Raw genomic sequence first — 144,179 nt, 5'->3', positions numbered from 1 at the left:
AGGCCCTCCGGGCTGTCTCTGTGTGGCTAGAGGAGTTCTCTCCCAGGGATCTCTGCCTGAGATTCAGCACTTAGCTGCTAAGTGCTCTTGTGGCACTGTCCCTACATGTGTTGACAGTGGCTACTGTGGCCCCACCTGCTGCCAGATGTGTGCACTGACAGTGGCCTTCATGCCTCCATGTGAATCGTTCCTCAGGCGTCCCAGTCTGTCTCCGTGTGGCTAGACCGAGTCTTTGCCCAGATCTCATGCCAGGCTGTAGTGTGGAGTGAGCAGGGCTGGGATGTTTTCCCCTTTGGATTTGGAGGTATGATGAGGCGGCAGCTGCCAGTGCAAGCCTCTCTCCACCCTGGTTGTTAGCAAGTCAGCACATGAGCACTTCTTGTGAGTAGTCTAGGCTTCTCCAGCCCTGTCTCTCTCAGAGGATTTCCCAGCAGGCGAGGGGGCTTGTCTTCTCCGTGCAGGACTCTAGGACCGGGATGCCCAGAATGTGGCTCTACCTGCTCTCTCCCCAGGGCGAGGGTCCACCCATGTGGACCTCCTCTTCCTTACACATCCCCCCAGGAGGCACAGGTACCAACCCAGTGCCTTTTTTTCCTTTCCCACCTGGTTATATGGAGATCTTTCTTGCATCTTTGGTTGTATAGGATTATTTCTAGCAGTTTCTAGTTAATTTCCCATGAAAATTGTTTCACGTGGAGAAGTATTTTTGATGTGTTTATGGGGGGAGGTGAACTCCACGTCCTCCTACTCTGCCGTCTTGATCCCTGCTGTACCCCACTGCTTTCTGTTCTGACACTGAGGTCGTGGTTTACCTTGTGTAATATTTTGACTCCCTGCCTACTTTGCAGCCTAAGTGAAGAGCGCCCATTTTCAGGCTTTCCAAAAAAAAGTTAGTTGCAGATAATTGGCTCCAAAGCTACCTAGTTGGTAAAATACTACAAGGGACTTTGGCTCCTTAATGAAATTAAGCAAATTTTCATCTCAAGAGTGAAAGAATGATGTTGCCAAAGAACTACTTTTTAGGCTTGGCAGAAGTACTATTGCAGAAATTAAAAAGATGTTACTGGTTCTAGGAAAAGCATTGGATGTATTTGCTATACCTTTTATATATAGCTTTACCTCCTTGCCACAGAGAATCACACTTAGTGGGAAGAATACCATGACTGTGTATATTCACTGTAGACAATTTTGAATATATAGCTAAACACAATGAAAAGTAAAAATTGTTCAAGGTAGCATCTCCCAAGGTAATCAGTGCTAGCATTTACATGTGTGTGTTTATAGATATATATATGTATATACACACACCATTCATTTACGGTAAATCCCCTACATAGGAACCTTAAAGTTGTGAACTTTCAAAGGTACAAACGTGTGCTCACGTGTCCAGTCACGTACGTTAGTGCTATTTGAGGAGGCAATGTTAATTTTTGAGGCGTAGGACCTTAGCGTAGAACGGTACACAGAGGTTGCAGCAGCTGTTCAGAATGCAGTCCAGTGCTACTGTGTCATCTATGACGAGGGAAGAACAGCTACTACCCAGACATCACTAGATCATTTTTTAAAGAGAGTAGATAGCATTGAACCCAGCAAGGAACCAGAACCTGTGCCATCAGTGTCAGGCGTGAGTGAAATTGCAGTTTGCCCTCCATCTCCTATTGCTGACGATCCTTCAGCTCTACCCTCTCCCACCTCCTCTCCCTCCTCCCGTCAGTAACTCTTCTTTCCTGTTCACTCAATGCCAGCCCCTGTGTACCAGCTGTTGTACTGTACTACTGTACTTTTCAGGGTACTATGCTGTAAAATTAAAAACATTTTCTTTATTTTTTGTGTTTGTTTTTTATGTATTATTTGTGTGAAAAGTATTATAAACCTATTACAGTACAGTACTATATAGCCAATTGTGTTAGCTGGGTACCTAAGCTAACTTTGTTGGACTTACAAACAGATTGGACTTACAAATACTCTCTTGGAACAGAACTCGTTCGTATGTAGGGGACTTACTGTATATAAAATATGTGTTTTACACAGATAGATGGGATCACACTATATATAATATTTTGTAAACACTTCAAAAATTAACAGCTATTTAAATTTTTCTCATTTCATTAAATGTTCTATATCATTAAATTTTTAAAAATTATATTGAGCAGTCAATGCAGGTAACTTAGATGATATAAAAAAGCATAAAGAAAAATGTAATCAAGGACTTATAACCCCACCAACAGAACATAATTACTATCATGTTTATGATCCTTCCAGTTTTAAATGTGTGTATATGTTTATACACACTCATACATATATGTATGTGTTTATTTTCATATATTCTTGTGTACATATATGTGTGTATATGTATGTGTATATATATCTTGTATGTATATGAATACTTAAGTATGTGTGTATACTCACATATGTTTGTGTGTGTCTAGATATCTACACATATCTTCATTTGAACAGATTTATATTTTAGAAGGCTTCATTGGCACAGAATATAGGAAGGATTTGAGGGACACATCTGGAAGAGAAGGCTAAATATTACCGTGATCTTGGTGAAAGATGAGGACCAAAAATAAGATGCTGAAAATGAGATTGGAGAAAAGATAACCACAGGTATGTGGGAACGTCCTGGTGCTATCAGAGACTAGAATAGCAAACAAGATAGCAGATGACAGCTGTGCCAGATGGGTATAATATCTCCCAAGGTCATCAGGGCACAGTATTCTCTTTTCAGCTAGCTCATCTGTATGGAAAAACAACCTTTGAAATACAGATAGAGTCCCTAAACGATATCAGTCAGTCAGACATTGAAATTTGCCCCCAGTGGATATTTCTACCCTTTTCAATGGGAATTTTCTTCTTAAATCATCTCCCTGTTAAGGAAACAGATTAACTTAAATAGAATCACTCTCTTGGGGGACTCGAGGGGGGGGGCGTCAAGGAAGGGAGGGAATATGGGGATATGTGTATAAAAACAGTTGATTGAACCTGGTGTACCCCCCAAAAAAAAAAAAAAAAAAAAAAAGAATCACTCTCTTTAGTAACTTAAATTGCCTTTTACTATCAATTTGAATTCATTCATTATTCTCCCTTCTGTAACCATAAGTTGAATAAGCACAATTTATGAGGTTTAACTAAAATGCAAATTCATTTTTGTCTTTATCTTTCACTGGGAGAAGTTTTTTCTTGTGCCAGTATGAAAACCTAGGCAGTCCCATGATTTTTCTCACTGTTCAGGTAATAAAATGTTCTATCAGGGCCTCCAAGTTGCACAACTCTAAGAGGCATCATTTGCATTGTAATCTTTGTAAATGAGTCTCCTGGAGCCCGGTTCCAATAGATTATGATGGGAATGGTGCCGCTGGCGTTTTGCAACATGGTCTTGAGTCCTAACGTCACTTTAATATCAAAATCTTAGTTTTAATTTAGTATTTAGATGCGTTTTGTCTAATATATTAAAGAATACTTAGCTCTTCATTCAATTAAGACTTCTTCTCCCCACCCCACCGTCATTCCAGTGCCTGGCTATAGGCATGCCAGCAATCTTCAGGGAAGAGTTATGCTGGAAACCTTCTTGCTCAGCCCCTAGGGTTGTACAGTTGGGAGGAGGGCAGAGAGGTGGCCCCTCTGATTGCCCTGGTCCTCAGCCTAACTCTCCACAGGTAGCAGTGTTTCACCTTCAGTTGGTCACTTCTAGTGCCCCTTGGCTTCTGCCTTGCAGCAGTTTTCCCAGAGCCCCTTACTCCTAGGTTGGCTTCAACCTTCTCAGACCATCCTCTTGGAGAAGATACCTTTTTAAATGACTGCAGGTGGATATTTATACCACTGGTTTCCATCTAGTCCCTAGAATTCCCATACTTTTAACCCATTACTAGAGGAGAGTACCTTCCTAGTCAGTACCTTCCTAGTCTCCCACCTGTGTCCTGCTGTCATAGGTTGCTTTAGCAGGTACATGTGAGGGTCTGATGTTATTACCTTGTACCCGTCAGAACTGAAACTACAAGGAAGCTGGTGAGGCACTCACCTTGAGTGCAGAATTAAAGATGGTGCCAAAAAACTAGCAGTCAAGATAAACAATATTTTAATGAAATATTTTTAAAATAAATATTACTGCAAAAAAAAGCATGATGAACAAGGTATTAAAACTAAATAAAGACAGGATTAGTGCAGGAGATGCTTATTGAGTTCTGTGACTGTCTTGAGGTGCATTGCAAACAACCCTCATCATTGTTCTCCCATGGTACATCTCTCTTTGCAGTGAAGTAATCCTCAGAAAATTCTCTCAATTGCTGTCATCTTTTATATCTATGTTGAAATTTAGGCTCTGGTTCTAGCAGCTCACTTTGTTTTTGTATATTGTTGCATCAGTCAGAATTTCCAGTTTAAATTATAGTTTTGCATTTAATAGGGTTGTGTATGAAGGAGAATCAAGACAACCTTCAGATGCTAATGATTAATTCATTTTAAGAGATGATTAAACTAATGACTTAAATGGAAATGTTTACAGTTACAAAGGGAATACCAAATTGGTCTGCCTCACCAAGTAGGCCCTGAGACTGATTTGTAAAATTAAAGGGAGCTGCAGTGCCTTCTACTTTCCTGTTAAAAAATGTTCCATAAAACATCGTCATGTTACCAGCTCCTCTATTCTGCTTACCTGTGTAGAGTCAGTCCTTGTGAGCTGTTCTGAAGTAGCTCATTCCACAGTTTCTGATCAGTTTGTCAGTGTAAGTAGAGCTCTTCAGAAGTAGAATGATGAGCCTGTTCTTGTTCAGAGAAAAGTTAAGGGCTCTTCAAGCTAGTGGATTGTCAGTTCCTTTGTAAAGGGTATTTTTATTACACTTAAGCTGCCTTAGAGGTAGTTGCTAACAAAGGATTAACTCAAACTTTGTACCAAGAAGTACAGATATGCATGTCATTGTAGGCACTGACATTTTTTTTTAAATATTTATTTTTTACATTTGAGATAATGCTCTCTGTCATTTAACACAGAATCACCTGGTGTTTTTTTGTTTTTTGCTTTTTTAATTAATTATTTATTTATTTTTGGCTGCATTGAGTCTGTTGCTGCATGCGGGCTTTCTCTAGTTGTGGCGAGTGGAGGCTGCTCTTCGTTGCAGTGCATGGGCTTCTCATTGTGGTGGCTTCTCTTGTTGCGGAACATGGGCTCTAGAGTGCAGGCTCAGTAGTTGTGGCAAACAGGGTTCGTTGCTCTGTGGCACGTGGGCTTCCCAGACCAGGGATTGAACCCGTGTCCCCTGCATTGACAGGTGGATTCTTTTTTTTTTTAAGAACTTTTATTGAGATACAGTTAACATACAATAAACTGCATATATTTAGAGTATACTATTTGGTATCCCAATCTCCCAGTTCATTCCCCCCCAACCCTCCCTGCTTTCCCTACTTGGTGTCCATATATTTGTTCTCTACATCTGTGTCTCTATTTCTGCCTTGCAAACTGGTTGATTTGTACCATTTTTCTATATTCCACATATGTGTGTTAATATACGATATTTGTTTAACCGCTGTTCCACCAGGATAGTCCCAAGAGTTTGGTTTTTTTTTTTGAAATTTATTTTCAAAGTTTTTGTTTTTTTTTAAAGCTGATTTATTAAAGGGGTAGTTTAATCAGTAAACATTTGTTATCTATTTAGCTTACTTCATACAGAGCAATTGGCTCAAGTGATTTTGAGTGATCAAAGACAATTCTCTAAAATCAATTCAGAAAAAAAAAAAAAAAATCAATTCAGGCACCTTCAGTCTGTTTATGTAACCAGGTGCAAATTAGTGAGTTTCCTTCTTGAGCCCAGTTGCAGTGTATTGTTATGTAAAGTGTTCAGTTGTCAGCTCTGGTTGCCTTGGTCAGTTGAATGACCCTGCTCCATAAGCACAGCCGGTAGTGCATTTGGGTTAAGTAAACTAAATGAACTAAACTGTAACATGCTGACCACAGAAAGGAGGACTTTATAGAACCATTCCTGCTTGGAAGAGCATAATTGGGATTTGAACTATTTATAATCCAAAAAGTTGTCTTAGCCCAAGGCATATGACCTCTGAGACCCCAAATGCCCAAATCTTACTATGTAAAAATGGTCCATATAATAAAAAAAAAACATAAGTTGAATTTTGCACCATGATGTTTTCCTAAAATGTACTGTCTAAGTAGTTCTTGCAGATCAGTTCCTGCTGCTATGTAAATGACCATATTTAAATCTAATTACAATAGCCCTCCTGCAGCGAAAGCCTAACTTGTTCAAAAAGTGATTTAGGGCCCAAAGACACTGGGGAGTCTCTGGTCTTGTTGCTGCAAGTGAGCAGAAGGTCAGTGAAAATGAACAAATACTATAAAGTCCACATTTCTAACAAAACATTTTGCAAAGAATAAAATGGGAATTCAAGAAACCTGTACAAGTTTAATATTTTTTATTAACATTAGCATTGATATGAAAATACATTTCATATACATAGTACGAAAAAGTAACCAAATAAATCCCATTTTAGCCCCTTCTGGTTTAAAAAGTAGAGTAGTACTGTAGCAGGCCTATCCCACTGGTACTCACTATTCCTGAAAAGCACTAATGGCATCTGCTGTAAGCACCTGAGGTGCTTTGCCTTCAGGCTTTCCTCTGGTTGCAGAAACATGCTTATTAGCTCCTGCAGGTAGGGTATGCTGGAAGTGCCAGGGAATCAAGGCCACCAGGAGCAGCCCTCAACTAATAAATGAACGGAGCTGGTAGATAAATATTTAAGCTTCCTTGCCCCTCAAGTAGGATGACTTTGTGATATACTCTGTACGGTCTCCATGAGGTCCCACTGACTCTGAGCCTTGGTTGTTCATGGTAATAATCTGCTTATTAACTCTTGTATAACTTCCTACCTTTCCCTTCCCATCTCACTTCCCTACTCTTTTACCAGTGTTTCCTGGGATAGTCTCTCAAATAAGCCACAGTTGACCCTTGAAAAACGCAGGGTTATGGGGGCAACCCACTGTACAGTCAGAAATTCGACTATACCTTATATTGGCACCCTGTATTTGTGGTTCCTCCATATTCACGATTCCTCCGTATCCCTGGTTCCATATCCGCAGACTCAGCTAACCTTGGATCTTATAACACTATAATACATACTATGGAAAAAGATCCATGTGTAAGTGGACCCACACAGTTCAAACCCATGTTGTTCAAGGGTCACTGTAATTACACTCAGATTCTTGCATCAGGGTTTGCTCCTGGGGGAGTCTAACAATCACCAGTACTGGTTAAGCTCCTCATTTTCATCCCCAGTTTCAACTCTCTGTCTCTCCCCAAGCAAGGGTAACTACTGCTTTGATTTTTTTAATGTTTTTTGAACTGACTGAATTTATTTCATACTACTTGAAATTTTTTTTTAAACTAATCATTATGTTTCTAAGATTGATCCATGGGTTACTTCTGGATTTTTGCTGTTATGTCAATGCTGCTGTAAATATTTCTGCACATCTCTCCTGGTATACATGTCGAGAGTTTACCCAGAAGCAAAACTGTTTAGTCATAGACTCTGCATATTCATTTTTTTTTAAAGTCACATTTCCTAGTAAAGACAGCACTTTTAATACATAGGTTTAATTTTATTTTCTTTCAATACCCAGTTAAAGTTTTTAAAAAGACAAAAATCCATAGAGATGGGAAAAAGAGAAGATAAGACAATATCAATGCAATTTTTAAATCTGGAAGGTAGATGGTAAGTGGCACATTACTTGGTAGAACTGAGAAAGCCAAATCTAAGACAGGGTGAGGGGCAGTGGATGGGAATCAGGAAACCAACTTACTTTATACTGCAGAATTTTAAAAGGCTCCGTGTTTGGTACCTCTGGAAGATGGAATAAAAGGGGTTAGTTGAAATATAATGAATTGATTGAATAGATTTGAATATATGTGTAGATAGAATATACATATTACATATGATGTTATAGCATATATACTATATATTGGTTATTTTATACTATATATTATAATTAAATTGTTATCTTAAAACTTTTCTCATGAATAAGGTATCAGCTTCAGACAGATTTACAGTGAGTTCTGATAAACTTCTAGGGAAAAAAGTTATTAATGAGGATGTGGCCTAAGGGAACTTTTACGTACACTGTTTTAGGGAAGGTAAATTGATATATTACTTTGAGAAAGTATTTGGTATTATATTTCCCCCATTTAAAAATCTATTTTAAAGTTTTTTTAGTCCAAATTTTATTTGCATATTTTGTCCTCCAGAAACATATTTTTTCTTTGTCTCTTTCATATATTTTTTGAGGTGTTTCTTTTTTTTCTTACTTTTTGTTTTATATTGAAGTAGAGTTGATTAACAATGTTGTGTTAGTTTCAGGTGTATAGCAAAGTGATTCAGTTGTACATATACATGTATATATTCTTTTCCAATTTATTTTCCCATTTAGGTTGTTACATAATATTGAGCAGAGTTCCCTGTGCTATACATTAGGTCCTTATTAGTTATCTACTTAATATATAATAGTATGTATATGCAATTCCAAACTCCCTAACTATCCCTTCCCTCCATTCTCCGCCCCCCGTAACAGTAAGTTCATTCTCTAAGTCTGTGAATCTGTTTGTGTTTTGTAAATGAGTTCATTTCTATCATTTCTTTTTAGATTCCACATATTAAACAATATAATACAATATTTCTCTTTCTCTGTCTGACTTACTTCACTCACTATGACAGTCTCTAGGTCCATCCATGTTGCTGCAAATGGCATTATTTCATTCTTTTTAATGGCTGAGTAATATTCCATTGTTTATATGTACCATATCTTCTTTATACATTTCTCTGTTGATGGACATTTAGGTTGCTTCCATGTCTTGGCTATTATAAACAGTGCTGCAATGAACATTGGGGTGTGTGTATCCTTTCGAACCATGTTTTTCTTTGGATGTGTGCCCAGGAGTGGGATTGCAGGATCATATGATAGCTCTATTTTTAGTTTTCTAAGGAACCTCCATACTGTTCTGCATAGTAGCTGTACCAATTTCATCCCCACCAACAGTGTAGGAGGGTTCCCTTCTCTCCACATCCTCTGTGGGAAGACATTCTGGAACCTTTTTGAAGCATTGAAAGTGTTGAAGTATGTGGGCCGAGCGATGGGATTCAGAATGTCCTGCTTGAGCAGTGGAGGAGCTGAGGGTGCGGGGCGTGGAGACTAATATCACCCTGTTTGGTCCTGAGGGATGGCTGGTTAGCCAAAGACGGGTAAGATTCCTCAGAGGAGGAACAACCTAAGACAGGCACACCCCCAGAGGGGCCAACAGGGGTGGTGCATAGAACCTTCCTTATATCACCGTGTTTGGCCCTGGAGGATGACTGGTTAGCCAGAGACGGGTAAGATTCCTCAAGGGAGGAACAACCTAAGACAGGCACAGTCGCAGAGGGGCCAACACGGGTGGGGCACAGACCCCCAATATCTGAGAGAGGTCTCCTGCCCCCAGGGCTGTTTTGCTCTCCACCCCCAGCTCAAATCCACACCTGCTCAACTCAGACCCAGGAAGTAAACAAAGATAATTGCCTCAGTCATGTGAGGCCTTTGATTGTTTATGAGTGTAACCTGAGAATGTTAGCCCACGAACTCAATAAAAGCAACCTGGGATGAGTCAGCAGGGCTCTTGGTCCGAGAGGTCTTGAGCCCCCAGGTCCCACTTTTCTCTTCAGTCTGTGTCTGTGTCTTCTTCAAGCTTGCGGCACCCGTCACTCACCTCGAGTCGCTGAGCTGGTCTCGGCAATCCTCTCCAGCATTTATTGTTTGTGGATTTTTTTTTTCAAGTGTCAGATTATCCACTATCCAGATGCCCACGGGCCAGAGCACTGGATGTGGACAGGCCTCTCTTCTCTCCGCCCCTAACAACACAAACGTGACACAACAGCCACATCTGCCCCCCCTCTAAGGGGGGCGTTGTTTGTGGATTTTTTGATGAAAGCCCTTTTGACTGGTGTGAGGTAATATCTCATTGTAGTTTTGATATGCATTTCTCTAATAATTAGCAATGTTGACCATCTTTTCATGTACCTTTTGACTACCTGTATGTCTTCTTTTGGAGAAATCTCTACTTAGGTCTTCTCATTTTTTGATTGGGTTGATTGTTTTGATGATATTAAGCCATATGAGCTGTATGTAAATTTTGGAGACTAATCCCTTGTTAGTCACATCGTTTGCAAATATTTTCTCCCATTCTGTGGGTTGTATCTTTGTTTTGTTTATGGTTTCCTTTGCTGTGCAAAAGTTTTTGAGTTTAATTAGGTCTCATTTGTTTATTTTTGTTTTTATTTCCGTTACTCTGAGAGATGAGTTGCAAAAGATGTTGCTGCAATGTATGTCAGAGAGTGTTCTCCCTATGTTTTCCTCTAAGAGTTTTATAGTGTCAGGTCTCACATTTAAGTCTTTAATCCATTTTGAGTTTATTTTTCTGTGTTGTGTTAAAGAAAGTTCTAATTTCATTTTTTTACATGTAGTTGTCCAGTTTTCCCAACAGCACTTATTGAAGAGACTATCTTTCCCCCATTGTATAGTCTTGCCTCCATTGTTGTAGATTAATTGACCATAGGTGTGTAGGTTTATTTCTGGACTTTCTATCCTGTTCCATTGATCTATATTTCAGTTTTTGTGCCAGTACCATACTGTCTTGATGACTGTAGCTTTGTAGTATAGTCTTAAGTCAGGGAGCCTGATTCCTCCAGCTCCATTTTTCTTTCTCAAGATTGCTTTGGCTATTTGGGGTCTTTTGTGTCTCCATACAAATTTTAAGATTTTTTTGTTCTAGTTCTGTGAAAATTGCCATTGGTAGTTAGATAGGGATTGCATTGAATCTATATATTGCCTTGGGTAGTATAGTCATTTTCACAACATTGATTCTTCCAGTCCAAGAACATGGTATATCTTTCAGTCTGTTTGTGTCATCTTCTATTTCTTTCTTCAGTGTCTTATGGTTTTCCAAGTACAGGTGTTTTGCCTCCTTAGGTAGGTTTATTCCTAGGTTTGTTGTTTTGTTTGTTTTTTGATGTGATGTTAAATGGGGTTGTGTCTTGAATTTCTTTTTCTGATGTTTCATTGTTAGTATATAGAAATGCAACAGATTTCTATGTATTAATTTTGTAACCTGCAACTTTACCAAATGCATTGATGAGCTCTAGTAGTTTTCTGGTAGTGTCTTTAGGATTTTCTGTGTATAGTATCATATAATCTGCAAACAGTGACAGTTTAACAACTTCTTTTCCAATTTGTATTCCTTTTCTTTCTTTTTCTTCTCTGATTGCTGTGGCAAGGATTCCCAAAACTATGTTGAATAAAAGTGGCGAGAGTGGATATACTTGTCTTGTTCTGACCTTAGAGGAAATACTTTCAGCTTTTCCCCATTTAGTATGATGGTAGCTGTAGGTTTGTCATATATGGCCTTTATTACATTGAGGTAGATTCCCTCTGTGCCCACTTTATGGAGAGTTTTTATCCTAAATGGGTGCTGAATTTTGTCAAAAGCTTTTTCTGCATCTGTTGAGATGATCATATGGTTTTTATTCTTCAGTTTGTTGATGTGGTGTATCACACAGATAGATTTGCAGATATTGAAAAATCTTTGCATCCCTGGGATAAATCTCACTTGATCATGGTGTATAATCCTTTTAATGTATTGTTGGATTTGGATTGCTAGTATTTTGTTGAGGATTTTTGTGTCTATGTTCATCTGTGATACCACCCATAATTTTGTGTGTGTGTGTGTGTTATCTTTGGTTTTGGTATCAAGTTAATGGTGGCCTCATAGAATTAGTTTGGAGTTTTCCTTCCTCTGCAATTTTTTAGAACAGTTTCAGAAGGATAAGTGTTATTTCTTCTCTAAATGTTTGTAGAATTCACCTGTGAAGCCTTCAGGTCCTGGACTTTTGTTTGTTGGGAGTTTTTAAATCACAGTTTCAATTTCATACTTGTGATTGGTCTGTTCATATTTTCTGTTTTTTACTCATTCAGTCTTGGAAGGTTGTACCTTTCTAAGAATTTGTCCATTCCTTCTAGATTGTCCATTTTATTAGCATATAGTTTCTTATAGTAGTCTCTTATGATCCATTGTATTTCTGTGTTGTCAGTTGTAACTTCTTTTTCATTTCTAATTTTACTGATTTGAGTCCTCTCCTTTTTTTTCTTGTTGAGTCTGGCTAAAGGTTTACCAATATTTTTTATCTTTTCAAAGAACCAGCTTTTAGTTTCCTTGATCTTTGCTATTGTTTTCTTTGTCTGTATTTCATTTATTTCTGTTCTAATCTTTATGATTTCTTTCCTTCTACTAACTTTAGGTTTTGTTTGTTCTTCTTTTTCTAGTTGCTTTAGGTGTAAATGTAGGTTGTTTATTTGAGATTTTTCTTATTTCCTGAGATAAGATTGTATTGCTATAAAATTCCCTCTTAGAACTGCTTTTGCTGCATCACATAGGTTTTGGATTTTTGTGCTTTCATTTTCATTTGTCTCCAGGTATTTTTTGATTTCCTCTTTGATTTCTTCACTGATCCATTGGTTGTTTAGTTGCATATTATTCAGCCTCCACGTGTTTGTGTTTTTTAGTGTTGTTTTTTCTCTTGTAGTTGATTTCTAATCTCATAGTGTTGTGGTTGGAAAAGATGCTTGACATGATTTTGATTTTCTTAAATTTACCAAGACTTGCTTTGTGGCCCAGCATGTGGTTAGTCTTGATGAACATTCCATGTACACCATGTGCACTTGAGAAGAATGTGTGTTCTGCTGCTTTTGGATGGAATGCTCTATAAATATCAATTAAGTCCATCTGGTCTGATGTGTCACTTAAGGCCTGTATTTCCTTATTGATTTTCTGCCTGGATGATCTATCCATTGTTGAAGGTGAGGGGTTAAAGTCCCCCACAATCATTGTGTTACTGTCAATTTCTCCCTTTATGGCTGTTAGTATTTGCCTTATATATTAAGGCACTTCTATGGTGGGTGCATATATATTTACAATTGTTATATCTTCTTGGATTGATCCCTTGATCATTATGTAGTGTCCGTCTTCGTCTCTTATAACAGTCTTTATTTTAAAATCTATTTTGTCTCCAGCTTTCTTTTGATTTCCATTTGCACCCCTGAGATGTTTCTTTATCACTTAATTCTTTTACTAAGTATTTCATTTCTTCCAGTATATTTTGAATTTCTAAGAGCTGGTTTTTTTTTGTTCTCTGTTTAATTTATCATGGCATCCTGTTTTTGTTCCAGATATACATATATTCTCCTATATCTGAGAATATTAATTATAGATGTATTCCTGTTTTTATTTTCAAGGTTTTATACTTCCTACATATATCTAAAATCATTTTATCTATTTGTTTTGCTCTTTGTCTTTCATATTAGAGTTTTTTTTCCCCAAATGTTTCCTTGATTAAATGCTCATTTCTAAAGTCCTGGTGAGCTTGCCAACTGTGAACTTCCCTGGAGGGTGACCTAGGTGAGCCATTTGTGGAGGAAAGTGCCATGTCATTTTCTTTAGGTATTTCCACATGGGCTGATCAGCTCCCCTAGAGAAGACTTTTCCAAAATCTTGTGTAGAGAGTTAGGGGTTTGGCTCCTAGTGTTCTAAAAAGTGAATTGGGTGGACTTCTCAGTATTTAATAGGTACACATTCAATTAATCTTCCTGTTTCTTCATGGTATTTGTGTCTCAATTGTGTCTTATATCCCTCAGTCAAGAGTTATTCTGTTTTCCCTCTCCAGAGAATAATTCTGCTGGCTGTAAGAGACAATTACTCATGGGTGTAGTACAGAGAAGGCAATTTGGGAATTTATCTGCCTCTTTAAAAGCTTTCAATCATGCCTTTCTCTTGCTGAGGCTGCTGCACTTATCCATGTCCTTTTAAAATTTGGCAAAGAAATACTAAAAGATTCTCCAGGTTATCATCAGGGTACCATATTCCTTCCTTCCAAACATATTCCTCCTATTGTGTAAGAGCAACCCTTCCTTCTGATACTCTGAATCGATTACTTCTGCCAGGATGGTGACTTCTTTCCTTGTCTATTGGTCTCTTGGGAAATAGGATTTCTAACTCACTGAAGCCAGAATTGAAGGAGTGGGAAGTGATGGCAAAACGGCAACTTCTACTTTTACTCTTTATTTCCCAGCACTGGATATTCTAGCTACTGCGTATAGAGTCCCATATAATAGTTATTAATAAGTATACTATACCCTGGAGACTGATTCCCACCCTTGCAGTGTATGCATGTCTTTATTTCCTTAGGAGAAATTCATAAAGTAGATTTGTTTGGCCAAATGGCCATAGTAAAATCAGCTCTCACACAGATGAGGGTAAGTATTCCTACTTCTAGGCCATGACAGAGCACACTGGGCTGCCTACAAATCCCCCCTGCCACCACCACCCCTGCTCCCTCATTCCATTCCAAATTGTTTGCTCTGCCTGGCAAGTGGTACCCTGGGTTAGTGCTGTGCAGGAACCCTGTGCTAGGGGGCTGGATTCTATCATGGAATTGCCCTGGCATATAGACTATTAAAAGAAGGATATTACTGTAGGTGACAAATACAAAGTGAAGTATTAGTTAATTATTAATATTAAGTATTAGTATGAAGTAATTAATATTAATTATTAACTAATACTTCACTATTCTGTAATAGTTAAATCAATCTCCAATGGGGAATGATAGCTATATACCCCAAGAAAGTTAGTTTGGCCAACTTGAAAATGGGAAAACAAACTTCATGGAAAACTGTTCTTATGACGTCCGGCAATCACAAATGAATGATTAACTGGCTGAAATATCTTTGGTGATTAGGACTGTACTGTATGTCAAGCTTGTTCAAGGCAAGTAAGAGAGCACTTAGAGAATTGTGCTGAAATAAGCAGATTGCAGCAAGTGCTCATTGGTTACCATTGAAAATAAAAAGCTCATTCACCTCAGCCTTTTTTTTTTCCTCACATAAGAGATTAAAAAAAATAGATGATAGATTTCTTTTTAACTGGGATGTATGGAGTAATATGGAGGAATGAGGTTTGGATGGAGAAAGAGGAGTAGACAGCACACATTCAGATCATCCATGAGAAAAACTCCCAGCTCAGCTGCCTTTGATCTCCAACCCCTTCTGAGATGGTAGAAGCGCATAAAGACTCTTCTGTCTACACAGGGTAATTAGGATATGTGTTTGCAGGGCAAGAAAGATGGCACAGGTGAGATGTACACTGTAATTGCCACTGACCTGTGGGCCATCGCTCACATAGGAAGGCCTGAGGTGACCTCTCAGAGACAGGTTAGATTAGCGCGTTGGGTCACTTCTTTTGTGACAGCACAATAGTGACAAGAGCAGGGACTTTGAAGCCAGACCTGAGTTCATATTTCTAGCTATGCCACTTGCAAGCTGTGTGACTTTGAGTAGGTAACCTTTCTCTGCCTTGTTTTCATGTCTGAGAACTGGGGACAAAGTTATCTACTTAATGAGGTTGTTATAACAATAAAATGAGTTAATGTATGGAAAGGGCGTGGCACATCATTGCTGCTCAGTAAACATTCACCTCCTTCCCTGCACTCTGCTAGAAGGGCTTTCTGTAATGCCAAGAATTGTCCTCTGGTAATTCTATAGGAAAGGTCTCTTAGTGTAAAATCATCTGCCAATTGTGCCCAGGACACAGGCTTGACAGCCCTTCAGGGCCTTCTAAGGGGCAAGGCTCAGGCCAGAAAGATACTTCACTGTACCTGTGGCAGGATAGTCATGAGGGCCTCTGCCCTTCCCAAGGTAGAGCTGTCTTTCCCTGCAGAGTTGGAACAGCCCCATCCCCATCCCTATCTGGAGTTTACCCTGGGTTTTGAAGAAGCACCAAACTAGAGCAGCAAGGAAGGCCTAGGGCTGAGCGGGAGACCGCCCCCACATTCTCCCTCTGATTTTGGCTTCTGATGAAAGCACCACTAGCTTCACCTCCTCTCCTAAATCTCCTTTGAAATGCTTGTCTCTGATAGACTTGGAACAGACTGCAGGCTCAGGGATGCTTTTTGCCTGAGTCTTCTGCCAGGGCCTTTTTCAAAGCTGGACTGATTCCTTGGTTCTGATAATGCGCAATGACTCTCAGACCTCTGGGGTGGCAGCTGGCAGGAATCTTTGCCCTCCCTGGCAGGAATCCTTGCCCTCCCAAATTGCTCCTGGATGTTGATCCAAGCAATCGGGACATACTTAGATGATAAATCAGAAAGAGCACCTTTGACCTGTTCTTCCAGATCTAGAAACAGTGTGGAGAAATATTGGTATGCAGTATCTGTAACGTATGAAATGTCAGCTCTCCCTTTGCGCCTCTCAGCCTATGACATGCCACATCCAATTTGTCTTTGTTCCAACTGCAAGAGGACTTAATCTCATCATCCTGGCCTTTTGCAGTTAAGTGTTCTCCAAAGATATGATGTATGAGGAGGAGGAGGACTGATAATGGAGTTAATCTATCAAAGTCCTGCTTAAGCAATTGTAGATAATACAGGAGGAGGGGAAACTCTGGAAACCATCATGATTATTGTACTTCTGCCCTGCTGAAACTCAGTCCAAACCCCCCATGTTTTAACTTCTCTCTTCCCTACGTAGATGGAATATATTGTTCTTTTATTGAGATGAAAAACCCAAATAATTAGAGAGTGAACAAAGTTTTCAGTGAGTTTGCTAAAATGTTACTTTAATCATTAAATCATTGCTTAAATGACTTTGTGTGGCAATATCTTATTTCTCTTTAATCTTGGGATTGTTAGCGGTTAGAAGAAAAGAGCAATGTCTTAGACCAGTGGTTCTCAGACTTTAGCATACATCAGAATAAAATGGAGGGTGAATAAAAAACTCAGATTGCTCAGCCTGACCCACTGTAGATCAGGCATGGGACCCAAGATTTGCATTTTCAACAGATGATGCTGATGCTGCTGGTCCAGGAACCACCCTTTGAAAATTACTGATTTATATAATAAAAGCCTGACCATTTGGAACCTTAGAGAGTGGAATTATTTTGTAATGCAAAGTATGCCAGATTTGATATGGGTTCAAGTGGCAACTTTGCAAATTACAAGAGGTGAAACAACTGAGTCTCTGAGCCTCAGTTTCATCATCTGAAAATCAGGAATGAAAATAATGTCTGAGTTGCAGAATTGCTATAAAGATGAAGTAAGGTCATATATGTGAAAGAGCTTGGTAAATTGCAAAACAGAATCTAAGTTTGATTCATCCTAAATATACTTTCAATAGTCAACTTTTATCTTAAGAAGAAAAGCTTTGATTTTAACTTATGGGATAGAAGTCTTTCATTGTTGCATCCTAATAAGAGTTACAATAATAGAAGTCTACTAGTCTACTATTTATTGTACTTTCTTTATGGGCACAACACATTTTCTTTATAATTTTCAAAAGCCTCATAAAATCTATTTTATCATTTAAATTTATTCTTTTTTTATAGCTGAGTAAGATTCCATTGCGTGGATGTGTATATATGTGTGTGTGTGTGTGTATATCTATCTATATCTATCTGTCTATCTATCTATCTGTGTCACATCTTATTTATCCATTCACCTGTTGATGGACACTTAGGTTGCTTCCATATCTTGGCAATTATAAATAATGCTGCTGTGAATATTGGGGTGTGTGTATCTTTTTGAATTACTGGTTTTTTGTTTTTGTGTGTGTGTTTTGTTTTTTGTTTTTTGGGTTTTTTTGGTATATACTCAGGAGTGGAATTGCTGGGTCATATGGTGGCCCTATTTTTAGTTTTTTTGAGAAACCTTCATACTGTTTTCCACAGTGGCTGCACTAATTTACCTTCCAACCAACAGTATATGACAGTTCTCTTCTCTCCACATCCTTGCCAACATTTGTTATTTTTGTTCTTTTTGATGATAGCCATTGTGACAGGTGTGAAGTGATATCTCATTGTGGTTTTGATTTGCCTTTCCCTGATGATTAGCACTGTTGAACATCTTTTCATGTGCCTGTTGACCATCTGCATTTCTTCCTTCAAAAAATGTCTGTTTAGATCTTCTGCCCATATCTTAATCAGGTTGTCTGTTTTTTTGATGTTGAGTTGTATGAGCCATTTATATATGTTGGATATTAATCCCTTATTGATCATATCATTTGCAAATAGTTTCTTCCACTTAGTAGGTTGTCTTTTCATTTTGTGAATGGTTTTCTTTGCTGTGCCAAATCTTTTAAGTTTAATTAGGTCCCATTTATTTTTTTTTTTTCCATTTGTTTATTTTTGCTTTGGTTTCCATTATCTAGGAGATAGATCCAAAAAAATATTGTTGCAATTTAAGTCAAAGAGTGTTCTGCTTATGTTTTCCTCTAGGAGTTTTATAGTATCTGGTCTTACATTTAGTGTTTAATCCATTTTGAGTTTATTTTTGTGTATGGTATTAAAAAATGTTCTAATTTCATTTTTTTTTTTTTACATGTAGCTGTCCAGTCTTCCCAGCACCATTTACTGAAAAGACTGTCTTTCCCCCATTGTATATTCTTGCCTCCTTTGTCGTAGATTAATTGACCATAGGTGCATGGGTTTATTTCTGGGCTTTCTATCCTGTCCCATTGACCTATATGTTTATTTTTGTGTTTTGATGACTGCAGCTTTGTCGTATAGTCTGAAGTCAGGGAGCCTGATTCCTCCAGCTGTGTTTTCCTTTCTCAAGATTGCTTTGGCTATTTGGGGTCTTTTGTGTCTCCATACAAATTTTAAGATTTTTTATCCTAGTTCTGTGGAAAAATAGTTTTATAGGGATTGCATTGAATCTATATATTGCCTTGGGTAGTATAGTCATTTTGACATTATTGATTCTTCCAGTCCAAGAACACGGTATATCTTTCGATCTGTTTGTGTCAGCTTAGATTTCTTTCATCTGCATTTTTATAGTTTTCAGAGTACAGGTCTTTGTCTCCTTAGGAAGGTTTATTCCTAGGTATTTTATTCTTTTAGATGTGATGGTAAATGGGATTTTTTCCTTAATTTCTCTTTCTTTTAGTATTTTGTTAGTGTGTAGAAATGCAGAATATTTCTGTGTATTAATTTTTTATTTTGCAGCTTTACTGAATTCATTGGTGAGCTCTAGTAGATTTGTGGTGGCATCTTCAGGATTTTCTATGTGTAGTATCATGTCATCTGCAAACAGTGACAGCTTTACTTCTTTCTTCCCAATTTGTATTCCTTTTATTTCTTTTTCTTCTCTGAATGCTGTGGCTGGGACTTCCAAAACTATGTTGAATAAAAGTGGAGAGAGTGGATATCCTTGTCTTATTCCTGACTTTAGAGGAAATGCTTTCAGCTTTTCACCCTTGAGTATGATGTTAGCTGTAGCCTTGTTGTATATGGCCTTTATCATGTTGAGGTATGTTCCCTCTGTGCTGACTTTCTGAAGAGTTTTTATCATAAATGGATGTTGAATTTTATCAAAAGCTTTTTCTGCATCTATTGAGATGATCATATGGTTTTTATTCTTGTGATATGTGGTGTATAACACTGATTGATTTGCCGATATTGAAAAATCCTTGCATCCGTGGGATAAATCCCACTTAATCATAGTGTTTGATCCATTCAGTGTGTTGTTTGATTCGGCTTACTAATATTTTGTTGAGGATTTTTGCATCTGTATTATATGCATCAGTGATATTGGCCTGTAATTTTCTTTTTTTGTGATATCTTTGGTTTTTGTGATTTGGTGATGCTGGCCTCATAGAATGAGTTTGGAAGTGTTCTTTCCCCTGCAATTTTTGGAATAGTTTGAGAAGGATAAGTGTTAGCTCTTCTCTAAATGTTTGATAGAATTCGCCTGTGAAGTTGTCTGGTCCTGGACTTTTGTTTGTAGGGAGTTTCTGAATTACAGATTCAATTTCATTGCTGATAATTGATCTGTTCATATTTTCTATTTCTTGCTGTTTCAGTCTTGGGAGATTGTACCTTTTTAAGAATTTATCCTTTTTTTCTAGGTTGTCCATTTTATTGGTGTATAGTTGCTCATAGTAATCTCTTGTGATCCTTTGTATTTCTGTGGTGTCAGTTGTAACTTCTCCTTTTTCATTTCTGATTTTATTGATTTGGGCCCTTTCCCTCTTTTCCTTGATGAGTCTGGCTAAATGTATGTTTATCAATTTTTTTTCTTTTCAAAGAACCAGCATTTGGTTTCATTGATCCTTTCTAATTGTTTGTTTTTTTAGTCTCTTCTGCTCTGATCTTTATGATTTCTTTCCTTTTACTGACTTTGGGTTTTGTTTGTTCTTTTTTTCTCTAATATGGGTTGTTTATTTGAGATTTTTCATGTTTCCTATGAAAGCCTGTATTGCTATAAACTTCCCTCTTAGAACTGCTTCTGCTGCATCCCATAGGTTTTGGATTGTTGCTCTTAGTATTTTTTAACTTCCTTTTTGATTTCTTCAGTGATCCATTGCTTGCTTAGTGGCATATTATTTAACCTCCATGTATTTGTGGTTTTTTGCAGTTTTTTTCCTTGTAGTTGATTTCTAGTTTCTCATTGTGATTTAAAAAGATGCTTGATATGATTTCAGTTTTCTTCAGTTTTACCAAGGCTTGTTTTGTTGGTCAGCATATGATCTATCTGGGAGAAGGTTCCCTGTACACTTGAAAAGAGTGTGTATTCTATTGCTTTCGGATGGAATGCTCTCTATATATCAATTAAGTTCATTTGGTCTAGTGTGTCATTTAAGGCCTGTGCTTCCTTATTGATTTTCTATCTGGATGATCTGTCCATTGATGTAAGTGGGGTGTTAATGTCTCCTACTGTTACTATGTTACTGTCAATTTCTCCTTTATGTCCATTAATATTTGCCATATATATTTAGGTCTCCTCTTTTGGGTGCATATGTATTTACAATTGTATCTTCTTCTTGGATTGATCCCTTGATCATTATGTAGTGTCCTTCTTTGTCTCTTGTAACAGTTTTTATTTTAAAGTCTATTTGTCTGATATAAGTATTGCTACTCTGGCTTTCTGTTGATTTCCATTTGCATGAAATACCTTTTTTCATTTCCTCACTTTCAGTCTGTGTTTGTCTCTAGATCTTAAGTGAGTCTCTTGTAGGCAATATGTATATGGGTCTTGTTTTTGTATCATTCAGCCACTCTGTGTCTTTTGGTTGGAGTATTTAGTTCATTTACATTTAAGATAATTATCCATATGTAGTTATTATTGCCATTTTATTAATTGTTTTAGATTTGTTTTTGTAGCTCTTTTTTTTCCTTTCTTTTTTTTCTCTTCTCTTGGGGTTTGATGACTATCTTCAGTGTTATTTTGGGTTCCTTTTTCTTTTTTGTTTGCATATATATTATAGATATTTAGTTTGTGTTTACCATGAGGTTTTTGTATAGTGGTCTATATATGCATGATTGTTTTAAATTGCTGATCTTTTAGTTTCAAATGCATTTTTAAAACCCTGCATTTGTATTCTCCTCCCCTCCTTACTGTTTTTGATATCATATTTTATGAGTAATTGTTTTCTGTATCCCTTAACTGCTTATTGTGGATATAGATGATTTTACTACTTTTGTCTTTTAACCTCCCTACTAGCTTTGTGTGTGGTTGATATCCTACCTTTACTGTATGTTTGCCTTTACTGGTGAAGTTCCTTTAATTCGTTGTAAAGCTTATTTGGTGGTTCCAATCTCTTTTTGCTTTTGCTTGTCTGTAAAGCTTTTTATTTCTCCCTCAAATTTGTAGGAGAGCCTTGCTGGGTAGAGTAATTTTGGTTGTAGATTTTTCCCTTTCATCACTTTAAATATATCATGCCACTCCCTTCTGGTCTGCAGAATTTCTGCTGAAAAATCAACTGATAGCCTTATGGGATTCCCTTTATGTTATTTGTTACTTTTCCATTGCTGCTTTTAATATTCTCTCTTTATCTTTAATTTTTGTCATTTGAATTACAATGTGTCTTGATCTGTTCCCCTTTATGTTAATCTTGTATGGGGCTCTCTGCACTTTCTGGTTTTGAGTGACTGTTTCCATTCCCAGGTTAGAGAAATTTTTTGCCATTATGTCTTCAGATATATTCTCAGCACATTTCTCTTTTTCTTCTTTTGGGACCCCTATAATGCAAACATCAATGTGCTTGATGTTGTCCCAGAGGTCTCTTAAACTATCCTCATTTCTTTTCATTCTTTTTTCTGTTCAGTAGCAGTGATTTCCACTATATCTTCCAGCTTGCTGATTTGTCTCTTTGTATCATTTAGTCTACTGTTGATTCCTTCTAGTGTATTTTTCATTTCTGTTATTGTATTGCTCACCTCTATTTGGTTGCTATTTGTATTTTCTAATTCTTTGTTAAAAAAATTCTAACTTCTTGTTATGTATATCCATTCTTCTTCCGAGTTCTTTGATCATCTTTACATCTGAACTCTTTCTTGGGTAGAGTGCCTCCACTTCACTTAGTTCTTCCTGGGTTTTATCTTGTTTGTTCATCTGGAGCATGGTCCTCTGTGGCCTCATTTTGTCTAAGTTGCTGTTTGTATTTTTACATCGTTCTCACAGCAGCAATGGGCATCAACTTTTTATTATATGCGTTGTTGCCCCTGCACTGTTAGAAATATGATTTATTGATGGTGCAAACATGTTTATACTGAGGGAGGATGGGTACTGCAGGGTATGTGGTAGGTTAGTTACATTTTTTGACCTTGGAGAAGTGGCCTTCTGTAGGAGATGTCCTATGCCTCACAACAGCACACTCGCCTCTCGTCACTCAAGCTGTGTGCTCTCAGGGTTTCTCCTAAGAGGGCTGTGTGGGTCCTTCTGTTGTGATGGGCTATGTGGGTGGTCTTGTAGGCTTGGTAGGCCCCTAGCCTGGTTGGTTGCCAGGCCCTGCCTTGTGTGGATGCTGGTAGTGTGGCCTGGTCATGAGACAGCTGGCTACAGAACCCTTGGAGGCCCTGGGGCTAGTGCTGGCTCACTGGTAGGCAAAGTCTGGATCCAGAAGACTCCAGGGTTGGTGCCAATCCATGGGTGGATAAAGCCAGGTCCTGGAGTTACTGCCATATTACTGGCAGGCAGAGCCCTGTTCTGAAGTCTGGCTTCAGGACCCAGGGATCCCAGAGCTGGTGTCAGACCACTGGAGGTGGGGCAGGACACTGGTTCCTGACACAGGAATGGGGTCTGAGGAAGCTTTCACTGGCCTGCTAGTGGGCACGGCGAGGGCCTAGCTGGTCCCAGGGTAGGATCTGGCCTGCTGTGGGTGAGCTGTGTCCACAGGCTGTGTACATGTGGTTTCCTTGTGTCTGTTGTATGCCCGCTCTGGTTTAGGCTAGGCTAGAGGCTAGTACAGTATTCCTGGAGGGCAGGGTTGGTGCCTGCTCACTGGTGGATGGAGCTGGGTCTCGGCCCTCTGATGGGCAGTGCCATGTCTGGGGGCATATCAAGAGGTGGCTGTGGTCCCAGGAAGTCTTTAGGAAGCCTGTCTGCTTGGTGAGTGGGGCTGTGTCCCCACCCAGTTAGTTGTTTGACCTGAGGTGTCCAAGCACTGCTGCCTAAAGGCTGTTGGTTTTGGCACCAATGAGGTAGAAGGAGGATTCCAAAATGGCAGCTGCCGTCAGGCATGTCCATGTGGTAGAAGGAGGTCCCCAGTGTGGCTGTCGCCAGTGTCTATTTCCCCAGGGTGAGCCGTAGCCATCCCTGCCTGTCTAGGAGACTCTCCAAGACTAGCAGGTAGGTCTGGCCCTAGATCCCGTCAAATTACTGCTTTTACCCTGGGTCCTGGTGTGGGCTTTTATGTATGTCCTTTAATAATAAAGTCTCTATTTCCCCCAGTCCTATGGGGCTCCTGAAATTAAGCCCCACTGGCCTTCAATGCCAAGTCCTCTGGAGTCTAATCTTTCCAGTGCAGGATCTGTGGGCTGGTAAGCCCAATGTGGGGCTCAGAACTCTCACTCTTGTGGGACATACAATTATTCTGCAGTTTGTGGATTGCCCACCTGGGGGCATAGGACTTGGTTGTGTCATGAGTCCACCCTTCTTACCTGTCTTGTTGTGGTTTCTTCTTTATGTCTTTAGTTGTAGAAGATCTTTTGTGGTAGGTGCAATCATTTTCATCAATGATTGTTCTGCAATTAGTTGTGGGTTTGGTGTGCTCATGAAAGGTGACCCTAGGGTCTTTCTACTTTGCTATCTTGACCGATCCTCTTCCAACCCAAAACTGCTCTAAAAAATAGTCTATTAAAAGAACACACCAAAAATATATTGCATAATTCATGAGTCCATGTGAGAGTGACTGTGTTAGACAGAATAATGGCCCCCAAAGATGTCCACATCCTAATCCCTGGAACCTGTGAATATGTCACTTTACATAGCTAAAGGAGCTTTGCAGATGTGATCGCTAAGCATTTCAAAATAGGAAGATCATGCTGGATTATGTAATCATAAGGATCCTTACAAGAGGGAGACAGGAGTATTCCAGAAGGAAATGTGAGGATGGAAGTGGGGATGGGGAGTGGGGGTGGGGAAGTGTGTGTATGTGTGACTGTGAGAGAGGGAGAGTGCTTTGAAGATATTATGCTGTTGGCTTTGAAGATGGGAGGAAGAGGCCATGAACTAAGCAGTGTAGGCAGCCTCTGAAAGCTCAGAAAGGCAAGGAAATGGCCTCTAGATGGAATGTAGCCTTGCTGACACATTTTAGACTTTTGGTTGCCTGAACTGTAATAAATTTGTGTTAAGTCAATACATTTGTGGTAATTTGCCACACCAGCAATAGGAAATAAATACAATGTTTTTTTCGATGAAAATTTAGAAAATTGAGTAGAGAAGCGATATTTACACATTTCATTACCAGGTAAAAATCAATTTATATTGGCAGCATTCAAGTTCGGGAATCACCTACCTGTGTTTTTTACTGTCAAATGTATTCTTTGTCTAATTTCATAACTCCTACTCAGAGAAAAAAATAGTGGCACTGTTTTACTCACAATGCTGTGGTCTTTAAAACTGGTTTGTATGAAAATAACAGATCTTCTTGCCTCTTCCATTCCCTAATACCACTTATTTATATTGGTTACATGATCACTCACGAAGCTGTCTCATTCCTTGTGCTGCCTGTGAAAACGTGCTTCCAGCAACTCAGAGTTCGTTAGTGTACTTCAGATGATCATCACAGACGCAGAAAAAAATGTGAATGATGATTTCTGGTCATGTGAAATTGACTTTTCAGAATTTTCTAATATAAAACAGAGCAACATATCTTCTTTTGAATTATTTAGTGAATTCACTGCATTCCTAGAAGGGGAACTCTTTCAGCATTGGCTTCACTCCTGCCTTCTGTACAGCCACCAGCAGGAAGGAGAGGGGAGGAAGATGTTCTTATTCGCACATTCTCTGTGCTCTCAAAGAGCGCAGCGGACAGCAGACCCAGGAAAGCACTGATTTACCACATTGATCAGACGCAGGAGAGGACATTGATTGAAAAGAGCCATTGGCATTACAGAGCAACAGTCTAGAAACCCTAACAGGAGGTAAGGCATAGCACTCCAAGAAAACTGTGTGACACTGGCTGGTGTGGAGCTTTATGGAGGTGGTCCTGTAAATAAGTTCCATTTGGAGAACACGCTATGGTCAAATGGGTTTACTAACACTCCCTGCCTCGACCCCCACCCCTCAGTAGGCTAGTCCTTGGGACAGCTCACGTACCGAACACACTTATCTAAGATTTCCAACTTGTACTGGATCAGGGTAGAAAGAAACAAATCCCCAGTATTTACTGTTTTTATTCGATTAACTGCACCCATGTAAGGACTGTGGACTGATGGCTACCACCTTCCAGCCAGGTGCCTGACTGGGTTGCGTTGAGGGTGGAACAGGAGGCCAAGAGTGTCATGTTAGGGGTCTTACTTCACTGGGAAACACAAGAGTGAGGAGTCGATGATTCCTCCCAACAACCTCTATCAAAGAGTTCTTTTGCCTGAATTTCTTGGGGGTCTGATCCTACAGTCTTGTGGCTTCTGACTTTGTACACTGTGAGTTGTTTCCTCATGTATTTTGCAGTTATGAATTATGAATTTGTCTTTAGAGGCACAAATTCTGTGGAAATGTCATGGACCTATTTGAGGCTATGTTCTTCTAAAGACATTTTGCCTTTGTTTTTGCCAGTTGTTCAGGGATACTACCTGCCTGAGACTTCTATTTTTTGCTATTTATCAGTAACTTGGGTAGTCTTGCATCACATTCAGACCCCAAATCTGTGCTAATGTGAGGATGGATCAGTGTTATAGTTTTTTTTAAACCAGAGCTCAGATTAAGACAGGCATGCTTCCTTTAGCTGTCCTTTCTACATGTTGAGAGCATAGCTCTTCAAAGTTTCTTGGAGGTCCATTCCCCAAATGCTTCACTGGATCTCAAGACCATGTTTCCTGATCTGATTTAAAACCCCTTCATGATATAGATCTGCAGATATTCCCAGGTCTGACATAGTATCAGCTCACATGCTTACTGATTGGATTTTTAATTTGCTTTATTTTGGCCTCTGGGGATTTCTCTTATTTTCTTAAAAGCTCAAATATACATTTAAAGGACACTTACTGGAGTATAATCTATAAAAATATTGAATCATCGTTATACACCTGAAACTAACATAATATTGTAAATGAACTATACTTCAATTTTTAAAAAAAGGACATTTGCTTTATTTTATACAACATTCATAAGTATTCATATTTATAAATGTATTTTTAACTCTTATCATGTAAAAGTATTTAAAATTTACAAGTATTTACATACATTGTGAGAAGGCTTTCAAGTTCTCAAGTTTGCTACTTCTAGGTCTTGACGTTTCTTCCGCCTGGAATACTCTTCTTCCTTTTCACTTAGCTACTTCACTTAGCCAGTTGTCACACACTTAAGGAGGTCGTCTGTGTACCCTCCACTCCCACCCTCAGTGCACAGACTTGGCTGTCTGTCTGCCCTTGTGTGTAGCCTCCGTTGGACTAGATGCTTTGTGAGACCATGCCTATTAGTTTACCCCAGCCTGACACTTAGGAGAGAATCAATTATTTATGAATGAATGAACATCTTCTCCTGACTTTTGTTTGCTTGTTTTTATTTTTAAATGTAAATATTGTCTTTGCCACAAGATCACTGGCTTCTAGCCCTGAGGAATTTTCCTTGGCTCCTAGCAATATGGTAAAACTCCCACTGGGATTACCTCCACCAATGATTATCAGTATGAGTAACTAGTTTTTCACAATAGAAAACAAGTACTCTTTCCCCGAATTGTTTTACTGTTTTTTTTTTTTTTTTTTTCATCTTAAAATTCAGCTCTTGTCCAACTGAGAATTTCTAAAAATGCTGTATTGATTTTTCTGTTGCCTTTCACTGGAATTACCTTCTCCTTTATTTATAAAAGATTCAATTTTATGTCAGATGGGAAAAGATGGAAATCTGTTCTTTCCCTCAGTGTTTGTTGAGTACCTTTAAAGTACAAGACACAATGTAGAGTTGTTGGTGGGAGGGCTGTGTGATTCAGGTAGGTGTTCTTTAGGGTAGGGGAGATTCAAGTATGTTTAAAGCCCTTAGGAACGGAGCCAGAATAGAAAAAGAGAAGCAGAGGTTTAAGAAACATAGGAAGTAACCATAGGACATGGTTTTGCCTTCATACCCTCCCCCAAGAAGTGCATTACTTATTCTAATAGACTTGGTAGAGCACTCTTAGTAACTACTTCTGTTGGCTTTTCTGGAGAGAGAGCAGCTGTAGCCGAGGTAGTTGTTGAGCATGTTTTATGCTTTTCCTCCTTGGTCAAGGCACATCAGCGAGATCAGAGAATTCCTGACTTTCAGGGAGCTGGTTAGTAAAGGGAGAAGCTTGTGTCTTACTGGATTGTGTCATGTAAAGCCTAAAACACTCCTGTTGGGTAAGGGAAACAGTGATATAAAGTGAAATATGGCTCTAGAAGTAATTCATGTGGGGGATATTAAAGTTTAAAGCTATTGTGATAGTTCATGGCCATTCCTTTTTTCCCCCTCAGCATGCAATCTTATCCCTTAAATTCAGTTCAGAAAGATGAATCCTAAAACATGCTGCTAGGATTGTTGTCAGATGATTGCATCAACTTAGTTCCTGAATGTTTACACACACACACACGTAAGCTCATACATACACTTAAAATGAGGCAAGCATGCCATTTAATTAGTCAGATTTCTTCTGATTCAAATAATTATTTTGATTCCATTCATAATTCTTGTGGATTTTTATTTTGAAAAAATGGATTGTAAACCAGAAACATATAGTTTTTTTCCTGCCAAGGCTGAATATAGCTTAAAATCAAGGAATAGTCTCTGCAGGTTCAAAGTGTTTCTGTTAATTTGTTATATCCTTTAAAACCAGAAAATTATATACTGATATTTGCATATATCAAAGATATACATACATATATATAAATATCAAATATACCCATTTGCTGAGAAGGCAGCACAGCTAATAGCAAGACTGTGGGTTCAAGAGGGTTGCCAAATGCTTTTCTGTTCTACAAGAAGGGATGATGTCTCTGTGGATGGAATATTGAGTATCAGTCAGAGAGATTTCGGATGATCAGTTATTGTTTGGGGAAAATCTTAAAGAAATAATCACTGCACAGAAGGAAGTAAGAAAATCTTAATTCTTCATTGATTTTTTTCCCATTTGTTTTTCTTTGGCTGGTAAAAATTTTTTAAAAAGCAGTTTTATTCATTGTTTGTACAGTAAGATTTCTTCTTTAAATATAGTTAAAACTGTTGTGCTCTCTAGTGGACAGAAGATCTAAAACATTGTTTTACATGAGCTTTATTTTTGCCTTTAGCTTTGTGAATTAGGCATAGCCTAGATACTCTGCTCCACATGAAGAGGGCTTGTCTAGTGGCAAAACTAAATAATGAATCAGAAATCTTGCATTTAATTACACCTCCATGCCTCCAGACTAGCAGCACTGAAGAACAGTGGTACCTGGGATTCTGTGACGGCATGGCATTAGGTAGTACCAGATGAACTAAAGGAATGTTAACTTTAAAATCCCAAACAAAACCAAATCTGCTGCGTGTGGGAAATCTTGTATCTAATGTTTCTAGGTAGTCCATTTGATCCACTAAGAAAGGATCTGGGACCTTTTATAATTAAAATTAAAAAAGAGAACTACGTGGAATAAATACCTGATTTCAAACTAGACAGATCTGGGCTCGAATCCAGCTCATGCCATTTGGCAAGTATTTAATTCCTAAGCCTTAGCTCCTAATGCAACCTGAGGATGGCAACAGTCACCCTCCATAGAGATGTTAGGGACTTGAAGTGGTGAGATGTATGCAAAATGTCGCCCTCAAACTGGTAGCAAAGGATATTAACAAAAAGATTATTACTGAGATGTCTAGGCTGAGGAAGGGCGTTTATTAAACCACTTTTTTTCTTCCAGCTAATAGGACCACAGGCTAGCTTGATTAAAGTCTCTCAAACTATTGGGCCCATTCTCCCCACTTAAAATTCAAAGTCCCGTAATAATCACACAACACTCATACCTACTTGTTCATTCTTCTTTTTATTTTTACAAAGCATGGCGAATGAGGAAACAGCTGACAAGTGAAGAGTTTGCACAATGGAAAACCACACTGACCATCTCTTGATTTTGTAGGGATCACAGGTGGGTAAGTGTCCCTTTAAAGTGATTTTGTCATAGGAGAGTCATATTAAATGGTTCTTATGGTGGGGGAGAGGAAAGACAAGAAAACATTCATAATTATTTTTAATGACTTAAAAGCTAAACATAATATACATAGTAACTCCTTTATCCTAGTACAAAAATAGTGCCAGAAACTATATATTTGTTCAAATGTATTGAAAAGGTATAAGAATACAAATAGATATTAACAGTGGCTAGTGATGATTCGTAAGCTTTTTCTTTTCTTAAACTGTAATAGAAATTTATATTTTCAACTATTTACATGGTTTTCAACATTTATTAAGACATGTTTACACAGGCTTTTGAGAAGCATATGGAAGGGAAAAGTGAGCTTTAATACTTTCTTCCTCGCTCCCTGCGCTGGAGCAGAAGGGGTCCAAAACTGTGCAATTTAACAGTCTAAGAGAACTCTTGCGTAATCTCTACCTGGCTAGCATATGGAAAAATAATCTATATAGTGGAATATATGACTCCTTACTTACATAAGGTGTTGTTTAAGCTATCAACAGGCTAAGCGATTCATGCTTGCAAGAAGACAGGATGTTCACTGACAGGTTCTTAATACGTTCCAGGTCAAGAAGGTTCTTGGAAAACTATGTAATACATAGGTTATAGATGAAAATGAAAGTGATAACTGTACCCTATATTTTCACGTTAAATCGTCAGGGTCAGAAGCTGGTAAGTCTCTTATCCAGCACTCCCTGCAGAGACTGTGAGCTCCGTGAGGTCACTGCTCTGTCTCCACAGCGGAGCACAGTGCCTGACATGCAGCAGGAGCTCAATAAAAGGTGGATCAGGGCATGTCTGATGCTGAGCAGTAAAGTTATACCACCTTGTTTTAACTATAGTTGTTCCCAGGAGAGGAGAGCAGTTAAACTCCACCCCCCACCCCCCAGTCTTAAATCAGTCCTGTAAAACTAAGCAAACAGCATTTCTTTTGACGGCCTGTAAAGTTTTAGGAGTACAATCTGGTGGAAAACACAAGAAAACTGAACATCAGATTGGAGTAGGTCTAACATTTGTGCTCTGTGCTGAAAATAAAGGCACTTCAGTGCTAGGCAAGAATATATCTGTGACTGGTTTCCTCCCACAATCCATTATTTCCAGTACATTTTCATACGCTTTCTTATCTTCAGCATTCCTGTAGAAGGGTTGAAGACAAGAAGGAAACCATTGTTCATCGTAAAGAGATCAGTGGTGAAACGTCATCCTCCAGGGTTTGTACCTTGAGGCGAGGTGCTCAGAGAGCTCTAAATCTCACACAACTAGTGACCTGCATGAGAGGCCAAAGAAATGTACTGTCTTTTTTTCAGTCTTAGAAACTCAAAAAAAAGGAAACGGCTTGTGGGATTAGATACCTTGCTCTGTGGCCTGCTATCCCATTTCTGACAGTGGTCTCCAGGGCCCGTTAGGGCTAACACAGTAGCTGCCTTCTGTGACATCCTCCTCTGAGACAAAGCTTAGCCCAAACATAACTCTTTCAACAGCACAACTTGTTCACACTCATAGAGGTTAAGAGACTTACACAAGTTCACACAGGATTGTGACTGGCAAAGGCCAATCCTGTGAAAAGTACAAGGCCAGGCAATTTTACAGACATCTTCTCACAGCTTAGTAAAATAGTGGGGACTTTTGAGGTTGAAAATTGAAATGAAATAGTACCATGTTACTCAGCTATAATGAAAACAAACTAACTAATCTAGAACAAGAGCAACTTCTTGCTAGTTACAGGTAATATAAATACAGGGTAGCGTGAGAGAAGACTATATATATATATTTCCAACTTGAGAAGATACTGGAAAGGAAATATTCACATAAGAGCAAAGTTTGTGCCCATATACCAGGTATTAATCCATATATGGAATGATTTTCCTAAAAATTAAAAATTATTTGAACCAACTAACCAGTCCTAAAGAAGCACTCTTCTGTATGAACTAAAATACCAAAAAATAAAATAGGCATGGCACTGCCCAACTTCTCTCAGTTTCTCAACTAGTAAGATAAAATAAGCCATTATCTAAAAGTAAACCAAAAATTTCTAATCTTAATATATCCTCTTGCTTGTTAAAATGACCCACATACAAATCCTCTGTAGTCTCCTATGTCTTTAAAAGTCTCAGTGACATATATTAAAGGGCTCTAAACAAACTACTGAAGTATTTGACTACAGATTTTAGTATAACTGCTAAATCACAATGTGTATGGCAAAAAGACAGGTTATTAAAGACTGCTGTTCTTTAAACAATTTTTCTATACTAAGGAATTGTGTCTGCATGCATAGGGGTATACCGGTGTGTAGATAACATTATTTTAGTGACAATCTGTGTAAGTTACACACCAGTGCCACCAAGAGGCAGCCCGACAGATCTCATGTGTATGACGTAAAATAGAATAACATCTTGAAAATACAAGTGTCACAACAGTAATACATAGCCCTTACCACTACAAAGTAATGGCAATACAATTTGTTTTGCTTTCTTTTTAAAACCTGAAGGGTAAGAATAAAGCCACTTTATGTCAAGATACATATACACACTCAGAATTTTAAAAACTTAGTAAATATACTGAATTTCAGCAGTTTAGAGAAAAAGTGGATATGAATGGAAAGCACGTTGTAGTGAAAAGTCTCCTAGAACACTGCATTATCACATCCCCAAGAGCTTTTCCGTACAAACTAGTGATAGAAACTCAGAACCTCTTTTCATGGGTGGGGAAGGGGGTGAACAGATCAGACGAATACCTCTCTTCCTACTCTTCCCCGAGTCCAAACATTATCACATATTCAGAGCTGATTTTCTTTCCCTGAACCAGGTTCTCAGTTCATTATCTACTTCTCCAGTATGGAATAAAAGTGTCTTTAGGGGCACACATGTACAGTGGGAATACAGTTAAGTGGGCTCAAATTCTAAGAAAATGTTAACATTTTCTAAATCTACTAAAAGCTAAGAGAAGTAAATACCACCAACTACAAGCTCAGGGCCAGTGTGTAGGGTGCAGACCCCAACTTCCGTGATTCTGGGTTGACGAGTCCTAGAAACCAAAATATGGCAGTTTCTCAGTCACAAGCTCAGTACTGCTAAGTTTTACTCAAGCTTAAGGTTTCTTACCATATTGTTCCCTCGGTTTAATTTTTGACCCTAGGATCAAGGATAGCCCTTTGCTGTTTATACTTTTCTCTATACTCCATTTAATAATGAGAAAAAAATATGATTCATTTTGTACCCTCTTATCCTAAATAGTCCTATCTCACTTCAGGCCAATGCTCCCATGATCCCTTTTTCTCCCTGTCCTGTTGAGTTTTAAAGTGTTGACTTATAGGCTATGGCTTGTAAGGTGAACAATAAGGAAGTTATTTTAAAAAAGGAAGTTCATTTTTCAGAAGACTCACTGACTGTCAGAAGTGTCTTCCAGCAGGACGTTGTCTCCACTGACAGCCATCCTTGGCCATTCCATGTCTGCATCACACTCATCCCTCAGTAACGTCAGTGACTGGATCTTCTCCCAAGGTTTCCCCTGCTTGCCATCAGGTAGGTGGGATCAAAGCGAGTTTATGGGTAGCCTTTGGATAGATGTATTGCACTGAAATGAGAAATTTCTCTCCTGCCTGTTCTCTAACAACAAAAAAAGCAAATTAATTAAATTATGCCTTTTCTTTACAATACTGCCTTATAGTACTTTCCGTGTGTTTAGAGTTTTAACTTTTTCTTGTTAAGGTAATACAGTATTGACAAATATACCCGATTCCCCTTAAAATCCACTCAGTCAACATTTTTCTCTATTCTGTGAAGGGTTTAAATGTCACATAATATATTCAGTTTGCTCCTAGCCTGTTTTTAAGAAAGAAAAGATTCCAAACATTCTTGAAAGATGGTAGCTCAGAAAACACAAAACCAATTATTTAAAATCCCCAACAAAACAAAACAGCCTCAGTGCAAGAATGCAACTTGAACCTCACAGTACACAAAATATCACAAACAGATCTCTTATCCACGTGCTAAAAGTGGGTGTTGCCAATAATCTCAGTTCAGTGGCATAAAACAAATATACAGAAAATATGCAATAGTCCTCTAGAAACAGTTCATGCTATGCTGTCAAAAGTTGTGCAAAAATAAAAATACAGCAGTGGCAAAGTATATACCAAATCTGTACAGTGTATAGCAAAACGAGGCATACTGCAGAATACACCATCTGTAAACTTCAACTCTGCATGAACAGGCCCCTCAGCTCCGCTTGGCCTGGTTGCTTTCCCCGTTAATCAGCGTCTTCTCCTGCTGCTCTGCAAGAGCCTGCCATTTTTGCCTGTTCTTTCTGCAGCCATCCAGCAAAGGGAAACAGTCCTCTGACACATGGGTCAGGGCCTACAGAGAGAAAAAGAAAGCCAACAACTAGACGGCAGCTAGGAAATAAGCCCTCTCCCCAGGCCTGACCCAAAGGGCCACACTGCACACTCACTTCATAAGCAGAGCCACTGCTGGGATGCTCACAAACTGTGAACACAGGTCAGGTACGAATGACTCCTCTTAAGCTGTGCAGACAGGAGTGCACGCTGAGAGGGAGAGCAAACGCACACGTTCCGAAATAACCTTACTCAGCTATGGAGGCAGATCTGTATGGAATGGGCTCTGCAGAGAAGTAATCCATTTGCTTTTATGTAGTACAAAATAGCTCTCCCTAAGTGTTGAGTGCATTGAGAGCTGCTTAGTTTTTGTGTTTTTCCATAAAATGATTTTATTCAATGTACTTAAGTAGATTTTTATCCCAGATTATAATAAAGGTTAATTTATAACTATATGTGGCATTATTATTTTCCAACTGTAAATAGTGCCATGTTTAGCTACAAGAATGTTCACTGAAGATTTCTTTGTAATAGGCAAATATTGAAAAGGACTTAAATACCCAATAACGGGGTTAGGAATGTTGTGTTACTATTTTGCAGCCATTAAAAATGTCATAGAAACACACCTGAGACAAAAAGATGCACATTATAGTATGGATTGCAAAGAGAAATTTTTGTTAAATGAAAAATATATGAAAATGTCATACATCATATGCACTAAAAGGAGATAACAGTGGTTATCTCAGAGTAGCAGAATTTTGTGATTTTTATCTTTTTGCTTCTCTTTATTCTGATTTTTCTATAATATTACTTCTGTAATAATGGTAAAAATGCATGTCTATATCACATAGAATTTAACAGCAGATTCAAATAAAATGAATCCTTGCACAAATAGGAAATGTAGAAGGATGAAATCTACAATGGGTGGTTTGACTGTTATTTTGACTATATTTACAGGCGTGGGAAGAAAAAATCAAGAGACATTAGTATCTGCAGCTGAGGAACTCTTAATCCAATCCACAAGGAAAGCATCTGTTAGGGAAAGAAGGAGATATTTAAGGGTGTTGCAGACACTGCTCTGAACACTCTTCTGTAGAGCAGCAGACAAGCAGATTGCCGAGAAAGGTTGGGAGACAGTGGTGCAGAGGCCTGACACACAATGCTCCGTTGTCCTGTTGTCTTTTGCTGTCTCTCCTGTCCTTCCCTCCTCTTGTTTTCCTCATCAGCCACAGCTTCTTTATTAAATTCATCCACTGGCTAGAACCCTGGACCCAGGCTGAGAACTGGATTCTAAACACAGTTCTCCTACTACCTACCTACTTGACTGGGACAAACATTCCATGTCCCTGGAAAATGGACTTTTTACGGATTCAACGACTGAATCTGTGAAATGTCTGGATTAGAAGATTTCTAGGGTTTCTTCTGGTCTTGACAGTCTTTGATTACTCCATGATAAATGTTTTTTTCCCAAATACTTAAAACTTAAGACAGTCTCCTGTTTAAACTTTTAAACACAAGGACAGCATCTCCTTTCTGTATTTGGTGCATGAACATCTAAACTAGTACACTGGATGTTTTAGGGAGAATATCTTTACCAAAAAAATAAATAAGCAAAAAAAAAAGCCCCTGAGCCACCAGGTATATGAAAATGGGAACCTGCGATATTCTTCTAGCTACCTTCTTTTAATTGTCATAAAAATTTTAAGCCACATTATGACCATGAGAAAAAGTTAGATAACCATTTTTCCTTATTTAGGCCAAAAGTCAGAATATGCTAACATAGAGTATGCACACCTCCTTGTGGGTAGCATGGCACTTGATTTTTCTTAGCATTCCCTACACGAATTTGCTGGAGCCTAGCACACAGTAGGTACCCACCAGGTACTTATACATTAATGAATTAATATTTTTAAGAAACAATAAATATAAAATATGCCCCCTTTTGGGTACAAATAGCATGTTCATTAGCAAAAGAAGTAATTCTGATAATTTTATTTCTAGTTTGTTGATCAAGAAGCAAAAAATATACACCTAGTGCTAGTCACTTCGGTTTACTTCAGGTTTTAATTCATAACACGGTCAAAGTTTAGCAGGTCTAGTAGTTTTCATAATAAATACCTCATACAGTTGCAAGCAGATGGCATCTATGAATCCAACTTGCATACTTGGGATTTTGTTTTTCTTCTCCCTGTTCATTAGATCCTGGAAACACAGAAATAGGCACACACAGATCTGCATTTACTTAAAGAACACAATGCAAGTTGGCTCTAAAAAGATGAATCACTGGGTTCGCTGAGGAAGGCCAGACACCTGCCTACCTGCCTTTTTATCACGCTCAAGAAGGCCCTGGTCCTCTCTCCCTTGTTCGCCCCTGCTGTGACTTTCCTCACATGACCCCCAGCATTGATCACTGACCTAGAATCAACTGCTGACCTGGAGTCAAGCACTGACCTAGAGTCCACTGCTGACATGTGTTTGGAGAACACACATGCTTTCAAATCGTCTACTGATGTGGAATCAAACACTCTCAGCTTTGTGGAAGAAGCCACTGAAGCCAGTTGATTACAATGCAATTCACACAGAGAGCTTTCTGAGTGAAGATTATGTAGATGTCACTGCTGCTTTTTCCCAGGAGCTCATGACTGGTGCAGCGGACAAGCCCAGCCCCTCCATGGGGAGCCAAGGAAATTCTCCGTTAGCTGTGACCATCACTCTGCCACCCACCACTTTCTGAGAAGATTCTAAGCAGCCTACTATTACTATATTACAGGAGACCAAAGAACTGCAAGAGACTAACGAGACATAGGATGTACCCAGCGGAGGTTAAAAGCAGAGTGGAAGGAACAGTGTACAGACAGGGGAGGGACATCTTGTAACCATGTCCCATTTAATGTGGGCTCAATAAATGTTCATTTGAATTGAAAAAGAAAGACTGTGCTTCATTTCCAGGAAAAACTTCTCCAGTGGTTTGAGAAGAATCTTCTTGTATTCGAGATTCCCTACACTATGCAAAAAGGCAGTATGTATCAAAAACTCTTTAAAATCTGTGTGCCCTACAACACAGAAGTTCTGGAATTTATCCAAACAAGATAATGAAAAATGGCCCACAGATGTTTAGCAACAAAGACGTTTATCAAAGTGCTGTCTGTAATAGTGAACTCTGCAAACATTGTACTGAAAAGTAAATTATGATTACATCTACTTCATGTAACCACTATATAAGATATATAGGAGAGAATCTGTTAAAATGAAAAGTGGCTAATGATATTTAAATGGAAAAGTAAGTTAGAAAACGTAGGTACAATATGATGACTCAGAGTCTTTTTTTTTGTCTTCTCTTACTTGCTTGTTTTCTGTAGCAAATATGTATAATTCTTCTAGTAAGAAAAGTTTTTAAAAATGATGAGAAATCTTGTTCCAAAAATCTCACAGAAGCATAAAAAGTAGTCTACAATAAAAAAATATATATGAATAATTCCTACCAACAAGGTCTCATACTTACAGTGGGCTCTATGTTGAGCTCTTTTCTCTCTCTGTCTCCTTGGTCAAAAAACTCAGTGGCAACAAGCTCTGCTATCTGAAATCAATAACAGACTAAGTCTGGGTAATTAAAAGCATATCACTTTGTAAAACAGAGGCTTTGAATGAAGATATAAAATTATCAAATCTGTCACTTTTACATCAGTAAAATTAGAATAAAGCAGTAACAAGTAATGGAAATTTTATTTGTTTTAATGTGTACCTAATCACAAAGGCTAGCATTTGTAATCTATAATTACACTGAAAAAAGCAACATGTTATTTCAACTTCAGCAATTAGTGGAGAAAAAGTACCATGTGCCCATCTGTATGGATAATCAACGAGACATTTATAAGCACCTGTTACATCAGGGGCTATGTAAAACACTGTATCAGATAGGTCCATATACTGAGACTGGCTGATATGCCTTTTAGGTTTCCTTTCATTTACCAGTTCCTCCTCTTCTTTTTAAAAATTTTCCTTATAATTTTGGCTGTTGTTAAATAAACTGAGTTGTTTATCCCGTAGTTTCCCACTGTCTGGATTTTGTTGATTGTGTTCGCATGATGAAACTGAATGTTTCTCTGTACACTGTATTTCCATACACCAGTAATGAGATCTAGACACTTGATTAGATTGAGATTAGAATTTTTTTTTTTCTTTTTGCCATGACTGTTTCAAGGGCTATATAATGCCTGATAGCCTCTCTTTGTGAGATTAACAACCCTTCATGATCTTTGTCTTGATTCGCTAATTTATAGGCTGTAAAAAGGTAATATGCAAAGCAATCAGTCCTTTTTCCTTTATAGCTGAAACAGAATAAAGTTCCCCACATCAATTATTTAGTTACCCTAAAGTACAATTTGTATAAATAAAGCCGAAGAAATGCTTGATTTTCTCTACTTTAGTTACTATTAAAAGAAAAATAACGGTTCTCAAGCATCAAAGATGACTATGGAAGGTTTTTTTGTTTGTTTTTGGGGGGGGTTTAAATAAATTTATTTATTTATTTATTTATTTATTTATTTATTTATTTATTGGCTGTGTTGTGTCTTCGTTGCTGCACACAGGCTTTCTCTAGTTGCATCGAGCAGGGGCTACTCTTCATTGTGGTGCATGGGCTCCTCACTGCAGTGTGGCTTCTCTTGCTGCGGAGCACTGGCTCTAGGTGGGTGGACTTCAGTAGTTGCAGCACATGGGCTCAATAGTTGTGGCATGCAGGCTCAATAGTTGTGGCACACAGGCTCAATAGTTGTGGCTCACGGGCTTAGTTGCTCTATGGCATGTGGGATCTTCCTGGAGCAGGGATTGAACCCGTGTCACCTGCATTGGCAGGCGGATTCTAAACCACTGCACCACCTAGGAAGTCTCTATGGAAGGTTTTGTTTTGTTATTTTGATTATTATTTTGAACTTTTGGATTTAAACATTATAATGTGTTTCAATCCTTATCAACACTCATATTATTCCATTTTGGCCAGCTGAGAGCATTTTAAGTTGGCTTCTTTGTTCTTCTGACACAGCTCTGTCAGTCTTTGATAGCTTCCTTGCTTTTTGCTATAACAAGATGTTCTAGGCTCATCTTGTACACTGCCTGCTTTGGAACCACAATCAGCCATTTCGTCGTGGAGCCCTCATTCCTTTAAACTGAGATATTTGGAAACCTCAACCTGGACACTAGGTTCATTCATTACTACCGGGGTGATCATTATTTTAAGCCCTTTTAATGGCTAAGACACAACGTAAGTTCATACAGTATTTCCTATTCAATTCAGGATCGTAGGATTTCTGCAAAACCTTATCCACCTCAGACCTTCAATCTTTCCACTCACGCTGAAAATCCTACTTCTCAACAACACCAATATAACTTCTGATTTGCTTTTATCCCGCATCACCCACAACAGTGACTGAAATTTACCACTAATAATATGATTACTTAAAAACAGTTTTAAAGGGTTTTTTTGGTAGTTCTTTTTGTTCTCAATGTGTCTCTCTAGTGTTGTATGGTCAGATTACTGTTTAACGTCACTTGGAATAAAACAGTCCCTCTCAGTGTGGCTTTGCAACCAAAATCATTTTGTTTCATTTTGCTTTCAAGGTTAAATGATTTTTTAAAAAAATTCAATGTATTTTATAATTATAAAAACAATTTACATGGTTCCTAAATTAAATCTACAAAACAAGTACATGCAAGCAGCTCTAGCTTATGTCTCTGTTCACTCTTATTCCCTCCCTCCCCTGAGGGGAATAATTAACTTTTTTGTGGTTAATCCTTCTGTGCTTTTTTTTTTTTTTAATATAAGCAAATATGTACAAACATTATTTCATCCTCTTCTCAGATGAATGGTAGGATACCATACCCATTTTTCTCTGCCTTGATTTTTTTTTTTAAACTTAAAAATATATCTTTGTAATCACTCCATAGTAGTATGTAGAGAATCCTCATTTCTTTTTGCTGTTGCAAAGGATTCATCATGTAAATGTACTACAATTTATTCAATCAGTACCCTATTAATGAACATTTGGGTCATTTCCAGTGTTTGCTATTACAAATAACAGTAAAATGAATAGCCTTGTGTAAATGTCTTTTTATATTCTTGCCAGTACATTTTTGGGATAACATTCCTAGAAGTATTGGTACATGAATATGTGTATTCATACAGTTCCAAAGGGTTATAGTATTTTGCATTCCTTGTTTTCCCACAGCTTCCCCAACAGAGTATGTTGTAAAACCTTTGGATGTTTGCCAGTCAGACAATTGAGAAATGGCGTCTCTGTTTTTTTTCAAATGAAGTAGAATTTACATACTGTGAACTGCATAGATCATGCGTATACAGTTCAGTATATTAACAAATGCATGTAACTAGGTAATACGCCATCCAATTAATGGAATATTTCTGTTACCCAGAAGGTGCCCTCAGGCGCCTTCACAGTGAATCCCTGTGCCTTCTTTCCTCCATCCCCACCTAACCACTATTCTAATTTTTTTCTCCATCATTTTTGCCTGTTTTAGAATGTCACATAAATGACATCACAGTATTCTTTTGTATCCTGCTTCTCTTGCTCAGTTTAGCGGTGATGAGATTAATCTATGTAGTTGCCTAAATCAGTGTCAGTTTCCTTTTATTGTTGAGCAGTAGTCCTCTGCGTGGAGGAGTGTACTGTATTTATCCACTCTCCTGTTGAGAGACTTTTGGATTGTTTCTACTTTCTGACTATTAGGAACAACACTATTATGAGATTCTGTACAAGTTCTTTTTTGTCAGTGTTTTGTTTTGTTTTGTTGTTTTGTTTTTTTTAGGCCACGCCATGCAGCATGCGGGATCTTAGTTCTCTGACCAGGGATTGAACCCCTGCCCCCTGCAGTGGAAGCACAAGTTTTAACCACTGGACTGCCAGGGAAGTCCCGTGTGTCAGTGTAGTTTTAACTTGCACCTTTCCTTAGGATTGAAGTTCTGAGAACCTTTTCAAATGTGTAAGAGCCATTCACATTTCTTTTTCTATCAACTTTTTGTTCAGATCTTTGGCCCATTTTCCAGTAGGGTTGTTGGTCTTTTTCTTCTCTGTTTTTAAGAAGTTCTTTAATATTAGGGATATTAACTATCTTTCAGATAAAAGTTGCAAATATTTTTACCTGTTTTTCATTGTCTGTCTTTGCTTATACTGTCTTTGCCATGCAAAAAGTTTTCTTAATTTTTTTTATTTTCATGTAATCAAATTTGTCAATCTTTTCCTTCACTGATTCTGCAAGTTGAGCCATAGTTAGGAAAGTTTTCTCACTCCTCAGTTGTAAAAGAATCCACAAATGTTTTTATTTAGTACTTGGATGATTTAATTGTCTGCACTGAACTCTATGCCCCATTTGGAATTTAAGTATGCAGAACAGATCCAGTTTTGTCTATTGCCATCTGGCTATGGAAGATGGGAAAATCATCCTAACATTATTTAGTAAAGTTATTTGAAATGCTGTCTTTATTACATATTAAATTTTCTATGCAATTCTCAATGTTCTGTTGTATTCCACTGGTCTAACACCAATACCAAACTGTTTTAATTATAGAGGCTTTATAGTGTTGCTTTTTATGTCTGGACCTCAACTTCACTGCCATACTTTTTCAGGGTTTGATTCAGAAAAAGAAAGAGTGGATGAAAAGATAAATTCTTTCCTCTTCCATTCTCTTTCCTATTTGGAGATGGGCATATGGTCTTATCTATCATGGAGCAGGAAGGTCTGTAAAGACCTCATTTCTTGAGTGCTTATGGCATGTCAGCTTTGGCACATGGTGAGTGCATTTCTGGTACTGTTTTTCTCAGCATGTGCTTCCTGAGATAAGCCTATCATTACTAGGCTCCATGAGTATGCAGCCCAGAGCCGTGACCAACAGCAACTGTCAAATAATCTCAGGTGGTACATTTAGGATTCAAAATGTAATCTCAAAAAACAAAAACACAATGGTACACATCATTGCATGTATACCCACCCCTTTTTTTAAGCCTAGGGCCTTTACTTCCTCTGCAAAATGTTACAGTTACTTATTTAAAGAGATGATGTATTTCTAGCCACAGGCCCTGATCAGATCCTTCCTGACATCTTATATCAACATGTCCTATATTTATAAGCACCAGAAATGTTTCATTTCTACTTGTTAATGCCTATTTTGAGTTGAGGTATAGCCTAGTATGCTAACCATAAGAAAATTAAGTTTGCTTCTTCTAATTTTTAAGATTATTAAAGGGATGTGTTAAAAAAAAAATCCCCAACTTAAGCCAGAAGTACTACTGGAATTAGACTTTATCAACAGATAGGTTTTTGCTGTGTTACTATAGATGCTCTCTTTCTTAATATATCTTACAAATGTTATTAAGTGCTAACGAGTCCTCTGAAAAAGAAAACCTGTTTATGTTCACTTATCTGCTTTCAATACTACTTAAAATTTAGATTAAAAGTTCTCCCAAATACTTCAAAAACTACATTTAAGAGTAAAGATTTTTCTTATTTTGACTTTTTAAGGATTACTTTTATCATCACTAAGCAACATACCCGTTGTTGAATAGGCCAGGGTTTTGTAATTGCAGAAAGATCACAAGCTGTCATCAGCATCGCTCTGTTAAGGGAAAAAGAAGCCCGATACTCCTGTTTACTTTTATGTGAATGTAAACCCTAGTAAGTAGTTACTAATAACAAAGTTAAATTAAAACCCTCTAAACTAAGAGGATGGCAGTTTATAAAAACTAAAGAAACAGAAACAGAATTTATATAGAAGCAAGGCTAATACAGCGATAGCACAGTGTCACTGTTTTAGTTACCCAGTGAGCTCCTGGAATTTGCCCTCAAACTGCCTCATTTCTCTCCAGATTAGCAGAAGGAGAGAAATTATTAACCTCTGAGCAAAAACTTGCCTGCTATTATTATTTTTTTTACTTTGGTCTTCCAGTCTCAGTGACAGTATGATGAAAACACATTGACTATTAATAATTAACCATCAGAGGATAATTTCAGCTATCCTACTGATAACAGTCCTGTGACAGCAAGAGCTATGATGGGTCATTCTAACTCACTCAACACATATAGTGACTCCTATGTGAAAAGCCTTTGAAATTACGGAACAGCATCTGCCAGAGAAAAGAGGGAAATGAAAGGATGGTGCTCTTCACTCTTTTTCTTGTTACAGAAGTTGAAAACCACACTGGACCCTGGATTCTGTGACAAGGCACTCTAGAACTTAACACTATAACTATTGTATGAAAACAGTTCTCTCTTTAGTACAGTGTTTTCCCATGTCAGGTCCAATTACCTGCCATCTGATCCTTTTAATTTGTTTGAAGACATAGGGAAAAAGGCCATCACTGTCATACAGAAGCACTCAAGGTAAAGGACTGTATCCAGTGTCCCTCTAAGGAAACCCAACCTAAAGGTACATTCTCCCTAACCATTATTAGGCCACAAAGAAAATGGTTTTCTGCCTCTAATTCTCTCTCTTACACCAGCTCTCTCACAAGTGATGAGCGCACCAGAGAAATTTTTAATCATGAAGGATTTCAGTAATACTTGTAAATACAAACTGCCTCCGCCAAAGAATACTATGCACCTGTATGAGCTTAACGACAGTCTGGACCGTGAGGAGTGGAAGAAGCAGCGCAAGCGCTAGATGTCCTGAATTCTTCTCTGCAAGAGGTCAGAAGTTAGGAGAGTGGCGCAGTGAAAACTGTGGCACAGGCTTGCAACTGAGGTCGGATTACATTTTTGTTATTGAGAAAAACTGTTCACGAATCACAGCAGTGTGTCTGTACTTTTCTAAGGCACTTTTCTAAATAACATGCTCAGACTCTTACGTGAAGCGTGGCTCCACAGAACAGACAGCTGGGCCTTTGTGTGTTCCCTTATAATCTGCAGCTTTGCATGTAAAGTAATACGAATCTATTAAAGAAACGCTGGTTATAAAATTGTTAATAGAGTACTATCCTTAGTATTGCCACCTCTGTCTTTTCTTTATTATTGATACATCTCTTTTTTATTGATCCAGTTCTTGTCATGGCCAAGGCAGCGACAGTAGTAGCAAAGGATGGGGGGGAGGGAGAGGGGAGCAGGTGAGGAAAAACAGAAACCCTGAAGTTCTGCCATTGCTACTCTGCCATCCCATAAGAGAAGTCAACACTCCACAGCCATGTTCTTGTTCCTAGGATCTTTAGGATGCAATTTGCAGGTCTTTCATTCCAAAGAATTGTGAGTATGAACAAGGGAACCCTATAGCCTTGTACGGATACTCTACCACATTTTAAAGGTCCTTCTGGGTTCACTTGAATTTGCAAATGCATTTCTTTTTCAAGTAAATATTCATATTCACCCCTTTGTACAACACTTAAGAATTCTGACAGCCTCTAAGATCATCACATTGTAACAAACAACTGCAATAAAATTAATCAGGTAGCAGAACTTCAGCTTTAAGGATAGTAATCCTACTTACAAAAACAACTCCTTTTGATGAGGATCTTCCAAATTGAATTGATTTTTTCTTATAAGTTCAAAAAATTCTCCTCTCCTCCTTTAAAATAAAGAAAAATATTTGGCAGTTATGATGAGTCCCTCAAGCTCTTATCCCTTTGGTCTACAAAGACTTATGGAGTAAAATTTTCAGGGAAAAAAGTCTCTAATGGTTTTTTCTCATCTTAGAATCCAATATAAAAATCATTAAAAAAAAATCATTTAAAAATCTTGAATAACTTATTTCCTCTCTTCTATCACATTCTTTGAAGCATTAAATCGCACCTTGTTTTTAACTACAAATCACAAATAATGGAGGTTTCAATTCTTGAAGATGATTTTAAGAAAATGAAACGAGTTAAAAATCTGATGCCAAGAATGATTTAGGAAATTGTGTGTATGGCATAATAAGATCTATATGGTTTCAGTTTAATTTCATATATCATTCACATACATTATGGTATAGGGTAAAAAATGTTCATAATAGTTACTCCATGTCAGTATAAAGTTGGAAAGTCCTTCTGAAGCAAAGAAAGACCAAGTAAAACGTAAACTAATATTCATTCATTGTATAGTGAATACCTCAACGTGCTCCACACTGTTAAGCATCTCGGGAGAATTATAAGACATGAGTCCCTTTCCTAGTATTCAAAATCTAGTCAAAGACACAAGACAAACATGACGGACATAAGAGAAACCTACAGAACAAAACTGCCTGTCTGTGACTGAGTACCAACAATGAAAAGAGGTTTCAGAAGGATTTAGAGGGGAGACCCATGTGGCCTGGAGAGGTCAGAAAGTCTTTGTGGTTACAGGTACTTTTCAAATTCTTGGTAATTTGATAATCTTTATTCTGCAGTCATTTTGAATAAACTGAAATTTACTATATTTTCTTTTACCCAAATTAACTTTAAAGTGCTCCAAAATCCAAGGAAACAGACTTTTAGATGTAGTTTCTTTTAGATGTATAGCAGTGGATATCTGGTATGTGGCTTTGTGTGTCTGTTCTGTTTGTGTGTCTGTTCTCTCCTGTACAGACGGAGAGAGGCCCGTGTTCCGGGGAGATTCCGTGAGTGTGACTGCCGGACTCCCCTCTCTCCCACACGTGCAGCCAAGATCTCGGCCTCTGTGTGGGAAACGAATGCTTGCCCAAATGCCACAACGTCTTTCCTTGCTCTTAGAAAGGCAGTTTAATTATGCAAACACACCTACATCACTAATACACTCTAATGCATACTTCACTAATTAAAGTTCTGCATTAATACTCTTCTTCTGCCAAAATCCAGTAAAAAGAAACAAGATTTATTTCTCTGGCACTCAGCCCCTTTTCCTGCCCACATAGACTTGGATGACAGTATAAAGGAACTGTGAAGTGGGCAGAAGCTGGGTGAGAGAAGGAAAGGAGGAAAAGCAGGTCTTTAGATTGGTCAACCTGGCTTGGAATGAACTTGAGATGGTTATTTGCTTTGTGCATCATTTCAGAGACAAACATCAGAAATAACTCTGTATTCTGTAATTTCTAGCATTAAGTAAGCTAAAGGAATAGACTTTTCTGGCTTCCTTTGAGAAACTGCTCCATAGTTTGATAAACAGCTTTGCCAGGACATTTTCCTTATAATCTAAAAATATCCCAATGTAGATTTTTAAAGTTTGAAACAATGCAAACACATCCAAGATCTATTTATCAAGATATTTCTTAAAACTTACTTAATGTACAGTGCTAGATCTGTAGCTAAAATAGCTTGCTTGATTATTTTCAGCGTGGTCTTATATTCTTCAATGGAGAGGCCACTGAGAATCTGATTGCCCTTTATAAAAAAGAAAACCATCATTAGCACTCCACCTGGAGAAGCTGCTGATAAGAACAAAATAGGAAAAAACAGTCACATCTCATAAACACATGCCTAGTATTCTGAACTCAGGAAGATAGAGGACACCTGCTTATATAAAGTCAATACCGTGAAATAACGTTTCCCTGCTATGCACCCCCACCACCACCTTGTCATATAAGAAAAAACAGTTTCATGATGGCTTATCAGCCAAAGTATTCATGTTTCTCCAACTCTTCTACTCCTTAGGCTTTAGTCCAGCCCCAAATGTAATAACGATATACCTTTTTCCTTTGGGCAGGTTAACTGTTATAATCCGACAGCAAGTAAAACTCTGAAAAATCAAAAGCCATCTTAACAGATGTGAAGAACAGAGTGATGAAACTGTAAACAATTGATTATTTTAAAAATCATTTCTCTATGGCTTCTGTAATAAATCCAGTGACTGTTTTTAAAATTTATTTACTTATTTATTTATTTATTGGGTGCACTGGGTCTTTGTTGCTGCACATAGGCTTTCTCTAGTTGCGCGGGCTACTCTTGTGGTGAGCGGGTTCCTCATTGCGGTGGCTTCTCTGGTTGCAAAGCATGGGCTCTAGGTGTGCAGGCTTCAGTAGTTGCAGCACATGGGCTCAGTAGTTGTGGCTCACAGGCTCTAGAGCTCAGGCTCAATAGTTGTGGCACATGGGCTTAGTTGCTCCGTGGCATGTGGTATCTTCCTGGGGCAGGGATCGAACCCGTGTCCCCTGAATTGGCAGGTGGATTCTTAACCACTGCACCACCTAGGAAGTCCCCAGTGACCTTTTTGGTGCAGATTTATATAACTGTAACTTCATATTGAGAACAGCGTGTACTCCTCAGGAACATGCTGATATAGACGGGTGGAGGCTGTGAGCAATGGTGTGCTTATGGGTGGTATAAAGAGAGCAAGAGTTGAAATATCTATAAGGAATATTTCAAAGGTGGCTGATCCATGTGCAAATTATCTAAGTTTTTGCTACGCAACCATTTTTTATTTCTTGCCTGTAATTTAAAGCACAGTGACTCTCTAATCTTGAACTAAATAAGACATATCTTGGGTACCCAGAATATACTCAAAACAACATCTGTAAATTGAGTCAGATGTGCTTCCTAAACCTCAGGGCTGAGAAAAAACCCAGAAGCTTAGAAATAGGGTCTGGAGGTAAAGGATTTATTCTGAAGAAAGAAAACTGCTGAGCTGGGGTCAAACATTGGTTAGAGGATAACTAGATGCTGAAATTGTGGCATACATCTAAATAGTGAATCTGTGATTACACAAGAAACATTTTAAAATATTAAACCACTTTAGACTCTGGGCAAAACAAAACTATTCAGAAGATAGCCTCTGATACTTTTATTTATTTTAAGGTAAAATTATTTCAAGTGGAAAAGTAGAAATGTCTTTTGGTAGTGTATTTTTATTTTCCTTTCCAAAAGCAAAGGCTCTAAATTCTTGTGTATTTGGTGCTTACAAAGACAGAATATATAGATGGGTCTTCTAATGTGAGGCCAGTCATATATACAACCAGATTCCTTTTTAAGTAATAATATATTACATAATGTTATGTTATCTAATAACAGAGAGAGCTGTGACAGGAGTACTGTAAAATATGACTTTTTAAAAAAAGGTTAGCATATTTTCTTCAAAACTAAATAGGATATTAAAATGAAGTTTGAGCTGAAGGACAAAGACAGCAAATTCCAATGAAGGTACAGATGTTTCTGCTATAACTCGACATACACATTCCTGAAAAGTCTCGGTTCGGAAAAACCACACACTAAAAATAACACAGTTTATGGGAAAAACAGCGTTGGGGTAGACCACTCAAAGCCTATGCAGCTCTATAACCAGAGGACAAACCAAATCAAGAATTGGTACATCCAGAGGTGACTTGGACAGGCCGGGCTCGCAAGTCTGGAGGCTGCCTCTGAGGACATTAAAGAAGCACAAAAAACAACTGAGTGGGAATGCTGGTCCGGGGAGGCCCAGAGGCGGCGCAGATGAAATTGGATGGCGGAGTCAGTGGGGCTGTATTAAGGGAGACGCTGAAGGAAGAGCAACCTCCCTCCCAGGGCCCAGAGCAGTCCAAGGCGAGGGAGCGCGCCTCAGGGCAAGCGCCCATTTTCAATATTCCTAAAACAGAACAGAAAGGACTGCTCACGCAGGAGCCGAGTAGAGGGCGTTTTCCTTCCTTGCTGAAGGTCGAAATTCAACTCCCGTAATTCTGGCACCTTACCCAAGAGAACTTGTGCATGAAACAGTACAACTTGTACGTTTTTACTGACATCCTTCCCCTACCTCCCAGTCATGCATGGACTAATTCACATTAAACAGTCACATCTGTGGCAAACAGTCTGTACCAAGCATGTGCAGAATTTATAAGGAGGTGCCAAAACTGGCCACATAACTCTTATCCCTTCACCCACCCCAAGAGTAGCAACTGTGTTCCCCTTCACTCCACTAAGAGAGAGTGGCTTGAAGTCGCTGTGTATGCCTCCTGGAGTTTGGTGGGTGGGGAGAGGCTACAGTGCACCTGTGTCTGATTCCTGTCTGGAAAATCTAAAAAGCAAGACACAGGCTGGGTCGACGCTCTGATTGAGCAGTGAAGGAGAGGGTGTTATTGTACAGGATGGCCTGCCTTCTCTGAGTATTGGAGGCAGGCATGGGGACGGTTTAAGTCCTGTCCTGTTCAAGAGAACCACAAAGAGGGCAAAAGATCCTTAGCAGAAAGGAGCTGAAAGCCAACAACCAGAGGTCCGGGAGCTGAGGAGGGAGCCATAGGGTGATAAACTGGACAGAGACGATCACTCATATTAAGGGGACGTCAGTGGAAAAGCCCCACAGTTAAGATGCCCGGCCAGGATCATGGAACTACGCATAAGGAAAGAACTTGGTTTAAACACCTACCAGGCACAAAGAGGGGACGCTCATCACAGTACCAGTCTGCTGAGAATGTTCTTGCCCCTCTTCTCTCCTACTCTCCAAGTCTGGAGGGGTAGCAAAGGACGTGGGGGCTTGGGGGTGAGGAAGGAGTCAGGAGGGCCATAAGGGAGGGACGAAAGAAGCCAACCAGGGTGGGGAATGACTTGGGAGATTGGGATACCGAATTGCACACTCTAAATATACACAGTTTATTGTATGTTAAAAAAAAAAAAAGAAAAGAAATAAATAGCAGATAGCAATAGTGGAGAAAGAAGAAGCCAACCAAGACAGGAAGAGAGAACCAGAAACTAAATCAAGTCTAAAATCTGGACTGTTACAACAGGACTGGACTTTTGGTTCCTAAATTGAGAACTGTACGCTATATTTTGGGACCTAAAGCAGTAACTAGAGGGCTTTTACTTATAAAAGAGTGACCACAAAAGTCATGGCCCTCCTGAGTTTTCTAGGGCTCAGGGAAGAACTAGTGCCGCTGGGCAAATGTAAAGAGATGGAGTTAAAATTGCTTTAAAAGTGTATACCATGCATTGTGCTGGTCTAACGTAATGGTCTACAACTTTCTTTTTTTCTTTTTTTATTATAAAGGTAATACATGCATACAATCGATAATGTGAATAATGAACAAATCAAAATCAGAAAATAAAGAAGTATTAACTAGACAAAGACAGCCATTATAAACGTTTTAGTGTGTACCATTTTAATCTTATTTTCCTTAACATAAATATGACTAGCATAGCATATCATATGCTTTCTTACATTGATAATATTCATTCAGCCAACCTGTTGAATAGCTTTATTCCTTAACAAAAATGTTTGTTAGTGGTCAAAAGTTTCAATAAAAAGAGAAGGTATTACCTTATGAAAGAAAACCTTTGAGAGCCATAGAACCACTTCATTTGACAAAAACAAAAACAGAACTGAGAGCCATAAAATACCAGTTTTGTTTGTTTCTCAATTGGAATAACCAAATAGAGGTGAGGAACCAGTTTTCCCTTATCAGGCAAGATTTAGACAGTTTTGATTTCTAGAGAAGTGAGGCTATGAAGATCTCAGATGTTTTGGCTTTGCCTTTCTTACCCAAAAAGGAATAAAGCATGCTCAAGAATTTATGATGCTGGGAATAAATCCAAAACTTAAAAATAAAACTGAATTTATAAAGCTCTCTTTTAAGATTCCACAACCATAAATTAGGTACTTACAGGACTATTAAGGATCATCAGGCACTGGTCAAAATGATGGTGCTCCATGATTGAGTGGCAGTAGAGCTGAGCAAGTGGGTGTTCACTTCTGAGTTTGTTGAAGAAAGAAAAAAAAGGTTAAGAAAATTATCAATTTCCCCAATATATCAGTTATCAATTTCTTATTATTGGTTAACTGAAAAAGCGGCTACTCCATAAAAATTAATCCAACTAACAATTCTCTCTCCTTTTGCTAAGAAGAGTGAGGTAATCTCTGGGAAATACATATAAAGAGTCAGACTGTTTTCAAACACACTGTTAACTGCTGCATTCAAATTATGAACAATTTCATTGGTTTTGATATTTATTAAAATGGTAGAAGGAATAAGGACACAGGATTACTTTCTCTACACATGAAAAAGTCTCTGAAACAGCTTTACCAATAATATTTTTCAATTTCAAAAGTGCAATTAATATAAAACCTGAAATAAATCTCCATGCAAGCCTTTCTCCTGAAATAAGGCTGAAGGTCAGCATCCCTATGCGTGCCTGTATATAAGAAAAGAGTCGACTCAGGTGGAATTAGCTGAGGTGTGAGTGATGGGAAGCAAGGAAAAGGGGGACCGTGGATGCATATCCCCCTCTGGAGGAAGGAAGGAGACAGCTGAGTCATTTCAGTGCAGGGCAACCTGGTAGTGCGCGAAACTGAACTTGGGGAGAGCAGTAAAGACCACTGGCTGAGTGACGCAAGGGGGGAGGAATATTATAGTTCATAATGTGTAACAGACATTCACAAATCAAGTTCTAAAGCATGACAAACAAAGCCCTCCCCCTCCTATTTCTCATGACCCTTCACATGTGAATATAAAGCACCATTTCCACTGCTATTTCTTTAAATGAAAAAGTTATACTTCCTGAAAGTGTTTCTTGAATTAATAGGACAGGGGTTTACAAATTGTAAAGCACGAAACAAGTGTTAGATAATGCAATTGATTTGTTATTCCTTCCTACTACTACATGAATCATTATTTTACTTTGCATTTAATTTGTTGAAGATGGAGAAGCTACCCAGGACAAGAAATGTAACACAAGAAAAAATGAGTTGGGAGTGAGAGAAGCTTAAGGGAAAACAAAAACAGTAAAATGGAAACAAAGATAAGACAACGGGTAATCTCATCTATGCCTAGTGTGTAGCCCACCACCCATACCGCTGACTCTCAGACTGCCATGTTTTGTAAAAGTAGCTCCTGCCTTGTCTTCTTTGCTCCTTCTGTATTTAGTGAGTTGTACCACGGGTCAGATACTGTGCTTATCACTGGACAATGGGAAGTCAATGGATGCACTAAAATGAGTGGATTTGTAAGAAAAGATAAATTTGCTGGAACCAAGACTGGAGATGAATGGAGACTACTGGGATTTAGCTAGGAGACTAGTGGGAAACTGTTCTAGTAACCCAGCTAAGAGACTAGAGTGGTAGAATCCCAAATAAAGAGAGCTGTTTAGGAGGTATATTGGTTAGGAGTTGGTAATGAATCCTGATGTTGGGAACTAGTGGGGATGAGGGAGATGAAGGGGGGAAGTACGGAGGCTAGGCTTCTGCCTTGTCACTTACTGACACTGGAAAAAAGGGAGAAGATGATTAGGGATGGGGAATGAAGGAGGGGAAGACGGACTAGCTGAGTGTTAGATCTATTGATTTTAAGGTGCCTGAGTTACAACCAAGTAGGTATAAATATCTGGGCTAGAGAGAGAGATTTGGATCACATCAACATGCTTGGAAATCCAAGCCATGGGAGTAGATGAGATGCTCCAGGGACATGGCATGGAATAAGAGAGGGCCTGGCATGAACTGAATCGGTGATCTCCCTCCAAATCCCGCAGGTATTCTATAGTCTCTACTCTGGCAACAGTGTTTCCTCATCTCTCAGGCTAGATACACTCAAGTTAACTTCAATACAACCACTGCAGCCTTCCTCATTCCCTTCGCTTAGAAAAGGAAAAGCTTCTAGAGTATCTGTTATTTTTGTTTATATAGGAAATCCAAGCACATCCAGTATTAGTTTAGTATCAGTTTTATTCTGCTAGGTGTTTATAAGTCTATTACCCTGTTAGACTGTATTCCTTTTGAGTGTGTTATCATTAGGGAAAACGCATCTACCAATGACTGTTCACTGAGAGCCTATAACATGTCTGGGACTGTGCTAAGCAGTTTACACTTAATTTTTACAGCAATCCTGTGTCGCAGGGGTCCCTCACCCCTGGGCCGTGGACGGGTACCTGTCCACAGCCTGTCAGGAACCGGGCCGCACAGCAGGAGGTGAGTGGCGGGTGAGCGAGCGAAGCAAGCCGCCCCCATCGCTCGCATTACCGCCTGAACCCCCACCCCACCCTCACCCCAAGTCCACGGAAAAACGGTCTTCCGTGAAACCGGTCCCTGGCGCCCACATGGCCGGGGCCCGCTGCTGTATAGGACACTTGAGCTCACCACATCCACATCCTCAGTCCCACCGCACACTGCAGCCACTGATGCGGTTTCCAGCTTCACGCCTGCTCTAACAAACTGCACGAGGAGCCCGTCAGAGGGCGCCCTGCCCTGGCCCACCTGGGTTACCCCTCACTTCTGCCCACAGCAACGCTCTCTGCGCTCATGCTTGCTCAGCCTGGAGGGTGGGGAGTTTCGCTGGCCTCTGGAGGTCGCCGGGGACCAGTGGGGTATGGAAGCCCGTGGAGAGCTGCCCCTCCCCTACCGTCTCTGTCCATTTGGCGAGCAGTTCTGGGTCTCACGTCATAAGTCTTCTCAAAAGCACCTGGTGGGACTGAGCACCAGCTGCCTGTATGGGTGGACAGCTGGACACCTCGTCCTTCTCCGGGCTTTCCCTTCTTCTCTGTTTCCCACTCCAGGCCTGCCTTCCTGCTCCGTGGGATTGCACTCACTAATAAGCTACACTCACGCCAGCTTTTGTCTCAGGCTGTGCCCCCAGGGTGACCCAGGCTGAGACCTCTAAAACTGGCATTTTAGCATTTGTTTTTTAGACGATCAAAGGTTCAGAGAGATTATCTGAACTTGTTCAAAGTCAACATAAACTGCAGGGCTGCGACGGACACACAGCCTCTTCCCCGCATCACATGGGCTCGTGGCGCACAGCACCCTGCACACAGGATCCACTCACGGACCTAGTCAGAAGCCCGCCTAGAAACACCATTAGGCAGATAGAACACAAACATGTTTAAAACTTCGAACTCACGTTACATTTTTAGACAATGCAGAAAGGACGGTTTCACGTTAGAGAGAATTCTTGATTTGTGAGATAGATGAATGCGGATTATGTGTTTGCCTTTACTTACTTTCTAAAAATATAGATTTATGAGTCAATGAAAGGGTGACAAATTCCCCAAGTTTCCTGTTTACAAAGATATTCGTGGAAACCAGTGTATTCTATATCCTGTTACTTTCTCACTCTTTCAAACACAAGGCTACGTTGCCTCTTTATTGGCGGGCATGTCACAAGCACCCATGAAACCACTCCTGTGGCGGGTTATTCCCAAACCAGTGTCAGTGAGCAGTCATGGGCTAGCGCCCTCCCTGCATCTCCTTTTGTCCTGCAGCTGTTGGTCCCTCTCCAAGAGTGGCATAAGGATGCCGGTGCAGAAATCAGACCAATGTCCCAGAAACACAGAGCCTTAGAAATCAATAGGAAATGAAAGTTCTGTGAGAAAAACACAGCCAACCCAGCACAGTATTCCTTTTCACTGACTCTAACAACCGTCCTTAATCTGGCTTCTCATCCATATATATTGCTCTGGGCCCAAATGTCTTAGCTGCTCTTTGTAACCCATGTCAACCCATTTAAATCTTAACTTCACAGTTTCTCCCCAAATCATCACTATTGCCTTCCATCAGACAGGGGTTATTGTATGTTCTTATTTTCTGTGACCACAGATATTCAAGTTGATGATTCATTTGACCTTGTGACCCCAGTTCTTTGACCTCCTTGACTCTGATGATTGTCTTTTTTCACATCAACAATAGATAATCCCTTCTTTGTTCCACAGCTCCTAGCTGCTTCCGGGCTTGGTCTCTTTGCTATTCTCTGTCCCTCCCTGGGAAAAAAAGTAAGATCTTCAACTCCTATCTGTCCTTAATAGTATCCCCCTGTGAAAATAGCTAAAACTTGCTGAGCATGTCATCTGTGCCAGGTGCTGTTCCAGGGACTTTGCACCTATTCATACTCCTTAATCCTTACAAGAAACCCTGTGAGACAGGTACTCTCACTATTCTACGACAGAGAAGGAAACATACGGAGTGAGGTTAAATGACCTGCCCGAAGACACATGGTGAGAGGAGGAGTCGGGATTCGAATTTGCACCCAGGCCCCATAACCAACACAGCCCCTGCGTGGTGGTCTAAGGACCAGCTGAACTTATGTATATATATAAAGTGCTAGAAGGAGTTCCAAATGCCAAGGGATAAGAGCTATATTAAGTGTTAGCTTCTATTATTATTATTATTATTAGCTACTGACATTAGGACTAACTGAACTTGCACTTTATTCACATTCAGATCTCCAGGCTCTCCAGCTCTCTGACCTTACCAAGGATGAACTCATTCCTGGCTAAAATAGACTCTGCTCAGTTTGAAGTTCACAAATTGTGATTCCTGTGCTGTCTTTACTGCTCTCGTAAGTCCCTCGGAACCTGCTGACCCGCTTCCTACTGTGCCCGTTCATGACTTCAGCTCACTCCTGTTCCTCTGTCACAGAGCAGAGAGGACTGTGGTGCAGGACAGGCATACATGATCTGATTGTGGTCACCAGGAAATATTTTATTCTGATTTTGCTGAATCTCTAATCTTGAAAAAAACATTCATTTGGTCATTTTACCTCTTCTACCCACCATCCTAGTTATTACTTTCTCCTCACTGCCAAAACTCCTCTCCCCTCTATCCTCCCTCCCTAAGGACACACGTGCATACACACTTCCTGGCTCTTTCACTGTCATCAGTGGCACCATCACTGTTAGTTTCGTGGACCCAGAGTCATGATTTTCCTCTTCCTTCCTGCATATAACTAGCTGTTCAATATTTAAACAACTTTCTCCTTCAGTCTCTTTCTTCCTCTAGCTAATATGTGATGTTCACATACACCCGGCTGACCCCTTGACAGTTTTCTGGCTGAACTCTGTGGCTCTAATTATTACCCATTTACCTCGTACCTTACTTTCAGATTTTTACTCCTAAACAATGCCTTCATTACCCGCTGCACTGCCTCCTTGTCTCTTCACTATACTGAATATAAAATGCATAGCTTGGTTTTCTAGCTCTCCCTTGGAAAGGTCTTCTTACTTTTCATCCCTAGTCAGTGAGCCTTCTGACTATTCAGACCAGCCACCATCACTGTTCCATGAAAATGCCCACCTCGTGGTGTTTCTGGAAGCATCTTCCTCTCCAAATGCTACCCACTTCAAAGATCCGGTTTCAGTCCCGCTTCCTCCATTCACAGTAAAGATGGGCTCCACTGATCATGGTCAAGCTGAACACTTACAGCCCATGTTATTAAACAACACAACTTCCTAGGTAGTTTCTGGCATTAATCACCATTGTTTCATGAGACTATGAAAATTCCTTGATATCAGGAACCAAATTTTATACTTCTACAGGTCTCCTTCTGCCTAGCAAAGTACCAGGCCCCAGTTTTAGGCACATTATCCATTTGCCTAAAATGTAGCATAATTTCACTACATTTATATTTATAAAACACCAGTCTTGAATCTAACCAAATAAATGCATCTACAACAGTCCTCTTATATTGACTGCAGGCCTAATGTGGGGAAATTTCTCTACACAGGCAGATGTCTGCACTTCAGCCATTTTGTTCCTATGACTGCCAATTTTTAAAAGAATTATTCGGTACCTATCTGGGATCACTCTTTCCTTCATCCACCCACGTGGGAGAAGAAAGCACAAGCAGTGAACTCTTCCCCCAAATATTTCACTGGCACACTTGTAGGGCTCCTCATAACGGCAGTCTTCCTAAGCCAGGAAGGAATCAAAGAATCAGATAATGACAAAACAGTTTCCTAAATAAGGAATATCTTACTTCAAATTAATTTTCTTTTCTTTTTTTTTTAAGAATATTTTCTTTCTTTTTCTATAAATTTATTTATTTATTTATTTTATTGGCTGTGTTGGGTCTTTTTTTTTTTTGCTGTGCACGGGCTTTCTTTAGTTGCGGTGAGTGGGGGCTACTCTTCGTTGTGGTGCGTGGGCTCCTCATTGCCGTGGCTTCTCTTGTTGCGGAGCACAGGCTCTAGGCCCGTGGGCTTCAGTAGCTGCAGCACATGGGCTCAATAGTTGTGGCTCATGGGCTCTAAAGCACAGGCTCAACAGTTGTGGCGCACGGGCTTAGTTGCTCCACGGCACATGGGATCTTCCTGGAGCAGGGATCGAACCCATGTCCCCTGCATTGGCAGGCGGATTCTTAACCACTGCACCACCTAGGAAGCCCTCAAATTAATTTTCTGAAAAGATGTTCAGGAAGAACAAATGATAGAAGGTCAGTTTCTAATTTTGCTACCACATTTTTCTCTTTTTGATGTATTACTTTTATTTCTGTGCCTTCTTTTATTATTTTGGTTTTCTTTACAGAGTGTTTGAATATCTGATGAGGTCTGGACACAGTATACCTTTTTAGAAGTTAATTCTTTATGTGGAAATGTTTCTGATGCTGTTAGTCTCCAAAGAGTCCCCTGGTTAAGAAAATCCTACTGGAAGTATCACTCGTTTATCACTAAGGAAAGAAAAAAAAAAAGAAACATCCCTGGAAAATTCTTGGTTTCCTCTACTCAAACCACAAAGATGTAGGAAAAAATAAATATCTTTGAAACTCCTTTAATCTTTTTTAAAAGTTATTATTACTTGGTGGAAGTCTGCTTTGTGGTGTATGTGAAAGTAAGATTGTGTAGTCTGACTTTTTCCCAGGACTTTTTTTTTTTTTTACAAGAGAGGATGACGTTTCTCCAGATGTTTTTCAGGGTAATTATTTTTAAATAAACAAAGGAAAAAATAGCTTTCACTCCGAGACAAGGCAGTATGGCAATCCATACACTAATAGTCCACATCCTGGAGATATGATGTTCAGTGCTGAGATAGGACGAGAAGGCAGCACCGCTGGCTCTGATCCTCAGGCTATGCTTGACTTGTGCTGTAAACCTTCTCACGTCTTTGTTTCCTTTCATAATTACTCCTGTGTCAGCATGAAGCTCAGGACCACAATCACATGACAAAGCACAGAGGACAAAGGACATGTCACCCAGTCTCCTCCTTCTAACATTTGTTAGGTTTTAAAGGGGAGACAGCAAGCCTCTAATAGTCAGGCAAGAGCTTGCTCTCTTTTCCCAGCAAGTTCAGCAGAGGACACGGTTGCTACATCGCGACAATTCTTTTTACATGAAGTTTTCCGTTTACTGTATTTAGATAAAGGGAATGTGATTAGAGAGTTTTCTGACATTCCCTCAAGATATCAGACATCAGGAATTTCCTACAGCGATCTATGCATTAGTTGAATCACTTGCATACCTTAAAAAATGCTCAGTAGTAAGGGATTTCGGCATTAAAATGTACGCCTTTCAACTCACTTGCTGCAAGAAAATAAAAATGTCACAGTGGCTCAAAAATCGGATGGAAAGTGGTATCTCCTTTATAATCTCATTTGTCACTGCAAATGTTACTTAAGCATGGTCCAGAAGGGAGCCTGAAAAACTTGTCTGAAGAGTGAGTATCTTACTCTCAAAATCAGCCAAAAAGTAGGCTCCTGAGGATGACAGGACCATCCCTAGCGTCTGCTGCTAAGATTAATTTCCCACTTAAGTACGTGCCAGCCATCCCACCTGGTAGTGATGTGTGTCATGTCATAAAACTTAGGTTAACCTTATGGGGTGGGAATGCTGTTATCTCGACTTCACACACCAGGACCTGGAGGTGCAGGGAGATGAGCGCCCCTGCCCGCGGTCACACAGGAACGCTGTGGCAGAGGTAGGATCTGAATCCAAGTCTGACATCAAAACCCAAATTCTCCAACACTGTACTCCAATGGCTTTACTGAGGCCAGAAGCCTCTTACTAGGCGGCACTTACTAAGCACTTAGGGTTGAGCTAAGCACTTCTCCAATATTATCTTTTATTCCAGAATGAAATTCTACCTTTTCTGACCTAGTCTTAATAGTTTTCCAGTGACGCTCTTAAGCTGGGTGTACATAAACTAAAGCAAAATGCTTGGTAATTACCTAACGAAATACGATTCTCAACGTAAATAGTTTTTGAACTTCGAGCCAGAGATGTGAACAACACAATATTGGATTTGCATTATTTTTTCCATTTCCCGTAAATAAAACCAGAGTATGTTATGGGACCTTGACCAACTGAAATTTTGTACCATCAAATTACACTGTGGCTTTTACTTTTAAAAAGACAGCCCTACAATTTAAAAGAAACAAGCTCTTCTATTGCTGGGGCAAATGCCTTACCGCTGTATGTAAGAGTTATTCACACCGCGGTGATCCAGGTCGTGGCTTAAGGCAGCTATCAGCAGTGCGAGTATCTCCAGGTCGGTCAGCCTGTTCTGCACGACCAAAGACAGCAGAGAAAAGAAGGAAAATGAACAATTTGGTAAAGCGCAGTGGACTACCTCTTTCCACCAATCACGTGTTTTTCTTTCTTTCCTTAGTGCTTTATGTATGTGCTTCTTTCTAATCACAAGGGACTCACGCTAGAATCCTATTCTGCAGGGATTTGTTTTCTGAATGGGATTATCATTAGCAACAGAAAAAGTTCAAATGCCTCAAATAATCAATAAGTTGTCCACTTATAATCAATATTTTAAACTCTTAATTATCTACATATATGTGGGATAATGCAAATAAACTTTAAATAAGTGTTTTCTCTCTGACTTTTTCAGTTCCCTGCAGATTCTGCTGCCATCACTCTCTGCTATCAGTTGATGTATCCTTCACTCTCTCCTATCAGGAGCACAGACAATGTGACTATTAGCAAACAATAGAAAAAAAGAGGATTAGGCATGAATCTTGCACAGTATATTCCAAGACCAAATACAGGTTATTTTTTAATACCTGCCGTTAGTATTATCTACATTACTGTTCTCCTTCATTAGTAAAAAAAACACAAGGTGAAGTTATTCTCAGCTCTATTCTGCTGGAACTCTCAACATTCTATATAATATGTCTACAACATACACAGAAATCACCATTTTGTTATTCTTCATAAAAAGCAAGGATAGACTTCAGTGGTATAGTCCTTGTGACCATCCCATACCCCGAAATAAGTTCACCCTGCTTCTTATAAATGCTTGCTATGGCAAGAAAATACTACTATGGTATTTGATACAGCTTCTTGGACTATAATCACTTTTTTAGCTCTAGCCAGCTAAAATGTGCACCCTATGAAAGTAGAGACACAGAATAACATTTTTTAGAATTTATTAAATAAAAAAAGAGCACGGAAGCTCTGAATTAAAAACAGCTTTATACTGGATGCCTGGAATCGCTTACCTAGAATAACTAGTCGATTCCCACTGAAGTTAGAATCTAAGGACAGAGATATGAAAAATTTGGCCTGGAAAGGAATGAATTACTTGAAAGTTTTCTGCATTGACTTTCCTTGTAAACAGTCTCTGGTCAATGTATATGAAGTCAGAACCTTATCCATGAAACAGTACTTATAAAATTAACAGAGTGCTCTGGAGAAAATGCTGTAAGAGACCCCGGACTCACGTATGGAGCAAAGTTCTGGACCTGAGTGGTTTTTGAGGAATTCTACTATGGAGCAGGTTGAATGTGACCATGAGAAATTTGATACTTTTTCTTATACTGTAGCATTTTCCTCCGAAGGAAGTATTTACTTGCCCAAAGACTATAAAGTTTAACATGAAGATATTTTAAAGATTTTTTAAAATATGCCATATATATCATACATGAAAGCAAATTAGGAATTATTTTGCCATACTAGTCTTCCTTAATTAACAAAATGTAATTTATTTTGTGAGTGGCAATAAACATTATTCTCAATCATCATTAGTGCACATTAAAAAACACTTGAAAGAATATGCTGTAAAGCAACAAAATGTCTTAAATATATAAATGGCTCTAAGAAGTACCTGAATTTTGCCTGCTTTTAGTGCAGCAAACATGCACTGAGCTGTATTAAAGGCATGTCTCCAATTATGATAGGCAACATTCTTCCGATAGTTCTTCTTAACACTTAAAATCCACTTGCAAAGAACCTTTAGGAAATAAAGCATAAGTAGTAAAAATAACTGCTAACGTTTATCACACATTTATTAATCTTCATGCACTGTACAAAGCATTTACATCTAACCCCCAGGAGTCTGAGGGAGGCACTACTATTCTGATCATTTTACAGATGAGGAAACTGACATTTACAGAGGTTAGTTAGCCCAAGGTCACGGTGCGTGGAAAGGGTGGGGCCAAAATTCAAATCTCAGCAGTTTGACTCCAGAGCCCAGCAGGCAAACCACCATGCTACCTAAATCAGATGTAAAATGCAAGACAGCTCTAAGAAAGGTATTTTCGTCATGGGTGGGGCACAGAGTAGCATTTTAAGAGATATTATGTCCATGTGTCATCAATTAGGAGAGTCCAAATACACAGTCACATGTGCACGAATTCAGTCTTAGGAAGCCATGTGAGCAGCCACTCTCCAGTTCTTCTCATACTTCCGTTTTGTGTGTCTGCAAAGGTATCTGTGGGAGGCTCTGGCGATGGACTGGGGCACACGTCCAAGGACAAACTGGAGCTCCAAGTCCCAATCTTTGTCCCTTTTTAAACTATGCCTAAATATTCAGGCAGAGTTACTGCTTGGTTACCAAGAAGTAATTAACAAAAAATAATATTTGCAACATAAAGCCCTGGTGTGTGTGTGTTTAATACATATATTTTAAAAGATGGAGGGAAAAAGGATAGACTGCTCAAAAAAATCTCACAAGCTGGGTTTAATTCAACTCCTAAGTGGCGTCTTCAGTAAAATCCCCAGGGACTCACGGGCCCTAAGCATGACAATTTTGTGTTTGCATTAGCATCAGAGTCTGCCTCTCTTCAATTCTGAGTGATTTACTACACTTTGGGGGATCTCTAAAAATAAATATGTGCTTCTGCCTATGCATATCACTGGAGATATTTCAAACACAAAGGGCACTGCCCTGGGGAATGGAAAAAGTACCAGGGAAAAGAATGTTGCTTTAGCAATATTCAACACAGTTTGATTGGCTGCAAAAGTAGGCCAAAAACAGTTTCTTCTTTGTTGGTAGAAATTGCTTATAGAGGATTTGGCAGAAAAATCAATGCTTTCATATCCTCCCTTTTCTTTTCAGGTCTCTCTGTTCCTGTTCTATGATGCAGTTCACAGGGAATTCTGATAAAAAGAACCTGAATGTCCCCTAGCTCTTTCACCCCTGAGTAACCATATTTCCCAGCGGATTTCTGTATGCCTAAGATTGACGTGCTATCCTGACGTACAGTGCAGCATGACCATTTCTGAACAAAGGCGACCCTGAAGATGACAGATTCATCTTATTAGGAGAATTTTAAATAAGAGCTGTTAACTTTCTTTGATATGTTTAGAAACTCTACAGTGAAGTGTTATAGAAAATTACTGGTGATTAATTAAAGAGTCGAGGAAAATAAGCAGGAAAGCCCAGAAATTTAACCTATGGACATATCTCTTTACTAATAATAAATCTGTAGATATAATTAAATAGGCACTTATAGCACATAACGTGAAATAATGACCAAAATGACTCTTATGAAAACTGGCTCCTGATGGACTACTCTGTTCTTCTTCTTCAGCCACACTGAGTGGCTTGTGGGATCTTAGTTCCCTGACCAGGGACTGAACCTGGCCTTGACAGCGAAAGCGCCAAGTCCTAACCCCCAGACCACCAGGGAACTCCCTATACTGCTTCTGTTGAAACGGGCCTATTGAACTGGGTAACCTAATTAGTAACTAGATTCAGGTACAGTTTTGGATTCCATTATCCAATGTTCTTAATAGCATTTAGGAGAATTATGGTCAGATTTGCTAAATGCTTGGTGGATATGCGTGACGTGTTTGAATCTGTAGTATAGTCTTTTCTACAGGACTACCGAATAATCACGTGCAGTTTGGAAGACCCTAGGGAGCCTGCTCAATGCCGTGAATCAGTCTCCAGCAACTACAAAGGCTTCCTAAGTCCTGTGCGGCACCCTTAAGATGCTATGGGAGAAAGCAAAGAGAGAGAACACAACTCAGCTCCTGCCTTCAAGGATTTCAATCAGTAGCGAACATAACAAGAGCGCACATATAAAGGAAATAGATAAATTCACATAAAAATGACAGCACAAATGCATAAACTGTCAACAGCATTCCACGTGGCATGAAGTCAAGCTTAGGGTTCTCCCAGGACCAGAGGTTTTTGAGTCCGGCTCTGAGGAAGAGAAAAGTATGTTGTGGCACAGAGTGGAGCCAACTTGGAAGTGGAGCCGTCCTATCCATTCAGGAGAGGAATGACATGTAAGAGACAGAGGTAAAGGCACACTGGCACAGCGCATGCAGATTTGTCAGAGTAGAACTGAAGAATCTGCTTCAGAGATCAGCAGGAACTATAGGAGAGTAACTGGAGATTTGGAGGCCAAGCAGAGACATGAAGATCTGACATCTCTTTCAGCAGGAAATATCTTTTGTTAGGGCGCTTCACGATGCTAACATGCCCTCTAGCAGTACCTTTTTAATTTTATCATCCTAAAATTATATCTGAAATGTACAGTGACAATAGTATCTGAAATAAACAAAACAGCAGAGTCACTAAGGCAGGGAGGCCAACCAGAATAACAGCAATGTTCAAGTTGATGTTGGCTGGAATTAGAATCGTAGTGCTTCAAAGAGAAGTAGAGTAGAAAAGGAGAGTAGATGAATGAGACACTGAGGATAAATGTCTGCCTAATGGACAAACATTCATGGAAAGGTAGAAATAACGGCTGTAAAAGAAATTCTAAGCGACTATCTTCATACCCAACACGCAAATGCTATCTAAAAGCTTATGTTTTTAAGAAATAAGAAATAAATCAACTTATATAAGAATTTCATAAATAGGTACAAGGCTCATATTCCTGTTCTGGCCAGGCCCTTTCAACAGAATCATCACTAGTGTAAAGTATGGGAGATCTCAAGAATGGAAAGGGATGCGTCGCTATCTAGGTTGATAAGTCCTACGACTAGGAGGAAGCAGAACTGAGATTCACATTTAGGACTTCTGTCTCTCAATGAGATCTTCACTCCATTAATAGGAAAGGTGTTTTAAAAATGAGCCCTATAACCTGCAGTAGAGAAATCTGATAGGGTGACATAACCACGGTCAAATTTGTTCTAAGGAAGGGATACCTGACATGTACTGTAATCTACACCAGTGTATGAAGCAAAATACACCAGTGCACACACACACACGCACACAGACAGACAGTCACACAGACACGTGTGTAATCCTCACAGGACTCCCACAGGGGAAGTCATACCATTATTCCCAAATGACAGGTTACAACACTGAGAATGTGAGAGATTAACTGCCCAAAGAAATTAGAGCTAATCACTAGCAGAGCTATGACTCAAAATCCTTTTTCTACTCCATCATGTCGATTTCTTCATTTGTAAAACAGGGGCAATAATAACCACAGAACCCTTCTTGAGAGCTTCTTGAAATAATTAAATGATATATCCCTTAATCAACACACTCTAATAGGAGTTAAGTATTACTAGAGAAGAGTGTACAGACAGTTGTTCTTTGTTTTCACCCAAGAGTAATATAAGCTTTGGTTAAATTAAAGAAAGAACTAGACTTTGCCCCCAGTAGTACCAGAAATAACACTGTATTAACCTTAGCTACATGAGCCCTCAGTTTCCATGCTTCAATGAGGCTTTGAGATCAGGGACAACTCATCACTGAAATGTGTACTTAGCACAGTGCAGAGCACACTGTTTATTTTTAATACATTTTCATTTTATGAATGAATGGATTACTGGAGAGTGGAGGCCTTCAAGGTATTTACATTTCCAGATAGGAAATCTGTACGAGGGGACCAGACGTTCAACTGACCAGAAAATAATAGCTTTAAAGGCAAATTACTGAATTTTTTTTCCAAATAGAACTTTCTATTCTCCCTTATTCTTTGATGCAATATATGTAGCCACTATGAAACAGAACAGAATTCCCTGATAGCTCCCAACTGGTATTAGAAGGTATCGATTCCAGTCTTGCTATTTTCTGAGCAGTGAGTAAGGTACTCAGCGGGGTTAAAATCAGTTTTCATCTTCACACCATATGGGTGACCCTGTTTGAACCAAGAGCTTGGCTTCACATCCACCCCTTCACTCCCTCATTTCCAGAGAAGTTCACTCTGTGTTGGTCCTTCTTTCTACTATGTTATCATAACCTCCACAGTCAGGTCATGTTACTTCCCTGCTTAAAATTCCTCAGTGACTCACCATTGTTTTCAGGGTAAAATCCAAATTCCTCTGAAGAGTGTACGAGGTTCTACACGATCTGCCTCTCACCTTCCTCTCCAGTTGCTTCTCTAGCCGCCTCCACCAGTGCTCCACGCCTCCAGCCCCCTCTTTCTGTCATCCTGCCTTTGCACACCCTGCTCTCACTGTTGGGAATCCTCTCCCCCATTCTTTAACCTGGTGCTTGATACATGTGGGAACCCAATACATGTCTTTTTAATGGTTGATAATTTTTCTTTAAACACCCCAGGTATGCAAGAGGGGACAATATATGAATTTCTGAAACTTAAAAATCCTTATTCCATACGAGCATTAAAAACTCTCTTACACACACACACACACACACACACACACACACATTTTCCAGAGGACGTCACTGCGTTCCTACCTCGTGTTTCATCTGGAAGTTCTGCACAAGGTTGAGGTCAGTGAACATCCGGATGGTGCACAGTGCTGTTTCCAGGTCAGACAGCTCAAAGTCACTGAAGCTGAAGTCAGTGATTTTAAGGGTCTGGGCAGATGGTACCACAGCAGCCTTTGGTAAGGGGAGAAGAAGAAAATGAAATAAAGCTGTTAATCAAAGCAGCAGTGATTCACAAAGTGTTCTTGCTTTGCTATGGGGAAATAGCACATTGTATTTATTTTTTTTTTTCTTTTAATGTCATACACTAGAAATTTTTTAATATAGAAGTTACTCCTGGTTTTTTTTCTTTTTTTTAAGTGAGATAGCTGCAGGTAACTAATATGGTTCCAGGCAGGCCAGGTTGGGGAGAGAGGGTAACTGTACCCAGGACAGTAGGCAGAACTAAGGACTCCAGTGATCCAGTCCCTTTATAACCTCCTCAGTGTTGTTCTTTCCACAGATATTTACTGAGTAATTATTCTGGATCTGTCCCATTGCTGTGGGCTGAGAATCAAGTGAGGAGCAGGAAAATGATAATGGTGTAAACATTTTCTGTTTCATTCTCAAGACACCCTTATGAAATGGATGCTCTAGTTCCATTTCTCAAGTATAGCAACATGAGCAAGGAGGAACACTTCCCTATCCATGGCAGCCCAGCCAGGTAAGGACTGGAGCCTGGCTTCCAAAGCAGGCAGGCTGTGCTGCTCGCAGATCTGACAGTCTCTTCTCTAGAGACCCACCGAGCATACTCCACCCCAGCCTGACGGTAAGAATCCCCTAGGGCGCCTATTAAAAATACCCAGTGATTCTGACTGAGGTGGTCTGGGATGGGTTGAGAAACTGGTTTTGTTTTTTGGAGGATTAACCATTTTTTTAATTAACATCCTTGGTTTTGATCTGTTAATCATTTAATTGTAGTAAACACTTGCAGTTTCTTTAAATATACCTTGCTCTTTTTTTTTTTTTTTTTTTTTTGGCGCACGGGCTTAGTTGCTCCGCGGCATGTGGGATCTTCCTGGAGCAGGGATTGAACTCATGTCCTCTACATTGGCAGGCAGATTCCCAACCACTGCGCCACCTAGGAAGCCCGACCTTGCTCTTTTTTTAAAAATCAATGTTCCTTTTACCTCCTGCTTCTCCTCCTCTCTTTAACTAAAGGACTTCTTTAAGACACAGTTCCCATGCAAATCAGAGTTAAATGCCTTTCAGAGCTAAGCCCACCTTGGGAATACCTGTTTAATTACACAAAGTTCACTCTAATGTCATTTTCTGTTTTTCTGTCTCCTAACTACACTGGGATCCATAGGTAGAACCGTAGCTCACACATCTCTGTATCCATTATAACTGCTGATGGATAGAGTTTTGATTTTTGTTAATATGAATATTATTAAATAAATAGGAGGGAAAAAATCTCATTCCCTTTACTTAATATGAGTTATGAGTTCTGGTTTTAACCATTAACTTGAGTTAGAAAACTAGCAGACCTGGCAAATGCATTCCAGTCTGTTTTGTTGGTACTGAATATTTTTAGAAATGATCAAATTTGTTATATTATTTTAAAAAATGGGAAATTTTAACAAAAACAGGATTTCTGGTGTCTCCTGAAAAATCAGGCCACACTGAGCCCCAATTCCCATGAAGCAACACTGGCCACGGCCGAGGCCCCCGGCTCCCTCAGACTGAGCAAAGCTGTCAGGCTTTTCTCCTAGAGCTCCTGCGGGGTCCCCGCCAGCATGAGAACTTACAAAACCCCCACTCCTCCACCCCCGCAACTATTTACTCTGCCAGCACTTTAGGGAAGCCTTAGCCAGATCTGGCTGGGATTCACTTGATGAAAAGAGGCTGTAACTTGGTGTGGGGCGGAGGGAAGAAAACCAGGTTCTTTCTCACGTGTTTTCCTCGACTCCCTCCAAACCCCTTAAGTTTCTTCTGAGTATCTGGCATATCACTTCTCTGCGTTCCCTCCATCTTTTGTGAAGTACAAAGGTCAAAAAATAATAAAACCTTACGGAGCAATCTAGAACTTTCTCCTGCCAGCCTGAGGGCAGGTGCACACTCTCTGCTCCCTGACCATCACATTCTCCTCACATATACCAGACGTGTTCAGACTTTAAAAGAAGGTCACCCTCTTCATACTCCAAACTAAGACTCTTTCCCCAAGCCCCAAATTCATGAGAAAACATGCATTCTGTCTGGTCAATTCCACAGGCTGATGCCTGGGCTGAACGAGGGGAGGAGAGGAGGACTGAAGATGTTTAGATACAGGGCGGCGTTGTTTACAGCAGCCTCCACCATCAGAGACGAAGCAGACAACTCTAGGGGAACTCGGCAGTGTGCAGGTGGGAGCAGGCCCACCTTTTAACTCAAAGCAGATAACAGCTGCTTTCCTTAAACATCGCACAAGAGAACAGACGTTTGTTCCTTAGGGCATCATTATTCTTGCAGCAGGAAGTTTTCTTTCTTTCTTTCCACAAAGGATATTCTAAACAGTACGGGATAAAGACAGCCAGCATGGCTTGTGTCTCACTCCAATATACACTAATTCCCGACTGCTCTCTCCTGAGAGCAAAGACTCTTTTCTTCTGCTTGTTGAGCCACGCCACACCAGAACTCAACCTTTCTGAGCTGACCTAGGAGGGATGTGCAGACATCTTCCTTCGGAACCCTGTGGTCAGTGATACAGGGGTTTAGAATTCTTGGGATCCGTTGCTAATAAGCCACGAGAGTCACACTTCACTTAAAGCTCACGTAAACTGCTTCTCTGACCATCGCAAGAGAATTCAACTTTCCGTCTACCCTGAAAGGGCTTGGGATAAAGGGGGTTTTTAAGTAAAACATATTGCCTGTCATTCTAACGTACCATTTTATAAAACAAGATATTCTACATCTTACTAACAGCAGGGGAAAAAGTATGTGGTATTTCTGAGAGGTTATATATACATAATTCTGGATTTTCACAGCTTCTCCTTTCAGTGATAGTTTGACTTGTTAGAACTCGCAAAGTGAGATTTCTGACTTTGATTTTCTTTAGAGGATAATATAACATTGCACCATGATGTTGAAGACAAACAGAAACAACATATTTTATAGATTCTGTAAAGCAATAAGGTGCTATAAATGTGTATATGTATTATGGTTGAATAAGCCAATTCAAAACTTCTGGAACTATGATACCATCTAATACGGCACAATACTGCTTATTCCCCCACATGAGAGCACAGTGCCTGTGAATTCTCAGGCACTAGCAATTAGATATTTTAGTGATTCATCTGAATACAGTTAAGCCCTTCTAGGGTTGGGAGTTCTATTTTGTGTCCAATTAACCAAATATGGAATGTAAAAAAAAATATACAGAGCTCCCTGAGCTAAAGATTCAACCTGGCAAACAGTTTGCTAGTATAAAGTCATTTTTCTTTGAGTTTTTAAATTGTATCCGCCGCTCTAATAAACTAGTCACCTCTTGTGACTCTTTAGAGGAAATTCTACATTTATATCCCTTTTTAATGACTGTTTTTGATCCCTTTTCACCATTCTTGCAAAATTTTTTTTAAAAAAAGAAAAAACACCAAGTCTGGAAGTGACATTCACTAAGGGTGGAACTGGACATATCTTTGGGAATAGGACTGGACTGGGTTAAAGAAAGCAGTATTCATAGTTATAAAAATACTTCAATTGCTCAGTGATCATTAATCAAAACCAGTTGTTCTGAATACCATCTGACTGATAAGGCACTAAATAAAACTGATCACCAGCCAGCAATATCCTAGATCAGCTACCACATTTGCATTTTGGCATTAGGTGGCGATCATAAAAAGAGAAACTTGAAAGGAAGGTGAAGCACATGGTAAAGGAATGTTTGCTATTAAGGGTTCTGGTCCTGATGTCCCACTGACTTTGTCACCCTGAACAAGATGTGTGACCTCTGCCTATTTTCTCACCTGTACAATGAGGGGGTTAGATCAGATTGTCTCTAAGGTTTAATTTATCTCTGTGTCCACAGGACTCCAGGATCTCTTACTGCCTTCTCACTCTGGAACCCAAGGCCACCCTGTGAGCGGGATCTAAATCTTGCCAGTGACCTTCCCGTACAGGCCCAAGCTCCATCTCTGACTCTCTCACCGTTTAAAGTAAATAGATGGTGCTGCTTAGCTGCTATGGTCACACTATGCTTTTTTTTTTTTTTTTTTAATTTTATTTATTTATTATTTTTTGGGGGGTACACCAAGATCAACCATCTGTTTTTATTTTTATTTTTTATTTTTATTATTTTTTATTTTTTGGGGGGTACACCAGGTTCAATCATCTGTTTTTATACACATATCCCCGTATTCCCTCCCTCCCTCGACTCCCCCCCCCACCCTCCCTCAAGTCCCCGCCACCCTCCCCGTCCCACTCCTCTAAGGCATCTTCCATCCTCGAGTTGAACTCCCTTTGTTATACAACAGCTTCCCACTGGCTATCTACTTTACAGTTGGTAGTATATATATGTCTGTGCTACTCTCTCACTTCATCTCAGCTTCCCCTTCACCCCCTGCCCCCTCCCAAACCTCGAGTTCTCCAGTCCATTCTCTGCATCTGCATCCTTGTTCTTGTCACTGAGTTCATCAGTACCATTTTTAGATTCCGTATATGTGAGTTAGCATACAATATTTGTCCTTCTCTTTCTGACTTACTTCACTCTGTATGACAGACTCTAGGTCTATCCACCTCATGACATATAGCTCCATCTCATCCCTTTTTATAGCTGAGTAATATTCCACTGTATATATATGCCACATCTTCTTTATCCATTCATCTGTTGATGGGCATTTAGGGTGCTTCCATGTCCTGGCTATTGTAAATAGTGCTGCAATAAACATTATGGTACAAGTTTCTTTTGGGATTATGGTTTTCTTTGGGTATATGCCCAGTAGTGGGATTACTGGATCATATGATAGTTCTATTTGTAGTTTTTTAAGGAACCTCCAAATTGTTTTCCATAGTGGCTGTACCAACTTACATTCCCACCAACAGTGCAGGAGAGTTCCCTTTTCTCCACACCTTCTCCAACATTTGTTGTTTCCAGCTTTTGTGATGATGGCCATTCTGATCTGTGTGAGGTGATACCTCATTGTGGCCTTGACTTGCATTTCTCTGATGATTAGTGATGTTGAGCATCTTTTCATGTGTTTGTTGGCCATCTGTATGTCTTCTTTGGAGAAATGTCTATTTAGGTCTTCTGCCCATTTGTGGATTGGGTTATTTGCTTTTTTGGTATTAAGCTGCATGAGCTGCTTGTATATTTTGGAGGTTAATCCTTTGTCCGTTGTTTCATAGGCAACTATTTTCTCCCATTCTGAGGGTTGCCTCCTAGTCTTGTTTATGGTTTCTTTCGCTGTGCAAAAGCTTTTAAGTTTTATGAGGTCCCATTTGTTTATTCTTGATTTTATTTCCATGATTCTAGGAGGTGGGTCAAAAAGGATCTTGCTTTGATGTATGTCATAGAGTGTTCTGTCTATGTTTTCCTCTAGGAGTTTTATAGTGTCTGGCCTTACAGTTAGGTCTTTAATCCATTTGGAGTTTATTTTTGTGTATGGTGTTAGGAAGTGTTTACACTATGCTCTTCATGCTTGATTCCTCACCTGTGAAAGAAGGGATATTCCACACCTCCTGGCTGAAGCAGAGGCCCCTAGCTTCTGCATGAGTATAGAGGAGGGTGAGACTAGGTTCGTGTTAGTCTCCACACTTACTGCAATAATGCTCGAAGTGAAAAACTGAATTTTTAGAAATTGCCATCAATTCACTTTTTTACGTGGGATGGGGAAAGGTCTCTGTATTTTTGCCATTTGTTTTCAAGGTTAATTAATGCGCTCTCTCTCTCTCTCACTTCTGGGCCTCTTTAAAACTGCTTCTCCTCCTCTGACTAGAATACACCCTCCTGCCAAGTGTTCACATAGCTAGTTCTCTCTCATTTTCTATGTCTCAGCTGTACCAGAGAAAACATTCACTGTCCCTGCGGTGGACACTGCAGCAAGACTCTATTAACATAACATCTACTTCAACCTTTGGTGTCTTCAATGAGGTATACTTGAGTGAGACCTGAATTTCAAGCTAACACAGTGCCTACCACATGAGGAACCCGTTTTTCTAAAATGTGGTTTCAGTGAGTGTAATGCAGCTGTGGAGACTGCATTTCTGGAAGCAGCTTTCTGACTCCCCACTGCTGTGACGGCTGATTCTAGAAGGAGGTGGCCTAGTGGCTTTTGGATTCTGGCTTACATGGAAGTTTCCACAGTGAGCCACATCTGCAGTTTTGTTTTGGGACTAATCCCTGGGGTCATTCATCCACCCCTCCAATGATTTGAAACCACCTAATTAAGTTATTTTCTGCTTCAAATAGCTAAAGTAGTTTCTGTTATCTGCAATTGAGCCCTGATGGTACTCTTTAGGCAAGGTGTTGGCAGGCAACAGATTCTCGAGGCTAGGAATTTGGGATCAGAGAGTTGACTTTGTTGGGTTTGAAGGCTGAAGGGAATCAGGTTTCCATTAGAGCAGCGACTCTCACAGTTTGGTCCTAGCAGCAGTGACAGCATCTGAGAACTTGTTGAAAATGCAAATTCCTGGGTTGTAACACAGAACTACTCAATCAGAAACTCTGGAAGTGGGGCGCAGCCATCTGTGCTGTAATTAACCTTTCAGATGATTCTGATGCGTGCTGAGATGTGAGAACCGCTGCATTAGGGATTGGTTATTAGTAATCAATAGCACATAATAGTCATTTAAGTCATTATTTGTGGTTACATAGAAGGAAATACCTTCTTGTGGACCCCGTGGCCGCCATATAGCAGTGTGGTGCACAGCTGCTTGTAGCTGCTTTGGAAGGGTTAAAGAAAGAAAGTAGAGGCTCTGGGCTTTAAATTTTGGGGCCAAGTCATGATCAGAAGAGTAGAGAGATTTTATGGCCTTCCTAAAACATTCTATATGTTGAAGCACTAACGTAGCCAAAACACACACAATCTTATCCTGTAGGTGGGATGAAATCACAGACTTGCCACACCTCCTATGTGAACAGTAGAGCACTGATCAGGAGCGAGTGGGGCACCAGGAATGGAACTGAGGCATTTAAGAAGATGTGGAGAACTACACATATCCCAAACCATTCGCTCTAGAATATGTCTCCATAGTGTATATCTTCACAATGCCTACACTGTACAGTCATAGCTCTTCTTTTCTGATAATTACATAGTATTGTATAATTACGTAATACATATAGTCCTTCACTACTTCTTAAGTTCCAAGAAGACAGAGATTAATTATTCGTTGTTGTATTTGGAACAACTGACACAATTCCCACATAAAATAGGAGGTAAATGTGAATGTTTAAATGAAAAAATTTGGGCACTTCCCTGGTGGCCCAGTGGTTAAGAATCCGCCTTCCAGTGCAGGAACAGGGGTTCGATCCCTGGTCAGGGAACTAAGATCCCACATACCGTGGGGCAACTAAGCCCATGCACTGCAACTACTGAGTATGTGGACCACAACTAGAGAGTCCATGTGCTGCAACTACAGAGCCCACACGCTCTGGAGCCCGCACAAGGATCCCACACACCACAACGAAGAGCTCAATGAAGATCCCACATGCTGCAACTAAGACTGGACACAGCCAAACATGAACAAACAAACAAATAAATAAATTTTTGTGACCATCAAGCACCACATCAGTTCTTCATGATATTTAGTTTAATTTGTCAAAGAGCTATAACATAAACATTAGTAGTGAACCATGCTGTGTCAGACACAACAGATAAGTTGTAGACTATTATTAATGCCTTCTCTTATAGTTCAATTATTCACTTTATTTACTTTTGAGAATTTCTTTATAGCTGAATTCCTTCTTTCATCTGTACAATGAGTACTTCACTACTGTAATGTTAAAAACTCAGCCTCAGCTTTTTTTAAGTGTCATTAAAATTTGATTCATTCACTTACAAGAACACCGGAAACTCAGGGTGGGAAAGCAATGACCAAAAGTTTTGCACTTTTTAGCAGCTCTGGGTAGGAAGTTACTTAAAATGGTCAACTCTAGATAACTCCCCTCAAGGAGAGAACTGGTTATACTTCACAAACAAAAGGTTTACATTTATTTTAGAACACATGGAGCTTTTTTCTTCCTGTTTCCCACCTACCTGTTGTTCTTTTTTGGCTTATTAGAAAACGAGTGCATTCTTTTGTATGGTTGTTAGCATAACTGACACCATCTTGGGCCCATACAGTTCCTCCTGTCCTTCCACTGACCCTCCCCAGGACTGTACTGTGAGGTAGATCATTTCTCTGTCATCAAGGGCTTTGCAGTTTATAGATATTGTTTAACAATCGTTAGGTCCAGGTGGCCGCTATGCTCTGTTAGCTGTAAACAATGGCAAAGACCTTCGCGGACGAATTCCCAGCGCCCCTGAGACTAGTTACCCCATTCATAAATCTTGACTTAAGCATGCAATCTCTGTTTCTAGGCACATACCTCCACGCCCTAGATTAACTATAAAATTGTCCCAGTAGCCCCTCGGTGGTGTGGAGGGCAGCTGTGAATGCCTCCAGACTGTTGTCCATCCGCTCCTACCCTGTGAGTTACCCTACAATGAATGGATCCATTGGTCATATGGAGCTGCCTACCTCATTTTTCAGTCTCAAGGTACCTTCTCTGTTCAGCGGGCACTTTTCGTTCCCTCCACCCTCCAACCACTTACTTGGGTGCGCGTAATTAGAACAGCTTGGGCAAACAGACTTAGAACACGACGGGGAAGACGAAGGCCTACATGTTACTCCTACTGCATTAGGAGAACTGATTTTCCTCCCTCTGTCACCACTACTAATAATAACTGATACATGATGAGGGGGCATATGTACCAGGAACTCTGGTCACTACAACTCTCTGAATTAAGTTCTTTTATTATCCTCTTTTTACAGATGAAGAAACTGAGGCACAGAGAAGTCACAGATTTGCCCGGGATCACGGAGCTGCAATCTGAATCCAGACATCTCTCTCTAGATTCACGTTCTTAACCATCACGCTATATTCATGAAAATGCAAGCTCTATGACCAGATAGCAGGCTGTTTTATTCATTTCATCAACCATTAAATTATTTCTAGCTTCACAATCATTTTAAGAAAAAAGAAAGCATAATCTTGGTGAACGCACTGAAGGATCATGAACCATTATTTCATGCTAGACGACAGGCTTTCTAAAAGTCTGAATTTTCCAGAATCATTCATTCAGTCATTCAACAAAACATGTAAACCAGTTTCGTGTTAAGCAATCACTAAATAGTAGCTATTATTATTATGATTCAAAAACCAACAGTCTGATGGAGAAGACAGACACACACAAAATTGAAATACACAGGTTTTTAAGTGCAGCACAAGCGTGCTCAGAAGTCTGCACAAATGACCCCTAACACACAATGATAGAGAACATAAGTACACACTTAACTACCGTTTTTAATTATATGTAATAGTTAATTTTATCTCTCAACTTGACTGGGCACAGGGTGCACTGAACATTATTTCTGGGTGTGTCTGTGAGGGTGTTCCTGGATAAGGTGCGCATAGGTGAGCACGGACTCAATAAAGTAGACTGTACCCCTCAACATGTGTGGGCACCATCCAGTGCATTGAGGCCTGCATAGAATAAAAGGTGGAAAAAAGGAGGAATTTGCCCTTTTTGGCTTCCTCCAAGCCAGCTGGAGTGGGGATATCTCATATCTTCTTAGGCTCTCGGGCAGGGATTTCAACCATCAGCTCCCCTGTTCTCAGGCCTTTAGAGTCAACTGAATTACACCCCTGGCTTTCCTGGGTCTCCAGCCTGCAGACAGTAGACTGCGGACCTCTCAGCCCCCATAATCAGGTGAGCCAATTCCTCAGAATCTCTCTCTCTTATTTATGCATATACAGGGGTGAGTCAAAAATTATCCACACTCTGGTTATATTAAAATTTTGTGGCCGCACTGTCTTAACAGGGCTTTCCATTCAAGGCTGTTGTCTCCCCAGTCACTGCTGTGCGGGTGTGAACGTGTTACATCAGTTCATTTGTAACTGCAGTGCGAGTAAAAATGGATGCCCCACTTGTGATCTGCATGAAAGAAGAGAAGTGTGCAGTGATTCTTTTTTTGTGGTCAGAGGGTGTGCAGTCCACACACTGCTGCCCACACTGTCGAAACTCTGCAAAAACTTCGTTTTGAGGTGTTAAAGCATCCTCCCTACAGTCCTGATCTTGCTTCATTGGACTTTCACCTGCTTGGTCCCATGAAAGCAGCCCTACGAGGACAAAGATTTACTTCTGATGAAGAAGTGAAGACAGTGATGCATTTGTGGCTCTCAGCTCAGCCTAAAACATTTTTTTAAGCTCTTTATTGGAGTATAATTACTTTACACTGTTGTGCCAGTTTCTGCTGTACAACAAAGTGAATCAGCTTAAAACATTTTTTAATGGGAGAATATGAAAGCTTGTTGACAGATGAACAAAGTGTACTGAAAAGCAAGGATATTATGTCGAAAAATGATATGTTGGTCTTTTCTAAAAGTTAATTAAAATAAAGTCTACAGCCAGAGTGCAGATAATTTTTGACTCACCCTCGTATAAAATCTCCTTCTGGTTCTTTTTCTCTGGAGAACCCTGACTAATAAAGTCACCTATTTTTCTAAAGTCAAAGAGAATCATTCCTGAGCTTTATCAGTACCTTACTTAAGACAAACGATAGCCCTTTTTTTATTCAACTATTTATTATTATGAAATAAGTCCATTTATACAACAAAAGGGACACACTGGGGTCCCTTTTACACAAGTGTGGAAATGAAACTTTATAGGAAATAATACATTTATAAAATGTATAGCCTCCCTGAGGCCCATAAAGCACATGCTCGTGGAAAATAATACACTTGGGTAAGGTAAATATAAGGGTCATTTAAAAATTATTGAGTTTCATATTTTTGGTTGATGTCTCATGAAAAAGGTTTATATTTAGCCTGTGGCAAAGTCTCTGGTAACCTCAGAAGAAAATCAAGACATGGCTACACAATTTGCTCAATAGTATAATCTTTATACAAAAAAGGTCACACTGCAATCAAAAACATTCTGCCTGCCTTAGGTCTGAAGTATCAAATCTCAAGAGCTAAAATAAAAATTACAGAAACAACTCCAAATACTCAACTGTTAAGAAAAGGCTCCTTATTCAGAAAGTTATTAAAATAAAGCTAAAATGAAGAGAAACCACTGAAATTGATCCTCCATAAAATGTCAAATTCTTCCAATTAGCTTCAGTGTTTTATGAAGGCACTTTATTACATTACACCTTGATGTTTATTCAATATAAATGTTAAGAGGAAAAGAGATTTTCCTCAATGATCCATTCTTTAAGGAAATTATTGTCAGGAATAAAATTAATGTAAGATATTTGATGAGTCTTTTGGTAGCTACAAGGAGAGATGATCAGTCAGGTAGTTTAAGTAAGTTCTCCTTATCAGTCCCCATCACTAGCCCGCCCCTTGGGGCACTCTTTTATGCAGAGCAGTCCTGGGCCCAGGTCTTTGAATAAAGCCATGTCGACAGCCATCATATTACACTTTACAGAAGGCTAATGTCTCTTCCCCATGTTGAACATGCACAGAAAATGTGTTTTTAAAGAAAAAAGCCCACACAATTAGTTTATAAATCTGTTATTAGACTATATCTTTCTCTAAGAAGGAAGTGGATCCAAATACAAAAGAGAAAGAAACCTACTAATACAAAGAGAGGTGAATATTCCAACTCAGCCAGTGGAACCAAATCTCAAAGAGGATAAAGAAGTGAATAAGGCATAGCAGGACTACATTACTATATTTTCTTCAATAACTATATCAATATATTGTATTATTTTTCCTTCTTTCTAACACTATATAAATGGATTCCTTTAAACCTCAATAGGGAAGAAGCACAAACTATAAAAAAAAAAACTGAACAATAAGCATAAGGTTTTTCAAAACCATATAAAGAAGGCACATAATAATGTCAAGATTCCGATAAAATACATATATGCTTATAAGTAAAACTTCAGAGAAAATGTGTGACTACGACTGGGACTAATACACACAGATTTGGTTAACAGCTAATTAGTATATAAGAGGCTCAAGAACAGTGCCACTATAGTCTGGAGCTAAGACTACCACTGGAAGTAATCCACTAGTAAAATCAAAGCAAAACCGGTAACGATTAGCTTGTCAAATGAAAGTAGGAAGAATCAAACAGAATCTATTCAGTCTTGCAACATGGAAAAGATATAGCCCAATTCATGTTATAGACATCTATAAAAATGAATGCATCAACAGACAATGTACAGGAAGTCCAAAGGATCCAGACTGTTCCAGAGTATTTCTAGCACTTTTTAAGGAAGAAGGTGCCTTACTGGATGCCTTGTTACTATGGTTCAGTGACACTAGTTATCAAGATCACAGGGTTAACTCTTCTTTAATATTATCTACTCAAATTTTTCCATTTATAATTTGACTGTCTATAGAGATTTTCCCCCAAAGTGAAGGAATGTGATGATCATCTTGACATAAGGAAGTGGCTCTCTACTCTAACACTGCCTTAGGCATTAGGGATTTGGGTCAGGTATCTGGTCCTGCCCCTTACTGCTGTTACCCGCAGCAGTCACACATGTGCCTGATTAAGAAGGTTCATGTGACATTTCTGGCTCTGAAAGGTTAAGGTCAAGATGAGATATAAATTCCGTCCTAGGAAATCCCACCTAAGTGGCCAGCTTCTCCCTCTCTATTTTGATACAGAAGAACTTTCAGGATCACAACAGGATCTCAGTTTGCTTTTAGAGACACTACCTGTGATTGAAAGAATTGCTATAAAGCAGAAGCTATAGGGCCTGGAACTGAATCAGCACTGACTCCATGACAAAACTGAGAAGCTTATTTTAAAATACTAAACTCTAATACATATTTACTTACTGTTCTTCTAGCAAGAGAAGGCAGAAAAGGCAATCAATCTGTCAAATATTCAGTTATTGTAATAAATATACATTTATTTCATTCTGATACCTTAACTAATACCTTTCTAATAACCATAACCAGGTCAGCTGGAGTCCTTTAATTCTTATCTTAATAACCTCTAAGGATCATTAAAAGGTATATGGCAAAATGCTTGTTTAAGGCCCTATTTCTGCTATACCCAATTTTAAGCCAAGAGAAAATAAGATTAAAAATGGGATAAAAACTCAAGTAAAGAAAGGGGAAAAAAGGATTCTGAATTTCCTGTCAACTTTGTTATTACACTTTTGTTATAACTAGAAAACTTTTCTGAACATAGGCATAAATATTTAATATACTTAAGCACATTATTTAATTCTCTTAAGAACTAAGAGAATTTCTAAAAATAAAAATTAAGAAGCGTTTGACAGCTTTTCAATTTATTTTAGGCTTTAAATTGAGATAAACCATCAAACACATGACTAAGACAGCAATTTTGGTAATTGCTGGGTGAAGCAGACACCTGTGTAGTTGGGGCTGCAAAGGAATTTTTATTAGGGTATAGAAAACAGAATTGAAATCAGTTGCTGAATTCCAACCAATTCAAATGAATTATTTGACCTACAAGCGACGTTATCCTAAATTTCTCCATGCAGCTGCCAGAAATCTACTTCCCAAATGGAACAACAGATGGCCTTGAACAATACGGCAATATAGCAATTCTCCGTTTTTCCGAAGTGTTTTTCTCTTGCTAAAATTATAAACATAATTGAGAAAATAATTTTCAGATTTTTCTGAAAGGCTCTCCTATTTTCAAAGTAAGAAGCAAAGTTTAATATCCTAATGGATTTTTTTAAGCATTATCTTTAGAAAAGACTCTATTTGCTAGTTTTTATTTATCTGAAATAACACATGGCAGAGAGTACCCTTGCCCTCATTTCAGAGCTAACAATAATCCCACAAGAGCCTGCAGGCACTTCAAAATGTATCCCTCCATGTGATCATTTCCAGCTCTCAGTATGCCGTTAGTTCAAAACTCTATCACTCTAGGAGGATTAGACAAATAGGCAATTAAGCCTGATGCGAGAGATACTTAAATCTCTAAACCTTTGTAAATAATTGAGAAACTGCTCATTCCTTCAAACATCATCATGAACAAAAGAAATACAGCCAATTCAAATGAGGCTAACCCCTAGAGAAGCTTAACCTTTCAGATGAAATCATCTCAAGTTCCTTCAACTGCTCCTGGCAGATGACTCGGCATCCTACTCGATGATTTAATCAAGAGCATCTACAAGTCCTGATTCTCCTGCCTTCTTTCCTAGCTCATTTTCTCCAGTGCTGTGCAGTGACGTGTGGGCTTTGGGTCTGGACTGCCTGGATTTAGTCCTGGCACCATCACTCACGATCTGGGAGGTCATGAGTAGGAAAATCTAAACTCTCTCAACCTCAAATTCTATTTTCAAAATGCTAATACTGACCTTATAGGGTGGCTGTGGATTTAATACACAACACACACAAAGAACTTCAAACATGCCAGGTATACGGTAAGTGCTCAATAAGTGCAGCTGTTATTATTACTATTATTATTATCTCTTTTCTCTCATCTTGGCCAAAGCAATGTCTCTTTAATATCTAGACCACGTCAAGGTCCAGATCTCTTTCACTGTCTTGCACTGTTAGTCTCACACTCACCCTGGCCCTTCCCCCTTTGCCCAAGAACATGTTGGCTCTCCTGCCTGTGAGCAAACCCTGCTCACAAACGCAAAACAAAACAAAAAAGTCTCACGAAGTAGCCAACACCCTTCTTAGCTATTTCACTGTCTCTTTCACACAAAACATATTTTTAAAAATAGTCTATACTGGGACTTCTCTGGTGGCGCAGTGGTTAAGAATCCACCTGCCAAGGCAGAGGACACGGGTTCAAGCTCTGGTCCAGGAAGAACCCACATGCCATGGAACAACGAAGCCCGTGCACCGCAGTTACTGTGCCTGTGCCCTAGAGCCCTCGAGCCACAACTGCTGAAGCCCATGCGCCTAGAAGCTGGTGCTTCACAACAAGAGAAGCCACAACCAGCAATGAGAAACCCGCGCACCACGAGGAGTAGCCCCCGCTCTCCACAAGTAGAGAAAGCCCGTGCGCAGCAATGAAGACCCAATACATCCAATAAGTAAACAAATTTAAAATAAATTTAAAATAAATAAATAAATCAGTAGTCTATATTCATTTCCTCCATTTTCTCACCAGTTACTCACCACCTTTTGCAGTTTCACTCCTGAAGCTGCCTTCTCAACAATCACCTAATCACTGAATCCAGCACCTTCTCTCAGTTGTATTTCTCAACCTTCCTATAACAAATGATGGGATCTCCTTCCTTGTAAAAACTGTTCCACTTGCCTTCTGTGCCACTGCCCCAGCTAAATCTCGTCCCTGTTTAAGTACCCCTTCTCTGCCTTAGCTGGCTCCTTTTCCTACACCTTCTATCTAAACCTACACCCACAAGAGTTCCGCCGCAGCCCTGCACATCTTTCCGCACTCTCCCCCAACTGCTCCATTCCCGTTATTTCACTACCATGGGACTCCCCCTAATCTCACGATATAACCGCCAAATTACTGCCTCTAGTTCTGCCCACCAGCCCCTCCCCACTCTAGACCTGCCCTTCCTGGTTGCTGAAGATGTTTATTTGGCTGTCCCACCAGCACCTCAAATGTACCATGTTCTAAAGCAAACCTATCTATTTTCCTCCTTAATATTTTCACTTTTGTTAATGAATGGGACATTCTTTGAATTACCAAGGTCAGAACATTTGAATCATCTTTAACCTTCTCTCTCCCTAACAGCCCATCACAGACAGGGCAGAGGTCATGTCTGTCTAGAGACAGACAGGGTGAGTCTGTATCCTGATTCTCCACTTCCTGCCAGTGTGACCATGAGTAAGTCTTTTGGCGTCTCCAGCTTCAGGGTAGCCTTTGTAGCATAGCTGTGCAGTTTACATGAGAAAATGTATGTAAGGGCACAGAGGGTGAGCATTTGGCAAGCCATGATGATGGCGACAAAGGGAAAGAATCTCAGTGATCCCAACAACCCTTCTCATTCCTTACGCGGCTCTCATCACATCTCATAGAGACTTTATGTGTGTTGTCTCAAGTAAATTTAAACTCAGAGGGCCGGTCTTGGTTGTCAATATGCAAGTGCCTCGAATTTTCATTAATCTCAACCAAGATCTAGAACACATGACGTTCCACTGACATATCAATGTGCTTTTCTCTCAGAGGATCCCAAATAAGAATGTGGTGAGAATTCAGGAACTGACCTCATTTGAACCCAATTTCAAATAACATTCCGTAACCCATATGGTCAGAAATTAAAATCGCTCTCAGTTCTTGATAACACAGAGTATGTTATCAGTAACAACCTATAAATTCTTTGTTGTTATTACCCTAACCAAACAACCACCTTGCAGTCACCTGTCCACACTTCCCCAGGAACTGAAAACTAAATTTCATGTTGGCTTAAGAAAGATGTAAAGATTATGACAATTACTGGAAAAATATCAGAATCATATTATGTATTACACAATCAATATGATGTTATCTTTTGCTCTGTGATATCAGTGAGTTTCTAGCCCTGCAAGAAAGTAGATTTGATTAGATATTTTTATAAATGTCCACATAAATATTTACCACATTTAATTAAATGTCTAGGGGACCATCAGCAGTAGAAGCAGTTGTCCTGAGAGACGCATATTTATGTATTAATTAGATGCCTCTAGTTAGTCATTTCTACAAAGAAACAGGAGGAGGATTACCGCTAAGGATTGGAGCTCTCTTGTTTCTTCCTCTGCAGCTGAAGCATGATATGACAGAACCTACAGGGTGAGAAAAGAAGGCATGAAGGTTACATAGGAGAGGACTGCCAAACGTAGACCACACTTTCAAGCCTGGGATTCTGCTAAAACTTCCTGCAGAGATAACTAGACTCCTTAGAACATCATATCTTGTTTGCTGCTTTTTTTCAACAGAGAGAAAAATCCCAGACTTTGATTCAAATGCCTATTACGGAAACAGAAAGTTATACTCCCTATGCTCAAAGAAAACTGTTACTTTTCCTCTGACATTGTTGATATAACAAACACATCATTTATAAGCCACACTATTAGCTCAAACTTGGCAGAAAATTTTGTTGCTTTCTTAAAAACAAAATACTGACTTTAGTTATTTTTACTTGTGTACAGAATCAAGATAGAAGACCTTTGCATAAACTGACATTTTAACATTGATATTTGGAAAGAAAGGAGTCTAGAAGTGGCTCTTGGATGAGGGCTGTAACCACTGTAGAACTCATGAGGAAAAACTGCACATCAGAGATATAATGTCACACAGATTCAAGGATCCTTTTACACTCACAGGATTCAAGAACTGAGAAGAGTAGGGCTGGCCTATAAACCTACCCATTAACAGCTGAGGACACCTAGGCTCAGGGATTCTCGTGACTTGGCTGGGAGCTCACACCCCGTGAGACGATAAGAGGGCCTAGAACCCAGCTTTCAACTCCCAATCTAATACACTTTCCGTCACCCTAGTGGAGTTAAGTTATAAGAAGATAGTAAGGCAAATTTACTATCTTCTTATAACTTAACATGAGAATCATTCATTCCCATTTTAAAAAGTGATAACTTCTAAATGATGGAATAATATTTTAGACATTCTTTTAAACGAAGGTAGTGATTGCATTTTAAATTGTCTATCATATTTAAAAGATATATTTTTAAAAGTTCATTTTTGGCAGTCAACACTGATTTACTAAAATTCCTCAAAGTTTTAGAATCAGTGATAAAAAGGTATCCCATTTTTCAGACTTTAAATGGCAAGCCAAGTAATTCAGCAGCCCAAACTAGTTTTCCTTGAACTAGTTTTTACAATCTTAAGCAATTCAAAATCTAAAGCCAAATGGTATATACATCTGCTATCTTGTGATTCAGAATGTTATAATACTGTGATACACCCGATTTGTCTTAGTGTTTGAACCATGCATCACTAGGAAACCTCAGGAACCTCAGAGCTGCTGTCTCCTGCTCCTGTGGAATTGACAGGTCATGGCTAACCTGCTGCTGACACCACAGAGGTGGTTTGTTGAGAAGGGCTAAGACTGTGACAGTGAATTAGTCTAATATAAATCAGTTCAGTGCAACATGGAAAATGAATAAAGGAATAATATGACATTCTAAGTTAAAAAAATTAACTTCATCACACATTGGAGATAAAAATGGCACCTTATTCATAGGGTTGTACAGATTAATTTTAACACAAGTGGGAACACAGAGTAAGCATTTGATAAAGGTTAGCTATTGTTGTTGTTTTACTATCATTATAATGATGTCTTCCAGGTCAAAATGATTCCATCATAAGAAAACATGAGGGGTTTATGTCCCTAGCTTTTATCCAGTGCCTCAGAAGAAAAAAATTTTCAAGGTTAAACCTGTGGTCGTAGATCTGCCTTCCTATAATAAATTGAAATTGAAAAATGTCTCTACTAAGTGAAAGCCTAATTACTCATATATTTAACTGAAGTAAAACTATAGTGTAAAAATAGAAATAAATCTCAATCGGGAAAATATTCAGAGATTTTGATCAAAATGATACGATATCTGGGATTTGCTTCAAGATAATCAATGCATTAATAGGGAAGAAGAGTGCAGAGAAGTGAGCAAGGCTATGGATGGAGTGATAGTAGCCACAGGTCAGTAATTACTGAAGACAGCTAATGAACACATGGGGCTCATTAAGCTATTCTCTCTATTTTAGTGTCAGGTTTGAAATTTTCCAAATAGCAAGTTTTTTTGAAAGGAGATAATTTCTAATTGATAGCTGGCTTAGATTCAGTTCTTCAGTGCAAAGCCATGGAGACAGTAAAAAAAAAATTATATTAAAAATTATATATACACAGGTACACATATGTATATGTGTGCATATATGTAATCTGAAATAGACACGTGTATATACGTGTATATATACATACACGTGTGTATATACACACACGTGTGTGTGTATTTGAAACACATTTCTACTGGTTTCTAATCCAAGGTCTCATATAATACTACAGCAAAACTATTAGTGTTATATATTCACATTAGAAAGTAAAGCGTACCATCTTGGTTACTGGTATATCTTGCACTTATATATCTTTCTAGCTCTTTAGGTTAGGTATCTATTTATTAGGGATTGGAAGAAAAGTTAATGATCCACATCAAAACCATTGATTTCCACTGATCTCTACTAGCTAAGGGTAGGCAAACATTAAAGTATTTCACGGCAGTGTATGAAGAACTAAGTAATGCCCTTTATGAAGTCTATCTCCCTAAACTGGTCTATGATGTAAGAAATTTCCGCATTACACGAAGTGAACGTTTTCAGGCAGTTAGTGAAATGCATCTGGAAAGGGCTGGCCCACTTGGGTAGGCTTGTCCTGCTTGGGACGGAGTCTGCCTGAGCCCAGTCCCCCAGGCCGGGGGTTCACATTCAGAATCGCCTGGAGGAGCTCTGTAAATAGGTAGATTCTCAGCCTCTACCCAAGACTTACTGAATCAGAATTTTCAGAAGATCCACAAATCTGGCATTTGAAAGAGCTTCCCTTTTCCTCATTTCTGATCGTGAATACTTAGGATTTCTGGTTTTGATTTTTTAAAATGTGTGCATGCAATCGCTCACAAGGAGAGGTGGGGAGGCTCCGGCGATGGGGAAGGGACAGATGGGGCACAGCAGACATCTGTGTGAATGGATTATTGAGGTCAAGGACTGCTTTTGGCCGAAAAAGCAGAGGACCAAAGACCAACAGCTTGAGCTTTGGTTCGGTCATATGACCCTTGACAAAGTTTCTAAAATATTCTGGGTTTCAGTTTCCTTAGCTGTTTAGACGAGGAGAGAAGGACCTGCTCATGTAAAGCACACGGTTCTCATAAGGATACGGTGCTGTAACAGACAGACCCCAAGAGCTGCTTCAGGGAGAGAGAGGAGCTGAGAAGTCCTGTGAGCGTCAGCCCACCTCTAGCGTGACCATCTGCTTGGCCATGGCTCGCTCCACCGCCTCGTACATCTGTGTATTCTGGATCCCCAGGCCACAGAAGATGACAAACGCTTCCAGAAACTGTTCATCATTCCGGTTGAAGGGCTTAACTTTGCCAGTGGTCTCCTCCATCTTATTAACAAGCTGGCAAACCCCTGTCACGATCCAAGAAATGGAGCAAATGTTACTATTCATGATCACAGTTCTCACTGACTTCAACACCCCTCCCTCCACCACCACCAAGGACTGTCTTATACTTTTCTCTTAGGAATGCTTGGCATCTCCAAAGAAGCAAACGGATCCTCACAAGTATAAGCTAGAGAAGTCAACTGAATTAATTTACATGAGAGCTTGTTTCACATAGTCCTAAATGTACGTTGTCTGTGTTCAAAAAATCCTAGAGTACTATTTTCTTTCAGACTCTGTCGCGAATTTCAGATCAGTTGCGTCCCCAAAGACAGTCTGTCCTTTGGAGACTAATTGGATTTTTGTACATGTGCCAAGGGAACAATTCTGATGCACACCAGAATTTTGGGTCACACAGACTGCCTTTCCTTACTGAGAAGCCAGAAGTTAAAAAACACAATTATATACAAAATAGAATGCAGGAAACGGGCAATTCACACAGACAGTCTCGCATTTCAAATATGCACCTCTGCATCCAGGAGAATCATATTTCCAATCATTTTTGATACTACAAATAAATGCACATAGAGATGACTATTTACTTAGAAATAAAAGCAGAACTAATCTTTGGAGACAATCATAACCTAACCTCCCAAGTGCTGGCTTTTCTTAGAAGTCAAACATGTGGTTTATATGAATGGAAGATCACATCAAATCTTTACTGAACTAGTTGTTCTATGGGCCTCTGAGCCTAGTGGTCTCTGTGAGGAGTTTGATGACCTCTTACCTCTGGGGAACACACTGGTGATAAAGTCCTTATCTCTTCTGTCTCTACATATGTAATATAGACTTCCATCATGTGCATGTAGTGCTCAATGCTTTAATACACACATGAACTCTAGTCTGCACAATTTACACTATGAGGAAGGTATGCCCACGCCCATTTTCCAGATGAAGAAACTGAGTCTCAGCAAGGTTAAGTCACGTGCTCCAGGCCACTTAGCTAGTACACTTATGTCTAAAATTGAAACCCCAGCTCAGCCTAGCCCCAAGGCCAGTTTATTACCACACCGCTGCTCTGTGCCTTTTTACCCCCATCAGATCACTGCCAGCAGTCCCCCGACTGCGTCTCGCTCACCCACACCTTTGCCTATGCTTTTCCACTGGCCTGTACTGCTCCCCACTGCTCTCTTTCCTGTTATCCAGTAGATCCCTACATCCCCTTCACAGTGAGCTCCCAGAGGCTTCCCACTTCCTGGGTGAGGCAGACACTTCTCCTTTCTATCTCCTTAACTTTATCGCTTGGAGTATCATGGGGGATTTTATTTCTGTCTCTCTTTCTAGATGTACATATCTTGGGCTTAGAGATTCTATGTTTTCAGTTCCACTTCCTCAGCCAGCAATGCCTGGCATACAGCAGGACTCAAAAAATGTTTACTGAGTTAATGAAAGGATGTAGGACTGTGGCTCTGACCCAAACTACTTTCCCATGAAGGCTGTAGTCTGTTATCTCTTATTTTTCCTGGAGCACAAAAGGATTTCATAGAGTCCGTGATGATGCATGCTTGCACATGAAATCCCTTTATTACCACTGCTGTACGCATTATTTTCAATGCTAGAAATTACCTGTATTCTCATTTTGCTCTGTTTTGTTTGTGGGAGTTTTTCTATTTTAGACAGTAAAGGCATCCGTATCTATCTGTATTAGTACTGCAGAGGTTACTTCTCTAATACTTATTCCATTATCAAGAATAATTTTAAACAGAACGTAATGAATTTGGACATTACAAGTAAAAACCATGAGTAAATGGCAATCGGCATTCATTACCTTAAAAGACCATGTCCCACGTATGGTAAAAAAACAAGGGTTATGTCCTCCAACCTTTTGTGAATCCCCAAATTATAAATATGGAACTGCTTATATAGGCTTCTGGCTATCTCCCAAATCACATTTTCTTGAGAGACACGCATTCTGTGCCCTTATCCTCATATCACAATGTAACTGCCTTTCAATTTTTACTCGAGTTTTCTCCTCCTTGATGGCCATTGTTCATAAACAAGATTGTTCTTTTTATCATTTAATAAGATTGATTGCATGTATGGGAAGGAAAAGACAACCCGGAGGGGCTGCGACGTGGCCATCAGGGAGTCTGCTGGGCTTGGGACCGAGGGGAGGAACTCCTTCCTGGACAGCAGTTCAAATCTGTGCCTCAGTCAACAGTCACTGAATGAATACATTAAGTGGTATTAACTAATACCTCAGGAACTGAAAGGTACTAAAATGGCATGTGACGTGTACAAACTAACAACCACAGCTCAGGGCAGACCAGCTCAAGTGTGTCTGTGTCACAATCTACCTCTATAGATATAGACCTGCAGACACAGAGTTACACTCAGGGCAAGAAAAGGGGTAAAGACAAATTATCCCTTTAGGAACAGAATTTAATTCTTCTTTGAAAGCAGTCACATTTGTACAACATTCATGATAATCCTGTTGATCTCTTTACACCCTTCATAAAATTCAATTCTATCAAACAAAAATACCCAAGTTGGAAAAAAAAAAAAAAGCTATGAAGAAGAAAAAGGTTTATAACAAACAAATAGGGTTCATTGTGAAAATGTAAAGCTTGTGCCCGTTTACAAATAGTTGTCACAACTTATTAAAGATCTGGAAGAGTGGATAAAGAGAACAATGATGAAATTTAAAACTGGTTATTTGAAATGCCACATCTACTAAGTAGGCCATATAAAATCAGAATCACATATATAAAAACAAAGTACTTACTGCAGAACCAAAAATAAAACAAAATCACGCAGCAAAAACCAATCACTATGTACAACCATAAAATAAAATATTCAAAAACATATTAGGAGAAAACCAAGAAGTTGTACAGTTAGATAGTAAACTATCAGTGTTAATATTATTAGAGTTCACAAAGTACTTGTACAGACATTATTTCACATGGTCATCACAGCAGCTCTGAGACCTAGTTGGCACTGAAAGCATCTCTGGAAATTTTGTTGAAGGAACTAGACAGTTTCTAAACACACACTTATGTTTCCTTTTCTATAATTCCAGGGATCAGATGTTGCTACCAACCACAGTTTTCCCTCTGGCTTCTTGGCAGAGCGGGGGGTCAACTCATATCCTGCTTGTGGTCTCCTGTACTCTCTCCCACACAACATGGGCTCCAAAATCAGCATCCTGTCTTGTTAGTACGTAAGACTTACCCTTATACCCTTGTCACCTACCTTGCAAATAATTTTTTTGTACTTGTTACTTGTCAATTATCTTAATTTAGGGACTTTTTGCTGTAGAAAAGATTTAATTTCTCAAGTAACTAAAATAGTCATCTTTGAAGTTTTCAACTATAGTGTCTTGCTTTTAAAAAGAAGCTTCCCCATTTTAAAATTACATATAAACCTATATTTTCCTCCAGTATTTTTACAGATTCATTCTATCACATTTAATCCTCTAATTCTACTTAATTTTTTCCCTCAATTGCTACTGGATTCTTACAAAACTTAAATAGTTATCCATTCTTTAATAATTTGAACTGTCACCTTAAATAATAAATTCATACTTATTTCAAGTATGTACTTTTTTCACATTTAAATTTTATGAAATCAGTATGCATCCTTATCAATTGCTTGCCATGGTGTAATTGAAATCATTTTTTTCTTTCTTAAAGGTACATAAAATGGTGTCTTTCAACCAATGGCATCTTAGAAACAATGAAAAATACTATATCATACACAATAACACAACTGTTATAACAGACTTGGGTCCGCATTTAGATTTTCTATTGTGTTCCATCAATCTTGCCATCTCTTCTAGCACACATATAATACTTTTAATTATGTTACTTATACAGCATTATTTTAATTTCTGATAAGTCAATTCTCTATCCATCAACTCTAATTATTTGATTATTTTTATGCTATTCTTCCAGATGAATTTTATATATGTTGGTCCAAGAACTACCCTCCACCATGAAAAAAAAAAATCTTATGAGGACATGTGTTAAAATTGATGTAAATCTAATCTGCAAAAAGTTAACATCTTAAATAATAGATTCTTATCATCAGGAAATGTTATGTCAGTTCACTTACTAAAGATTTTCAAGTTATCTAGTAAATTTTTAAAGTTTTCCTCATATAGATGTTCCTATTTCTGACCAAGTTTATTCCTTGTTACTATTGTAAATGGGATTTTTTTCCGTTATTATTTTCTAAGAAATTTGTCTTGGCATGTAAGAAAGTTATTTTCTTTTAATATTCGGATAGTCAGGAACTTCTGCAACTCTCTTTTTAGATAGGTACTTCCAGCTGATTCTCTTAGGTTTTTTTCATTTAATAATCATATCATCTTGTAAGTTATTTTGCCTTTTCCATGCCTCACCTTATTTCACCCTTTCCTGTCCTCTGATTGCTCTGGTAAGAATCTGCTTTGGGCAATTTTTTTGTTTGTTTTGTTTTTTAATGACTTTAAAAATATAACTTTCTCAACTACTTACACGAAAAATTTTAAACTCTCCTTGAGCTAGTATTGGTTATTACCAATTTTTATAGAATTTCTCCATTTCATCAAAACGTATTACTGTTTTGGTACACTGTATTATCTAACATCTTTTAAATTTTCTTCTGTATCTGTAATTACATTTCCTTCCTCATTCCTATTTGTGTTTCTCTTATTTCCCTCATTATCTGTGTTGGAGGTTTGTTTATTATTATTGTGTTTGCCCATTCTCGGTTTTACTATCCCCTCTCATTTCGTAAATTTATCTTTTCAATGTCTTTCTTCTGCTTGCTTTCTTTGGGGGCAGCACAGAGGGTGAGAAAGAGAAAGGTGCTGCCTTTCTAATTTCTTCAGTTGAACACTTAGATCAAATAGCTTCATTATATCCTTATTAGTAATAAAATATTTAAAGCTATATACTTCCTCTGAGTATAGCTTTGACCTTGTACCTTGAGTTGTTATGTTAAATTGATACAACCACTACTTTTCTAAAATGCTATACTTTCATTTTGACTTTTGATTTCTTCTTTGTCATTTGGGAGAATGTTTTTCAGTTTCTAAGTGAGCTTTTTCTTTCCAATTTATCCTTTTATTATGCATTTCTAGGTTTAATGCACTGTGATCCGTGACAGCGGTTGTCAATTCTACTTATCAGAAACGACTAAGTTTGTGTTGTATGTGTGTATATCACTAATATTTGTAAATTTCTGATTGATATTTGATAGGAAGTTGTATTTTTGAATTATGAAATATAAAAATATTTATATGCCAATTAAATCCATTTCATTTTTTTATATTAATCAATTCTAATGTTTCCTTATTTCTTCCTGTACTTTAACATTCTATGAAAAGTGTACTAAAGACTCTCACTATAATTATCATTTTGTCCATTTCTCCTTGTATGTTTAATAGCTTTGGCTTTTGTATGTCAGTGGTGTTATTTAGTTTATGGAAGCATTTATGACAGTTACACTTTCCTCTGTGAATTTAACTTAATCAGTGCAAAGTGATTCTGTATGTTACATGTTTCTACCTTAAAATCTACCTTGTCTGATATTAATATTGTAATCTCTACTCAAGTTTTGCCCATTTTGTGTAAAATGTGTTCTTACAAATAGTACACTCATATCTTCTAGAAATTCTTCAATGTTTCTGGTCCAATAAAGGTAAGCATCCCTATTTTCCACGGCTACTATGAAGTTTCTCTTATTTTTCTATTTCTTCAATCAATCCTTGAAACTATAATCCTTATATTTATTTTTACTTTGTAGATATTCACTTTTATAATTTCAACCTATAATCTCCTAGTTTTATTTTTTCTCATTTTCTTCCAATTATTACTGCCCCTACAGCTTTTTTCCTGGCACTTCTTAACACTAATCATAATTAACAATTCTCTAACAGGGAAAAACTGGATTCTTTAAGCAATATGTACCATGGACAACAATGCACAGTGTAATTATATTTGCATTAGGAAAATCCTAGCAAATATTTTTATAAACAAATTAATAGTGATATTGCCAAATGATATAATTTAATATGAAAAATAAATAGAAGTCAAATTTAAACTTACATAATTTTACAATATTTACTTATGTCTTAGAATCATATTGCAACACACAGACGAACAGAGGATTAAGACAGTAATCAGTTTAGAAAATATATTCGTTAAGAAATACATATTAACTCTCATACTTCAATGTCAAACAACGGGTGGTATAACACTATGATTTTTATTACTTTTCCAAAGAAACAAAAAGATGAAAATGTAAGTTATTTAAAGTGGAGATGTTCTTAATTTTTTTTTTTTTTTTTTGGATGGGAATGGAACTAATTTCTTCAAACTATGCCCTGAAATTGACATGGAAAACAAGCATAAGAATTTCTCGTGAATATGATATGAGAAAAAGGCAAACTTAGTCTAATAAATAGGGGAAATAATTGGTTAAAATAAGTGAATGTTGGATAAGGAAAGTATTTTCTTAATAGTGTTGGAAACAAAATGATGGAAACACTCTGTATTAGCCAGAGCACTGAGAAAATATTTGATATGAAAAAATACCCCAGGGAATACATTTGATGATACAACAGGCCCCGCACTGGCCTAATGTCTGTAATTTCATCTAATTGTCAGTAATGGAAAAAAAGGAAGGGAAGGAAGATTACAAAAAACACATGGGCCCGTCTGTCTTTCTGCATGTAACTCTGTGGGGATTCTGTATTAGAATTACATAATAGCAGAATCTGGTCTGTGACATGTAAGAAAAATTATCTACGGCCATGATATTTTCCATGCTGCATCTGTGAGTACAAAGTATAGTCAAGGATTCAGATTCTCTGTTTTGTCACACTTATAAAGACAGAAGGGAACACTGGAAATTTTCCCTGTTAGACTTAACTTGAGCCCCCCACCAGGGAAATCTTTTCTTTTTTTTCCTTTCTTTTTATTGGCAGAGAATTTTTCCTTTCCGAAGACAACATTTAACTTACTTTTGACGCTGTTATCAAGCAGGGTGACACAAAATGTATGCCAAGAGAAGTCTATTTCAATTGGTATTTCTGTTATTTCTTGTCTGAAACAGTGACTGGAATGCAAAATGTGGATTTTGAAGGGATCTGAAAGGTGATTTAATTGAATAATGTGCCCATAACCTTTTAAATGCTTACAGGAAGAGTGGAGTCAGCAGGAGGTCGTGAGTCCTATTCCCAACCAGGGATCTTTGCACTTCCCTAAACTACTCATTTATCACATGTGCAAAGTGATGAAAAGCCCAATGTATAACTTCCTCCAGCCACTCCCCATTCCCAGCTATTATTCCAAAGAGATGCTGCTGAGAAAAAGCGAAGATGTCCCTTGATGTGGCAAGTTCTTATCAGAACTTATTAGTAAATGATGCATCACTTCTGGAACCCATTTCACATTTTCAAAGTTCAAAGGCAGCTTGTGGTAAGCTTTGTATTTATACCAAAAAGCATTTTAAAGAAGCGTGACATTTATAATGCAGTTTTCACCTAACTCCCTAGGATATAAAATTTTATAACCTAAACATGTATGCAGTATCATATTGTAGTCAGTTTTCTTTTGTTGTTTATGTTAGAGATCTGATAGGTGATAATCTTGAAAAGAGAGCTGACGTGAATCCATTAGGCTCTTCTTTTTCCTCTAAGAACTGAGATGCATTCAGGTGACGAAGAGCCTTCAGGGAGTTGCCAGGCTGGCTTCCCAGAGGCTTTACCAGGCAATTCACTGGAGTCAGCGAGCCCAGCCCTGTTAGGCTTAGAAACTAGATTACCATGCTGAGGACAGGTCCTGCTCTCTGGGTGGAGAACAGTACCTAAGTTCATAAGACTGATTTATAAAACCAGGATAGTATCAATGTCCAACAAGAAACAGACCTGTCCCAGGAACAGGAAAACGAGTACCTGCAACTCAGCCCACTTCCTCAAGCCCAGTTCACCGATTTACAGTAAGAAACTACTGGCAAAACAATACATCTGAGAGGGTATGAAGGGCATTCTCTTCCAGTGAGCTAGCATATCTCAGAAAGAAAATAATCAGAACAAGGGAAGTCACATTGGTGGGCTGTTTAATGGCATAAGCCGGTGTATCCATCTCACAGTGAGCACACACAAACAAAGGGCCTGGAATCACTGAGAAGTACCAGCTATAACCTGCCTTATCCATCACCACCCAAGTGCTGGCCTTGCCAAGTGGTCAGAATACCCTATACACTGATACAGCCTTCTACATCCATCTTCATGTGAGAGGCAAAGGTTCCCTGACTACTGGACAGAACTGGAGAGGCTGTTTCAACATTTGTCTTTTTTTCCTCCCCATTTTCATGAACAATACCTCCCTCCCCCACCTTTCTAATCCACACTCTTCTTTAATAAAATTACAGTCAAATCTTACAACCTGGAAACTAATCAGAATTTTTAAGGTAAATTTATATAGCTAAGCCTTGCTCCACTAAGGTTGTTACTGAAAAGTTTAGCCTTTATTCCAAGTTCTTGGGAGAATATTTAACAGTTCAGACTATTTTTCACACTGTCAATCATGTATGACTGGCATATAAAAACCTCACATCTTCTGTTCTACTCTTAATATAACCTGTAATGCCAAGAAACAACTATGTCAATAATAGGTAACATCATCTCATTTTTCTGAGAATGCCTTCTTCCACCGTTCCTGCAGTAGACATATTTTACTAACCTTCATATAAGAATGTAAACTACCCGAGGCAGGGACTTTTGCTTGTTCATTGACTTATCCCAAGTACCTAAAGCAGTGGAGTGTTCAATGAATAAAACCTACAATCTAAACCACATATTCAAAAAAGAAAAATCAGAAACCAAGAAGTGAGGCCCTAAAACAATATACTTTACCAACTTGATATCTCTCAGTCTACTAACTTTCAACACGTCATTCTTAAACCAAACTTCTGTTCAAACAGGATTATAATTACAAAAATACATCATAGTTAATAAGATATTTAACAAATGTTTTTGACATTTATAAATATAAAATTATTTCAAAATCCTTTTATCATTCCAATTTTTATCTTTTTTCACACATTTTAGTCTCTAAATTTACACCTGAAAGGAAGAAGTTTCTGGGAATACATGTTTTTCTTTAATAAGTGCAGAGTAGAGGTCAATTAAAAGGCTTTACCTATCACTTTATTCTTCTTTCCATTTTTTATAGGCGTACAAAGCAAACTTTTAATGCATTGCTGTTTTATATTTCCTGTGTTTTCATTCTAAACAAAAAGAAAAACAAAACAGCTAAACAGCACGAAAAGACCATTTGCCCATTAGATGCTACGTAAACTATATTGGACATCTGAAGCCACTAATACATTCATATTTTATTAGCTGGAGATAACATCAGAATGTAGAAAACGTACAAATCATAATGAAGTTCACAGAAATGCAAAATAAAGCAATTAGTCTTCACATTATTAAAAATAATAAATACCCTATATTTCTTTTTAAAATTGTTCTCATATTTTCCATTTTATTTACCTATATTTCTTTCATTTTCCATTTTAGACTCTGCAAGCAGCTTACAGTAATCCTAAGCAAAATATTTATTCCGCTTCTACCGTCCCTGTGTGGTGGATGTCTCAAATGGCTTAACAAGAGGGGAAGAAGTCAAAAGCATTGTACCATCGAGGATTCCACATGTTACAAATTTGCCCTTCTTTAATTTTACCACTGTATCTATTGCCCATATTGCTAAAGTTCTAAAAAGGTTTCCTCCACAGGCAAACAACAAAGTCAAGGCAGCTGCCTCAAACTGCAATGCTTTTCTGAAGTGAGATGAGAAAAAAATACCAGAATTCAAAGTTTTCAGCGTCTGAGAAACTGATCCTTGTAGCTTTGCTCTCATTCATTTTTCCACAGAGCTGTTCACTGCAGTACATTACCAATTACAGGCATTTAAGCCACATGAAACAATGTTTGAGGAATAAACTCAAGAACTCTAACGGTACTATCTAAAGAATGTCATTAAGTAGGTAATAAGTTAAATTACCTCAAAATTAGTTTATGATAATTCACTAATACACGTTTAAAAAACTGATAAAGGTACAGAGAAAAATACTCAAGTATAGCTGACCGCCTCTCCACAGATGTTATAAGCTGCTTTATTCTCCTTCCTCAGATCAGGGAAAGCACAGATCCCTCCCAAAGAGCCAATTTTAGGGCCAGTCCTTCAGTTAAGAGTAACTAGTTTAAGCACAGATGTGATAGGAAAACAGCCTTCAAGCTCCAAGTCTAAAATTGGGTTACTTACTGTCCAGGGAAATCTTTTGTCTTTACTGACATCTGGAATATTAAGTGGTTCCATAGTATTTCTGACATACTGAGCATACATGTAATTGATTCTGTTTGCGTCACGTTCCCTGTGGAAATAACAGAGATGAGTTCTTTCCGTGCAGTGAAAAAACACAGGCAAAACAGAGTCAAATAGATGACTACAGGAGAAACATACCAGTCTTAAATTACAGAGCAAATGTGTATCTTAATCGGAAAATGCAACTTTAAACATATTTGATGATTTACAACTTTGGTAGTTACTGTAACTGAAATGTTTTGAAAAAACAAAGACCCACAATTTTTCAGCTATCTAAAACAAGTCTAAAATGTCATTAAGTAATCTTATTACCATTGTTAATGGGCATGTTGATTTTTGTGCCGTTTAATGTAAAATCCATATGAATTTTCCCTATGTCTTATTTTCTCATCAGACTATAGGATGACTAAAGTCTAGTGCCTATTTACTTTCTCAGTTATTTACTTAGTCTAGCCATTCCAATAAAACAATCTTTTACATATTTCGGAGCAACGGAAAAATCGAGCAGGCCTAGAAGAATTTTATTAAGCTCTTTTCTTTTTTTTCTGCTTTAAATTAAAAAAATTTTTTTTTGAACTTACACTATTTTTCCAGTTTTTTTCCAGTTTCTTGCTTAATAGGTTGAACATAAAAGGTCAACCTGATGTCAGAGGGTTCATAAGGGCAGTGCTAGTGCCAGAGTTGGGAAAACAGAACAGAACGTGCCTTTTCATCAGGAAACTTCCTACTTTCCCTGGTGATGGGATTGAATTCGGCAAAGAGGGTCAAGTTATGGAAATGTATTCCAGCTGTAAGGATGCGTCCATATTAACTGTAAAATCACTGACTAAAGAAATTAGATAAGTCTAATAGTGGGAGACATTTCAAAATAAAATATGTGCCTCTGGAAAAAAGCCCACTTGTTCTGTGTTCTCCAAGTTCTAATCTTTTCCTATCTTCCATCCATCTCACTCAACCTGCCAACGTGCTTCTGGGACAGTGGTTTCGAGTGGTGTTCTTGAGCACTAGTGATTCCAGAAAGATTCCTGAAGTCGTGCCCTCATTCCTAGCCAAGATAATTTAGTCTTTCCCTTCTCTGCTGTACATCTTAGGTTAAGCATCTTTTGGTCAAATCCGGTACTAACCACAGGTCCAGTATTATACACGAGTGATAAACAATGAACGGGAAATTACCATACTAACATAGGGATACATGAACTTCAGATGGAACATTTTCTGAGCCTAGACTGATGATCTGGGAAGGCATACAAACACATCAGATGCAGACGCATCAGACCTAGGGCACTCCTGGGTTCCTATTTCACAGATAATTGCGTGGAATCCCTAGAAAAGGTTATAAGGGCAGGATTTAGGTTAATGAAACTATTCTAAAACCACAAATATTTCATGGACAGCAAAAGTCTCAGGAAAAGAAAATAAGAAGCTACAGTAAAGATAAGAAAAATGAAAAGGTAGTTACAGAGAGAAATAAGTACATTGGAGAGGATGCCTTTGTCCACATCTCTTTTAAAATGATGATGATGGCTTTTATCATTCTCACCATCACCATCACGCCAACAGTGGGAGCCAGATGAAACCCAAATAGTTAAGCGACTTGCCAGAGATCATAAATTCAGACGACAGGCACTGATACGGAAAAGCAGAAGTATTAAAATTACTTTTAAATCAATAGACACCAAATTTAATTCCCTGAAAATTTTAAGTTTTCCTGATGGTGCCTTTAGTGAAAAATTAGTATTAGGTCCATTAAGGTTATGTGATATTTTATTTCTCACTCTGTAAAAAGTGCTAACAAATCCTTACTTCCTCCCCTCAATAACAACAGACTGAGCACCTGCTCCATGAGAGGCACCCTGAGCAACACAGAGAGACAAACTTATACAGGTCAGCAGCTGTCACAAGGCGCTTAAAATCCAGTCGAGGACTGTGACAGAGAACAAACAATAACACGGTGTCTAGCTGCACGTCCTCTTTGAGCAGAGTCTAGGGCAGAAGCTCCCAGCTGTCCCTCGATAACTCTTCTTTCTTTCTCTTTATCTGGACACATGGCCACCCAGGATAAAGACATTTCTCAGCTGCCCCAGTGGCTTGGGGTCGCCATGTGACTACGTTCTAGGCAACAGGATGTAAATTCTAGGCAACAGGAAATGTGACGGCTTCCAGAAAGCTTACCTAAAAGGCAACTGATGCATGCTCTCTGCCCCTTCTCTCCCTGCCCCCCATCTTACCACTGGAAACGTGGATATGAAAGCCAGAGCTGCATCCTGGACCCTGAAGAGAAGGGCCACTCCCTAGAGATGCAGAGTAGAAAGCCTGCAGGTGCCTGGGTCCCTCAGGCCTTTGTAGAACTGAGTAGCAGCACAGAGCCTGAGCTGCCTGCCTCTGGGCCTTTACAGGAGGCAGTAATAATACTGCGTATGACTCTTTAAGCTATTTTTATTTTGAGTTTTTATGATTCACACTCACACCTAACCCTAACTAATACAACTGGTAACCATGCAAGCATCACACGTGGAGAAGATGGACAGATAACCCCTGCGTGAAGTGGGCTGGAGAGGAGGTGGCATTAGGTAAACGTGTAAAAGGCTGGGTAAGCCTTTAAGGATTTAAGGATGCATAGAAAGACAGCAAGAATGAAAAGGAGAGGGGAAAACAGCATAAAACACATTGCTCCTCCCAGCTCCCACCCCCTTTACTCCCACATGGGATTCCCCTAATAAATGTCTTACACATTGAATCCAGTCTTGGTATCTGCTCCTAGGAAGATCCGGGCTCACTTAGATCTCTAAGGCTTTTTTGCACAGTGGATATCAAGGGAGGAGTACCTGAGTACATCCTTGGGAAGACTCCATCCCCGACTGTCTTGGAAACACTGAGATATTTCCGTGCTGTAGAACTAAATAGGAATCCCTGCAGGCTATGTGAACCAAAGATAGGCAAAAACATCACAGAGACACAGAAATACTAACACTCACTGACTACTTACTACATGCGAGGAATTTTCGGAAGCATTTTATGTACATTAACTCATTTGGTCCTTTCTACAATCCTGTCATCAGTATCTCCATTTTACAGATGAAGACACTGAGGCTTTGAGGTTAAATAATTTACACAAAGCTCTATATCTAGCAAGTGATGGAACTCAATCAGTCTGATTTCAGAGTCTATACTCTTACACTCTGTATCTACCATCTTTTAAAGTAGTAAAAACCTTTTTACTATGTTAAAAATAGGTGTTACTGTATTTAACTATAATTGTTTTCCAATATAAGTATAAATAATAAGTATTAACTAGTATATATATTCTAAGAAAGTGAGCTTAAAGGATTAATTTTACGTATTTGTCATTTTATGACAACATGTGCATGTAAAATTAACATGAAATTAACTGATATGGAATTATAGCACTAAAACACCTATTTCTTAAAATTAAACACTAACATAAACTGTACATCACACTCACTTTTTCCTTCTAATTAGGTGGCTCTTTGACTCGAAGCACAGAAACTCTAAAACCTTCCGCCATCTGGAAATGAGCTTCCCTTCTGAAATGCTTGGGTGACCCAAACCCCAACAGCTTACTGTGTTTATATCCCATTGATGACATGATTCTAATAATTATATATCATGTTCACCCTGAATATTTTTTAGTTTTATACTTAGCATTTCAGAACTGCCTTCAATAAATTATTTTAATTTATAAAAGGTAATTAGTGGGTTGGTTGGAAAAGTACCAAATAAGCCGTGCTTTTCAACTGGTACAAAACTGCCTGAAAAGGATGATGTGCTTACTGCTAACATCGTCAAATCACCTAGCACGTCATCTCACGGAAGAGTGCTTGGATTGACAAAGTGTTTAATGATGAGAATTGGAGAGGCCTAAATTTTATCAATAAGCAATTTTAGAAACGTAATAAAGAATCTGCTGGTCATGTGTCAACATCAGTTAGTCCTTTTTCAAAATGTTGAAGTTACTAAACACCATTTTAACTCAGAGTTTTCACAAAATTAAGCCTGATATCTAAATTTTATTAATTTATTAAATTTTAAATTATAAATTTCTAAATTTATTAAAATAGAAACATATTTACATCACTAAGAAGTTTTTTTTATTGCATCATTAGAATAAAGGCTAACTATTAGCTGACATAAGGCACTGGTGTTGAATAATTTTCATTACTGCAAAATCAGATAATGAATCAGTTAAAATAATCCATGTAAATTAGTCTTTTTTAAGGTAACCACACTGATCTAGTTTATCCTTTACAAAAAAAAAATCTTTATACTAAGACTGTCTTGGAATAATTTTAAAAAGTAGAAAGATATCTTCCATTTTTCCTACAGAGAAGGAACATGATATTCATCAGAAACAAATTAAATATACAGTGAGACTTAAATATATAGAGTACGACTTCAGTTTTTTTTAATGCATATTGACCAGTAGAGGTCACTGCTACATCAAGTCACTGGGCTTGTTCAGCTATCAGAAAAATTAGAGGACTTGTCTGACTTTACAACAAAATCAAATGTACAATACATAAAATTACACAGGCATATGCTGCTGCACAAATATTCAAAGGTAAATATAGATGACTCATCATTTCATACATTTTTTTTTTCTTTTCGGCTGTGCCATGCAACTTGCGGCATCTTAGTTCCCCAACCAGGGAGCAAACCCAGGCCCCCACAGTGAAAGCTCCAAGTCCTAATCACTGGACCTCCAGGGAATTCCCATCATTTTACGCATTTAACGTGCATTATCATGCTGATTTTCCTACCGTCTTCTGGATGTATGTAAATTCATAAATATATACATATATATTTCTTTTTTGTCTATATAGCAATTCATTACTTATGCAAGCCAAAAAAGTAAAAGAATCAAATATTTACATACTTAGAAGCTTTATAAAAAGCAACAAAAATGTGATGGTAACACAAAATCAAAATAGTATCTGTTAATGTTCCTTCCAAAAATAAAATTTCATAACTGACCCAGGCAGTATAGCCCAATACCAGCATTTAAGAAAGATACATACATACTCACCAGGACACGTGCATATTAACACATATTCAGAAAGGATTCAATTTCAACTAAAACAATGTCAAATATGCCAGAAAACAGACACACACAGAGGCTTAAAAAAGAACAGACATGGAGATGGGATATAAACCTCAGTTCACGACTAGCAATGCCAAGAGGGAAATAAAGGTCAGCTACTCTGTTATAGCTTTGTGAACCAAAAACTCCAGGGTAGCAGAAAAATCTCTGGGTAGAGATACCATAGTTTATATACCCTGACTACCCATGTCATGCCCAAGTCAGCACTCAAAGCCTAAGTCAGGGGTACCTTCAGAGTCATATGCATTCCTCGTCTGCCCCAAGTTACATTCTCTCTTTTGCTAATTCCTAAAATTCTTTTAATAGAAAGAAAGGTCTTTCATTGTATCACATTGTTAAAATAAGTTTTGAAATAATGAGTTTTGATTTAAATATAATCACTTTAACAAACTAACAACTTTAAATCAATATAGTCAACAGTTTCTCCATCTTGATGGGCAACACATTAAGAGGACAGGAGATGTGAGAAAAGGTAAGAGGAGAAGAAGAAGAAAGGAAAGGGTACAGAGGGCAGAAGACAGCTTCTGCAGACCTCACACTGAGCCACGGGGTCAGTCTTAACTAGGAGGGCCAGTACAAAACCAAGCTGTGCACTCAAGTATTTTGTTCTTGCAGCTGCAAATTCAGGCAGTTCTGCTTTATAGGATCTACAGAGGTGATTTTCATTTTTATTTTCAACTTTTTATTACAAACATTTTCTTCCAATCTTTTATGGTGAATGCTTTGAAATACACAAGAAAATTGAAAGTGAAATGAATATCCTATTTCTAGATTCAACAATTTTAAATATTTTGCTACACTGGCTATATGTACATATGTATGTGAGAATATATTTATTTGCTTAAATATATTAAATTTAGATGTATTTACATATTTATTTTTGGCTGAACCATATTTTATTTTTTGTTGGGAATTAATTTTTTTATTGAAGTAGAGTTGATTTACAACGTCATGTGAGTTTCAGGTATACCACGCAGTGACTCAGGGTGCTGTGCACTGATATGTGTATGTTTAACTGATTCCTTTCTCTTTTTCAGATTCTTTTCCCTTATAATTTATTACAAAATATTGAGTATAGTTCCCTGTGTTATACAGCAGGTCCTTGTTTTATATTTTATATTTAGTAGTGGGTATATGTTAGTCCCGACCTCCTAATTTATCACCCCCCCACCCCACCCCAGCCTGACTGGACCATTTTAAACTAAGGCGCAGATATCATAACACTTCACCCTTAAATACACCAGCATGAATCTCCTAAAAATAAGAACATTCTCCTACTAACTACAATATCTTCCTAATTCCAAAGAAAAGATAACAATAATTCCCCACCAACACCTAGTATCCAGTCCATATTCAGATTCCCAAGGGTCCTCACCAGTGTCTTTGACAGCTATTCATTTTTAACCAGGATCTAATCAAGGTTCACTTGGCTGTTATATCTGAGAAAAGTCCCTCCCTCCATTTTATTCAATGGCATTGACTTGTTTGTTTGTTTTTTTTGGTATTGACTTTTTGAAGAGACCAGGCCAGTTATCTCATAGAATCTTCTATAGCTTAGATTTGCATAGAGGTTGTTTCTAAAGTGCCACCACCAAGGAGCTTGGTTACTGAGGACATTACTAACTGTGACATCATCCACCTACATGAAACAATTCTCTGATACGTTAACTGTAGCATAAAAAATCTGGAACTTTAATATCAAATTGCAAAGTTAAAATAATGTTCTATTTCCATGATCATGTAAGGCGTTTAGTTCTAATATCAATAATTAGGGGTAGGATAAATTGACATAAATTGTCTTACTGAGTGAAATAATTTGAAAGAAATGAATAATGAATAATGTGACAAAACAGCATTATGTCCAAGAATTCCTGACGCTCTACCCCTGGCAGACTGATATTCCTTAGATTACCCTATCGCTTAAGCAAACACCACCAGTATTTTGCTTAAGGGTACAAAAGGAAATATGAGAAAGAACATATGGTAATTTTCTCTAAATCCTTTTTAAAATTCTTCAGAAAGCACATATAAAATTGGACCAGTAATATCTATAACCCTGATCTGTTAATACTTTCTATTGTTTCTACATACCGATTAACAACAAAAAAATACAAATTTTAAAATTATAAAAAAACATGAAAAAGAAGTGAACTGCAATAGAGATCTTATCTGATTCTAGCCATCGGGTACATGTTTTGGTGTGATGGAGACTGCAGGCTTGCTTTTGGTGTTAGTTAAATCCCATGGCTGTTTCCAAATCAGAATAGACTCAGAGAAAAAAATGTGTTCAGAAGCCTATCAAATTTCCACGGAGGGTCCAATATGTAATGAAAAAATACAACTGAAATATAGTACTTGTGGATCTTAAATGAGTCAATTCACAAAAAACACTGTACCCAGGCCTATACTAATTGTGATACCATTTACACCATGAAAGAATTCTCCAACAGGTCAAATGCAGTGGAAAAAACCCTGGAAGTATAACATCAAACAGTAAAGTATTTTCACAAATGAAATTATTTGTGGGAGGAAAAAAGCAGCTGTAGCTTCTGTGTCTTTAAATAGGTTGTGAAATAACAACGTAGCCAGAATTATATATTTGTGATAAAGACAGACAGACTGAATCTGTAAAGTGCTTTGGATAGTATAAGCAATTATACTCCAATAAAGAGCTTTAAAAAAAAAAAAACAGACAGACAGATAATAAGTTTTCTTACCTTGTTAAAGTATCGGACGATTTTTCTAATTCCTCACACTCCATGTGAAACACACTAGAGAAAGAATCCTGAAAACAGAGCAACAACACAGACTGAGAAATAAGTTTGAGAATGTAATGAAAACTATCTAAATACAGACATATGGGTCTGTCGTACTGACCAAAGACACCGCTACTCGTGATTTTTTTCACTTTTTCAGACAAAACTGACCCAAGTACTCACTTCACGACATCCTCAAATCTACTTCCCATTACTAAGAACCACGCTTCTGTTGTTTCTGATACTGAGTTGCAAAAATGTTTATCTGAGTACTGTTTGTTTTTGTTTTTTCTACCAGCTGTTAATAAATATATTAGCTTCAATTTTTCTCTATATTTATTCAAAATCCTCAAGTTTTAGCTTTTATGCATACACTGATTGCTACTTTGGGGTCTTTTTAAAAAGACATCTAATTCATTAATATTATATGAGATCATTAAATTATGAAGCTATTAGCAACATAGAGAAGTACTTTTGAACTTAAATTAAAAAGCAAAATACATATTTGCACCCGTACTATCTTTACAAGTGAACAAAAAATTGGAAGGAAACAGAAATAAAATAATGATATCAGTTTAATTTGGGACAGAAGAACTGAGTATATATTTTTTTCTTGTTCACATTTGGATTTTTGCTCATGTGTTGAAATATTTTCAATCAAAAAAAATTATAGTATAAATGAACATCAAGTCACTTCATTGCTATACCCAGCAAATTAAATCATTAAAAAGTGAGCAAAATATATTAATGGGCATATTGCTGAGCTATACTTTATTTATTTTAAAATTTTTTTGCTGAGCTATATTTTAAAGCAACACTGATACCACTCAGTTGCTACCAAGATAAGTGTTAACTGGTAGAAAGATGTGTTAAATGTTAATTAAAGTGATACTTAAATTGTCAAAAAAAAGGAGTGCCCTTATGCATAACTTGCAAAAATTAAATGCCAAAGAGCAGGTCACAAAGCAAAAATAAACTGACAGGGGCCTCCTAGGCGGCGCAGTGGCTGAGAATCTGCCTGCCAATGCAGGGAACATGGGTTCAATCCCTGGTCCGGGAAGATCCCACATGCCGCGGAGCAACTAAACCCATGTGCCACAACTATTGAGTCTGCGCTTTAGAGCCCATGAGCCACAACTATTGAGCCCATGTGCTGCAACTACTGAAGCCCACGTGCCTAGAGCCTGTGCTCTGCAACAAGAGAAGCCACAGCAATGAGGAGCCCGTGCACCAAATGAAGAGTAGCCCCCGCTCACCACAACTAAAAAGAAAGCCCACGCACAGCAAAAAAGACCCAACACAGCCAATAAAATAAATTAATTAATTAAAATAAATAAATAAATAAATAAACTGACAGACTGCATTAACTGACCTGAACTTTAAAAGGACAATCTTGTAATGATCTCTATATTAAGGAGTTTATAACTGATTGAAAATATTAAATAATATCTATGAAAATACTCATTATCTTATAGCATAGTAAATTCTCATTTGATTTCCTATTAATGAGAATCACATACACATATACACACAGTGATTCAGATAATGTTGCATCACACAGTAGTCGTTACCTAATAAAACACTTAAAAATTTAAAAAATAAATATTAAATATCTTTTATTATTCTACTTCCCAAAAAACCATCAACTCAGTATCATAAATGGACTGCAACTGACTTTATACACGTGAGAATTCCCATTCTCTTTCCTAATCTACCAATGAAGAGCTTATTCTCAGGGTCTAAAGGAAAAAGAAAACAAACAACTACCTCAAAAAGAAATATACCAAAGCAGTGGTTCATTGGTTGAAAAGGAAAAGAAATTGCATAAAAGAAAACAGCCTTAGGGTAAGGGCCCTGAGTCTAGCAGCAAACTCAGTTGGCATGTCTAGAAGTAACCAGCACTCTATAAGAACACTCCATCTTTCCACACGCATCTTGTTTCTTTACATTACCAAGCAATGGTTTGAAATCTACCAATTTGAACAGTTTAGAGGTTTTCCATGGTGGGTAAAAAATTGGGGACTAATAGGCACCTTTCACAGCATTGCCTCCATTGGGCCATGCCTTTTGATTTCTACACAATCTCGGCAAAAAGAAATTTTTATACCCAACCCATTCAGAACGGGGGTCTGCCTGTGGGAGCACGACTGTTCTCGACCAAAAAAAGTCTGCACACTGTAATGACAACGTATTTCTCCATCAAGGTAGAGTCACTGATGAGAGCAGCACACTGACATTCCCATGGTAACCACTTAGTGGAGGGTCAACAAAGTGAAAGGGTGCACTGAAGCCATCCTCCAACCTCACCTCTACCCCTTTTCAGCCAGAACAGCTCACATTTTGATTGGCTTTACATAAACAACCATATTCAGCTGGATATGAGAGAGAGAGCTCTGAGGCAAACCTGAGGTTTAAAAGCAGTGCTTTAAGGAATATAAATTTCTGATCTTTCTAAAAATAAAAAAGTCATACTCTGTACTCACGGAGCAATCTTCATCCACTATGAAAATGGTGCATTTCTGCACCTGCATGAAAGAGATAATAGTGGCAGCTATTTTCTTTAGAATTACTTCTAATGATTGTTGTTCTTCAAAAATTAGGCTAGCAAGGTCAAGCAGCACCTAGACCAAAAAATTAAAAGCTTATTATTTAGTAATTGTTTGTAATTATTAAAGCAATACGATTTTATATGGGTTGTAGGTTGTTTATATATCATCTAGCAAGTTACAACCAAGTTGCCATTGAAGTGGTAAATATATAAATCTCTGCTTACTCGCAAAATGTCCCTGTCGACTGTTATTACAATTAGCATACTGGTTAGGATCACCAACTCTGAGCCAGGGCCCAGCCGTTTTTCATCCCAGCTTCCCCTCCTGCTAGCTTTGTGATCCAGGGCAAGTTTCTTGAAAATGGGGATAATAATAATATCCAAATGAAAAAGAACTCAAGAGAGCGCCTAAATAATGGAGAGTTTGGGGCGGCGGCGGGGGGGGGGGGGAGCGGTAGGGAAACCAACAACATGAGGCTACACTAGAGCACACAGTTCAAAGAAAAACGATTTCAGAAACAACAAGAAAAACTAAGTTATTTAACAAAGGTAATATGAACAACAACGTTTACATGGTTAATTAAGAACAACACCAACATCACAGTACTTTTAAGCTTTAGTTTAAACTGCAACGTTAGAATTAACCTAGACAAAGCTTTAGAAAAGTCAAGGCATGGTTGTAGAACAATACAGATCTTCCTTGACTTACAATGGGGTTACATCTTGATAAACCCACTGCAAGTTGAAAATATTTAAAGTCAAAAATCTGTTTAATACACCCAACCTACTGAACATCATGGCTCAGCCGAGCCTACCTTAAACATGATCAGAACACGTACATTAGCCTACAGCTGGGCAGAATCATCTAACGCAAAGCCTATTGTATAATAAAGTGTTGACTATCTCATGGAATTTGTTGAATACTGTACTGAAAGTGAAAACCGGAACGGCTGTGCGGGAACAGCACGGTTTTAAGTGTACTGGTTATTTATCCTCATGACGGCGTGGCTACTGCCACCGCCCAGCACCGTGAGAGAGTGTCGTACCGTACATCACTATCCCAGGAAAAGATCAATATTCAAAATTCGAAGTATGGTTTCTACTGAATGCGTATAGCTTTCACACCATCGTAAAGTTGGAAAATTGTAAGTTTAACCAATGTTTAAGTTGAGGACCATCTGTATATAGGTTATCAATGTGGGCAATATAAAAGAAAAAGTCCAGATAGGAAAAGCAGAGGTAAGAGGGAGTCATTGGGAATGCGAGATGAGGGATGCTAAGAACCTTATCTTATACAGCGTGAAATCAAGAGATGATGTCTCTAATTGATAAAATAAGAACTAAAACCCTTAATATTACAAGTCCAACTCCTCCAATAACTTATAACAGTGACATAGTAATACTGGTGCCATAACGGCAAAGTAATGGGTGGTGTAAGTTACACAAATCTTCATCTGTTGACAGTGATAAAGCAACAGGTTATGGAAAATACAAAATGGAAAAAATAACTATTAGAAGAAACAGTTAAAATATTAACAAATTAAATCTGTGCAGTTTGTATTTCTAATGATATATATATATATAAAACTTGGATGAAAATTTAACCAGTTTTTAAAAAGAATTTCTACATTCTCTCTTTAGTAGTCAGACTTGCCTGATTTCTTTTGTTCTCCAGCAGTGAAGTCTCATAGAGTTGAGCATTATGAAGAACAATTCCACAAAATGCCAAGTAAGCAGCAAAGTCCTAGAAAACAGGCAAGACAACAGCCAAATAAGAACTGTCAATAAGCCTGTCTTGTTACATTGCTTGAAACACAAACGGCATTCAAAAATATTTACAGTTCAAACAAATATTTAAAAACCCACAGTGTAGATGTTTATTCTGCATAAAATTAGGAACTGATGCAAAGCAAGTGTTAGCTCAATGGTACCACTAGTAGATGACAAGTGTTAACACAGTCTCAAAGTCATACAATAGTTGTAAATTAGCAAGGAGAAAGAGACGAAACACAGATCTCTCTATATCATGTGAAACTAAAATTCACTCTTTGAAAAATCTGGTGTAGTCTCTAAGTGGTATTAAGACTTGGATTTAAGCTAAGACTATAAAAATAGCCTGTAAGTTATTACTGGGGCAAACTGAAAGCTCACATACTTGTTAGGAGAATATTGGCAATAACAGTCCCATAACGAATTGCAAATTTAGAATTAATGTATTAGTTTAAACATATCCTTTCAAACATGATGTATCACCCTCGTTATACAATACTAAGGTGATGGACTCATAATTATACTAATTATTGATTAAAAGAAACCTTTACATGGCATACTTTATTCACAATCATGAATTTATTCTGCCAAGAGATGATACAGCCTAAGAATGCAAATCTTTCAAGAGGGGTTTACATTAACGGACTATAAACAAATAATGGAATAAATAGCCAATCTAGAACCACGTTCCCCACCAAATATCCTCAGGTGTCGTTAACAGGATAGGAAACTAGATGTCTATGACACTGATTTAAAAAGGTACTAGCTATGTTCTGAAGCAATTAAGACATGGGGACCAACACCAGTGCCAACAGAGCCTACAGCAAGAGACAAAAATAACTCTGTCTTGTTGGAATGTCTTCCAGAAGCTCCTACTAATTTTCAGGGGAGTGACGGAAACAGCAGTGGGCTTGAGTAGGAAGAATCCAGTGGGCTCCTTGATATACATATAATTGCACATTCAAGAAGAGAAATAATGAAACCTACTGACAGAATGAAGTTATAAACAGGTTTAAGGGCTTCCGTCCTTAAACGGAAAGCATGTCAATGTGGTGCGAGGAATGCACTCCTTCAGAGTTGGACGAGGAGGGTAATAAAATAATGCTGACTGCCACTCTTTCTGAAGCTAAATTCACATCATCCAGCCTGAATTCACACCTTGGCGCCCCACCGTCTGTGTGCAGAGCTTATAAAACATTCTGAATTTGCTTCACCAGGAGGCAATTCCAATTTTTAGCTGACCTGGAGTACTGAACTTGGAGCAGTGCTTCAGGGATTTTACTTAATGTCGAATTTCTTCATAGCAGTGACGAAAGGTAAATGAGGGCGTTAGAATACCATGTCACCCTCTGCATGGTCCCAACCTTCACACAGCCCTGGGGAAGGCTTGGTGGCATGGTGAGGACGGAGTAGGGGTGGGGGTTTTGTTGACTGAAGGCCACAGGTACTGCAAACTCAGGTCAGCACTGATTGAGCCAGAGGCAAGAGACACTTCTGAACATCTCAGAGCATTTTAAACTGTAATGTTTTCGTGATCAACAATTTTAGCAACTGCTAATTCCAGAGGTCTATACAGTCTAAAGAGAAAGCATCTTCCTAAACTGAGATCACACCAGACCCAAGTTTTGGTACCTTTTCATCTTTTTCAGTGAATGTCCCACCACTTCCCGATTTCTTGTTGATGGCCTGGGCTACACCAACAACCTGGGATAAGAAGAAAACACTGGTAATTTCGTTGACTGAAATTATTGGTATAAATTCACCAAAGCGTGTTTGCAGAACAATTTCTACCTGTGCTTTAAAATAATAATAAGCTACAAAATCAAAACAAATCCCTCAGCATTTGAACTAGTTCCGTATCATTTTGTACATTCTTTTTTCCTAATAAGAGTTCAAATGTTTCTCATTTCTCAGGTCCCAAACTATACTTTGGTTCTGAGAGTTCATGCTGCTCTGTGAAAGAAATTATTGGCAATCACTTTTTATGTGAATATTTTTCATGGCTTTTGAATAAAAAATAAACACTAAATTTATATCACATTTCAAAGAAAATATATGGTAAAATTAACATTTTATATTAGTTTTAAATACAATATTTCAATGGGCTAAACGCTCTTTTCCTAAAAATGAAACAGGACCAATGGCCAGTCACAGAATTTAAAATGCAGGAGGACCAATTAGGATAAAAATAACAGCTAATGTAGGGATGCTGTCCAACTTCTTTTGAAATTTCTGACCTTGAAAATTATCTTCAATATACTTATTTTGCGGGAAAGACGTTTTATTGAAAAATCAAAACAGAAATTAACAGACTGAGCCTTATTTCAAATCTGAAGGTGTTTGAAAGATAAACTACATCTTAAGAAGACTGAGCTAAGCTCTGGGAATATGTCTTAAATTTCCACAAAACATTTAGCACGACTTTTAAGAACCTTCTCATCTTCCTGCTTAAAAGTATATTTTACTTACCCATTTAGTTCCAACTTGAAGTTTAAGTTGTTACCTTCGTCTTTTAAAGACCTTCAATTTACTTTTGCTTCCTCTTTACTACTTACAAATTCTACTCTTTTCTTCCTTCTGCAATTTAATATCAGTGGGAAAAGCTATTGTCCTCTAAACGGTTATACTTTAGAAATATAAAGACCTTAGTTTTGTGCAATGTTTATCCTTTTTTTCTCAGCTCACTCTAGTCCCTTAGCTTTTAAGAAACGGATATAAAATTCCCCTCTGAGAGAGCAGAGCGAGGACAGAGAAGTACATTCTTGTCTCATGTAGTTTTCTGTTCTTCTCAACAAGTTTCCTCTCCACTGCACCACAGAGTAAAGGGATGTTGATTTTAAAAAGCAGAATTATCCAATTATCCCGTACCTATTTTACACTCTTCAGCTCTTGGCTAACAGATTTCTTGATGCTCCAATCTCAATGACTAAATGCTTACAAAAGCTTTTGTCTAAGGTCAAATTGTCTGGACTGCAGCCAGGCACACTGACTTGAATACAACTGATGGGAGCCTCTTGAGGGTCACTGGGGTCTCATACATAGTGGTACCAGTATAACTTGATGATTTTATTTTAAGCATTCATTCGTTTACTCAACAATATTGTGGTGCCTACTGTGTACCAAGGAGTGATAAAAACCGGGAGAAAGGCTACCCGGCAGGAACTCAAGAATCAAGAATGGGTGATACAGAAACATATACTTACAGCACACGTATGATCACTTTTATGATGTGGATGCCCACAGACTGCTAAGAGCACAGAAGGGGGACCAAATATGCATAAAAGAGAAGGTTTCCCAGAAATGATGACATTTGAGTTTTTAATAAATGGCTTGATAAAAGAAAGACTTAAATTTTAAATCTTCACGTTAAGGAAGATAAAGAGACTGTTACACAAATCTTCTCAGATGATTATAGAGTATAAAGAAGTATGTATGGATGTGCTATTTGTACCTTGAGCCATGTGAGTCAATGTACTAAGCAAGACAATTTTCAACCAACACCACAGTGCTCACATAGTTTAATAACTGTTTTCCATTTCGAGAATATCTATTTGATTCTTTTTCCAAACCGGCCTATTCCTCCTCCTCCGCTTCTTCCTCTTCCTATTTCTTTTCCCTTTAAATCTCAGGGTCAGTTAACCTTCATCTCTGTGAATGTACTGAGTTTTGAGTGTAAGTTCATGCATCCCAGGGACTGTTTCCCATGGGGGGGCCCCATGTCCCCTGAGTCATGAAGTGTCAGGCACAGTGACTTGCTGCTTGTCTGGCCCTGCACGGATGGAATGAACTTGAACTTGTCACCCTGTGGGGCACAAGCTCTGCTCTCATGGGTCACTGGTGTCTCCTCTTTCTCTTGAAGCTTCAGGCAGAGGCACACTTCCTTGCTGCTGCTTCTGGCTGCGGGTGGACTTTCCTAGGCCCGGTGCCATGGGTGGAACCTTCACAGATTTGGGCTTTCCCCTGGGAGTTTTGTTTCCTCTCCCTGCCCCCACCACGCCTGTGGGGTGGACTCATCACCCCGTCTGCAGATGTTACCCGCAGACATTCATCTTACCATCCTGAATCTCACATCTCCGTAGCCCATCCGGACTTAGTCACTCAACGTTGCTTACCTTGGGTTCCCCTCTCTGTATCTGATACCTGGGGTTTTCCCTTTCTTGAGCTCATCTGTAATTTTTAAAATTGCTTTTGGTGAAATTTTATCCTCTACTTGTTTGCTAAATGGGGGGTGGGGTGGGTGGTGTTCTGCATCTGGTCAGTTTGGCAAACTGACCCGAAGTCTTGTTCACAGGCTTCGAAACCTACTTCATACTCTCTGAACACCAGCTCTTTATATATTTAATTCTGTTCCCTTAACATTAAAGCAAGATATTAATCATCAGGCAACTGCATGGAATGAGGACTTCCAGTGATGATTTTTTCAGCCTTTTTGGTGACCAATTATTTCTCTCACTAGTAATTTTATAGATTTAGATACTAGAGGTTAATTTGTTTAAGGGATGATTATTTAAATATAATTTATATATATATATATATTTTTAAAAAACAGGCAAGTTCTTTCAAGAGACTATTAGACCAGGAAAATATATCTAATTCTTACATGTGCCTCTATACCTAGCTGGATGATGTTTTTAAAATAGCACTGATAAAAACAAGAGATAAAAATCAGAGAAAAGGTATAGTGTTTGTCCACAGTAACATAAGGCAGTAAAAGACAAAAAGACTTTGATTCTCTAAATTTCAAGGAGCCTAGTAAAACGTGCACCCCCTGCCCTCCTTGTGTTGATAAAAAGTCTTTCCTCCTTCTACCATCTATTGCTCCTTTAAAGAAATTCATTCATTTCCTGCAAGACAAGGTTCTTAAATGTCAGTTTTCAAGGACAGCTTTTATGGCACGTATTTGTCAGACCGCATATCTGAGAGGCAAAGCCCCTAAAAATGTTAGCTTCCGTATCAGAAGCCCAATCACTTCCGCTACCTGCTGGCTACCTGCAGTACTCTCAAACACCAACACTTTATGCTATTTTTTTTCAAGCACAAAGAAGCTTCTCTGTTTTCTGTTTAACTGGCACTTTCCACAGCATAAATGAATATTATGTCCTCAGAAGGTCAAGTGTTCTTTTAGGAATGCAAAGGGCAAGACTTGACTCTGGCTGGGTGAGCAGTGAGGAATGCGACAGCTGGTCGCTCCAGGGACAAGCAGTCACTGACACAGCGAGCAGTTTCTTCTTCAATCAGCAGCTGCCCTGACCCTTACTGAGGCCGCACATCAATCCCTATACATTTCTCTGTTGCTAGTTCCAGGGGATGCTAAGCACGGAGGCTAACAGCCAGGGAGAAAAGGAACAGACTCTACAAATCTCAGCTCTCTCTCTCTCCCATCCGCAGAATGTCTCCATCCCAATGACGGGATCCTAAACCATCCATGACCTGAGCTGAAAACCTTACCTCACCAGGAAAACAAGAACTTAACGTAGACAGGAGCCAGTGGAGAATTCTCCCCAGTGCTCTTTTCAAACTTTCGCTGGACTCATTCATTCAGCAACAAATATTTCATTCCACCATAATTAACGTGTGACTTTAATGTACCAGTCACTGTTGCAGACGATGAGGATGAGTCAGGAGTGCAGAAGACAGATACAAACCCTCTACTCATGAAGCTGACGTTCTAGTCAGAGTGTGAGGCTTGGAAGGGAATCCCACCGCCATCCCCCCGACCACCCCGTTTTTGTTTTTTTTTTTTTTGCCACCCCTGTTTTACAGACAAAATGAAACTGAGAGCGTTGACATGACCAATCCAGGCTTTTCCACCTCTCTTCCAAATCCTAGGCAATCAGCAAATTATGATCACATTCCATGTGGTAGGCAAAATAAGTCCCCATCCTAATCCCTGGAACCTAGGACTATGTTGCTTTAAATGGCAAAATGCTAGGTGAGGGCTCTCACCAGAAACCGACGGTGCTCTCGCACCCTGATCTTGGACTTCCAGCCTCCAGGCTGTGAGAAATAAATTTCTGTTGTTAATAAGTCAAAAAAAAAAAATGACAAAAGGGACTTTGCAGATATGGCTAAGCTGAGGATCTGAAGCTGGGGAGATTATCCTGAATCACCTGGGTGGGCCCAGTGTCATCACAAGAATCCTTATGACGGAAAGTGGGAGGCAGGAGAGTCAGGCTTAGAGATTTTAAGACGCGGCCACAGGTTTTGAAGGGGAGAAAGGGGCCACAAGCCAAGGGACGTGAGCAGCCCGCGGAAGCAAGAAATGGCAAGAGAATAGATCCTTCTCTAGTGACTCCACACAGAAACACAGCCCTGCTGACTCTTTGCGTCAGCCCAATGAGAACTATTTTGGACTCTAACCTCCAAAACTATTAGATAATATATTTGTGTTGTCTTAAGCCACTAAATTTCCAGTAGTTTTTTTGCAGCAGCAATAAGAAACAATACATTCCATTAGAATTACCCTCACACGCTCCCATTCCTCGTTCACTCTGCCTCACCCCGTATCATTTCACCATCTAAATCCTCACTTTCTTTGAAAGCCCTGGCAGCACTGCTAATTGTTTTCTTGCCTTCAGTCCATCTGTGACACACATGCCAAATTTATCTTCTTGGAACACTACTTTGCACATACAAATTATCTCATTTCTCAAAGCTTTCAATGATTCTATCCATCCGTCTATAGGACAAAAATTGAAGACTCTGATTCCATACGCTCAACTTGAACTAAAATCACTTACACAGGTCTTTGAAGTAGAATGCTACAATGACCACTGCTCATGCCATTCCTTGAAATATTACCTTCTACTTTCTCAGCTGAGGCTGTCTCCAAAAATCTTCCCTTCAAAATCCTCTGAAATTCTGGGTGGCAGTTGAGTGTGCTATAATCTGACAATGACGTACTCTCATTTTTAACTTCATTTTCTCTATTCACATGCTAAATCTGCAACTCAATTGTTTCCCAAGGACATGATTTATATCTTATGTCTTATGGAAGCAACAGTACTTGGCACTGTTCTGAATGTAATGCTTCACAGACATTTGTTGTTGATGATATCGGGCGAAGTGTCAGATATCAAAGTTTTTTAGGGTGATGTACTTACTGGACAATTCATGTCTGAAAAATCATTTATAAAAGTTGCCCATTTTTTTCTCTGCCCTTTGCTTGCTATTAAGAGATCTATCCACAAACAAGAAGTTTAGGTGGCAGTAAGAAATATATACTCTTAATAAGCCTGTAGTTATGGAGCTGAAACTTATAGCCTAAAAGGGCTTTGGGAGAGTGGGAAAGAAAAGGTTGACATTGTTAGTTTTATTATTTACTTTAAAAAATACAGTAAATATCCACGTCCTTGTCATGTACACAACAGGGGTAAAGAGGGGCTTGTTAAAACACAGCTTATTGGATCCCAACCCACAGAGTTTCAGGGTCAGAGATCTGGGTTGGCGCCTGAGAGATGGGTTTTACCAAATGTTCTCAGGTGGTGCCAAATGCTGCTGGTCTAGGTACCAAAAACACTTTGAGAGCCACTGATGTGGAACTACTAAATGTTAATATTTAGTAATGTTTCCTCTTTTTTTAAGTTAAATTAAGATAACATCAAATTGTAGTTTTTCCTCCCCAATCTCACTGTATCCCATGCCAAATTTTGCTCATTTGATCCCTGAATGTTTGGGTTGTTTGCAATTTTTTGCTGTTACAAACAATCCACAATGAACATCTCTGTATACGTCTCCTTGTGCACACGTGCGAGAGCTTCTTTGATGAAATCTTCGAAGGATTACAGAAATTTATACCTTCGTCAGCAATGTATAAGAGTTCTTGTTAACCTTACATCCTAACGAACCCTTAGCACTATCAGGCTAAATTTTTAACCTTTGTCAATTTCTTGGGTATAAAAATATATCTCATTATTGCTTTAATTTGCATTTTCCTGATTGCGAGAGAGAATGAACAGCTTTCGAATTATTATTGGCTACACTGGTTTTCTTCTTCTGTGTTGCCTATGTGTACCTTTGCCAATTTTGACTTTCTTGTTGTTTTGGGTTGTCTGGCTTTCGTTAACAAATTTGAGAATCAAAGTTTGATATTTCTTTAAATGGTAAGACTGATTTTACTTGGTTGTGATTCACTTTATCCATCTGTATGTACAGGCACTGCTACACCTATTTCTCTCAAGAGTATGTTTCTCAATCTTCCAGGGTTGGGAGACAAGACAGGAACGAGTGTAGAAGAAGTGGGAGATTTTAGTTTACTCGCGCAGCCTGGGTGGCCAGCAAGAGGCAGCCAAGGTGAAGGGAAGCTTCCAAGAAGTTGCAAGATACAAGCAGCAGTGCCCTGAAGCTAACTAGCATCAGGGATACGTGATCAATGGCCAGTGGCTCTAATATAGTTAGTTAAACTTATTTGCAGCCAAAAAGAAAACAGAGAAGAAAGAAAGAAAGGAAGGAAGGAAGGAAGGAAGGAAGGAAGGAAGGAAGGAAGGGAGGAAGGAAGAAAACTTACAATGCCAAAAAGTTTGCCATTTAAAAAAAGAAGGGAGGACCTACTACGTAATATGCACTTTGTCTGTTAATCCATCTAACCTTTGTCACAGTCCTTTCAGGTACATATTATTCCCATTTTATCACAAGGGTAGCTGATTTTCAGAAAAGTTAAATAGGCAAATGCCAGCATGTGCAGACCCAGATGCTCTCCAGGTCGGATCCGAAAGCCTACGTTCTTCCTGCTACTTCCCTGCAGGGGAAAGTGAAACCAGCACTAGTGTATACAAAATACAGGTTCTTAACACTGTTGTTTAAACTAGAGGAATCATGAAGACCAACGGTTTTCTAATACATCCAAGACTGTCTTCAGATCCCATATATACGCTTATCTTTCTAGAGCATGCTTTCATCCAAGGAAATGGAACAATTTCAAAACTACAACTTTAAGAAACAAAGACGAATCCAAAGCGGCTGCTAAAAGTTCTGTTTTCTTTGACTTCGATTATAAATCTTAAGACACATTTTTATAGCCAAGAACTACTTATGTTAACATAAAAAGTCCTATGTTTCAAGGGAAAACAGATAATAATGCAGTTTCAAAAACAAGCAGATTATTCAAGAAAAAGCCGAATTAGTCTATGATGATAAAAATCAGAACTGTGTTGCCCATGGGTTGTGGGAACTGACAGAGGTGATGAAAGCATTCTCTGTCTTGACTGGGGTGTTACACAGATATATAAACATTTGTCAAAACTCATCTCATTGTACATGAAGATCTGCGTATTTCACTGTATGTAAACTTTAACTAGGTTTTCCAAAAGTGTTTACAGCTTCCCTGGTGGCGCAGTGGTTAAGAATCCTCCTGGCAAAGCAGGGGACACAGGTTCGAGCCCTGGTCCAGGAAGATCCCACATGCCTTGGAGCAACTAAGCCCGTGCACCACAACTACTGAGCCTGTGCTCTAGAGCCCGTGAACCACAACTACTGAGTCCATGTGCCACAGCTACTGAAGCCCGGGTGCGTAGAGCCTGTGCTCTGCAACAAGAAAAGCCACCACAATGAGAAGTCCGCGCAGTGCAACGAAGAGTAGCCGCCGCTCTCGGCAACTAGAGAAAGCCCACGTGCAGCAACGAAGACCCAACACAGCCAATAAATAAATAAATAAATTTATTTTTAAAAAGTGTTTAAAAGTCTTAAAAGTAAATTTGTAATTACCGATGACATTTGAAAGTGGTGGTCCACATGCCGGGTTCTCAGCTGTCCTGGTAACGGTGGAGCAGGTTGAGGTCAGGACCCTCTGCTCTGTGCTATCAGGCAGGACGGATGCTTCCCAGACGGCGCCAGGACAAACTCACCTCTGGGGGTCAGTAGCTGTCCTGCCCTGGGAACATCCAGTGGGAGTGGTGCCAACCTGAGACTGGACTCCTTCCAGACAAGGGGATGCTGGGCATAATTCTGAACCCTAGCCTTTACTCTTATTCCTTTGCATGTACACACACACACACACACACACACACACACACACGCACACATAACCACTGTGAGCAGAGTCTCTTCCTACGCCCTTTAAACACTGCAGACACAAAGGTGACAGAGCAGAAAAGAGCTGCTGTCTCTCCCATGACAGGGTGTGCTCAGCGTTTACTGTTTTTATTTAACTTTCCATGCCTGCATTTGTCTGGCCTTGCAATGCTCCAAAGGGAGGAAATGGACATTTTCTGAACCTCCTCTGAGGGGACGAGCTCTGCGGTGGGCACGGTCACATTCCTTGTCTCACGATGACCACCGTCAAAGCCCCCACGGTGTGTCTGCGCTGCATGCTGAAACTTCACAGACAAGTCACCTTAAGCACAGAGGGCTGAAGAAGTTGCTCGAGGAATCACTGATCTTAAACCAGCACTAAGACTGCTTTTTTTTTTTTTTGCTATAGTCAGAACTCTTTCTTTCAAACTCTTTCTCTCTGCCTAACTGGAAATTAAGTCCGAAATAACAATAAAAAAATTTGTGTACTCAATATATATTGTGCAAACTGCATTCTGTATCAGAATAATTCTATTACTGTTACATCCACCGTTACACAGGACATTGCCAAAAATGACTTCAGAGTCTTGGATCTATTTCATGACTAAGATTTATTTTCAGGGTGGTGTCTTGCGTTCTGCTAGGTGCTGGCCTGTAAAGCCCAGGCTTACCCTGGACAGTGTTGTTGGATTTGGACTCCGTCAAACCAGGAGCAAGTTTGTTCCAGCACTGCCTGCACTTACAACAGGTCCATGCCTCTACAGCCCAGCCAGGTGCTGTGCTAGTAAAGCTTCCTGATAATTACAGGGTAAAGGGGTGTGCTCATACTGTGGACCTAAAACAAACAGAAGAGAACTAACACAGCAAAAGTGGTAAAAGCAAGTTTCATGCATCAAAACACTGCATAGGCTGAATCTCACTTACAAATTAAAGTTGGTATCAAAGGAACATCTTCTTAATGGGAGCTGAACTAACTGTTCAGATCAGTGTTCTTGCCTCTACTGGACCATCTAACTGCATCATAGCTAGTTAGATGTTCACATCATAGAAGCTAGATATTCACAACATTTAAGAGATCCAAGGGAAAAATGTGTGTTTATAATTTTTTTACACTCAACAAATCCTTCATATAGAAAATATAGCTTGTGATACTTTATCTCTAAGTATTTTTTCCTCCAAATAGAAGATGGGCCTGAAAAGATAATCAGACGTGAAAGCTCAGATGCAGACAGACACCAGTCTCACTAGCAAAACTCCTAGTTGTAGGTGTTACCAGCACAAAGAGACATGCCCTCCTCCACACAGCTGTGCCAGATAATATACAAAGTCATTAATTTGGAATCACTGTTGGCAACTCTAGATTTTATCATTCGATTATTCTAGTCCATAATCTGCATTTTCAAAAACTAAAATAGTAAAAGAGTTGGTTGGTAGCTTTTCAGGTACAATCATTAATAAGGATGAAAGAATTAATTATTTCACAGGGAGAAAAATGCAGCCTTAGAATAAGGTGACCAGAGTGTCAATTCCAGCTCTGCCACTTAACAGACATGTAATATTGGGAAACTTCCTTAACTTGACGGGGTCCATATTTCTTCATCTAAATGGGGATGATAATATCAACACAGAATAGTGAGTACTGACCTCTAAGGGCCGGCAGGAAGATCCTAGCCCTACTGCTATTTACCACATAGCCATGATTACATTTCTGCTTGAGATCCCTTCATTTGCCAATCTATTGTGGTTTCCATGCTTCAAGATGGCAAAGAAACGTTTTTGAAAAAGAAGTTCTCAGGTCGACTAGATTACTGCATACCACAGATGCAGTTTAAATATCACCTTCTCTGTGAAGCACTCATCTCACCTTGCTCTCATGAAGCCTACCGTCCAGGGAGGGGAAACAGAAATAAACCCATGAGCTAATACGTAGTATGTCGAATGGTGATTAAGTGCCCAAGTGTTATGAAGAAAACAGAACAGGGAGAGAAATAATGGTCGACAGTCAACAAGGATGCTTGAAGAAAGTCTTACTGAGACGTCATTTGAGTAAAAACCTGGAGATGAGAGAGTGAGCCACGTGGGGAACCAGGTAAAGAGACTTCAGACAAGGAAACAGCAAGTGCAAGGGCCCTGGGGCGGGAGCTTACCTGATTTGTTGAGAAAACAGAAACAGTATGCTAGAGAGGATTGGCAGGGGGAGGTAACAGGTGCGATGAGAGGCGCTTCAGGAGCCAGGTCACGTGGGACCCTTCTTAGAGAATGAAGTGGAAATCCACTGCAGGGTTCTGAGCAGGGGAAGGATGAGATCTAGCATGTTTTCCAAAATCTGGGTTGAGACTAGACTTCAGGGAGTTAAGGGCTTGAAGCAGGGATACGAGTTAGGGAGGCTACTGTAATAATTCAGGTGCTGCATATTGATGCTCCAGTGCGGCAGGAGTGCAAGGGGAGAGCAGTGACTGAAGGGAAGGTCAAGGGTGTTTCCTGGTGAGCTGGCTATCTACTGTGGGAGAAAAAAGAAGGAATTTAGCCTGATATTAGCCTTTAAGTGATTTAGCCTGAATAGCTGGGATGACAGTTAAGTGTGGTGGGGATAAGTACAGAGCAGGTTTGATGGGAAGGAAGATTAGGAGTGATGTTTTAGACATACTAAGTTCATGATGCCCGTTAGACATATATAGGTAGGGAAGTCAAGTAAGCAGTTGAGTTTAAATTGAAGAAACAATACAGCTGCAATATAAGTTTGGTCCACACACACATGGTATTTAAAACCATGAGAGTAAATAAAATCACACAAGGAGTAAGTGCCGTCAGAGCAGAGAAGAGGGTCCAGGGCTGAGGCTTTTAGCACTGCTGTGATGACAGTGAGGCGGTCAGAGAGGCAAGAGGAGAAAAAACTGGGGACTCTGAGGTCCTGGAAGGCAAGTGAAGACACTCTGTTCTGGAAGAATGAGTGACCAACAATGCCACCTGCTGCTGCCCTGCCAGGTAAGGTGAGTACCGAGAAGCGATCACAAGCTCTTGCCCTATGATGGTGTCATGCGACCCTGCCAAGAGTGGTTTCCACAGAGCGGTGAGGGTGAAGGCTTGGGTGGATTATGCTCCAGAGAGTGGAACGAAATGGAAATGGCAAACGTGGACAACTCTTTCAAAGAGTTTAGTGCTGATGGTAATCAGAGAAATGCCGGTCCCTGAAAGGAGATGTGTAGTCCAAGGAGTGTTTGCTTTTGTTTTTAAGATGGGAGAAATAATAGCGTGTTTGTATGCTGATAAACCAATTTGGTAGAGAGGGGGAATTCTGGTGATTTAGGGCAGAGCTGCTGAGCCACGTCTTAGAGCAGGTGAGACGGGATGAGATCTGGTGCACAAGTACAAGACCGACCTTTGCTATTTCACAGACGGTTAAAGTAAAAGAAGATGTAAACTCAGATGCAGGAGCAGGAGGAAAGAGACCTTGGAAGTCCTCTTGTAGAAGTATTTCTCTAACTGCTTTACTTTTCACTGAAATAGTAAGCAAGACCACTGGCTGAAAGTGAGGATGGGGATGCAGCACTGAGATTTGAGGAGAGAGGAGAAAGGAACAGATAGCAAAACATACACCCCAAAAAAGAGCTAATGGTTTTGATCCCCACAAACCAATTCTCTCTGTAGCATGTTTCACTTTAGGGAATATCACAATTCTACCCCATTACATCTATCTAAAAAACCTAGAAAGTATTCTAGATTCTTCCTTCTACTTAACCCTCCATCAAATCAATCCCTCAATCGCCCAAACAGAAGTGTAACAAATCCACCCATAGTCTGGATTATGCAAAAGCCTCCTTACCAGCTTCCCTGCTTCCAGACCCAGGGCTTTCCCTGCATATGAACAAATATGGAAATCAAAATCTATCATGTCAAATCATGTGGCTCTGGGTTAGAGATTAAACAAAGAAAACTGTTCATCCTTAACACTCTGGCCACACAGATCTTTAAATAACAGCAAATGTTTCCTGGCTTAAAAAAAAAAAATCCAGCACCTCTTTTGCATGGCAACTTGCCAACTCTTCACAATCCCGCCTTAGCTTGCCTGCATGGCCTTGCCTCCAGTTTACACCCAAGCAAACACTGGGCTGAAATACTAGACACATTCCCTCCAATCCTGATCCACGAGGGAGGCGAAAAACAATGGTGCAGAGAGATAATAAGGATATACCAGTGAGCATTTTCCATAGGTATTAAGAAGCAAAGTACTTAAGCTACACACAAACAGTGACCTCACGAAGACCTGCATTTGTGACATAATATTTTAGAAGACTTTTAATACCCCAATCATTTGTCGCAGCTCAAACAGCAGGGATCTTCCTCTTCTCCTCCTCAGTTCTCCTCTTGTAATTCTACTTGCTCTTTTCCCTTTGATTCAAGCCAACCCGGCAGGGCACACACTCCAACTTACCACCTTATTTTAAATCCAGTCTATGTTGTCTCTGGTAGCTGATGTTATTTTTAGAACATGAAAGGTTGAGAAAACACTATTTTTTAAGATCTTTTTAATTGAAGAATGGTTGGTTTATAATGCTTCAGGTGTACAGCAGAGTGACTCAGTTTTTACACACACACACACACACACACACACACGTATAGTCTTTTTCAGATTCTTTTCCAGTATAGCTTATTAGAAGATATTGAATACAGTTTCTTGTCCTATACAGTAGGTCCTTATTGTTTAAGATATTATTTTAATTAACAAGCAGAGTTCCTCATTTATCATCTGACCAGTTTTAAGGAAAGAGACTAAAGCCTCAAAATACTCTTAGGACTTTTGGTGGTTTCACAGTATCTCCACACATCCTTTGATGCTGCTCTCTTCAAGAGGTGGGACCTAACTGCCCTCCCTGAGTTTGGGCCGGATGTGAGGCCTGGCTTCTAATGAACAGCTACCGTGAAGCGAAGGTGAACAACTCGGACGTACAAGGCGCTGCTGCTTCCTCCTTGCTCACCCTCTGCCGTGTGTCAAGGACACAGAGTGACCTACAGAGAGGCCTGCTTGGCCGGGAACTGAGGCCTCCTGCCAGCAGCCACGCGAGCGAGCCCTCTGGGAAGTGCACGCTCCAGCGTGAGTCAGGCCTCCCTGCTGCATCCTGAGTGCAGCCACGGGCAGGGAACCTGGGCCAGAACCACCCAGCAAGCTAGGCCGCTCTGGCATTCCTGAACCACAGAAACCGAGATAGGAAAGGCTCGTGTCCAGAATCACTAAGCTTAGGGTAATCTGTTATGCTGTAAGAGATCACTAATGTCATACACAGGATCATCAAATAATGTGTAATAATCAAATGCATCTGGAAGTTCTAAATCCAGGTCATCTTCACTTTATTCACTGCTACCAAGTGATGCAAAAAAAAAAAAAAAAGAGAGATAAGATATGATTCAAAAATTTTATAAGATCACCAACTCTATACTTTTATTTGAATTCCACCCAGAATATTAATTTTCACTCTATGGTAGAAGAGAAACAAGTAAGAACTTTTAGGTGAGGATTTAATAAGAAGGAATACAGAGTACATAGTTTTTAAAGCACTTTGCCTACATAATCTTAGCTCTTAGATGAATAAAGATGTTTGCATACATATATCTATTGAGAGCAGCAATTTCACTGACAACTACCTTAACTCTTTAAGAATGCATGAACATTATTTAATAATCAAAATCCATCCCAAGGTCTCATTATGTGGTTCTGGGTCAGATATTATACAAAGAAATTATTTTCGCTTACATGCAGCTGGTTCCAGACCTCTACTAGCCATAATTCAGAATCTATATAAAACTTCTCAAAATTAAACTTACAAACGCTCTATCAAATGAAAAATGCAAGGCATTCCAACAACTGCTGGAATTCTAAAAGTACCAATGAAGAATAACTTTATATTGAATAAAACATAGCATTCAGTCTGAACCAAATTTTCTGAGCATTGAAAATAAGATTTGGGTAAATATAGCCTACCATTAACTTAACTTTCAGTCTCAAGCTTTTATTCATTCTTTCTTCTCCTGGATCAGCAGTGTAGCCTCAGGGATTTAACTTACTAGCACTATGTTTTTCATCTGATGCTCTTAAGAAATGTTTTTTTCCTTAGGAAAGTGGTTACCATTTTCTTCTTTGTAAAATACACTTGTTTGTTATTCAAAGGGTAATGTGGAAAAAAAAAAAAAAGGAAAAGATCTTCACCATCACCATATCAAGTCCAGAACCAATGGAAACTTTTCGGAGTATTTCTGTTTTGTTTCTAAAACAAATATCACAGGGGAATAAATGCAATGCACAATTTATAAGTTTTCAAAAAACACATAAGTAGCCAATTCTTTAAGATTAAAATAGATCTAGATCAACTGACAGTCTGCAATTAAACTCTGCTTATTCTTGTAGCTCTATTTCCATCTAGTCTGACTTCGAATTGTAGGATTATGTATAAAGCTGTAACGTTTATCTGTTCCAAGCTTACGGGTCAAGTTTAAGAAAAGCCCTAGTCAGTACTGCCAGCTGAAGATCATAGGCAAGCATCCACCCTGCCTCCACCCTCTCACAGAAAGCATGTTCGAGCTTCCTCTCTTAAGCCTGTGGGATAAACACAGCAGGGATCTGCTGTATGAAACCACAGTTTTCGGCCTTCCTCTGTGATTCCTCCAGCTCCTGAAATCCACAGACTTTCCTTCGAACTTATGTGTTGAATATTGAACTTATTTAACATCTGTCTTGCTACCTTGCATTGATATTTGCTTTTTGGTATATAAGGTCTCCCTCTCATTGAAATTGAAAAAAAAGTTTCAAGTATCTTCCTTGCTTCATTTTTTTTCATACCCTCACTGCCTAGACCAGGGCTCTACTTAGTGCAGTGATTCAACAATTACTTTCAAAGCAAGATAATTTAGGAGGGGATTAGCAGATAAAGTTATGTACCTTAAATTCTAGAAAACATTTACTTTTGTATATTGCAGCTAGAATGACACATTTGATTCCATTAATGCTTTACTTTACGATTTTCAGCAGACATTAAATCTCTTTGATTCATCAAAGTATTGTACTTATTTCATAAAAATCTCATAAAATTAGCTGATATTTTTTGAAGTTTGTCAGTTTTCTTTTAAAAGAATATATAAACAACTGGATATTTAGCTAAAAATGCTCCCTTATACTGTAAAAAAACTTACCATAAATCTTTTATTATAACTGTTACATTTCATCAAAGAATTATAAGTATATCATCAAATATGATAAAATAAAATCAAAATGATAAAAACAGAGAAGGAGGATAAGAGCTCTGATTCCAAATTAGATTTTTACTTAATAAAAATTGGAGTTGACATTCAACCAAGAGAAAACAGGTTATGCCTAGCCTGATATTATTGGATAGAATCTCTACCTCAGATCAATACAAAATTTTCATAGAACTTGCATTATTTCACAATGTCCTGGCTTCTACCTCATTGGTGCAGCCCCTACACATTAAAAAAAGAAAAAAAAGCACTCATCGCTACCATGTCATAACAAGCAATACTTCAAGAGAGGGCAGGATTTCAGAAATAGGTCATCTGAGCTAGAAAGAGTTGAGTTTCCCTGCACTTCTTTACTAAACATAAAAGAAACGTCTGCTTATAGAAATAAGTAACGCACGTGACAAAAATAAAAAACGGATCCAAGTGCCCAGGTCTGAAAAATCCAGCGTTAAGCCTGAAAGAAATTTAACAGCAGCCCTAAACATTCACACACTTGCTGCACATTTTTTTCATGATGCTTCCTGTGCACATCACAGAGCACACTGGCCCAGATGAACGTGAAACATGCTCCTGTAACTCTTTCATCCCTGGTAAAAATTTCTTCTTGTTTACTAGATGGAGTCCTCTTAAGACATTACAGAGGATGTGACTCTGATCCCTCTTTCTCTCCCCCGCCCCTGCTCCCCTGCCTTCTTTCTCCCTGCTACCCCTCTCTCTCTTTTTAAAAAGTTTGTCTGCAGAGTGGTCTCAACACTTGACGTTGAAGAACCATCAGGATGCAGCCAGCTCTCCTTGTCTCCCCCTTCGAGCCCTGCTTCTACAATATGTGAAGCCGCATCTCCCATCAGTGTACCTCCCACCCCCAAATCAACAGGAATCTACATGTTGACTGCAGTGGCTCAAGAAAACACTGAGGGGGAAGAAAAGAGAGTGCAGTCGTCATCCACGGCAGAATTTTAAGAAACCCTCTTGTCTAGGCTTGAATCTGAGCTTCGCCAGTGTTTAGTTCTGTGACTTTGGCCAAGTTCCCTAAATGTCCCGTGTCTCCGTTTCATCATCTGTTAAGTGGGAATAAAATAATAACTACCTCCTATGGTTGTTATGAAGATTAAATGAAAGAATATACGTCAAGTCCTTAGAATAGCTTCCACAGGATAGGCAGTTATTTCCAAAGTCCTATCCTGTCTTTCCTCTAACTAGTCTATTATACAGCCTGGGCTGTCTCTCTTCTCTCCCTTGACCCCTTTACTTTTTGTCTTCATTCATTTTCTCTAGCCAATAGCTCTGTGACCTTTCCAAAATAAATTATTTTAGCTTCCTCTAGCTTCTCCAGTCCCCACCCTACCCCCACCACACTGCCCATTAATTCCATTGTCTTAGAAGGGAGTACAGAGAGGAGAAAATTGCAAAAGCTTATCCTTTATGATTCAAAAATAATTCTGTCATAGAGGTTTTAGGAATATCTATGATCCTGACTTCTAAAAAGGCATTGTGCTATTACACTTATGGTTATAACACGGATGAAAAGAACTCTCGAAAAATTTTAATTAGTTGAAATACTTCCCAAGAAGAGAGGCAGATGCAGTGATTACAGATTTTACTGAATCTTAAAAATCTTTCTGAATTTTCTGGACTGTGTTGTAGTTCAGACTTGAGCATTCAATAGTCAACTGCTCCATTCAAGCAGCTCTTCAGAGTTGGCACCTTAAGAAATTAGAGTCACGAAAAGGTACCAAGACATGTTATGAACAACCACATTTCATCTTAGGTTCCTTGGTAATTAGTCGGAATGAGTACAATTGGACTAACACAGAGAGAAGAAACCAAATTCACTTTGCCTCATTTATGAGGAAAAACAATGAAAAGTCTTTTTCTTTTAAGCGTAAAGGGTGTTAGAGGGTAACAGACCAGTTAAGTCAGGGACGGTGCTGGGTTGTCATTTGATCTCAGCTGACTGGTTATAATGTGGCTGATGACCTCTGCATACAACTTATCATTCCTTGTTTCTCCTAAGAGTTTGCTTAGTTCTAGATCTCCTTTCAAAAGTAACAGCTGACATTTATCAATCACTTCCAGTGTGCCAGGAAATATGTTAAGCCCTTTGCATGCACAAACGCATTTAATCTTCACAACAACCCTATGAGGTGGGTCCTTTTATAACATACCTCATTGTGCAGATGAGGGAACTGAAGAACGAAGGGATTCACCAATTCCATCCTGGCTACTCATCAAGTAAGTGGTGAAGATGGGATTCACGCCCACAGCAAGCAATCTTAAGAATTACTCCCAAAAGCCTTACTGTGACTCTCTATTTTGATTTCAAACGCTCGTGGGAGAAAGAGTACTTTTCTACTGTGTGTACACAACAGCAAACATTGCCCTGAGTTTGTTTACGTAGCTGTAAATTTAAAGATAATTCTGGAAGTCATATATTGCATCTTCTTAGGGGCCGTGGTTCTCAGTCAGCCAGATTACTTTTTATTCTACAACAGCCATGCTGAGCGTGTGCCTGTTTTTCCGACTGTTTCTCTTCATTCCTTTTTTCTGAAGAAATAATTCTCACAGGAAATAATTTCAAACCGGGCAGTGTGAGCGTGGGAGGAGAGGGAACAAGGGGGAGAGGACAGAGAATGGGGAGGGTCAGCAAGATGTTTAAAAAGCTGTATTTGGAAACCTTCCCATCAGTAAAGTTACTAAGACTCCAGTGAAGTTACTGAAGGTTTTTTTTTTTTTTAATCTCATGAAATGCTTGGTGTGAAAAAAACTTCTGTGGAAACAAGTGAAGAGCCCAGCCTTATATCAAGTCATCACAGGGTAAAACAGAGGCAGCAGGAGAGGATGAGGGAGTGTGGAGGCAGACAGCCCTGAGGATCCTGAGGAACCCAGCAGGACGCTTAGGGAGAGCTCTGGACAATCCCAATCTGGGGACCTGTAGCTGAATCCACTTTAATCAGGTCTGTAGGTGAGCGGACGGCTCTTGACTGAGAGTGGGGTTATTCATTCACGTAATCAAACTGAATGGCTACGATGTTTTTAAATTGACAATACCATGTGTTGCCTCAGATGTGAAGCAACTGCAACTCTCATTCATTGCTGGTAAGAAAATATATGGTACAGCCACTTTGGATAGGAGCTTGCAAGTTTCTCATACAATTAAACATATACCCACCCATGACCTGGAAATTCCCCTCATATATTTACCAAAGAGAAATGAAAACATGTTCACAAAAAGACTTGCACACAAACATCAACAGCGGCTTTTCTCCTAACAAGACAAAACCTGGAAACAACTCAATGTCTGTCAATGGATGAACGGATATTCAGATTGTGGCACACCCATACCATGGAATAACCACCATAAAAAGGAACACACCACGGACACATGCAACAGCATGGATGAATCTCACAAGTGTTACGCTACGTGAGGGAAGCCAGACATACAAGACTACCTCCTGTATGATTCCACGTATATGGCTTCTATGACACTCTAGAAAAGGCAGAACAATAGTGATGGAAAACAGAGCGGTGATTGTGGGGGTTGGGGGTTGAGGGAGGAGGAGCAGATCAACTACAAGCGGTACAGGGAAATATCTGAGGTGACAGAAATGTTCTGTATCTTGATTACAGTGGTGTTTATATGACTACACATGCATGTGTCAAAATCTCATCAAATTATACACTTCAAATGGGTGAATTATATGGTACGTAATTTACACCTCACTACAGCAGGGGGTTTTGTTATTGGTGTTTTAGTTTACATCACCCTCACTGGTAACCATAAAGACAGAAGTGCACGGATCCAGAGGACGCTCTCTTACAGAAGGGCAGTCTCACCTGCTTCACCCTGGGGTTTTTGTTGCTCATGGCTCCCCCCAATCCCCACCGTTCATGCTACTTAGGAAGAGATATTTCACCAGAGTGTGATTCAAGCTGAGTCTCTCGGCCAGTACAAAGTTGTTTTTTCAGGCCATGGTTTTAAAACATACTTACAAATTAAAAGCTGAACATCATCTTCTTAAGTGCACACAATCATAGTCCTTGGTTTATAACTAGGGCAGCCAGATAAAATATAGGACATCCAGTCAAATTTAATTTTAGATGAACAACAAATAATTTTTTAATATAACTATGTCCCCAATATTGCATAAGACATGGTTTTTATTTGCTTTATCTGGCGATCCGATTAAGAACACTACTGGTCCATGCATGGCCTTTTCAATTTTATTTATTCATTCACAATTAATTGGCTAATCAATTATTTAAGCTCATTTGCATGTTTTGGCTACAGGGATTTTCAGTAACTGTGGCTGTAACTACCCTCTTAAGAAACCACATAGCAACTCTAAGGCACTGAGAACTTATCTTAGACAACTGAGAAGTGACTGATTTAGGATCCTGCTCATCAAATTGTGATCTGCGGACACTGGCATCAACTTGGTGCTTGTTAGAAAAGAACCTCACTCAGGTCTCACCTAGACCGCCTGAACTCAGAATCTGCATTTTAAAAGTCATATGCATAGACAGTCAGTGGGAAGTTGTTGTCTAACAAAGGGAGTCCAACTCCAGGATGGAAGATGCCTTAGAGGACTGGGGCGGGGAGGGTGGGGGGCACTCGAGGTGGGGGGAGTCAAGGAAGGGAGGGAATATGGGGATATGTGTATAAAAAAAGATGATTGAACTTGGTGTACCCCCCCAAAAATAATAAATAAATAAAAAAAAGTCATATGCACATTACTGTTTTAGAAGCACTGATTTAGAAAGCTGTGTTTCAGGAAAATTCCCAAGGGCATATGCAGGGTGGATTAAAGGAAAATTGACTTAAAGTACAAAAACCCCTTACAAGAATATTTTAAAAGTTTAGGCATTACTTCAAGATCTGAATGATGGTACAGGCAGCAGGAATGAAAAGAAAGAAATCGAAATGAGAAACACTAACAGAAAAAAAAGCGATGGGACTTGGTAAAGGACTGGATGGGGGAGGGAAAGGAAAGATATCAGAATCCGAATATAAATCAAGTAGAACCAGCAAAGTGTTTCTCGTATTCTTGGCAGTGGTTCTCAACCCTAGCAGCACATGATAACCACCTGGGAGCTTTAAGAAATACTGATGTATATGCCGAGTTGTGGGATTGCTGGGTCATATGGTAGTTCTATTTTTAGTTTTTTAAGGAACCTCCATACTGTTTTCCATAGTGGCTGTACCAATTTTCATTCCCACCAACAGTGTTAGAGGGATCCCTTTTCTCCGCACCCTCTCCAGCATTTACTGTTCTTAGATTTTCTGATGATGGCCATTCTGACTGGTGTGAGGTGATACCTCATTGTGGCTTTGACTTGCATTTCTCTAATGATGAGTGATGTTGAGCATCTTTTCATGTGTTTGTTAGCCATCTGCATGTCTTCTCTGGAGAAATGGGCATATACCCTGAGAAAACCATAATCCAAAAAGAAACATGTGCCACAATGTTCACTGCAGCACTATTTACAATAGCCAGGACATGGAAGCAACCTAAATGCCCATCAACAGATGAATGGATAAAAAAGATGTGCCACATATATACAATGGAATATTACTCAGCCATAAGAAAGAATGAAATTGAGTTATTTGTGAGGTGGATGGACCTAGAGTCTGTCATACAGAGCAAAGTAAGCCAGAAAGAGAAAAACAAATACTGTGTGCTAACTCATGTATGTGGAATCTAAAAAAAATGGTACTGATGAACCCAGTGATAGGGCAAGAATATAGATGCAGATGTAGAGAACGGATTCGAGGACACGGGGTGGGGGGTGAAGGGGAAGCTGGGACGAAGTGAGAAAGTAGCACTGACATGCACGCTACCAAATGTAAAATAGCTAGCTAGTGGAAAGCTGCTGCATAACACAGGGAGATCAACTGGATGATGGGTGATGACTTAGAGGGCTGGGATAGGGAGGACAGGAAGGAGTTGTGGGAGGGAGGGGATACGGGGATATATGTATAAATACAGCTGATTCACTTTGGTGTACAGCAGAAACTGGCACAACTGTGTAAAGCAATTATACTTCAATAAAGAGCTTAAAAAAAAATAGAAATACTGATGTGCCTGGGTCCCAACCCCAGAGATTCTGATTTAAGGTGAAACCTGGGCATGAGAACCTCTAAATGCTCCACAGGTGATTCTAATGTGTAGCCAAGATTAAGAACCACAAACATGGGCTCTTCCAATCTATTTGTTTTCACTTAAAGAAATGATTTTCAACTCTGGCTACACTTCAGAATTATCTGGGGAGCTTTAAAAATGTATCAGTATCTAGACCCAGCTCTTAGAGATCTTGATTTAATTGGTAACGTTTTAGAGTTTCACAGTTGATTGTAATGTGCAGACAGGACTGAGAACATTCATTTGAAGCACTCAGTTTAAATGATAATGTATTAACTATTTTTTTTTCAAATAAATGTAAAATGAAGAGAGAATTCAGTGCTTACAGAATCCAAACCTTCTAGTTAGATGAAATATAAACTAACTTATTTTCAATGGCTTGTTATAATTTCACAATAAATTTTGCTTGGACTTGGCTACAATTTCCATTTTTTCAAACCTCATTTTGCATCCAAACAAAAAAATCAGCTGACGACCACTGCAAATGGATAACCATTTATGAAATAAGCGTTTTTGAGATGTTTAAAATATAATATGAAATAAACTGATTACAACCACAATAGCAATTATATATCTTAGGAGTCAGTAAGGTCCTCAGGAAAGAGAGGTACAGAAATGACATGTCTAAAATTTATTTCTAGGTCAAAGTAAAGTATCAGGATTCAACCCTATTACTCAAGTCTAAATAAAACACATCAAGCAGAACATTTAAGCACTTTATACTTAACTTGTCACTATAGCATTATTTCATAAGTGTGCAAAGTGAAAAAAATTTTTTCAAAAAATAAAAATGTTTCCAAACGACCTTTTATAAAATGGAAAATTGGCTTACCTCTTCCCTATGATTCTTAATTGGCATACAAAGAATACTTTGTGTCTTGTAGCCTGTAATTTGGTCAACTTCTGCATTGAACCGAGGATCCTAGTAAGGAAGAAGAAATTCAATTTAGTGACTGACCTGTTCAAAGACTGATTTGATTTTTCTGGTTTATAGGATTAGAGAAATCTAACCTTTGACTCACCTTGTTGCTCTGAATGACAATTTTATCATTGTAAGAGGCATCAAAGCATATAAGTATACATCATCTTGGACAAAGATAAATTTAAGGGTTTTTTAGCAGCTAGTATTAATGAAAAAATACAGATGGAAACAAATGTGAAGAAATAAAGGAAATTCAAAATATTAACCAATTTAGACAGCCTCACTTAAACTCGGGGGAAAGTGGCAACTCTCCCCCTCTGTAATACAGTTTGCCTATTCCCATCTCACTGATTCTTCTGAAAAAGAAACGCATCTTTGGTCTGAAAGTTTTCCTATAAAACCCATCACCTCCAAAATGACCATTCCAGTACTGACTTGACTTCCCTCATAATGACTGTTTATATATTTCCTCACTGTTCTGTATTTCTATCTCAGATGTGCATAAGAATTAAAATCTTACCTTTTTTGTATCTAATAAAACTGCATGGCCTTCATCTATAATCAATTTCTCAATCTTTTGAATCTCTCTCCCCTTTTACAAAATACATCCTTGCACATTCAATAATCACAAAGGACTTCTGAAAAGTGTAAAATTTCTAAATGTGGCTTAAAGAAAGAAAGATACAGGCTATTTTCCATTAAACCAGATTGAGAAGATTAAAGGTAGGCTGTAAACTCTACGAGGGGCTTTTTCTGGTTCATCACTGTATTCCCAATATTAGCACAGGAACTCAGAAACATTTGTTCAATAAATGAAGGAAATCATGATATCATTAACAAATGATATCATAGTTATCCAATGTGATTTTTAGCTTACTATAGTTTAAAGGAAATCTTATAGGTAGGAGGAAAAATATACTTGAGGAAATGGACAGACACCAGTATATGAGCTACAATTAGAATGGAAGCAAACATACCAGAACATAAACATCTGAATGCATATTGTTCCCTTCAAAGCAACTGCCTTGGGAACTTACATGCTCAACCTAATAATAGCATTATTGTTCTAAAAACTCTGCTTTTGGAATTCCCTTCAGAGAATATGGAATAGTCACACTGGAAAAATCCTCATCTTTGAAGGTCATTTCTGTTTGTTTTTTTTTTTTAATTAGTCTAAAGTCACGCAAAGCCAAAGCTGTGAATGAAGTAAATGATTACACTAGATTCCATCAACTAGGGTCAGAAATGAGGCCAATTTTCCCCTGAGAGGACCAAACTTTGGCAGTAAAGAAAATTTCAGAAGAAAAGTTATAAAATGGTGGAAAATCAATATGAATATTTTATATTATAAATAAACACTATTGCATTTTTAACTTTTCTGCAAAAGTGCTCACAGTTACATTGAAAGACAGAGAAAACCTTGGCTGAATGTTTCCAAAAAGCAGTTCTTAAATAACATACTATATTGCTAGGTATCTAAAGAGAGCAGACAGGATACTGACATGGATGAAGTAAAAGAAGTTAAAAATTATGAATTTATATAGTGAATTATTCTACAAGCTAATAATCAAAATATGAATAGTAATGCAGCCTCAGCAATTATTTTGTTAATGAATATCTGAATTACAAGACCAATTTATAAAAAAGAGGATTCAACCCAACTATCTAAGCAAAGCAAGAGTCTGAAATTAGAAGGACTTTCACAGAATTTTTTTGTGCATACTGGAAGTTTAAAATAAACAGCAGCCCTGGATTTCACTCTTTATTGAAGGAGGTAGGAGGAATGTATGCTTCAAAATCACTTTAAGCAAATTTTAGCATCTCAAAGAATTCTCCTTTAACAATGCACCCACTGCAGGGGCTGTAAACACGTAGAGAACTTCTAAGCCCCATCGAAAGAAAAATAGAGCACAACTATTATTGTGATTATTTCTTTCACTGTTTATGAGAACATGACAGTGTAAAAAAAACACAAAGCTTAGATACGCATCTCTCATAATAAAATAACTAGTACCAGACTTGCCCTCCAGCTGAAAAATATAAGATTAGACCACATACATGCAATAACTAAAACACACACAGTGAAGAGGGGAATACACACGACTGACTTGCATTAATCTGGTTCTCCCTGGGGGCACTTTTCCCCCAGGAGGAGAAGACAATTGGTATCCAGAGTAATAGTTCCAAATGGAACTGAATTCAGGGCTTCTAAAGTGGCTGGAATGTGCAAGGCAAAGTACCTGATAAGAGAGGCAGTGTTGTGGGTGGGGGTAGGGAGTGTAAAGGAGTGGCAGAAGACTGAGTGGCTAGTCACTTCAGACATGTATTTGGCAAGACTCTAAGAGAAGTAGCAAAAATTACCTGTTGAAGCCTGAAAGCAAGTGGTGATACCAATTATAACAATGTTTGAAGACACTGGGGTCCCACCCACCAGAGGAGATACCTTACTAGGCACCTCAGGCATTCAGTTGAGACACAGAAGGGCCACTCCTTGGAAGTAAGGACCATACCCTAGATTCAGACAACATTTCCTAAGACTAAATTTAAAACTAAAGTAGATCCATCCTAACAAATAATAATACCAAACCTGACAAGACGGAAAGCCTCTTCCAATAACTCCACTGCCTACAAGAACAAAGGTCAGTCCTGTTTTAAAGGAAGTTGATATAATCCAAATGCCCCACAACAAAACATTCACAATATCCAACCTACAATAAAAAAATTTTTAAAAAATCACAACATGTGTGAAGAAATAGGAAATTGAAACCCACAGTAAAGAAAAAAAGCAGTCAATAGAAAATGACCTCAAGATGATTCAGAGGTTGGAATTAACAAACAGGGACTTTAAAGCAGCTATTATAAGTGTGTTTAAGGACTGAATAGAAAATATGGTAATAATGAACAGATGGACATCTCTGTAGAAAGAAAGAAGTATTTTAAAAAAGCCAAATGGAAATTCTAGAACTGAAAAATACAAAAGTTCACTGATGGATTTAACAACAGACTGGAAACAACAGAAGGGTCAGTGAACCTGAAGATAGATCAACAGAAAATATCTAGTCAAAAGGACTGAGAGGACAAAAAAAAAATCTATAAAAAAGTTAACAGAGCCTCAGTGTTCTCTGAGTCCAACATCAAATGGTCTAACATATATACAATTGGAGTTCAAAGAGAAGTGAATGGGGCAGAAAAAATATTTAAACACATGACCAAAAATTTCCCAACATTAGTGAAAACCTTAAACATACACACATAGTGTGAAAATGACATATATTGTGAAACTCATAAGGTGAAAAATGAAGGCTGGCTGACTTCTCATAAGAAAAATTAAAACCAGAAAAACGTGGGAGAACATTTTAAGTGTTGAAAGGAAACTACTATTAACTAAGAATTGTCCAGGCAGTGAAAATATCTTTTAGGATTACAGTCAAAATAAAGGCATTTTCAGATAAACGAAATCAGAGAATTGGTCACCACCACACGGGTACTAAAGAAGAGTTAATGAAAGCTCTTCAGCTTGAAGAGAAAGATAAGAGATTCTACAGAGAGGAGTAAAGAGCTTGGAACATGGCTTGAGCACATGCACACATATATAAAGAATAAGGAAATGAATCCAGAAAGATATTGCTAGGATTTATGTTAAGGAGTTTTATAGTGTTTTCTGTTTTCCTCTAGGAGTTTTATAGTGTCTGGTCTTACATTTAGGTCTTTAATCCATTTTGAGTTTATTTTTGTGTATGGTGTTAGAGAATGTTCTAATTTCATTCTTTTACATGTGGCTGTTCAGTTTTCCCAGCGCCATTTACTGAAGAGACTGTCTTTTATCCATTGTATATTCTTGCCCCATTTGTCAGAGATTTGGGTTATGACGGCATCTGTGTGCTGGGATGGTGATGCACTGCCCCTCCTCCCACTCGAGAGGGCATGGAAGTTTTGTGTCCCCCACCTCGTTCCTTGCCCTATGCATCGCTTCTGTTTGGCTATTTCTGAATTGTATCCTTTATAATAAAACTGTAGTGTTAATTATAGTGCTTTCTGAGTTCTGAGTCATTTTAAGAAATCATTAAATCTGAGCAGGGGACTCCTGAATCTGTAGCTAGCCAGACATGGATGTGGGGATCCTATTTATGGCTGGCATCTGAAGCGGGGACAATACTGTGGCACTGAGTCCTTAACCTGTGGGGTCTGCACTAACTCCAGGTAGCTAGTGTCTGAATTGAGCTGCAATGTAGCTCAAAGCTGGTGCAGGAGAAGTGAAGAACTGACTGTTGTTTGTAAAACCAAACAAGGTCTCAAGGTCAACATCTGTGGTATTCCTGCCAAAAGTGCCTAACTTGTATCTATTCAAGGAAAACATTCTACAAGATAACTGCCCTGTATTCTTCCAAAATACATGTTAAGAAAGATAAACCCTGAGAAACTATTCCAGATTTAATGGAGACTAAAGAGATAGAACAAGTATATGCAATATGCAATCCTGAATTAGAGCCTTGATCAGAGGGAAAAAACAACTATAAAGGACATCATGGAACAACTGACCAAATTTGACTATAGAATGTCAGATAAGAGTACTGTATCATAAAATTTCCAGATTTTGATTAATGTATCACAATTGTGTAAGAGAATATTCTTGTTAGAAAATATATACTCATAAAAAAGTCTCCAAATGGTTCAGAAAAAAATAATATGCATATATTACTTACATGCATTATACATAAAAAAAGAAAATAATAAAGCAAATGGCACAAAATATAAACAATTGGAGAATCTGCGTAAAGGGTATACACAAGTTTGTGATGCTGGTCTTGCAACCTTTCTGTAAGCTTGAAATAATATAAAAATAAAAGATAAAAGAAAACGAAAACGGAAATAACACAGTAGACTTGCCAAATTATATGTCGGTTTTCTTCCGCAAAGTGGAATACCTAAAGATTATTAGAACATTGAACAAAGATAGAGCAGTTCCCGAACTGTGTTTCCTGGAGTACAATTATGCCATGACAAATTTATCAAATTTATCAAAATTAATAATTTTGATAAATTAAAGACTTATCAAAATTAAAACAGTTGCTGTTGTTCTTTCTTTCCTCTGAAAATTCATTTTAGAAATAATTTCATTCATTAGAAATTCACTTGAGTAGCAAGTGAGACCTGTAGGATGAGAGCTGGTGAAGATTTGTTTATCTGGAGAAGGACTGAAAAGGGAGGAATAAAGTAGGGGTAGGTGAAGGCCACATGAGTGGCAATGTGACCGTTCTCTAAGACCTTCCAAGTTTCCTCCCTAGAAATCATGGTATCCATGGAGAGGCTGTCTCCAGGAAACAAGAGAAGAGTACAAGTTTCGCATTCCAGTTGACTTAGGAAAAAGGGTTGTTTAGACAATGTAAATCCTTTGACATAGGAAATCTTGGGGAGGCTTATGGCTTCCACAGGACATGGAACCAGGGGTTCAAAGCAATTTGTGATGGTTAATTTTCTGTGTCACCTTGACTAGGCGAAGGGATACCCAAGTGGCTGATAAAATGTAATTTCTAGGTGTGTCTATGAGGACGTCTCCAGAAGAGATGAACATTTGAATCAGGAGAATGAGTAAAGAAGATCTTCATCAACACAGTGGGCATCACCCAATCCCTTGAGTACCTGAACAGAACAAAAAGGGAGAGGGAGGACGAGTTTGCTTTCGGAGCTAAGACATCCATCTTCTCTTGCCCTCCTGCTGTCCATCAGAGCTCTTGGAACTAAAGCTTTTGGACTCAAACCAGAGTTACACAATTGACCCCTCCCTGATTCTTAGGCCTTCAGTTGATTATACCATCAATTTATCTGGTTCTCCAGATTGTGCAGATGGTGGGCAGATTGTGGAACTTCTAGGCCTCCATATCCAAGTGAGCTAATCCCTACAATAAATCACTTATTTATCTCTGGATATCCTACTGGTTCTGTTTCTCTGAAGAACACTGACTAATACACAATTCAATCTCGATATTGGATGATATCTAGTTTTCACATATGAGGATAATGCCAACATATTTATATAGTTGTTCTGATTATTATGTGTTAATATCTTATTATTAATAAATACTGTGCCACATTCAAGAAATCTGCACGAATGATGGGGCTGATGAAGGAGGAGATGATGTGTGACTGAACACCATTGGTATTTGTGGTCTAATTGAAACTCACTGGTCTAAATTGTGGACCTTGTCTTCTATGTTAAACATATGAATGTGTTATTTTATTAACAACAAAATAGTTGAATCCCTAAATTTATATCATTCTGTTGCAAAGTTTTAAAAAGCGAATCAAAAGCTGACCATTTCTTACAATTAATCTATCTAGGAGACTATTTTTTTACTCTTAGCTTCAATCTGAGCACTACTTTGTTTCACGGCCACTTCTTGGTTTTCTACTGCTACATTATTAATTTTTAAGTGTTCTGTGGTCTCATAAGCTGAAGAAATGTGTCATTTTCACAGACACGTATTTAAAGAAGTAGGACTCAGAAAACAAAGAACGTACTTTCATATTCTGACTATTTTCATAAACGGCTATGAGACAGTATTTTGACTATTCAAATTATGAGTGGGCTAAGTGATGAATTACCCACTAGCCAACTGATTTCCACTGTTAATACCAATGTAAATTATGGCCCAGATCAATCCCACAACTTCTAATGAAATTCCTGGGATGGGAATAACTTCTGCAAGGCCTCTATAAACACAGATCAAGGGTGTCAAGGGTGAAGCAGCAACATGAGAAATCCACAGACTAAGAGGCTTCAGTCTGGGGTCACTGCAAATCAAGGATACTGAGCCTATTTTAGATGGCAGTACAAGAATTAAATCATTACTAACTGCAAAACAAAGATTACACCATCACAACTCTAAAGATGGTAAACAGATTAAATAACGTGCATATAAGTGAAGAAATTCTCAGGGCTGGAGAAATTTAGGACCATGCAAACAGATGAAGGCTTTCTCAGCAAAGCTGTAGCATATTTATGGTCCTACTGTACTTGGGACTATAGTGCCATTGAAAAGCGGAAACCCAGCTGTCACCTAAGACAGGACGGGAATTCTGCAAATTTGGCAGCCATCCTTCAGCTGTGTCCTTAATACCCCTCTTGGAGTCTGCTATGCTGTGACATTACTTACAGAGCTCAAAGAGGTCATGGAGATAGCTCCGTGAAGAATCAAAATTGAAAAGACTGCTGGTATAGAGTGGATTCTGAAAGCTATCTCAGGATTTAGCCAATCTGAACTATCACATCTTTCCCCAGATACCTGCCCTCAGGATTTCTCACCAGTTACTATTACTTATTCACCCAACTTCAAAACCTGAGTCTTCTCCAACTCCTCTTTTCTCCTCACTTCCATCTCCTGTTAGCTGCCAAGTCTAGCAGATTCAGCTTCTTCATCTTTAATCCAGTCCCTCCTTTTGGTCTCAAAGGCCAGTGCTCTGGTTCAGGTGCTTACTCCCTCAGACTATTTAACCTGTCCTCCCAGTTTCCAGTATTTTTCCCTCTAATTCATTTTATGGCCACCATAATATTCATCTTTCTTAAGCATAGTCTGAATCATGCCAGTCCCCCTTTCAAACCATCTTTAATTAGTCCTCATGGCTCTGAATCAAATAAATACTCCTCAGCTTGGCATTTAAGACCCCAGTAATCTCCAGTAGCTCCTCAACGTCTATACTATCACCCACACATTTCCTTACAAGCACCCCATGGTCCAACTTCCTGTTTCTTCCTCAAACTTCTTTTTGCAACTGGATCTCAATATGCACACGACTCAATCTACTGAAATCTTATCCATCTTCCAGGGTCCATATCAATCATTGCTTCCTCAAAGAAACCTCTCTCCATCTCCCCAATTATATGTGATCTCCTGCTTCCCTGAACCTAACACATTTTCCCTGGATCAATTATGACCTGCTATCTAGTCTACTTATTTATCTCATCTACTATAATTTTCTCCCAATCAATATTTATTAACACTTGTCTATGTTCCAGGCACTGTATTAGGCATCAGGAGTACAGGAGTGAATAAAACATCTATGACCCCTCAAATGACACAGAGGAGCCTCAAGCTGGTATTATTATGGAATCTTCAAAGTGTACCACATGATAAGTAACTAGCATAATTGTTCTAGCATGATGCCAGAACATAATTCATAAACATACTAAGTGTCATTCAATTAAGATGATTTGTTTAAAACCTCTAATTCAATTAATAAAAGAATCATTTTAAATGGGAAATTTGAAAAATCATACAGTGTAAACTTTAAGTCCATAATAAAGATCTGTTCATAATGGAAGCAAAAGTGGAAGAAATATCAAATCTTTCCATTGAAATATTGTAGGGCAAATATGTCCATTTTCTAGAGCTATCCACACATTTATTTGTTTAATGAAATGGAAGAGTGGAAAGAAAGAAACTCAGACTTTGGTGTCAAAGGGACTTCAAATGAATGAATATGATGAATTGAATGAATGAATTTAAAAAGACTATGGGTTTGGTTTTCTGACACTTTTTGGACCTATCATTTTAGAATCTTAGTAAAGTCCCCAGAAGTTCATGTGGAGATAACATAGATAGGGGATATGTATAGTGATCAGGTAAAAAGATGAAAGAATACAACTGTGAGATGAGCTATGTTAAATTATCATTAAGCAGGAAAACAAGACAATATTTCCCTCAGGCCTCTATCCTTGATTCAGCCCCCAGTGAAGAAACTCTGGCATTTAAAAGATGGGGAGGTCCTTACCATACAGTCCCATTTTTAACAAGTATGCACATTTTTACATCTCAGTTTCAAATATCCCCACAATTCACAGTAGTTGTCCAAGGCCCCACCCACGCTCCACCTCCCACCCCGCCTCTGTTTCTTATTTACCTCATATGCATCTTTGATGTTCAAGGGCTCACCAAGAGCAGCCACATGTCCCACGATGCCTTTGTTCCACTCTAAGCGGATACAGTTATTTGAAGCTTCTTCCAGTGTTGAACCTTCTGCAACATCAAAGAGGCGGCTGATAAGAAACTTGTCGTTGGAGCTGTCCTCACAGACAAGGAACAGGGAATAGCGGTCAGCGGAGATGAGTCCATGGATGTGCAAGAAAATTTTGTGACATAAGGCTGTGACATCCAAGTGACTAGAAATATCTTTCACTAATTCCAAGAGTCTTGAGCACTGGTCCCCTTCATCATTATCAAACCTTGGGGGGGTTAGAGGCATCTGTTCCTTCTTTTCTGAGTCAGAGAGGAAGCTCACAGTTCCCTCAGAATCCTTGATGACAATGGGTCTAAGAGGCCGATCAAATTCGGAGGCGGAGATTTTCCTGGTTGGTGTTCCAGGGACGCTGCTCTCTGCACGGGGACTCTGCTGCGAGGGGCAAGAGCAAGCTTCCATGTGGCCTCTGACGCCTTCCTTGCACACAGGGATGGTGTGAACTCTCTCAGCAAACCATGCATTGACCATTTCTCTGCAGAAAAGAACATGTAGACACAGTAAATGTTGGAGGAATACCCCTTCTTAAATATTGCTACCCCCGAAAGCTTCTAAAAGTCCGCTCATGGTAAACTGATGTGGTAATGATTGATTTGTCATAGAAAATAAAAACAAGATGGTTTATTTAAGACAGTTTTATTTTGAAAAACTCTAGAGGACAATTGCTTCAGTGAACATTTTAATAAAGCCTGACTCCTATAACGTGTATTTTCAGATATCTGATTTATAACACATTGTCAAGTCTGCTCCTCTCAAATCAGTTTGTGTTAAAGTAAAAGACACTAAATTTGACAAGAGTCTTAGGAAAATATAAATATGGAAATTTATCTGCTATTTAAAACATACAACTTTTTCTGAAGTTAAATATTTAAAAATTTTTAAAAATTTATATAAAATTGGCTAGCTACTATGCTTAATTGTAGATAGTTGTTTTAATCTATATCGCTACATATAGATTAGATTTAGAAAGGGAAATGGAAAATATAAACCATTTGATCTGGTATGTGGTAGAAAGATTATAGATTTCCATTAAAATCATCCTAATAAGATTTGTTCAATTAATGGTAAAGATGATCTCTTCTTCTAGAGTATCTGCTCCTTGTATAAAGGAGAAAACAAAAAAGGTAGGTAATAACATATAGAAAATTCAGTCCAAGAAAACTTAAGTTATTTATGTTATTAATGTGCCATCCCATGAAAAGAACCCATTTGGGCTAAAGCCTTCACAGTGGGTGATTTTTTAAAACAAATATGCCAGAGATCATACACATCCAAATGATTGTTGTTCAGGTCAAACAATTCCTCTTGGGAAGCTGCATTCTCATGCCAACGGATGGTGCCATTACTTTAGACATTTTTGGAACTCTTCTTTTGAAACTAACTTCTAAAAATTTTCAAGAGCCACATAAGAATATTAGTTTTTTAAATTAATTTTTTTTGGAGTACAGTTGATTTACAATGTTGTGGGAGTTTCCGCTGTACAGCAAAGTGAATCAGTTATACATATATCCACTCTTTTTTTGATTCTTTTCCCATGTAAGCCATTACAGAGTATTGAGTAGAAAGAATATTTGTTTTATCTTAAAGTTAGATCTTGTTTTTCACTAAGCCTTCCTCTCAAAACAAGCAAGTAAAACCACAAAAACCTAGAGTAAAAGCTAACTTAATGTATATCTTATGCATTAGACTTGACTTTTTCTGAAACTCAAATTCACTTTCAAGAGACAGAAACTTGCTACCACTGAGGATACTTAAAAGAACTGCCCTATAAAAGCAATGCAATCTCCACTTGACAATGACTTACTGATTATTTTTACCAAGGAGCCAGGATAAAAAAGTTTGACAGTGTATCATTTTGGAGAGTGCAGGGAAACAGGCACTCTCTAATCCTTCTGAATGCAATAGAAATTGTTAACACCTCTTCAGAGGGCAAGTAGGCAATAGCTAACAAGTTTTAAAATGCATTTATCCTTTGTTCCACAGATTTTATGCATGTGGGAAAAGAAGTACCAGGGTATTTATTTACTGTGGTACTTTTTGTTATAGCGAAGATAAGAAGCAACCTAATACCACAAACAGAAGCCTGGCAAAAACACATCATGGCGGACTTCCTAGGTGGCGCAGTGGTTAAGAATCCGCCTGACAATGCAGAGGTCACGGGTTCGATCCCAGCTCCAGGAAGATCCCACATGCCACGGAGCAACTAAGCCCCTGTGCCAAAAAAAAAAAAAAAAAAACACATCATGGCACATTTATAAAGGGAACACTAGGCAGACATTTAAAAATGGTCATAGGTACTGATGTGAATAGTTATCACAATTTATTAAGTGAAAAAAGAAGATCCAGAAGGGAGAAAGAAGAGTTAGCCTTTTTTCTGAGTCTCTACTAATTCTTTCACTTATAGAATGTTCCCTTAATTATTTTATTTTGAACAGCAACTATTGTTTGGTAAATACTGTACTACCCTGAAATGACACCAGTCTAGAATGAAATGGGTCAAAAAAAAGATAACACAGATATGATCAGGATTACCCCATAATTCCAAGTGTTAGATACAGGTATAAATTTTAAAGTTCTCTTTAAAAAGCAATGTAGGGACCTCCCCCGTGGTCCAGCGGTTAAGACTGCATGCCCTCAAGTGCAGGGGGCACAGGTTTGATCCC

The 144,179-nt window shown here is 38.7% G+C and overlaps 1 protein-coding gene and 1 non-coding gene across 4 annotated transcripts; both read right to left on the bottom strand.

Moving 5' to 3' along the window:
- Positions 1-9,803: 9,803 nt before the first annotated feature.
- LOC130835401 (small nucleolar RNA SNORA17) lies at positions 9,804-9,933 on the bottom strand. Its single transcript, XR_009048890.1, has one exon. It is a non-coding gene; the product is annotated as a small nucleolar RNA SNORA17 (small nucleolar RNA).
- A 19,587-nt stretch (positions 9,934-29,520) lies between these two features.
- LOC130834747 (cGMP-specific 3',5'-cyclic phosphodiesterase) lies at positions 29,521-141,991 on the bottom strand. Of its 3 annotated transcripts, XR_009048750.1 has the most exons (21): positions 141,403-141,988; positions 132,415-132,504; positions 109,819-109,890; positions 108,071-108,160; positions 106,352-106,489; positions 103,830-103,897; positions 95,934-96,042; positions 94,809-94,896; positions 85,471-85,646; positions 82,238-82,297; positions 65,425-65,571; positions 60,643-60,768; positions 58,997-59,091; positions 50,499-50,586; positions 46,216-46,316; positions 44,492-44,569; positions 42,568-42,631; positions 37,511-37,585; positions 36,127-36,210; positions 33,061-34,030; positions 29,521-30,813 (listed from the first exon to the last, which is right to left on the bottom strand). XR_009048750.1 is itself a non-coding variant. In XM_057705470.1 (20 exons), the coding sequence occupies exons 1-20, from the start codon at positions 141,985-141,987 to the stop codon at positions 33,893-33,895; spliced, it is 2,472 nt and encodes an 823-aa protein (XP_057561453.1). In that variant the 5' UTR covers positions 141,988-141,991; the 3' UTR covers positions 29,521-33,892. The 3 variants fall into 3 exon arrangements, 2 of the variants coding, with proteins under 2 accessions (XP_057561453.1, XP_057561452.1); XM_057705470.1 differs by having other exon boundaries at positions 29,521-34,030; positions 141,403-141,991; XM_057705469.1 differs by lacking the exon at positions 37,511-37,585 and having other exon boundaries at positions 29,521-34,030.
- Between the last annotated feature and the right edge of the window lie 2,188 nt (positions 141,992-144,179).

This window comes from Hippopotamus amphibius, chromosome 13 (genome assembly GCF_030028045.1).
Source record: "Hippopotamus amphibius kiboko isolate mHipAmp2 chromosome 13, mHipAmp2.hap2, whole genome shotgun sequence".
NCBI classification, from domain to species: Eukaryota; Metazoa; Chordata; class Mammalia; order Artiodactyla; family Hippopotamidae; genus Hippopotamus; species Hippopotamus amphibius.
Note: the sequence above shows the minus strand (reverse complement) of the source record. Positions and strands in the feature narration are given on the sequence as shown.

Coding starts and splice junctions, on each gene's coding strand:
- LOC130834747 (XM_057705470.1), bottom strand. CDS start 141,987: ATGGTCAATGCATGGTTTGCTGAGAGAGTTCACACCATCCCTGTGTGC. Junction 82,298..85,470: donor AGCAGATGGTCACGCTAGAG/GTGGGCTGACGC, acceptor CTCACCCTGTAG/GTTCTGTCATATCATGCTTC. Junction 46,317..50,498: donor TGATGATCCTTAATAGTCCT/GTAAGTACCTAA, acceptor TTTTTTATAAAG/GGCAATCAGATTCTCAGTGG.